Raw genomic sequence first — 144,179 nt, forward strand, 5'->3', positions numbered from 1 at the left:
TTCAAGATTATTCACCTACCCTATTGGCAAGTCTGAACACCGTGTTCACTCTCACTCACCATTTCACGACATCTTTAGTAGGGCATTTCAGGAGGGAAGCTCATCTTTACACGTGCGAGAAGATCCTAGTTCCTTTTTATTCAACCAGTCACCTTGAAGTTGCAAAAAAGAAAAAAAAATCCATCCAAAGAGGAAAAGGAAAACAAATAAGAAAAAGAGCCATTCTTTTAAGATTTTGATCCTCCAAATGCTACCCATTCTCACTGACCCGTCTACTATCCCTCTACCCTGTTGTTTGTCTTTGACCATCAGTGAGAGACTCCATCTGGAAGGGTATCTTAGAGAGGGAACGTTGTCTTCTTTAGTTCTGTTAGTTGCATTATGCTTCTAACACATTTACAGTCCCTGTAGAGTAGGTATAATTCAATGGCAGGTAAAGTGGGGAATGAAAACCTCAGAGAAAAGCACAGCAAAATATTAGTGTTCTGGAAGAACTGCAGCTGTAATGAGAGGCTTGGGTGAGAGTAATAAGTAGTCAGCTATACCCATCCCTCTCCCAATATTATCTTAGTGTTTTCACCATTCTTTTAAATCCACAGTATAGAAAAATTTACATGGGATTGATGCTGGGGTGAGGCAGGAGTGGTGCACAGGTATGACAACTCATCCCAGACGTTTCTGAACCTGAGTCCAAGAGCATCAGCAACTGGGTTAAATTTGCTTTGCAGATGAGGATGAGGTCAGAGGAATGGGATGGAAAACATACATGGTGCAACTTCTTCACTAATTTAGGCAATTAGCTCTCTGGAAAGTGACCTACAAAGCCAAGATATTCTCCAAGGCCTAGGCTGACCAGAGTTGCCTTTTCGTCCGCAGGGAGTTATTCTGTTACTCTTTCAGAGTTTGAGAAGGTTTATCAGGAGCTAGGCACACATAGCCTTATTTCCTGCCCCCCTTCTCCCCAATTTTCTAAAAGGAATACTTTTGAGTATTAGAGACATGGAAAAAAATGACATTCTCCTTTTCTCTCTCATCATGTACAAGATTTCACAATTTAGCAACAGGGGTTCCTCTCTTAATGATCAACAAGAGGCCAATAACAGTGCTTTAACCTCAAACATTGGTCTCATTTGAATGTACTTATAATTTTCATTTCCCTGCAGTAATTACTAAGGTAACAGTTCCTTAATATCATCAGATATCTAGTTAGCATTCAAATTTCACCAACTGTCTCATAATTTTTTTCCTTTTAAGTTGATTTGTTTGATTGAGGAGCAAACAAGGACCACACATTGGCTTGGTTATTATGTGTTTTAGTCTCTTTAAAATATATATATTTCCTTTTTATCATTCTTTATCTTGCTCTTAATGTGTGTGAAAAAATAGGTATTTTTATAGAATACCTACTGTCTCATAGAATTTTCCACATCCTAGATTTTCCAGACTGTGTCCTGGTGGTGTCACTTAATACATTCTTCTGTTCCTTGTATTTCCTATGAAAAGTCAAATCTAGAGGCTTGACCAGATGTAGGTTAGGTGATTTGGGGGAGCAAGAAGACATGATACGTGGTGGTGTGTTATTCATAACTGCATCATATGATGAAGCCCAGGAGGTCTCTACCATCTATCTTTTGGTGATGTTAAGAATGACTAGTGGGTTCAGTATTGTCAGTCTGATCCATCCAATATAGTAGTCCCCATCAGATTTTCACCTACTCATTTTAGCAGCCATTATTGATCACTGCTAGATCCATTATCAAATTTTCAAAATAGGTGACTTTAAAATTTTTTTAACTTTTTTTTTTTTACTTATTCCTTCTTTTTAAAAAATTTTTATTGGAGTACAGTTGCTTTACAATATTGTGTTAGTTTATACTGTACAGCAAAGTGAATGAGATATATATATATATATATATATATATATATATATATATACACACACACACACACACATATCCCTCTTTTTTGGATTTCCTTCTCATCTAGGTCAAAATAAGTGATTTTCTTAAAAAAAGAACAGTAAGTACTCCATAATGCTACATATGCTTTTTCATTTGAATTGAACTACTTGTTTCTTTCATTAATGCATTTTATTAAATTAAATAACATTTAACATGAAACTTGATAACTGATCTTTTTTTTTTTTTCTTTTAGTAATTTGAGATAGTTTTGGAACCTTATAAAAGACATTTAAGGTGCTGTGCTCTTTCACAAGAAAGGCCAAAACGTTGTTTTTGGAGCTGTTTTTCTCATGTGCGTGTATATTTTTCTCCCCTTATTGTCAAAGGTAATTTTAACTTTACACAAGTGATCTGTTGACTTGAAATATCATGGGAAAACTTTGACCTAGAACATTTTCAAAGAGGATAGTTACTGGAAATACACAAAAGCTAAGGACACTTGGCAAGGAGGTTATATTACTTGCTTCAAATCTCTACACAAGTACATAGCTTTCTCCTTCCTCAGATTTTTCAATTTTAAATTTGGTTTCTCAATTTCCTGTAAACTGAATTTCAAGAACTTTAAATGACATTCAAGGCCTACCTTTATCTCACCCTAATTCTTCACTTTATTGGTTTCATATCTACTACTTTTGTGCATTGTCTCCTCTGGCCAAACTAGACAACTGACTATTCTCCTTACCCCTCTTGTCTCCCCAGGAGTTAAGTACTTCCTGGGGTACACAGAGGGACTTCACTTCTCTCTTAAGGTGGTTTTTTTTTTTTATAGATTCATATATATTCACGCTCTCTTACTAGACTTGTAGTGGACAGCTACTCTTTCTCGGCTAACACCACGTCTTCCCACTATTTAAAAGAAATTAGCACCCTGATTTCCTTTTGGGGGAATACTTCTCCCACATTGCATTGTTAATCACGGTATCCTACACCAAGCAGGACACAGCTCCAGGTCCCAAGCTCGATGAATTAAAGGAGACTTTCTCCCTAAAATTTTAATTATCAGCAAAGTGACTAAAAGATTGATAATGGTTATAAAGGATTAACTGGCAGCCAGATGAGTTTCTCAAGAACTAATAGCTATTATTTACTGGGCGCTTGACAAAGAACCCTAAATACTATGTATAGACTACTATTTGCAAATATAGCAGGGCTAGGTCTTAGTATTTATTTTGTTGTTTTCAGGGTATTTCTTACCCTCTTTTCTTTCTCACTTACCCTCAATTGGTCATTTCTCTACTCCCAGTTCATATTCACTTAGGAACAAAGATTCAAAAAAAACTTACCCCTGAAGTGTCAGATGAGTTCTTTTCTTATTTATTTTTTTATGAATTACAGAGATTTATTTGAGAGTTCCTCCTCTTTCCCCCATAAAACACACACAAAACACTTCTGAAAATCAGCAAAGTCACTCAAAGGCTTTTGTTTCCTGAATTTTATTTATTTATACAGCAGGTTCTGATTATCTATTTTATACATATTAGTGTATATATGTCAATCCAAATCTCCCAGTTCATCACACCACCCTCCTCCCCCTGTTTTCCCCCCATGGTACCTATACGTTTGTTCTCTACATCTGTGTCTCTATTTCTGACTTGCAAACCAGTTCATTGGTACCATTTTTCTAGATTCCACATATATGCGCTAATATACAATATTTGTTTTTCTCTTTCTGACTTACTTCACTCTGCATGACAGTCTCTAGGTCCATCCATGTCTCTACAAATGACCCAATTACGTTCCTTTTAATGGCCGAGTAATATTCCATTGTATATATGTACCACTTCTTCTTTATCCATTCGTTTGTTGATGGGCATTTACATTGTTTCCATGACCTGGCTATTGTAAATAGTGCTGCAATGAACACTGGGGTGCATGTGCCTTTTTTAATTATGGTTTTCTCTGGGTATATGCCCAGTAGTGGGATTACTAGGTCATATGGTAATTCTGCTGTTTTTTTTTTTTTTTCTTTTTTTTGCGGTACACGGGCCTCTCACTGTTGCGGCCTCTCCCGTTGCGGAGCACAGGCTCCGGACACACAGGCTCAGCGGCCATGGCTCACGGGCCCAGCCGCTCCACGGCATGTGGGATCCTCCCGGACCGGGGCACGAACCCATGTCCTCTGCATCGGCAGGCAGACTCTCAACCACTGCACCACCAGGGAAGCCCCTGCTGTTAGTTTTTTAAGGAACGTCCATACTGTTCTCCATAGTGGCTGTATCAATTTACATTCCCACCAACAGTGCAAGAGGGTTCTCTTTTCTCCACACCCTCTACAGCATTTGTTGTTTCTAGGTTTTCTAATGATGCCCATTCTAACTGGTGTGAGGTGATACCTCATTGTAGTTTTGATCTGCATTTCTCTAATAATTAGTGATGTTGAGCAGCTCTTCATGTGCCTCTTGGCCATCTGTATGTCTTCCTTGGAGAAATGTCTATTTAGATCTTCTGCCCATTTTTTGATTAGGTTGTTTGCTTTTTTAATATTGAGCTGCATGAGCTGTTTAAATATTTTGGAGATCAATCCTTTGTTGATTCGTTTGTAAATATTTTCTTCCATTCTGAGAGTTGTCTTTTCGTCTTGTTTATAGTTTCCTTTGCTGTGTAAAAGCTTTAAAATTTCATTAGGTCCCATTTGTTTATTTTTGTTTTTATTTCCATTACTGTAGGAGGTGGGTCTAAAAAGATTTTGCTGTGATTTACATCAAAGAGTGTTCTTCCTATGTTTCCCTCTAAGAGTTTAATAGTGTCTGGTCTTACATTTAGGTCTTTAATCCATTTTGAGTTTATTTTTGTGCATGGTATTAGGGAGTGTTCTAATTTCATTCTTTTACATAAAGCTGTCCAGTTTTCCCAGCACTGTTTATTGAAGAGACTGTCTTCTCGATTGTATATCCTTGCCTCCTTTGTCATAGATTAGTTGACCAAAGGTGCATGAGTTTATCTCTGGGCTTTCTATCCTGTTCCATTGATCTACATTTTTGTTTTTGTGCCAGTACCATATTGTCTTGAGTACTGTAGCTTTGTAGTATAGTCTGAAGTCAGAGAGTCTGATTCCTCCAGCTCTATTTTTTTCCCTCAAGATTGCTTTGGCTATTTGGGGTCTTTTGTGTCTCCATAAGATTTTCTGTTCTAGTTCTGTAAAAAATGTCATTGGTAATTTGATAGGGGTTGCATTGAATCTGTAGATTGCTTTGGGTAGTATAGTCACTTTCACAATATTGATTCTTCCAAGCCAAGAACATGGTATATCTCTCCATCTGTTTGTGTCATCTTTGATTTCTTTCATCAGTGTCTTATAGTTTTCTGAGTACAGGTATTTTACCTCCTTAGGTAGGTTTATTCCTAGGTATTTTATTCTTTTTGTTGCAACGGTGAATGGGATTGTTTCCTTAATATCTCTTTCTGATCTGTCATTGTTAGTGTATAGGAATGCAAGAGATTTCTGTGCATTGATTTTGTATAGTGCAACTTTACCAAATTCATTGATTAGCTCTAGTAGTTTTCTGGTAGCATCTTTAGGATTCTCTATGTATAGTATCATGTCATCTGCAGACAGTGACAGTTTTACTTCTTCTTTTCCAATTTGGATTCCTTTTATCTCTTTTTCTTCTCTGACTGCCATGGCTAGGATTTCCAAAGCTATGTTGAATAATAGTGGTGAGAGTGGACATCCTTGTCCTGTTCCTGATCTTAGAGGAAATGCTTTCAGTTTTTCACCACTGAGAATGATGTTTGCTGTGGGTTTGCCATATATGGTCTTTATTATGTTGAGGTAGATTCCCTCTATACCCACTTTCTGGAGAGTTTTTATCATAAATGGATGTTGAATTTTGTCAAAAGCTTTTTCTGCATCTGTTGAGATGATCATATGGTTTTTATTCTTCAATTTGCTAATATGATCTATCACATTGATTGATTTACATATATTGAAGAATCCTTACATCACTGGGATAAATCCCACTTTATTATAGTGTATGACCCTTTTAATGTTTTGTTGGATTCTGTTTGCTAGTATTTTGTTGAGGATTTTTGCATCTATATTCATCAGTGATATTGGCCTGTAATTTTCTTTTTTTGTAGCATCTCTGTCTGGTTTTGGTGTCAGGGTGATGGTGGCCTCGTAGAATGAGTTTGGGAGTGTTCCTTCCTCTGCAATTTTTTGGAGGTGTTTGAGAAGGATAGGTGTTAGCTCTTCTCTAAATGTTTGATAGAGTTCACCTGTGAAACCATCTGGTACTGGACTTTTGGTTGTTGGAAGATTTTTAATCACAGTTTCAATTTCAGTGCCTGTGAGTGGTCTGTTCATATTTTCTATTTCTTCGTGATTCAGTCTTGGAAGATTATACCTAAGAATTTGTCGAATTCTTCCAGGTTGTCCATTTTATTGGCATAGAGTTGCTTGTAGTAGTCTCTTATGATGCTTTGTATATTTGCAGTGTCCTTTGTAACTTCTCCTTTTTCATTTCTAATTTTATTGATTTGAGTCCTCTCCCTCTTTTTCTTGATGAATCTGGCTTAAGATTTACCAATTTTGTTTATCTCCTTAAAGAACCAGCTTTTAGTTTTATTGATCTTTGCTACTGTTTTGTTTGTATTTCATTTATTTCTGCTCTGATCTGTATGATTTATTTCCTGCTACTAACTTTGGGTTTTCTTTGTTCTTCTTTCTCTAGTTCCTTTAGCTGTAAGGTTAGATTGTTTACTTGAGATTTTTCTTGTTTCTTGAGGTAGGATTGTATTGCTATAATCTTCCCTCTTAGAACTGCTTTTGCTACATCCCATAGGTTTTGGATTGCTGTGTTTTCTTTGTTATTTGTCTCTATGTATTTTTTGATTTCCTCTTTGATTTCTTCAGTGATCTCTTGGTTATTTTGTAGCATATTGTTTAGCCTCCATGTGTTCGTGTTTTTTACAGTTTTTTTTCCTGCAACTGATTTCTAATCTCACAGCGTTGTGGTCAGAAAAGACGCTTGATACAACTTCACTTTTCTTAAACTTACCGAGGCTTGATTTGTGACCCAAGATGTGACGTATCTTGGAGAATGTTCTGTGTGCACTTGAGAAGAAGGTGTAATCTGCTGTTTGCAGATAGAAGGTCCTATAAATATCAATTAAATCTGGTCTATTGTATCATTTAAAGCTTGTGTTTCCTTATTAATTTTCATCTGGATGATCTGTCCATTGGTGTAAGTGAGGTGTTAACGTCCCCCACTATTATTGTGGTACTGTTGATGTCCTCTTTTCCAGCTGTTAGCAGTTGCCTTATGTATTGAGGTGCTCCTACGTTGGGTGCATATATAATTGTTATATCTTCTTGGATTGATCCCTTGATCATTATGTAGTGTCCTTCCTTGTCTCTTATAACATTCTTTATTTCAAAGTCTATGCTATCTGATATGAGTATTGCTACTCCAGCTTTCTTTTGATTTCCATTTGCATGGAATATCTTTTTCCATCCCCTAATTTTCAGTCTGCATGTGTCCCCAGGTCTGAAGTGGTTCTCTTGTAAACAGCATATAAGTGGTATGTTGTTTTTGTATCCATTCAGCAAGCCTGTGTCTTTTGGTTGGAGCATTTAATCCATTCACATTTAAGGTAATTATCAATATGTATGTTCCTATTACCATTTTCTTAATTGTTTTGGGTTTGTTTTTGTAGGTCCTTTTCTTCTCTTGTGTTTCCCACTTAGAGAAGTTCGTTTAGCATTTGTTGTGGAGCTGATTTGGTGGTGCTGAATTCTCTTAGCTTTTGCTTCTCTGTAAAGCTTTTGATTTCTCTGTCGAATCTGAATGAGATCCTTGCTGGGTAGAGTAATCTTCGTTGTAGGTTCTCCCCTTTTATCACTTTAAGTATATCATGCCACTCCCTTCTGGGTTGTAGAGTTTCTGCTGAGAAATCAGCTGTTAACTTTACAGGAGTTCCCTTGTATGTTCTTTGTCATTTTTCCTTTGTTGCTTTTAATAATTTTTCTTTGTCTTTAATTTTTGTGTACTATGTGTCTTGGCATGTTTCTCCTTGCGTTTGTCCTGCCTGGGACTCTCTGAACTTCCTGGACTTGGGTGGCTATTTCCTTTCCCATGTTAGGGAAGTTTTTGACTATAATCTCTTCAAATATTTTCTTGGATCTTTTCTTTCTCTCTTCTTCTGGGACCCCTATAATGAGAATATTGGTGCGTTTAATGTTGTCTCAGAGATCTCTTAGGCTGTCTTTGTTTCTTTTTATTCTTTTTTCTTTATTCTGTTCCATGGCAGTGAATTCCACCATTCTGTCTTCCAGGTTACTTATATCCATTCTTCTGCCTCATATATTCTGCTATTGATTCCTTCTAGTGTATTTTTCATTTCAGTTATTGTATTGCTCATCTCTGTTTGTTCTTTAATTCTTCTAGTTCTTTGTTCTTTAATTCTTCTAGATCTTTGTTAAACATTTCTTGCATCTTCTCGATCTTTACTCCATTCTTTTTCCGAGGTCCTGGATTATCTTCACTATCATTATTCTGAATTTTTTTTCTAGAAGGTTGCCAATTCCACTTCATTTAGTTTTTTTTCTGGGTTTTTATCTTGTTCCTTCATCTGGCACATAGTCCTCTGCCTTTTCATTTTGTCTGTCTTTCTGTGAATGTGGTTTTCATTCCATACACTGCAGGATTGTCATTCTTCTTGCTTCTGCTGTCTGCCCTCTGGTGGATGAAGCTACCTAAGAGGCTTGTGGGAGCTTCCTGATGGGAGAGACTGGTGGTGGGTAGAGCTGGGTGTTGCTCTGGTGGGCAGAGCTCAGTAAGACTTTAATCCACTTATCTGCTGATGGGTGGGGCTGAGTTCCCTCCTTGTTGGTTGTGTGGCCTGAGGCGACCCAGCACTAGAGACTACCCAGCTCTTTGGTGGGGCTAATGGTGGTCTTTGGAAGGGCTCACACCAAGGAATACGTCCCAGAACTTCTGCTGCCAGTGTCTTTGTCCCCGCAGTGAGCCAAAGACACCCCCTGCCTCTGCAGGAGACCCTCCAACACTAGCAGGCAGGTCTGGTTCAGTCTCCTATGGGGTCACTGCTCCTTCCCCCTGGGTCCTGATGCATACACTACTTTGTGTGTGCCCTCCAAGAGTGGAGTCTCTGTCTCCTCCAGTCCTGTCAAAGTCCTGCAGTCAATTCCCACTAGCCTTCAAAGTCTGATTCTCTGGGAATTGCTGGACCCCCAGGTTGGGAAGCCTGACATGGGGCTCAGAACCTTCACTCCAGTTGGTGGACTTCTGTAGTATAACTGTTCTCCTGTTTGTGAGTCACCTACCCAGCGATTATGGGATTTAATTTTATTGTGATTGCACCCCTCCTTGTGCAACCATCTCATTGTGGCTTTTCCTTTGTCTTTGGATGTGGGGTATCTTTTTTGGTGAGTTCCAGCGTCTTCCTGTCAATGACTGTTCAGCAGTTAGTTGTGATTCCAGTGTTCTTGTAAGAGGGAGTGAGTGCACGTCCTTCTACTCCATCTTGAACCAATCTCCAGATCGTTCTTATAGGCATACTTGTAGGGCTGTTTTCTCTGGATTCAAAAGAACAAATAAAACTGGAACTGGAAAAAGAAAAAGGTAGAGTGGGAATTCAACCTGCTGAGGAAGATGGTTAGAAAGAGGAAGGATTAGAACTTTCAGAGTTTGGGGGAGCAGAATGAAAGTTTCTCTGATTTTTTACCTACAGGTAACCTGTCATTCAACAGTCCTGAATACTTGTGGGTCCTCCTGGAGAAAGGGGTGAGGGAACTTGGATAACCTTACATGAAGATGAGAAAAAACAAACAAAAAACACCCTTACTGTAACTGCAATAAAATTGGAATAAAATGAATGGGAAATTCCACTATAAATGAGGCAGAGGTAGAACCAGTGTTAATCTTATTTCTTCTTTTCCTGTTAGTTATACCTATCGTATTTCTTTTATTTCTAACTACACTGGCTTCAACTTTCCAAACCAATGTGAAGTGAAATTGTAATAATAGTATAATGACAGCCATCCTTGTTATGTTTCTAAATTCCAATATTTCTCCATTAAATGCAATACTCGCTATTAGTCTAAGATACCCATTTTCACATTAAGAAATTAAACTTCTACTCCTAGATTTTTTAAGTGCTTTGTTTAGAAATTGACAGATTAATGAATCTCTTGGTGTTTTAATGGGATGAAAAAAGATTTTTTATTGGTCTTACTGGAATGATGCATTTGGTCAAATTCAGTTCCTATCATTTAATTAACCATGGTAATACTGAACAACACTAAAAAATATAGAGAAGTTGGTTTGCAGTATTATTTGATATTTTCCCATTCACATTTATAAATGATTCAGCTCCTCCCACTCCCCATAATATAATCTTTGTTAATTGTAGTACCAAGATTATCCAATCTTCCAAAAAATACAGCAGCATGATGTAGTTCTTAACAACACAGGCGATTCAGTTCACATCTTAGCTTCACCACTTACTGGCTGTGTGACCTTCAACAAGTCAAGTGACCAACAAAGATTAGGGTGATAGAACAGAATGTAAATTCTATAAACCTTCATAAGGTAGAAATGGTATAAATAACAAACAGTGAGAAGGGAAGAAAAAGCAAAGAAAAATTTGCTACTTTTTCATATTTTTATAGCTGGGTCAAAATATGTAATTGAAAGCAGATAAATATATCCATCCACCTATTCTTAGATTTATTCGTATAAAGATAAACCCTAAGAAAGATAATATCACTGACTAATAGTGATGGAGGAAAGAATGCTGATAGGAAGAAGAACAATTTAATTTAATCATTGTTCAGAACATACTGTCTAAAGCAAGTCAACAAATATGGACAATTGGCTAAATCAAATACATCACCTGTTTTTGTAGATACAGTTTAGTGAAATACAGTCACATCCATTTGTTCACATATTATCTATGGCTGCTTTTGTGCTACAACACCAGAGTCAAGTGGCCACCAGAGACCTTATGGGCTGCAAGGCCTAGAATATTTACTCTCCCACTTGTTACAGAAAGTGTTTGATGACCCATGTTCTAAAGCAATAGAATATTAAGTATGTCTGTGTATATATACGATTACAATGATAAAGATAGCCTCTATTAAAAAAATTCAAATATTTCATATTATAAAAGAATCATTGACACACACAAAAGTTGCCTAGAAAGAATGACAATGTAACTGACAGCTGACTTCTCAATAGAAACAAAGTCAGAAAACAGTGAGATATTTTCATACTAATGAAGAAAATAATTATTAACCAAGATTAGTTACCCTACTAGAATGTCAGTTGAGAATGAGACTGAAATAAAGACATTATTCTAATAGACAAAAACTAAGAGGGCTTACCACTAACCGATCTTCACTATACAATGTTGAAAAATGTGTACCTACGAAAGCAGGAAAATGATACCAGAAAGGTCAAAGACAAAAAAAAAAAAAAAACTGGTCAACAAAGAAACTGGTAAACATGTGAGTAAATCTATATAAACATTAACTGTATAAAGCAATAATGATAATGTCTAATTTGGAGATAAAGTTAAAAGGCAGAACTGAAATTTTTGACACAAATGCATGCAAGATAAAAAAGTGATCAAAGAGTTAGGAAGCTTATGTATTGTTTAGTAGGCTGGTAGAGTTACTGAGGTTAACTTTAATTTTTAAAAATATTCACTTTAAATTTTAAAGGGTAATTACCAAAAGAAATTCCAAAATAGCAGAGAAGGAAAATAGGAAAAACATCTGAAATGCAATTGGAAAAAGGTAGGAAAAGAGAAAACCAGTAGCTTAGAAATCACAATGTATCAGAACCTTTGGTATATGGCTAAAAGACCACACAAAGAAAAAACTGAATACCTTACTTAGGTAAACCATTAACTAAGTAATCTAGAAAAAATGTATAAAACATAAATACACAAAATAAAACAAAAGACTGAACTCGCCCAAATTTGTAGAGGTAATTTTAAAAATCAAGAGATTACACTGTTTAGCTCTGCAAATAAAATATATATCATGGATGAAATGGTTACTTTTTTTTGGGGGGGGCCACACTGTGTGGTTTGCAGATCTTAGTTCCCCAGACAGAGATCAAAGCCGGGGCCCTGCAGTTACTTTTTAAGAAAAATACAAAATTCAGTTCAGGTGAAAATCTAAATAGATAAATTAATATAGAAAAAATAGAGAAATACACTAGGCAGAAATGTTTTTTTTAGAATTATTCCACTAAATCTTTAAAGAACAAAAGAGAAAAATCACACAGCAATTTTCAAAAATGCTTAAAAGGTATGTGTTAAAACTCAATATCCATTCTTGATTTTAAAAAAGTATGTTTTAATAAGAGGAAAAGATCATAACTTCATAAAACATATCTTTCTAAATCTAAAAGTCAACTTCATGCTTAAGTGAAAGCACTAAAAGCATTTCCATTAATGTCAGGAATAGACAAAGAGGTCCACTTTCAGTGTTATTATTTTATGTTGTATTGGAGGTACTAGCCATTCTACTTAGGTAAGAGAAATAGAGTTACAAAAATTAGGAGCAAGTAAAATGATCATTATCTGAAGAAGGTATAATTCTGAACCTGGTAAGATGGAGGAAAAACAGTGGAGTAACTATTAAAAAAACAGTGAGAGTTTTGTAAGGTAGCTGAGAAAGTTTTAGCCTTCATATATACCAACAATAACCAGTCAGGAGGTTAAAAATTAGATATCATTTATAACATGAACAAAATCAAATACCTTATTTGGAAAAAAAAAAGTCAAAAGACAAATGACAAAATGGAAATTCTTTGCAAATCATAGTAGGCACAGGGCTTATTTCAGTAAAATATGAAGAACTCCTACAAACCAGTAGCAAAAAGACTAAGAACCCCAAATAAATATGGTCAAAAAATAGGTCATAGAAAATGAAAATACAAATGGCTGTGTTAATTGTTCTCATTTTAAATTAATTACAATAAACTTCAAATGAGCTTCTAATGCTGCCTAGTAATCATACTGTTTCTTATTTCAATTATTCTCATACTTTTTCTCCAGCATTAATTTCTACTTTCTCCTCTATAATCAAACATTACCTTCTCTCCCATTCTCATTGTCCACTGCTACCATTCAAGTCCAAGCCATTCTATCTCTTACCTGGATTATTCTAATAGCCTCCTAACTGGCAGCTTCAGGTATTCAACTATATGAGTCACTGGTATGCTGAAAAAACTTGTATATATCCATGATTAGTTATTCAATAATAATATTTATTCAAATATTTATAGAATATGTATTTTAAAAGCAAATATTTAACTGAGCACTACCATGCACTTCTATGAAAGTCAGAGAAGAAAAACCAAGCAAAGAGGAAGGAATAATCAGTAGGTTTCTAAGGGAAATCAGAGAAGCTCTCCCTAATAAGCTGACATTTGAACAGAGACCTGCAAAACTGAGGGAGGGAGACTTGCAGATATCAAAGCAGAGATGATAAATTCAAGCACTAAAGTAAGAAAATTCTAAGCATTAGTAATGCAATTATAGAACTCACTAAAGTAAGAAAATTCTAAGCATTGATAAGGCAATTATAGCATTACAGGCCTTAAAAATTTGATAGGGCTTGCAAACCTCTCCTTTATCACAGGTGGTACCTATGATTTAAAAACAAAACAAAAACAAAATCAGAACTAGTTCACACCTATTTTAGACCTGAGTTAAATTGGTTGTTGTTGGTATATGTGAAGACTATGAACTCCCGTCCATAATAGAGAGAGCTAAGCTAAACACTGAATATTCATACCATGTTTAGTTTAAAAATAAACACAAATAATCCTCCTCCATTCATTGACCCTCTAAGTTTTGGCTGTCTTTACTGAAAAACATCCTTTCAATTATACCCTGAAAACAGCATGGAGAATGACTTTCTTTCAAAACAAGTTTCCCCTTGAGGAGAAACACATGTTCAAAGTACAAACAACATTCCAGTATTCAACTTAAGGCTACTTAATTTCTGCACGATGATGTCATACTTAGACTACTGAACTTGCTCCTGTTTATATCATTTCTTCTACAGTTCTATATTTTAGGCCCATCCATGGAAGCAGACACATCATTTTATACAACTAGAGAACAACAATAAGAACATGTTTGAAACACAAATACCTCCCAGGTTACAAAAATATTCTAAGAGTAATCAAAATTAATATCCCAAGACAATTTTTTAAAATAAAAAGACGCTGATCTTAAAATTTGTTTCTAAAGAAAAGACAAAAGACTTGCCAAGAAAATTCTGAGAAGAACAATTATGAGTAAACAGGGCTACTGGGTATCTAAGGAAAATACAAAGCTATAATAATTTAAAATGTAATATCTGATCAGAGAAACAGATAAGCAGAAAAGAAAGAGAGCCTAGGAACAATGCTGTGCTTATATGGTGACATTTCAAATCAGTAGAGAAGGGATGACCCAACTACTCAAAAATAGCATTAAAACCATATTCATTTCAGAAAAATTAGAAGAGTTAGATCCCAACAACATATCATACACTTATTAGAATAATTCTTAGCTGCAGTAACAGATAACACCCTAAATCTCAGTGACATAACCAAATACTTATTTCTTACTCATGTGAAGTTCAACAGGTGGCTTGGTAGGGTTGTGGGGATCTGTTCCATGCCACCATGCAGGAACCCTGGCTGACAGAAATTTCACCATCTTCAAAATCTGTCTTGCAAGGTTGCCCAAGATGTTAACATCTAGCTGGAAAACAAAGAAAAGAAATGTGGAGATTGCCTGGAAAGTTCTGTGTGGCATGTGAAAATCACATAATCACTTTTACCCATATTCGATTACCAAAGTAAAAGAAGAAACAGATTAAGCGAACACTTTTTAGCCGATTTCTAACATAGTATGTCCTTCTGGTTACCAGGTGCCCTATCACATAGAGCATATTCCCTCCTTCCCTAAGTGAGACAAGCCAAAATTCCATCCAGTTATTACAAACAGCTCAATGTCCAGGATCTCTGAATAATGCACGGTTCTTTCCACCAGTTCTGGATATGGACACTTGAGGTTCCAGTGACACTTGCACCAGCAACAGATGTTATAGAAATCTCTCTACTGCCAGCAGGCCCAATTTATCGTGGTGAAGCATGGACAGGACATTTGTAATAAAAACTGCCATCTGGTAAAGGGAACATGGGAGACACACAGAAGGCGATGGTCTACAGCAGTTATGACTTCCTTCTGGCAGGTGTTTTGAGGTCCCTCTTATCTGGCAGTGGGACATTTTCCTGATTTCAGTTTTTCTATCTGGAAGGAACTACTTATTCAATATTCTTAAAAGCTCTGGATCTACCTTTTTGGAGGTTTTTTGGTCCATTATTGCATTTGATACAAATGATGGGGATCTTGCCCTCACTTGGGGGCCTTCACAGGTTTTGCAACCCATCTCTTTCCTGAGCAAGTTTGGGAGCCCTAAAATACTAGTAATAGAACATTTGAAGACTATTGAAATCCAGTCTGCAATTTCTTCAGCATTACAAAAAAGCAGACTACTGTTTTTGAGGGAAAGGTATCTATTCAGTCACATATGCTGACAGCACCCCCAAAGTTCTTTCCTAAATATAATTCTCACGCCTGCCTTATTTTTTCCCTCACTTGCCAACATAGCTTAAAGTCATCATGTTTAGGAGGAAATGCCACATCCTTACTTAGAACTGTGTGGAGCCAAAAGTCTTAGTGGGCATTTGTCCATAATCTCTTATTATTTGGGGCTAGAAGCCATGGCTTTTCCAACCTTTTACTTTTTTTTTTCCTGCTTTCAAACTAACAAGTTTTTGCTACATCCATTTCTTTTTTTTTATATCACCTTGATAAATGCAGATAGTAACAATCAACATTCACTACCAACATTCTTCAGCCTCTCTCCGTACTATGTCAGTAAGCATGTGGTCCACCTTCCAAGTAATTGGAAATGACCATTTAAAAAATTGTTTTGTTACTGCATGCAGAAATCTCCAGTTTTATAGCCCTGGATATTAGTTTCCATCTTGACTGTATGGTGGACCAATGCCAAGAATTTTGGATTTTTGTTACAGTAGCATCCTTCTTCTAGCAACAATTTCTGCATCAGAGTAATACCTTGTACTATCAACAAACAAAAAGCCCAAATTCTCAGTGGTTTTACACAATAGATGCTTGTTTGATGATAACTTAAGTCCAGTTGGCTTAAGTGGAGGAAAAGGTGGATAACTATGGTTTTCACAGTTATTGACGTTCCCACATTGATGGTTCTTTCTTCATCTTGAAAACAGGGTCCTCTACTGTCTCCCTGGGAATTGACACCCAGCTGAGGGACAAAAGAATGGTGGAGGAGAGAAGAGGATTTCACAGGCCAGACCTGGAAGTGGTTTACATAATTTTCACCCATATTCCAATAAGTAATTCTTGTCACATGATCCCGACCTAACTTCAGGAGAGGCTGAGAAATGCAGATTCATTGTAACTAACTAGTTTGATTAAGCAGTTTGCCAACTGGGGTAAATTCCAGAAAGATTAAGGCCTAAAGGTAAACATAAACCTATACAAGTACTAGAGGAAAATATAGTAGAATTATTTAGGGATGTCAAGTACTCAAAAGGGTATGGGAGTTCCATGGGCCTACACTGGGCACTCAGGTGAAAGATGGCGGACAGAACAAAGATAAGAGAAAACTTTCCTTGATGGTGCAGGCCTGAAAGAGGAGGTTACTGTTACAGGAAGGACACAAATACCCACTGGGATCCTTCTTCCCTACTAAGAAAAAAGCCTTAAGCCAGGGTAAGGTCATCAAACAATTAGCCAGGACACAGGTATAAAGACTCACTGTGGCTTGGAAGTGTAAAAGGGAAAACAAAAACAACTCTGCATCCCTGGGAAAGGTCAAGAAGCTATCCTTCACCTAGATCTCCTAACTTGGGAAGGAGCAAGAAACTCTCTCAAACAAGATTCACCACGGATGCAATGAAAGTTTAGCTGCCACAAGGAAGAGGGGCAGGATCTCTGTTCAGAAAGCCACAATACCAAGATCCAATCATAATGTTTAAGTATGAAAACCACAGAAAAAATTTTAAAGTATGAAAACTACAGAAAAAATATTTAAATATCAAGAGCTCAAATAATTCCTTCCATGAGTCCTTTTTTGAGGAATGTACTAGAAAATGAACTTCATCCAAACAAAACATAACTGAGAAAACTTCAGCAATTTAGCTTTAATATACTTAACTGCAAATCTAAGGCTAAAACTAAGGTGGGGATAAGGGTAGAATAATGTTATATAATAATGTTCAATGTTACATGTTGTACGTTCCAATGAAGTTAAATTAATGCAATTAAAAATTGGAAGGGAATGCAAATGGAAAAAAAATCTGGCAATTTTTAACTACATATATTTACCTTCTGACAAAACAGTGTTACCTCTAGGAACTGACCCCAAAGGCATACCTCCAACAATATGAAAATACATACCGCTGGTTCATATTTTGTTTGAAACACTGTTTGTAGCTGTAAAATATGAAAAATAATCTATAGGCTCCTACATAGATGAGTGGTTGAATAAATTGATAGACCTACGCAATGAGGTACAATGTCATTTATTTATTTATTTATATTCTGTAATGGCTTAAACAACAAAAATTTATTATCTAATAGTTCTGTAGTTTAGACCCATGTAGTTCTGACACGGGTCTCACTGGGCTAAAATCGGGGTGTCCGCAGGGCTGTGCTCCTCTCTAGAGGCTCTCTGGGAGGATCCTTTCTGTGGGTTGTTCAGGTTGTTGGCAGAATTCAGTTTCTTGAAGGGGTAGGCCTGAGATACCTATTTTCTTACTGGATGTAAACTGAAGGCTTCTAGAGGCCACCTGCATTCCTTGGCTTGTGATCCTTTTTCTCTATCTTTGAAGCCAGCAATAGCGGGTGCAGTCCCTCTCACACACATTTTTTTTTTTTTTAATTGAAGCACAGTTGACTTACAACATTAGTTTCAGGTGTACAACTTAGTGAATTGATATTTTTATAGACTATACTCCATATAAAGTTATAAAATTGGCTATATTCCTTATGCTGTATATTACATCCTATAACTTTTTTATACCTAGTAGTTTGTACCTCTTAATTCCCTCCCCTCAAGCCTCTCCTTTCTGGTAACTACTAGTTTGTTCTCTTTATCTGTGTCTATTTCTGTTTTGTTATATTCATTCGTTTTAGTTTAAACAAGAAAGATTTCTATTGACAGATTTGTAGTGATTTTCAGAATACATTTTTAAATGAAGAAAGCAAAGATCATAAAAGTATCTAGGAAATGTCAATTTTTATGTAAGAAAGAAGGGGAAATAAGAATATATACATGTTTGTTAATCTGTGCAAATAGCAACACAGGAAGAATACACCAAGGACAAATGAGATTGACTATCTACATGGGGTGGGTGGGATTGGGGTGGAAAGGAAAGAAACAATTGGAAGGGCAGAGTTGCCACTTCTCTGAGTATACTGTTTTGTGCTGCTCTAACATATGGAACAATGTTAATGTTTCACATACATAAAGAAAAAATAAATCAAATTACCAAGGATGGAGAAAAAAATGCTTCAAATTAAATATCATCATAAATTATGAATTAAAATGCATTTCAAATGAAGTACTATATGGAAGGAGAGGGGAAAAAAAAAGAAACACTAACCCAGGTAACTTTTTATTATTATTATTTAAAAAACTGAGATACAATTCACATACAATAATGTGCATCCTTATAAAGTGCACAATTCAGTGGATTTTTGTATTCACAAAGTTGTGCAACCAAACTACAATCCAATTCCAGAACACATTCAATCCTAAAAGAAATGCCACAGCCATTAGCAGTCATTCACTATTCCTCCTTCCCCCAGCCCTCAGCAATCACTAACCTGCTTTTGATCTCAATGGATTTACATATTCTAGACATTTCATATAAATGGAACCCTGTTTTGTGTTTGGCTTCTTTCTTAGCATGATGTTTTCAAAGTTCATCCATATCACAATATGTATCAATACTTCATTCCTTTTTATGGCTGAATAATATTCCATTGCATGTACATACCACTTTTATTTATCTAGTCATCAGTTGATGGATATTTGGGTTCTTTCTTCTTTTTACCTATTATGAATAATGCTCCTATGAAATTCATATTCAGGTTTTTTTTAACAAGTTTTCAATTGTCTTGCAGGTATACAGCTATGATTGGAAATATGGGGTCATATGAGACTCCCATTATGCCTATGTTGGTACATTTGATGGTATCCCCACAAGTCTTTGAAATTTTCGTTATTTTTTTTCCCTCTAACTGGATAATCTCAATTGATCAATTGTTAGGTTTACCCAATCTTTCTTCTGTCTGCTCAAATGTACTATTGAACCCATCTGTTGAAAGTTTTGTTTCACAGTAATGTACTTTTCAACTCCTAAACTTCTTTTTCTTTCTTCTTTATAATTTTTATCTCATTACTGATATTCTCGATTTGATGAGACACTGTTCTCAAACTTTCTCTTAGTTTTTTAGATATGGCTTCCTTTTGTTCTTTGAACACATTTAAAATAGCTTATTTAAAGTTTTTGTCAAATATATCCAAACTTTGGACCTGCTTGGGACAGTTTCTATTGATTGCTTCCCCACCCTGTATATGAGCCACAATTTATTTCTGTGTATGTCTTACAACATTCTGTTGAAAACTAGACATTTTAAATAATATAATGTTGCAACTCCAAAATCAGATATTCTCTTCTCCTCAGGGCTTGTTGTTGTTGCTATTTTTTGTTGTTGTCTAGTGACTTTTTTGAACTATTTTTGTGAAGTCTGTATTCTTTGCTGTCTATGGCTACTAAAGTCTCTGCTTCATTAGCTTAGTGGTACACTAATAACTGGACAAAGATTTCCTTAATGCTTGCAATTGATATTTCTCTCATTTTGCTGAGAGTCTGTATGTGTGTTGGGGTACAGCTTCAACACTTGGCCAGGAAGTTGACAATTCCACATCAGCCTTCACTTCCTGCTTATGCAGAGCCCCCAAAGTCAACCAGAAGTGAGAGTTTAGGGCCTTCTCGGCACTTTCCTGAACATGCACATAGCCCTGTCATTCATGTGACTTTTCCTTAATTCCAGGAAATTTGTCAAAACTTATCAAATTCCCTAAAGATACTGAATTTTCCAGATTTCCTTTTAATTTGATTAACTTCTTGTTTTCCCCAACTGTTATTCACTGCCTCAGGCAGCTGTGATGTTAACAATTGCCTCTAATTGATTTCCAAAAGTGATCTGAGGAAAAACGCTTTTCACACTGGGAAAGCTCTTAGTCAAGTTAGATAAAGACAGAATTGCCATGGGGTCTTCCAGTGAACTACCATACTGGCCAAATAGTGATAATTCTCGGGGAATGTGTCTTTGAATAAGCTCCAACCCTGTTCTGGCCCCTCCAGTGTCTGCCAGGCTGCAGGTTTTCATCATTACTGTGGGTTGTTGATTTTCAAGACACCATGGATTTGGGGAGTGGGGGATGAAAATAGGACAAGTTAGCTTGTCACAAAGATACTGTTCTTACCAAGATTCAGCCATTTTTAATAAATAACATTCCCTGGATTGCTGTAAACTTTTGGTTAATTCCACAGTTCTGAAAACACTGATTCTGACAATATGGACAGTTTTCTCATTGTTTTTAATGGAGAAAAAGAATTTCTGGATGTTCTTACTCAGCCATTTTTGCTGACATTATCCCAGGTAACTTGCAAACTTAGTTTTGAGACCATATGCCCTCAGGCTAAAGAAAAAAGAACTCTAAACATAAATTAAAGTTTGGTTAGTAGACTTGTATTTTGCAAAGGCATCAGTCAGCAACTCTGAAGTTAACTTCTGCGTACTCTGGGGTTGAGAAAATAAGTAAATATATTGTGGAAAGTAAGAAACCACCTTCCTCACTATTACAGAAAGGATTTACATGCCAAAAGGACAGAGGAGACAGCTTGAGGGGGCTTCCACTAACCAAATTAAGGATAATTTGAGCATGAAAATAAAGAACTTGTATTTCCCATCACTATAAGATAACAGGGATTAGATTTGTTCTTCTATATTAAACAACTATAAAACTGGACAAAGTGGATGAAACAAAGGTTTCAGACAATGGACAAAAAGCAGTACAGGATATTAATACCTGAGAGAAAGAACTCAAATGAGTTGAGTGCTGTAAGTACACCAGTTCACTGTTTGAGGAGTTTCCAAATTACAGTGCAGGGGGAAGGAAATCCAAAATAGCCCAATGGCCTTTCTGAAGAGACAGTTCAAAGTTTAGATAGGTTAATGTGACTAGAATTTGTGAGGTAAAATAATAGAGGGGAGGGCTTCCATGGTGGCGCAGTGGTTGAGAGTCCGCCTGCCAATGCAGGGGACGCGGGTTCATGCCCTGGTCCGGGAAGATCCCACATGCCGCAGAGCAGCTGGGCCCGTGAGCCATGGCCGCTGAGGCTGCACGTCCAGAGCCTGTGTTCTGCAACGGGAGAAGCCACGGCAGTGAGAGGCCCATGTACCACAAAAAAAAAAAAAAAAAAAAAATAGAGAAGGAGATGCACAGAAGAGGTAAAAGTGCTCTGTACAATGGTCCCCTCAAGTTAACTATATTATACTGATCTGTGCAATGTATATAAAGAATCTAACAAGGCCAGGGGGAAAAAGTCACTAGAAAAGAGTTAGTGGAAACATCCTAGGAGCTAACACAGGTCCAGGTACAGTTTGTGTTCTCACCAGACACAATAGAAAAATTTCCTAACAAAGAATTAGGCAGAGTTCTTAGAATTGTAATGCCTCAGTAGTGGCGCCAAATGAGTCCTAGACCAAGATTTCACAACCTTAGTACTACTGAAATTCTGGGCACGATAATTCTTTGTTGTATATATTGTAGAATATTGAGCAGCATCTCTGGCCTATATCCACTAGATGCAACATCCTTCTCCCCAGCTGTGACATTGAAAATATCTCTAGACATTGCCAAATATACTTTGTGGGTAAAAACTGTCCCAAGTTGGGAACTGCTCCAGACAAGATCATTAAAACAGCTATGAATGTTCTGTACGTTCCAGGAAGCAGAGAAAAACATGGACATGATACAAAGACAAGTGGACTATTACAGCAAAATCAATAACAATGTACTATACGGTTAAATGTAGAAGCAAAAAGTATATAAACAATAGCACAAAAGCTGGGGGGAAAAACTGAAGTGTACTGTAGTAAGGTACTTGGACCATATGTAAAGTGGTATAAATACTACCTGAGGTCACACTGTGATAAATTAAACATGTACACTACAGTAAACTTCATAAGCCAATAATAGATAAAATGAAGTAATAAAAAATACCTTATTAATAAAAAATAAATAGAAAAGTAGAAAAAAGAGGTCTCCATGAGATAATACTGAAATACATTTAAAAACTCAATAAACAGGAGAAAATGGAAGACTCTTCCTTATTCTAAAAAGCCATCTAAAAAGTGTAGAAAAAAGATGAAATAAAAAAAAATCATCATTTACAGTTACTATAGCAATAGTTGTTTCAGGTGAGAATTATGAATGAATGTTAAAACTAGTGCATGAAAGTTTCAGGACAGAATTAAACATAGTCTCAAAGTATCTCCTCACAAGATAATTATTAATTATAAACAGAAAAACAGTAACTTTGCAGTGGAGAAACCTTATAGATACCACTTGAAACAAGTAAGCAAAGTTAATACTACCAGTAGTGGGCCAGCCATATCAACATCGTCACCTAACTCCAGATATGATGCACTAGGACAAATACAACATTCCTTCTCTAACACTCCTGCCAAAAGTGCAGAGCTTGAATTTGATAATGGAAATATTAGACAAACCCAAATAAAGGGACACTGCAAAACAGATCTGTACTTTTGAAAAATGTCAATGTCATGAAATCCTCTGACTGAGGTACTGTTCTCAACCAAAGAGAGATGACAAGTGAATGTAATGTGACAACTGTATGTAAGGTATGATGTTGCACTTTCTGTTGCTGTAAAAAGACCCTGGGAAATTGGCAAAATCTGAATATTTGATAATTGGAGTGTGGTAATACAAAAGAATAGAGAATGACTTTGTTTTTAAAGAGAATATAAAGGGGAGAGAGAACAAAGATGGAAATGATAAAAGGGTGAGAGGTAGAGAGTTGTTTTTAAAGAGAGAATATAAAGGGGAGAGAGAAAAAGACGGAAATGATAAAAGGGTGAGAGGTAGAGAGTAGGTAGAGAGGGAGAGAGGGATGAAGTGAAGAAAAGAGAGAAAGGAAGAAAGATAAAAAAAGGAAGAAGAGAAAGGGGAAAAGGAAGGAAAAAAGGAGAGGAGAGAAGGGAGGATGACAGGCAAGGATAAAGTAAATACAGGAAAATGTTAATATTTGGGAAGTTTGGGTGAAGGATATTGTGTAGTAAAGGACCTGGCCTTGCCCAAAGAGAGAAAGTGCCTTTGGCTTCAGCTTCGTGGATACACTCTATGTCATACCTGATAGAAGTGTCTTTGTTTAGGGCAGGAGCTGGCTGCACTAAAAAAGACCTACCATGTAATTTAGGATGGGGACTTCTGTATTCTTAATCCATCTGCAACAATCACGCTGGCAGTCAACTGATCACGTCTTCATATCGAAGCCACAATAAAAATTCAGGACACTAAAGCTCAAGTGAGTTTCTCTGATTGCCAATACTCTGTGCATATTGATGCCACGATGGTAATGCAACCTGCGGAGAATAGAAACTTTGCTTTTAGAACCCTCACAGACTTTGCCCTAAGCATCCTCTTCCTTTGGCTAGTTATAATCTGTACCCTTTCCCTGTAATAAACTATAACTGGGAATATAATAGGTTTCAGTGAGTTCTGCAAGCAAATTTTTGAACCTGAGTGTATTTGGCAAACCCTCCCCTGCAATCTCCAAACCTGCAGCAGGTGTCAGAAGTTGAGAGTGGTCTTGTATGGGTTCTTTCTTCTAACTTTGTAGGCAAACCGTAATTCCTTGAAGTTGGGGTTAGATGTCTTGGGCTGACAGACAGTGCTCTCAACCTCACAGTTTGGCTAAATCTGGGTAGGGATAGAGACATTATTTTTTAACTTTTCCTGTAGTAATTCTTTATAATTAAAATTTCAATTGAAATTAATTTCAATTTGACATAATTGGAATTATGTAAAAATAAAAATTTAAAAAAGGAGAAAAAAACAAATTTTGCATTTAATACAGCAAAAATAATTTTCTTTCTCTATGATCTCTTGAATTCTATTGCTCTAGTTATCTAAATTCTTAAGCTCTTGAAAAAGATAAAAATGACTTTCCAGAGCTTCTGAATTCCTGTTAACCAGGTTTTTTTCTGTCATTAACAGCACCAATGCATAGAAAACAGAATTTAGTTAGTGTTACTTAGTTAACCAAGAACCTTAATTTCTCAGAGCAGCAAAAAGTGAAATATTTGAAGGGATTTTTAAAATCCTGTTTTCCTTTTAAATAACAGTACTATGAAGTATAAAACAGTCCCTTCTTCAGTGAGTTATCTCATAACCTCTGCTCAGCTATCAGTACAAATCCTCCTTCAATCACATCTCCTTCAGAATTTGTTCTTACAAATTCCAATCTATGATTCCTCAAAAACTGTTTCTATAAGAACACATGGGAGAGAGCAAGCAAGGGAACCTGTTGTTGGTTCTCACTGCCCCCTGCTGCTGCAGGGACCCCAATAAAGCCCTGCCTGAAAAAAAAATAAGAACACATGGTCAAGATATTACACATTCTTGATTTGACAGAAATTTTATATGCAGTAAAATACAAAATGCATTTTTGGTTGTGTTGCTACATTTAAACATGAATGTTGTTCAACTAAGTGAAGCATAATTCAGAAATCCAAAATTTTCCTGGGAACCTGTTTTAAAACAGTTAAAAACTAAAAAATTACAAATAATTAAAACTATAACAAAAGTTAATATTTACTTATATAACTTATTATCTGTATACCCATAATAAAAGTTACCACCTTAGATTTTCTAAGAGCAATTTTCAGCAAAAATGATCTATTTTAGATAGCTACAATTTCCTCATATTTTTCCATTATTATTTTAAAAGTAAAGAAACAGAGCTAAACTAGTGAAATATACTTCATGATTAGCACAAATGAGAAAATCTGGGACAGCCAATATCTCAATATTCTTTTATAGAGGGAATAGTCTTGACATATTTAAAATTAATTTAAGTATGCACTTTATTTGTGGAAGCTTAAACATAACTTGAACACACTTAAAAAAAAAAAGACAAAACCAAACTCATTTCTATAACCCACTCAAAGAGACTTATTCAAATACATATTTAAATAATGGGCTGGTTAAAAAAAAAGAAAGGTTAAAAAAAGAAAAACAAATTTTCGATAGAGAAGTTCACAAAAAAATAGTACTAATCAATCCTCAAAGGTAATTTTTTTCCCCTGAAACACAGCAATTTTGGATTGCTGTTCTTTTCGCCTCCGGCTTGCTTCCCATGAAGGATGAAGAGGCAGCTGTGATTTCTGTTTTGCATTTTCAGGTCCTCTTCGTGCACTCTTATTAAACTGATTATTGATCTGAGGTTCAATTTGCTGAAAATCTGGAGGAGAAAGCAAAATTAATGAAAACTAAGTCTATACATAAATAGCATAGAAAACAAATACATTTTATCTTCTCAAATCAGTGTTTAAGGAAGAAATTTAGTTTTACTTAAATGGAATACCTCACAGTGTAAAATCTAAGTCCTACAGGGAAGTTTGAAGTTGAAATACACATATGAGCAGTCAGTTTTGGGACACATGCTTTCTAATTGTTGTAAATAGATGTCTGTTGCATGCCTCCTAGTATTTGCCGTGCTGTCTTATTTACACTGACATTAAGAAACACAGTCCAGACAACATATAAGGCAAAAAAATTTAAAAAGGAAGGACATTTTGTATTTTTAAAGGAATATGATTCATTATCATATGACACCTGTGTGTGGAGCAATGTAGCCAGAAAATTCACATGTTTTAACTAAAATATTGAATCCAACAGTGTTGATGGGTGAGCTTTTTAAAGGGCTGTTAACTGATTCCACTCCCTTGTTATTGAACAAAAAGTTATGATTGCAAGGTAAACTGCCATATCTGCTCAAATTTAAGACTAAGTTCTTTTTTAACCATAAAGTTATCCACCAGATATGAGGGTGGCAACTTGTATTCTAGTCCTTACAACCTCTTTTATTATGAGAAACTTCAATTATATTATTTTGAACAAAGTACTGGGAGACTTGCTAGCCGGAAAAGACTGAATCAATGCATATTTATAGAATCAGAAAGAAAAAGAGAGGCAAAAAATTTAATACAGATTTATTAATCAGTCCTAGGGGTGTATAATTTCTCCACTGCAAGTTAGCCATCATTGTCAGAAGCCTTTTAAAGATCTTAAAAAAGCAAATGTCATAATGTTATACAAGCAAGTGTACAGTTGGGATAACATTTCCAAAACATCACTGCACACAGATTCAAAATGTCCCATACTTATACAAATCACATGTGCTCTAGAAATCTATAATACTCAAAGAATGCCTCTAGTGATAAAGAGTGATGAATTTAAATGTTAAATGAAACTGTTTCATGTAAACTAACATTTGAATAAGGCACTATTTATAAACTGATATATATTTTACATAATTATGTAAAGCATATTTGCATGAGCAAACAAATGAATAAATTAAGTATTATAAATTTATAAACTAAAAACAAAAACATGTTTTACTTGGGTTTCCTCATCGGGAAAATGTGGGAGTGTCTTAAATTTCTAGTTATTCTGTATTTGTGAATATAAGGCCATGTATTTGCCAAACCTAGTATTTTAATACAGCCATTAAAATAACATAAAAATTTGGCATGGGCTTTGCAGTTCAGTGGAGGGTAGTAAGGAAACGGATACCTAAGGCTGAAAAGTGAGCATCCTATGTATATGTTAAGGAAAAGATAAAACTGTTGCCAGTGAAAACTTGGGAAGTAGGCTACATGCCTATGGAATTGCAGCACAAGGGTAAGTGGCTGGAAAGAATAAAAAGATTAGTGTACCGATGGCTCTTTGGCAAAGTATTATACAAAAAAAGAGAAAAGTTCAGGAAAGAACCGGCCAGCTCACAAGCAGAATCAAAAGGGAAGAGAGGGTTCAGATATCTGGGACCTTAAGGTTTAGAAAAGCCTTTGGACTCCTAACAGTAAGAGAGAACACTGAGAAAGATTTTAAGCAGTAAAGGTCCAAAGAGATTTAGCTCTGGAGCAGAGATAAGAGTAAAGGTATGGCCGTCTCAACCAAACCTGAGAATCTGAATGCAACAGACACTGAATGATTGGGACAGTGATTGGCGGAGGGAGGGGGTGGGGAACGACCCACTAACATAAATAAGGCAAGTTTGAAAAATAGCTCTAGGAAAGAATTTTTGGTGTGGTGGCTAGCTCATTGATGGACTGACTGGAAATAAAGAGGTCAGAAATCCAGGAAGTTTTGGAGGGAATTTTTATTGTGAAAGAAATCACAAACCTAGGCTGGAAAAAACCTGACTGTTAAGACTTTAAACCATCTTCACGATCATATATTTTTACTAATCACTTGGGGCAACTCCCAAGAAGATCATACTAACTGTCTACTTCAGCTGTGGCCACGGAACAAAGACCCTCCCAAGAACACAGTCAGAGACCATGGAGAACAGTAGATAAGAAAATTCCTCATAGATTCTTCACAATCTTTGCTCAGGTAGTAGACATGTTGCACACCTCCCATGTTTCCCTAAACTGACTGAGAGTTTTTATTGTGGTTACCTTGTTCCTGCTCTGCCACTAAATATCCGGTCTGAGTTGTGGGCAGGCAGTCTGTCTTTTTAGTGCACAGGTCACCAAATTTTGAGCAGTCACATCATGAGATCTGATGGAAAGCACTGCATCATTACTCAGGGATTCTAGGCTTTCAATTGGATACAATGACTGGATGGGACTTTGGGTTGGCTTTCTCAGGAAGGAAGCACATAGTGTGCTCTGTGTGTTGAGAAATTACCAGAGAAAATTACCAGTGAAATTACCATCTGATGATCAAAAGGATGGTCAGCAGCAGACAGTTATGTGTTCAAGAAATTCCACTTTCTTTTTCCACCTAGCCGTATAGTTAGACTGCATTTCTTAGCTCCCTTTTGCCTAGGATGGGGTCATGTAACTAAATTCTGGCTAATGAAATGTGAGCAGAACTGATCCTTAACACTTTCAGGCCTGGCCCATGAAAACTTCTTACAAAATTCTCCATGTACTCTATTCCCTTTTGTTGGTCAAATGGAGAATACCTGGGAACAGGAGTAGAAAGGAGGCAAAAGATGGAAGGAGCCTGATCCTTGAATGACTATGTGAAACACAGCCCCTGTGCTGATTCATAGTAGACTGTAGTGTAAGAAATAAAATTTTATTATTTTAAATCAGTTTGAGAGTTTGGGATTATGTAGAGAAGTCAGACCACCCAAATATATTAAATTGATTTGTTACAAATTAATCTGAAAATCTGGTTTCACTCTTAACCCTGGAAGTAACATACTTATTACTGAATGTTTAATGGCATGGTGTTGACTAAGATGGAACTTACATAGCAATTTACTTAAAAGAATATGTTGATTAGTTCAAGATAAATTAAATAGACCCAATATTTCCTGATAACTTTTATCTAACATATTTCCTATTGGCAGGACATAGAGGGTAAAAAAAAAAAAATTTAAATTTAAAAATTATTCTGATAATTATAAGATGCTCTATTTCCATTTCTGTGGGTACATAATTGATTCAGGCTACTAAGCAACCAGAATTTTTCATCTTTCCTCTTTGGCAAAGCATTGCTCAACTGCATATGGAAGTCAGGCAGTCATTAATACATACCTGGGGTTTTGCTTCTTGGAGCCTGTTCTCTGTAATTTCTAAAAGAAGAAAAACACCATTAGGACATTTAAAAGATAAACAAATCCTCTGACTTTAAGAAGATAACATAATAAAAATGTTGATAAAACTCATTAAATAAAACTATCATACTCCTTTACCCCCCCAGAAATGAATAAAAAAATTATGAAAACCCCATGTTTTAGCTACATCAAAGGTTTGTTAGACCCCAATATTACTATAGAAAAATGTAGGAATTTTCCTCTCACGACCTGTATAGGGATTTCTGGCCATAAAATATCCTGTCTTGGTTACCTTGTACCTTTGAGAACTATCTAGACAAAGAATTTCAAAAATCTTACAGGGGGAATGAGTCACATATAACAATCACATATAACTAAGATTAACATTTTTTTGGGAGAGGGAAGGGATAGTGGTGCTTAATTTTCAAGTGAGGGAAAAACTGTAGCTTTTTTAGGCACAGTTGGGAGATATATGAAATAATGTAATAATTTTCAAGGCTCCAAAGATGGTTTGTGTGTCTTTTCCATACTCTGACTTTTTTGGAAAATTTCAACATCACATTTTTCTATTCTACTAAAAATTATGCCTGACCTATAAATTATAGAAAAAGTTTACTGAAGAAAATAGCTATTCATGATTTTTATTCTATAATGTGAAGATATCCCCTACCAGATTAGAATTACAAATGAAATTAAACTTATTGATTTATAACAAAACAGCTGTGAAAAGTAGTGATTAACAGAAGGGATAAGGATGACAGCATCACCAAATATAAAGCAGTCTGGAGAAACTCAGTGTTAGGGCAAGCAGCCTTATCTACTGAAACAGAAAAACATAAAACAATTGAGTTTTACAATAATGCCCTGGGTCAACAAGAGAAAAAAAAAAAAAAACACATTCTTTTCAGAAAGTTCTGTTTAAAAAGTGAGATATGTAAGAAATTTTCAAAAGTTTTCACCAAAAGCTAACTCAAAGTTTCAAAACTTTGATAATCAAAGGAATAAACTTAAATTAGCTAGACAATTAAATTAGACAAATTTATCTATATTTTCTCATTTTCTGATGAGGTTGGAAAAATGTAGCATTATCATATGTGTATTTGTATATATTATCCAACATAAAGTTGGAGAGGGCCAAGTCTAAGCACAGGATGTATTGTACAAACTAGAATTATGTATGAGAGATAGTATCTCAATGTTAGGATGTGTGGTTATTTCATATCTTTCGAAAAATTAAGAACTAATAATTCTTTCAGGATGAAAAAATACCCTTACCTTCCAGAGCTTTTAGATCCAGATAAAGAATGGAAAAACACTGATTCAAACTTCCTTGCTTCTGTACGTGGCTTGTTTTTATCACTTCTCATATCCTGATGGGTTTCAAGTATATCTTCTTCAGGCAACAATTTTTTGGGGGGGTTTTGTTCCTTAACTGAAAAATGACAACTACTTTCCTTCTTCCGTGTCCGTTTGACTTTCCCAATGAAGAAGTCATCACCACTATCACTATCCTCAGACATGGAAGACTGTTGGTAAAACCTTTCTTCTGTGCTATCATCAAAATATTCCTTCTCTTCTTCATGTAATTCTTCTCCATCACTGTTAACACCAAGTGAGCTACTGGACTCTTTCTGTTTTTTGGTTTGACTAAATGTTTTCATTTTGGGGTCAGTAGGTGTCTTCTGGGGTTCAGAGGGTACTGCAGAATCTTTTTCAGAAGGCTTTGATAGAGAATTTGGAATGTCCACTGTTTTGGGTCCATGCTCCATCTTGGCTATTTTTTCTTTTGAATTATTTATTGGTTTCTTTGCCAATATTTTGGCTTCTTTCTCTTCTTGCTCACTGATAATAGTTCCTTCATGCTGTAACTTACTGGCATCGTCATTTGAACACATAGTGTCCTTGGAATGATTTTCTTCTGAAGCATTCTTTGATGACTTAACTTCAACAACATTTTGTCTTGCATCTTTAAAGGCTTTGACAGCAGCTGCAAGAGAAACAGGATATGACTTGTTTCAGCATTGAAACAAATAATACAAAACGTTACTGTTTTAGTACAGTATTACAAAACGTTACTGTTTTAGTACAGTATTTCTTAAATTATTTGGAAATACTTAAGAGAATGATTGGAATTTACATTACATATATATAATGGGTATGAATTTACAAAAAAATCTATTGACTTTTACAAAACCAAACATATACAAAATGCTCAGAGGTATCCATTTTAAATATCTAAAATTAAAAGAAAATTTATTCCTTCATGTATGGATGTTAAGAAGAACAGTAAAAACTTCACTAAATACAAATAAAAAGACTAAAATGACAACTTTAATTTCTGTAATAATAATGTATTAATACAATTGTAAATACCATAAATTGTGCTTTCAGACATAAAAATAAGTATCTTCTAATCTGTGACAGAAACATTTAATTCTTTTAATATATTTTTTTCGTGGTACGCGGGCCTCTCACTGTTGTGGCCTCTCCCGTTGCGGAGCACAGGCTCCAGACGCGCAGGTTCAGCGGCCATGGCCCACGGGCCCGGCCGCTCCGCGGCATGTGGGATCCTCCCGGACCGGGGCACGAACCCGTGTCCCCTGCATCGGCAGGTGGACTCTCAACCACTGCGCCACCAGGGAAGCCCCTTTCAATACATTTTAAAATGTACATACATAAATAGAAATTATGTGACTAAGTGGCAACATCATAAGTAATAATATGAATTATACCAATATTTAGAAAATCAATTGTATTCAATATTATCATGAATATATATTTTAGAAATTTAGGAAATAGGAATTTAGAAAAAATAAAAAATTTTTTCAGACATCAGATAACTTCCATATTTTCAGGTAGCTTCCCACATTTGGAAATATTTGAAAGAGACATTTATAATATAAAAGATCCTCAAAAGGAGAAAAGCACCCTAAAAGTAAATAAATGAATGGCTGTTTATTCAAATCATGTACCATAAACGGCTTAAAAGTCATTTAATTCATACCTTTTAGCACATCTATTTTTTTCTTCAGAAGAGGGTGCACTGCTAGTCTGGCAACTGCTCTTTCAGTTGCAGTAGAATCAGGCTGCAAATTGAAATAACAAGCACATGCGAATAAAAACTATGTAACACTACTAAGAAGTGAATAAAATGCAATCCATTGTAATTTTTAAAAGTTAACAGTTAGGGAACAGGAATCTGTTAATATTCTACTTAGACAACTCACCTGTAATCCATGCTAAAGATAACACAGTGACAAAAATACTACTGTTCTTAACAGTTAAAATTATCATGTAATCAATGAATAAATATTCTTTGGGTACTTAATATCTTCCCAGAATTGTGGTAGGCATCGTGTGTGATATTAAAAAAAAAAGTAATATAGCTCCTGTATTCAAAGAGTTTAAAAGATCTAGTTAAGAAGACTAAAATAATATGAAAGAATCAAGTAACATATTAGTACTAAGCTGGGTGATATAATCCATGACTACTATAATGCTTGAAGTTCCATTTACTAGAGACCTAAAAATTATCAAATGCTATATATTTTTATTTGGAATGACTAGTACATTACTGTATTCTCACAACCTTCCACCAGTGCCTGGCTTATAGCCAACACTTTATAGATGTTTGATGATGACTGAATGGGACTATATACATATATATATATATATATATATATATATATATATATATACACATATATATATACACATACATACATTAGTATTTATACATTTAGAAAATTCATTATTCAGACTAACTGCTTTAAATATCACCTGTAGGCTGAAAACTTCCAAATTTCTACCTCAAGCTCTAACTTGAGTTCCAGACTCACATATCCAACCACCTACTTGACATGTTAAAAGAGAATGCTGTGACTTTCTTCTTAAACCTACTTCTGCTATAGTCTTTCCCATCTTACTGTAGGTAATTTTAATTTTTCTGGTTGCTCAGGCCTAAAACTCAAATGATTCTTGCATTACATTTCTCCTTTCTTCACAGCTCACAATAAATCCTTCAGCAAATCCTGTGGTTTCATCTGCAAAATCTATCCAGAACCAGTCACTTACACCATTTTTACTTACTACCTTTGACCAAATCACCAATACCTCTCACCTGGACCAATGTAATAAGCTCACACCTGGTCATTCTCCATTGCCTCTTGTTCTCTCACAGTCAATTTCCATATAGCAGTCACAGCAAGCTTTTAAACAAAACCAGATCATGCTATTTCCCTATCTGTTCTTTTTAAAGCTTTACTGCCTTCTGATGCTTAGGCTCTTCCTTTGCAAGCTCTTCTCTACTTGGAATACTCTACTCCCAAATACACACGGGCTGATCATCTCATTGTATTCAGGTCTCTGCTCAAATGTTATCTGAACTAAAACACTTTCCATCACTATTTACTTCACATCACTCAACACAGCACGCCAGTGCAGATATTTTCATATCTGTGAGGCAGGGACTTATGTCTTCCACATTCCTGTAGACCTAGTGCCTAGGACAATAACTGATAATAGTTGGCATTCAATAAATATTCCATGAAGCAAGTAAAAATTTTACTAGCGTGTGAAAGTAGAGTTATCAGCTTTAAACATCTTTACCCTTCATTGTTAACAGCCCAATAAGGCCTTTTCCTTCCCAGTAATAAACACTTATGAGTACCTAAGTAAAAGCAAGATGATAACAGTTTGAAATCTATTATTTGGAGAACTTAGCTAGGTAGAGTCCCTCAGAGAAAAACTCCTTTAAATTAGACCTGGTGCAAATCCTGTGCCAGGATGACTTGCTGCCTAATTACCTTCTGTCCTGGGTCACATGGTATCCTCCCCGAATTTTATATCCAACCAGAAACTGAGAATGTGATCCTACTTGGAAACAAGGTCATTGCAGATATAATTAATTAATTAATTATTTGCTAGCTGTATTTAATTAATTCATATCTGTTCTTGATGGTCTGTTACTGACTTGCAAATCTGAGTAGCTCATGATTTGGGGAGTAGAAAAAATATTCTAATGGGGAAAAAACAGTGCAAATGGAAAAACTGTTAATGACATACACATTAGTAATATGCTTTATAAATACTCAGGGTTTAAATTTTCATTCTTTAAGACGAATAAAAGATGTTATACATGTACATGCATACCTTGTTTTATTGTGCTTTGTTTTATTGCACTTCACAGATATTATGTTTTTTTTACAAAATGAACGTTTGTAGCAACCCTGTGTCTATCAAGTCTATTGGCACCATTCTTCCAATAGCATTTGCTCACTTTGTGTCTCTGTATCACATTTTGGTAATTCCTGCAATATTTCAACTTTTTTATTATTATTATATTTGTTATGGCAATCTGTGACCACTGATCTTTGATGTTACTACTGTAATTGTTTGGGATGCCAAAAACCATGCTAATATAAGAAAACAAACAACTGATGTTCTGACTGCTCCACTGAACACTGAGATGTTCCCCTGTCTCTCTCTCTCTTTGGGCCTTCCTATTCCCTGAGACGAAACAATATTGAAATTAGGCCAGTTAATAACCCTACAATGGCCTGTAAGTATTCATGTGAATGGAAGAGTCACATGTCTCTAACTTTAAATCAAAAGCTAGAAAGGACTAAGCTTAGTGGGGAAGGTATGCTGAAAGCCAAGACAGGCTGAATGCTAGGCCTTTTGCCCCAGACAGTTAGCCAAGATGTAAATGCAAAGGAAAAGTTCTTGAAGGAAACTAAAAGGGCTACTCCAGTGAACACACAAATGATTAGAAAGCAAAACAGCCTCACTGCTGATAACACAGAAAGCTTTAGTGGTCTAGATAGAAGATTAAACCAAGCCACAACATTTCCTTAAACCAAAACCTAATCCAGAGCAAGACCCTAACTCTCTTCAGCTCTTTGAAGGCTGAGAGAGGTGAGGAAGCTGCAGAAGGAAAGCTAGCAGAGTTTGGTTCATGAGGTTTAAGGACAGAAGCTGTCTCCACAACATCAAAGTGCAAGGTAAAGAAGCAAGTGCTGACGTAGAAGCTGTAGCATATTATCCAGAAGATTTGGCTAAGATAAACAATGCAGGTGGCCACACTAAACAACAGATTTTCAATGTAGAAACAGCCTTTTTCGGAAGAAGATGCCTTTTATAGCTAGAAAGGAGAAGTTAATGCCTGTTTTCAAAGGACAGGCTGACAACTCTTGTTAGAAGCCAACGCAGCTGGTGACTGAAGCTAAAACCAGTGTTCATTTACCACTCCGAAAATCCTAGGGCCCTTGAGAATTATGCTAAATCTACTCTGCCCAGGCTCTCTAAATGGAACAGTAAAGTCTGGAGACAGCCCATCTGTTTATTACAGGGCTTAATGAATTGAATATTTTAAGCTCATTGTTGAGACTTACTGCTCAGAGAAAAAGATTCCTTTCAAAATATTACTGCTCATTGACAATGCACCTGGTCATCAGGGCTCTGATGGAGGGGTATGACAAGATTCATGTTGTTCTCATGCCTCCTATCACAACACACATTCTGCAGCCCCATGGATCGAAGAGTCGTTTCACCTTTCAAGTCTTATTTAAGAAATACACTTCATAAGGCTATAGTTGCCATAGCTAGCGATTCCTCCTATGGAACTAGGCAAAGTAAGTTGAAAACCTTCTGGAAAGGATTCACCATTCTACATGCCATTAAAAACATTCATGATTCATGGGAAAAGGTCAAAATAGCAGCAGTAACAGGAGTTTGGAAGAAGTTGATTCTAACCCTCATGAATGACTTTGAGAGGTTCAAGACTTCAGTGAAGGAAGTAACTGCAGATGTGGTGAAACCACCAAGAGAACTAGAATTGGAAGTGAAGATGTGACTGAATTGTTGCAATCTCATGATAAAAGTTGAATATATGGGGATTGCTTCTTATGGATGAGCAAAGAAAGTGGTTCCTGAGATGGAATCTACTCCTGGTGCAGATGCTGTGAAGACTGCTGAAATGACCACAAAGGACTTAGAATATTATATAAACTTAGTTGATAAAACAGCAGCAGTGTTTGAGAGGACTGACACCAATTTTGAAAGAAGTTCTATTGTGGGTAAAATGCTATCAAACAGCACTGCCTGCTACAGAGAAATTGTTTCTGAAAGGAAGAGGCAATCGATGCAGCACACTTCACTGTTGTCTTATTTTAAGAAATCACCACAGCCACCCAAACTTCAGCAACCACCACGCTGATCAGTCAGCAGCCATCAACTTCAAGGCAAAACCCTCCAGCAGCAAAAAGAATACAACTTGCTGAAGACTCATGATGGTTAGCACTTCTTGGCAATGAAGTATTTTTAAATTAAGGTACGTATATTTTTTTAGACATAATGCTATTGCACACTTAATAGTCTACAGTACAGTGTAAACATAACTTTTATATGCACTGAGAAACCAAAAATTTGTCACTTGCTTTATTGCAGTTATTTGATTTACTGAGGTGGTCTGAAATTGAGCCCCCGTTATCTCTGAGGTATGCCTGTAGTTCTTAAAATGTTTGATTTGGAAAAAGTTTTAGTTAAAAATACCAAATTTTATAAATTACAGCAATCATTTAAATAAATGTTTAAATTTCTCTAATAAAAATTTGTCAAATTTAACACTTTAAACCTTTCTTTAATTTTATTCTTAAGAAAGCAATTAGAAATCATTCATTTAATTTTTTAAGTTCAAATTTTAACAAGAGGTTAGAGGTAAAGGGAATATAGACCAAAGATTTTATCTAACAATTAGACTAACAGTATTGACTTGATTTCAAGACCACTTAGCCAATTAGGAACAAGCTAGAATTCAAAGTCAGGTTTCTGAATTCAGTCTAGTATTCTCAACAAGTTTTCTTCTAAACTATTCAAGATAACTTTCCCTCATTTTGTGACCCAACTCCAAGCCTCCCTCAAATCTTTTTGTAAAGAAATTAAATATAAACATAAGAAAAGAGGCTTGTTAATCAAGAGGGCTCAGGTTTTTTACCTTTGGCAGTGTTTTGGGTCTCTGCTGCAATGCGAGATGTCTACATTTTGTTTAAGCCACTGAGCTTAAGTGTAGGAACTCACAAGAGTCAGTACAACAGTCCCTATCATGAGGGACTTCAAATTCTTTATCCTTGGGCTTCCCTGGTGGCACAGTGGTTGAGAGTCCGCCTGCCGATGCAGGGGACATGGGTTCGTGCCCCGGTCCAGGAAGATCCCACATGCCACGGAGCGGCTGGGCCCGTGAGCCATGGCCGCTGAGCCTGCACGTCCGGAGCCTGTGCTCCGCAACGGGAGAGGCCACAGCAATGAGAGGCCAGCGTAAAAAAATTCTTTATCCTTCCTTACTTCTTTCCTGTCCATCTTCCTTCCTCACTTAGTTTCTCCCTCTTTATATTTACAGATATTTATATTTACATAAATATGCATTATGTGAAGGCACAGTCTTACACATAAGGACACAAACACCATCTTTTGAGGTTCATGATCTTGCACTAATTTAAAAGGTTACAACAAATGCACAAATAACTAACCCAAGGTAGAATGTGATAAACTTCATAGGAGAGACTGAAAATGTGGAGGTTTATAAAAGAATTCAAATACAGCCATACTTCTTAAATTTAAATAAAATTATTTTGAAGCTTAAAAGGCTAAGTAATCGCTATTAACAAATAGTTTTTACACATGCATGAAACAATCTTCACAATATTGGGGGATATGAAGGAAACCACAGCTTTCATTACTTGAAGTTGACACAGTGTTTGCCTTGGAAAATTCTCAGGAAACTGTGGTTTTCATACACCTCCAGTTTCTTCCATTTCAAATAAATTAAATTAAAAAAGGAAAACACCTCACTTTTTAATGGACACATTTTATTTTGGCATATGGGTATTTACTGTGAACACAAAGTATTTGGTGTTCAATTTTGAAAAGAATTTTGAGAATGTACATGTAAATATAAACAAGGGTCTAAAAATGAAAAAGCTCTCTTACACACCATGTTCATTCCTTTGAAATGTTGCCTTAAAACAAACTGACGCTAAATGAACTAGTACAGGTAGAATGCTAGTAGGATACTTTTATCATTAACTGGACTTAAATTCAATTCCAGGTTTTACCTAATGATATAAACCAACACATTCATATTTGTATTTATTAAAAACATTTAGAGATATAATAAGAAACAGTCTATTCAGCTGGATCAGAAGAACTGTGGCAAACAAAGCAAAATATGGCTTAGAGTCCACATTTATAAGAGAATGGGAGACTTTTCTGTATTCAATGAACTCTTAAAATCCCTACAACACCATGATTTCCAAAATGCAGTCTTACACATATGGAACTTATTCCATCCTTTTGTCCTAAACTTTCATTTTGTAGGCAGAGACCTGGGTTTAGAACTTGGATCTGACATTTCCTACTGACTACCTATGACCATCGGTATATTTTACCTTTCTGGGCCCGTTGTCTCATCTGTTAAATGAGATTATCATCATCTTCCCTGAGAAAGCTAACGTGTATAAAGCATCTAACAAGTCAGGCAACTGGTAGATGTTAACAAATATTAATTTGCTTCCTCTCATCCTGTAGCTGTTTAATATAACTGTGTTCTATTTCCTTCCTTGTTTCCATAGTGCTTAGCTGATTGCTCTGCATATAACAGATGTTTTGAATTGAGAAGCCCTTGAAATTCTGGCAATAATTGTCTGGAAATGTCACAGTTCTAGTCCCCAAACTCTCTAGCTTTAAAACTCTCGTACAAATATTAACTGGCTACTTAATCTTTCTAACCCCTTTCTAAATTTGGAAAATGAAGACACTACTAGTATTACTACACACACATGTACACACATGCATGTGCACACATGAATGTTTTCCATATGAGATCATTGTTGTAAGATCAATTGAGGTAATAATGTATATGGAAGAACTGTGCAAGCTCTAAGAAGTTACACAAATTAGTTTGTTCTGCTCTATTCTGATGGTCAGACAGCTTCAAATGTACAGAGCTCTATATAATAGCCTTATTTCCTCTTTGGTCATCTTTCACTAACCACCCTTCCTATGGCAAACTAATCAGTCTTCTCTCCATGACACTGCTACTTGCCTCATTTTTATTCCAGAGGTTTAATTTATTAACATATTTTGATACAGAACATGAATCCAATCAAAGAATACCACAAATGACATAAAACAGTAGCAAAGTAGTTGAAATCAAATAGCTTGGGAGGAATCTGAAATCATTTTAAGCAAGGCAATTTCCCTTGGCTCTAAATCCTCAAGGGTTCCATCAAGAACTCTGATGAAACAGAACTGTTTTCCTTTTCTCCTTCTCCACCTCCCTTTCCTTCCTTCTGTTTGGAGGAAGATACCAAAAGGGCAGAAATGCAATCAGGTTTTGCTTGACAATATTTCAGTTAGATCCTAAACTTTCTATGTGAATATTATAAATCTCATGACTACAAATATAGTAATATGCAAATGAATTTACTATTACAAAATAAAAATGGATAAGCGAATATAGACACATTTCCCCATTTTTAGGATGACATTTTACACAATGGAAGGTTTAACAAAGGGTTGTAAATGAAAGAAGATACCCTAAAAAAACCTGATGCTACAAATATTACACACACATCAACTAATAGTAACCTTCCAAAGTGAAAAAAATCTGACTGAAAAGTTAAAAAAAAAAAAGACAAAGGATATTTTATTTTGGATATTTCAAGTTAAAATTAAATAATATTGTCAAGTTTTAGTGTTGAAATTTAAAAGGAAACATAGTATTAGCCAACTAAAAATAAATTGCTTTTTATTCTCATCACAAATTAAATATTATTGAAATACTTTTAGAATGCAGCAACCAGAAAATTCAAAAAATTTTTTCTGGTAAAAACCTTAAATTATTATTTTTTTAAACTCTCAAGAGAAAACAAATATGGGAAGGCGGAAGATGGCGGAAGAGTAAGACGCGGAGATCACCTTCCTCCCCACAGATACACCAGAAATACATATACACGTGGAACAACTCCTACAGAACACCTACTGAAGGCTGGCAGAAGACCTCAGACCTCCCAAAAGGCAAGAAACTCCCCACGTACATGGGTAGGGCAAAAGAAAAAACAGAGACAAAAGAATAGGGACGGCACCTGCACCAGTGGGAGGGAGCTGTGAAGGAGGAAAAGTTACCACACACTAGGAAGCCCCTTCGCGGGCGGAGACTGCGGGAGGCGGAGGGGGGAGCTTCGAAGCTGCGGAGGAGTGCACAGCAACGGGTGCGGAGGGCAAAGCGGGGAGACTCCCGCACAGAGGATCGGTGCCGACCGGCACTCACCAGCCCGAGAGGCTTGTCTGCTCACCCGCCGGGGCGGGCGGGGCTGCGAGCTGAGGCCGGAGCGCAGGGAGAGGACTGGGGTTGGCTGCTTGAACATAGCCTGAAGGGGTTAGTGCACCACAGCTAGCCGGGAGGGAGTCCGGGGGAAAAAGCCTGCACCTGCCGAAGAGGCAGGAGACTTTTCCTTCCCTCTTTGTTTCCTGGGGCGTGAGGAGAGGGGTTTAAGAGCGCTGCTTAAAGGAGCTCCAGAGACGGGCGCGAGCCGCAGCTGAAAGCGCGGACCCCAGAGACGGGCGCGAGCCGCGGCTGAAAGCGCGGAATCCAGACACGGGCGCGAGCCGCGGCTGAAAGCGCGGAATCCAGAGACGGGCGCAAGCCGCGGCTAAAAGCGCGGACCCCAGAGGCGGGCGGGAGACGTTAAGGCTGCTGCTGCCGCCACCGAGGGGCCTGTGTGCGAGCACAGGTCACTCTCCACACCCCTCTTCCGCGGAGCCTGTGCAGCCCGCCACTGCCAGGTTCCCGGGATCCAGGGACAACTTCCCCGGGACAGCGCACAGCGCGCCTCAGGCTGGTGCAAAGTCACGCCGGCCTTTGCCACCGCAGGCCCGCCCCGCACTCTGTGCCCCTCCGTCCCCGCCGGCCTGAGTGCGCCAGAGCCCCCAATCAGCGGCTCTTTTAACCCCATCCTGTCTGAGCAAAAAAACAGACGCCCTCCAGCGACCTACACGCAGTGGCAGGGCCAAATCCAAAGCTGAGCCCTGGGAGCTGTGAGAACAAAGAAGAGAAAGGGAAATCTCTCCCAGCAGCCTCAGAAGCAGCGGATTAAAGTTCCACAATCAACTTGATATACCCTGCATCTGTGGAATACCTGAATAGACAACCAATCATCCCAAATTAAGGAAGTGGACTTTAGGAGCAAGATCTATGATTTTTTCCCCTTTCCTCTTTTTGTGAATGTGTATGTGTATGCTTCTGTGTGAGATCTTGTCTGTACAGTCTTGCTTCCACCATTTGTCCTAGGGTTCTATCCGTCCATGTTTTTTTTCAATTTTTTTCTTAATAATTAATTTTAATAACAATATTATACTTTACCTTCGTTCTTTCTTTCTTTCTTTCCGTCCTTCCTTCCCTCCTTTAGACAACGAATCATCCCAAATTGAGGAGGTGGTCTCTGACAGCAAGATTTAGGATTTTTCCCCATTTACCTCTTTTAGTGAGGGTGTATGTGTATGCTTTTGTGTAAGATTTTGTCTGTATAGCTTTGCTTCCAACATTTGTCCTAAGGTTCTTTCCGTCCCTTTTTTTTTTTTCTAAATAAGAATTTTTTAATTCAATAACTTTATTATACTTTATTTTATTTTTACTGTATCTTTTCTTTGTCTTTTTTCCTTCTTTCCCTCCTTCCTTCCTTCCTCCCTCCCTCCCTCCTTTCTTTCCTTCTTGCCTTCTTTCCTTCTTTGCTTTCTTTCTTTCTTCCTTCCTTCCTACCCTCCTTTCCTTCTTTCTTTCCTCATACTTCTACTAATTCCCTCTACTTTTTCTCCCTTTTATCCTGAGCCGTGTGGATGAAAAGCTTTTGGTGCTCCAGCCAGGAGGCAGGGCTCTGCCTCTGAGGTAGGAGAGCCAATTTCAGGACACTGATCAACAAGAGACCTCCCAGCTCCACATAATATCAAACGGCGAAAATCTCCCAGAGACCTCCATCTTAACACCAGCACCCAGCTTCACTCAACGACCAGCAAGCCACAGTGCTGGAAAACCTATGCCAAACAACTAGCAAAACAGGAACACAACCTCACCCATTAGCAGAGAGGCTGCCTAAAATCATAATAAGGCCACAGATACCCCCAAACACACCACCAGACGTGAACCTGTCCACTAGAGAGACAAGATCCAGCCTCATCCACCACAACACAGGCACTAGTCCCCTCCACCAGGAAGCCTACACAACCCACTGAACCAACCTTAGCCACTGGAGACAGACATCAAAAACAGGAGGAACTACGAACCTGCAGCCTGCAAAAAGGAGACCCCAAACACAGTAAGATAAGCAAAATGAGAAGACATAAAAACACACAGCAGATAAAGGAGCAAGATAAAAATGCACCAGACCTAACAAATGAAGAGGAAATAGGCAGTCTACCTGAAAGAGAATTCAGAATAATGATAGTAAGGTTGATCCGAAATCTTGGAGATAGAATGGACAATAGATTGGACAAAATGCAAGAATCAGTTAACAGGGACCTAGAAGAACTAAAGATGAAACAAGCAACGATGAACAACACAATAAATGAAATTAAAAGTACTCTAGATGGGATCAATAGCAGAATAACTGAGGCAGAAGAACGGATAAGTGACCTGGAAGATAAAATAGTGGAAATAACTACTGCAGAGCAGAATAAAGAAAAAAGAATGAAAAGAACTGAGGACAGTCTCAGAGACCTCTGGGACAACATTAAACGCACCAACATTCGAATTATAGGGGTTCCAGAAGAAGAAGAGAAAAAGAAAGGGACTGAGAAAATATTTGAAGAAATTATAGTTGAAAACTTCCCTAACATGGGAAAGGAAATAGTTAATCAAGTCCAGGAAGCACAGAGAGTCCCATACAAGATAAATACAAGGAGAAATACGCCAAGACACATATTAATCAAACTGTCAAAAATTAAATACAAAGAAAGCATATTAAAAGCAGCAAGGGAAAAACACAAATAACACACAAGGGAATCCCCATAAGGTTAACAGCTGATCTCTCAGCAGAAACCCTACAAGCCAGAAGGGAGTGGCAGGACATACTGAAAGTGACGAAGGAGAAAAACCTGCAGCCAAGACTACTCTACCCAGCAAGGATCTCATTCAGATTTGATGGAGAAATTAAAACCTTTACAGACAAGCAAAAGCTGAGAGAGTTCAGCACCACCAAACCAGCTTTACAACAAATGCTAAAGGATCTTTTCTAGGCAGGAAACACAAGAGAAGGAAAAGACCTATAATAACGAACCCAAAACAATTTAGAAAATGGGAATAGGAACATACATATCAATAATTACCTTAAATGTAAATGGACTAAATGCTCCCACCAAAAGACACAGATTAGCTGAATGGATACAAAAACAAGACCCTTATATATGCTGTCTACAAGAGACCCACTTCAGACCTAGAGACACATACAGACTGAAAGTAAGGGGATGGAAAAAGATATTCCATGCAAATGGAAGCCAAAAGAAAGCTGGAGTAGCAATTCTCATATCAGACAAAATAGACTTTAAAATAAGGACTATTAAAAGAGACAAAGAAGGACACTACATAATGATCAAGGGATCGATCCAAGAAGAAGATATATCAATTGTAAATATTTATGCACCCAACATAGGAGCACCTCAATACATAAGGCAAATACTAACAGCCATAAAAGGGGAAATCGACAGTAACACATTCATAGTAGGGGACTTAAACACCCCACTTTCACCCATGGACAGATCATCCAAAATGAAAGATGGACTTAATTGATATTTATAGGACACTCCATCCAAAAACAACAGAATACACATTTTTCTCAAGTGCTCATGGAACATTCTCCAGGATAGATCATATCTTAGGTCACAAATCAAGCCTTGGTAAATTTAAGAAAATTGAAATTGTATCAAGTATCTTTTCTGACCACAACGCCATGAGACTAGATATCAATTACAGGAAAAGATCTGTAAAAAATACAAACACATGGAGGCTAAACAATACACTACTTAATAATGAAGATATCACTGAAGAAATCAAAGAGGAAATCAAAAAATACCTAGAAACAAATGACAATGGAGACACAACGACCCAAAACCTGTGGGATGCAGCAAAAGCAGTTCTAAGGGGGAAGTTTATAGCAATACAAGCCCACCTTAAGAAGCAGGAAACATCTCGAATAAATAACCTAACCTTGCACCTCAAGCAATTAGAGAAAGAAGAACAAAAAAACCCCAAAGCTAGCAGAAGGAAAGAAATCATAATAATCAGATCAGAAATAAATGAAAAAGAAATGAAGGAAACAATAGCAAAGATCAATAAAACTAAAAGCTGGTTCTTTGAGAAGATAAACAAAATAGATAAACCACTAGCCAGACTCATCAAGAAAAAAAGGGAGAAGACTCAAATCAATAGAATTAGAAATGAAAAAGGAGAGGTAACAACTGACACTGCAGAGATAAAAGAGATCATGAGAGATTACTACAAGCAACTCTATGCCAATAAAATGGACAATCTGGAAGAAATGGACAAATTCTTAGAAATGCACAACCTGCCAAGACTGAATCAGGAAGAAATAGAAAATATGAACAGACCAATCACAAGCACTGAAATTGAAACTGTGATTAAAAACCTTCCAACAAAGAAAAGCCCAGGACCAGATGGCTTTACAGGCGAATTCTATCAAACATTTAGAGAAGAGCTAACACCTATCCTTCTCAAACTCTTCCAAAATATAGCAGAGGGAGGAACACTCCCAAACTCCTTCTACGAGGCCACCATCACCTTGATACCAAAACCAGACAAGGATGTCACAAAGAAAGAAAACTACAGGCCAATATCACTGATGAACATAGATGCAAAAATCCTCAACAAAATACTAGCAAACAGAATCCAACAGCACATTAAAAGGATCATACAACATGATCAAGTGGGGTTTATTCCAGGAATGCAAGGATTCTTCAATATACGCAAATCTATCAATGTGATAAACCATATTAACAAATTGAAGGAGAAAAACCATATGATCATCTCAATAGATGCAGAGAAAGCTTTTGACAAAATTCAACACCCATTTATGATAAAAACCCTGCAGAAAGTAGGCATAGAGGGAACTTTCCTCAACATAATAAAGGCCATATATGACAAGCCCACAGCAAACATCATCCTCAATGGTGAAAAACTGAAAGCATTTCCACTAAGATCAGGAACAAGACAAGGTTGCCCACTCTCACCACTATTATTCAACATTGTTTTGGAAGTTTTAGCCACAGCAATCAGAGAAGAAAAGGAAATAAAAGGAATCCAAATCGGAAAAGAAGAAGTAAAGCTGTCACTGTTTGCAGATGACATGATCCTATACATAGAGAACCCTAAAGATGCTACCAGAAAACTACTAGAGCTAATCAATGAATTTGGTAAAGTGGCAGGATACAAAATTAATGCACAGAAATCTCTGGCATTCCTATATACTAATGATGAAAAATCTGGAAGTGAAATCAAGAAAACACTCCCATTTACCATTGCAACAAAAAGAATAAAATATCTAGGAATAAACCTACCTAAGGAGACAAAAGACCTGTATGCAGAAAATTATAAGACACTGATGAAAGAAATTAAAGAGGATACAAATAGATGGAGAGATATACCATGTTCTTGGATTGGAAGAATCAACATTGTGAAAATGACTCTACTACCCAAAGCAATCTATGGATTCAATGCAATCCCTATCAAACTACCACTGGCATTTTTCACAGAACTAGAACAAAAAATTTCACAATTTGTATGGAAACACAAAAGACCCCGAATAGCCAAAGCAATCTTGAGAACGAAAGAAGGAACTGGAGGAATCAGGCTCCCTGACTTCAGACTATACTACAAAGCTACGGTTATCAAGACGGTATGGTACTGGCACAAAAACAGAAAGATAGATCAATGGAACAGGATAGAAAGCCCAGAGATAAACCCATGCACATATGGACACCTTATCTTTGATAAAGGTGGCAGTAATGTACAATGGAGAAAGGACAGCCTCTTCAATAAGTGGTGCTGGGAAAACTGGACAGGTACATGTAAAAGTATGAGATTAGATCACTCCCTAACACCATACACAAAAATAAGCTCAAAATGGATTAAAGACCTAAATGTAAGGCCAGAAACTATCAAACTCTTAAGAGGAAAACATAGGCAGAACACTCTATGACATAAATCACAGCAAGATCCTTTCTGACCCACCTCCTAGAGTAATGGAAATAAAAACAAAAATAAACAAATGGGACCTAATGAAACTTCAAAGCTTTTGCACAGCAAAGGAAACCATAAACAGGACCAAAAGACAACCCTCAATATGGGAGAAAATATTTGCAAATGAAGCAACCGACAAAGGATTAATCTCCAAAATTTACAAGCAGCTCATGGAGCTCAATAACAAGAAAACAAACAACCCAATCCAAAAATGGGCAGAAGACCTAAATAGACATTTCTCCAAAGAAGATATACAGACTGCCAACAAACACATGAAAGAATGCTCAACATCATTAATCATTAGAGAAATGCAAATCAAAACTACAATGAGATATCATCTCACACCAGTCAGAATGGCCATCATCAAAAAATCTAGAAACAATAAATGCTGGAGAGGGTGTGGAGAAAAGGGAACACTCTTGCACTGCTGGTGGGAATGTGAATTGGTTCAGCCACTATGGAGAACAGTATGGAGGTTCCTTAAAAAACTACAAATAGAACTACCATATGACCCAGCAATCCCACTACTGGGCATATACCCTGAGAAAACCAAAATTCAAAAAGAGTCATGTACCAAAATGTTCATTGCAGCTCTATTTACAATAGCCCGGAGATGGAAACAACCTAAGTGCCCGTCATCGGATGAATGGATAAAGAAGATGTGGCACATATATACAATGGAATATTACTCAGCCATAAAAAGAAACGAAATTGAGCTATTTGTAATGAGGTGGATAGACCTAGAGTCTGTCATACAGAGTGAAGTAAGTCAGAAAGAAAAAGACAAATACCGTATGCTAACACATATATATGGAATTTAAGAAAAAAAAATGTCATGAAGAACCTAGGGGTAAAGCAGGAATAAAGACGCAGACCTCCTAGAGAACGGACTTGAGATTATGGGGAGGGGGAAGGGTGAGCTGTGACAGGGCGAGAGAGAGTCATGGGCATATACACACTAACAAACATAGTAAGGTAGATAGCTAGTGGGAAGCAGCCGCATGGCACAGGGATATTGGCTCGGTGCTTTGTGACAGCCTGGAGGGGTGGGATAGGGAGGGTGGGAGGGAGGGAGACGCAACAGGGAAGACATATGGGAACATATGTTTATGTATGACTGATTCACTTTGTTATAAAGCAGAAACTAACACACCATTGTAAAGCAATTATACCCCAATAAAGATGTTAAAAAAAAAAAAAATATGTTCTACCATATTTTTATACAACTACCACTATTGTATTTAACATCATTATTTTGTCAGAAATATAGATAGACCAAGACACAAGTTAAAAACTATACCAGAACTAAAATTTTTTCCTCTCTATGAATGAATGCTATAAAATAAGAATATTTACTGTAAAATCATGTTAGTATAAAATAAGGAAGCTGTTTGTAAAATTATGCTCATGACTTTGGTGTTGCCTTCCTAACAAGGACTGTGACAACAAATCTTCCCTCCCCTGAAACATACAAAAACTTTCATGTTCTGGCCTTCTTACAATAAAATGCTTTAAAATTTAACATGGCTAAAATCAGTGAATTGCAGAGAGGTGAGTGCTAGTGTACATAAATGTAGAATCAGAGTATTTTTTTCCTTAAGGCTGGAATAGGAAAATTGACATTTACAATTGGAGATTCCAACACACGTCTCTTAGTCAACAATAAAACAAGTAGGTAGAAAGTCAGTAAAGATGTAAATCACCTGAACAACACCATCAATCAGTTGGACCTAAATAACATTTATAGGACACTGATTCCAAAATAATAATATTGTTTTCAGGTGCACATAAAATATTCACCAAGATAAGCCATACTCTAGACAAATAATAAAGTTAAAAGAATAAAAATCATAAAGAGGGGCTTCCCTGGTGGCGCAGTGGTTGAGAGTCCGCCTGCCGATGCAGGGGACACGGGTTCGTGCCCCGGTCCGGGAGGATCCCACATGCCGCGGAGCGGCTGGGCCCGTGAGCCATGGCCGCTGAGCCTGCGCGTCCGCATTGGGAGAGGCCACAGCAGTGAGAGGCCCGCATAACGCAAAAAAAAAAAAAAAAAAAAAAAAAAAAAAACAAAAAATCATAAAGAGTATGCATATGGATCATAAAGAAAACTAATGAAAAGATACCTGGAAACCCCCAATTGTTCAGAAATTAAACAATGTACTTCTAATTAAACCATAGGTTAAAGGTGAAATTTCAAGGGAAATTTAAAACATTTTAAACTCAAAGAAAATAAAATATATCATATTTATAAGATGTAGCTAAAGCAGTGCTTAGAGGGATATTTATAGCATTAAATGCTTATATTAGGAAAAAAGAAAGGTCTAAATCAGTAATTTAAGCTTCCACGTTAAGAAACTAGAGAAAGAACAAAGTAAGCACAAATTCAAGAGGAAGAAATAATACAGATTAGAGCAAATGTGAATAAAAGTTAAAAAAGAAATGTAATAGAGTTATAAAAATTAATTAATCCAAAAATCTGTTCTCTGGTGGAACTGTCACATAGCCTTTAGCAAAGTGGGTAGAAATAAAAAAGAGGAAATACTAAGGATGAAGCAAGTGACGCAAATGCAAGGAGCAGAAGATCTGGGTAAAAGTCCTAACTGTGCACCTAAGAGTGGCATACCCTTAATTAGCTCACTTTATTCTTTCTGAGCTTCAGTTTCCTTACTTACAAAAAGGGGGTAAAAATAATTTTCATAGGGTAAATGCAGGGATTAAATAAAATGTTCATAAAAACTATTTAGAAAGAATAAAAATAAAGAGTCTTTATTCTGATTTGTAAGATTAACAGACTAACTGCTATCTAACACACAAATGCCACATTAACTTCAACATACCTTTAAGGTCCTTGAGGGTGTGGTATCACAGCAAAGCAAAATTCATAAATTACCATAAAAATAATTTTTGGTGGCAGTAGTAGAGCTCAAATGGGGAAAAATCATTGTACACTAATAGTAACTGGCAGGTGACTGATTGACTGATTGATTGATTTTTTAGTAACTGGCTTTTGGTAAGTTTTCTCTTCAAGGAAAAAAGTGAAAGGAAAAAAGTAGGTCAACAATACAAATAAGGAACTTTTCCTAAAAGAAATACAACCCCTGGCAGAAGTACCTTTTTGCAGATTTTTTCAAAGTTGATATCATCACCAAGAGCAGATTTAGTTACTATATCAGGTTTCAACTCCTGTAAAAGAATAAAACAAACTAATTTTAGTTATGAGCCTTATTTTAAACTGTCATTATTATATGAGAAATTCCTTCCCATGTTGTGCTTTAAAGAAATCCATTATTTAAAGAAACTACTACTTATTTTAATGACATTTCAGGACATTGGCAATTCTATCAATTTAAAAAGAAATGTAGAGATTTACAGAGAAACACATATATATATATATTTTTTTTCGGTACGCGGGCCTCTCAGCGTTGTGGCCTCTCCCGGTGTGGAGCAGAGGCTCCGGACGCGCAGGCTCAGCGGCCATGGCTCACGGGCCCAGCTGCTCCACGGCAAATCTGGGCTTCCCTGGTGGTGCGGTGGTTGAGAGTCCGCCTGCCGATGCAGGGAACACAGGTTCGTGTCCCGGTCCGGGAAGATCCCACATGCTGTGGAGCGGCTGGGCCCGTGAGCCATGGCCGCTGAGCCTGCGCGTCCGGAGCCTCTGCTCCGCACCGGGAGAGGCCACAACACTGAGAGGCCCGTGTACCGAAAAAAAAAAAAAAAAAAATCTAACCCACAAAACACTTTTCTATTATGGAAGGAATTAACCCATATTTATTTTAGAAAGTTAAAAAACACTGAAAAACAGAAAGAAAAATAAGTAAAATTACCAGTAATGTTTACATGGTTATAATTTTATTATACACCCTTCTACAAGCTTCTTTAAAAGAATTTAAGTTTGATATGCATTCCACTAAGGGAATGAAGGATGACTTTAGATCATATGAAAATGCAATTTTTCTACATTAATAGTTATCAAGTTATTCTAATACGCATAAAAAAATGAACTTTTTTTTATTATTGTCTAGAAGAAAGCTAAATAGAAAAATCAGTTGATTTTAAAACAACACTGAGTGACAGTAAGGTGGATATGTGATGTGACAAAACTGCAAACATTAAGTGAAAATGATATTTAAATTATACTTTAAACAAAAACAGGACCATAGTATTTTGTAAACTAGCTTTATTTAATAACAGGGCAAATGTCTATTTTTGGTTTTTTTGCTCTTATTTATTTAATCAAATTCTTATTACTGGACATTAATACATTTTCTGAGTTTTGATCTTTTTATAAATAAGAATGTGATGACTATCCTTGTACATACTGGTTTGTGTAACTCCTTCTGAAAAATTACCACAGATTCTATATTAAAGAGCTATATTGGAGTTTTGGAAGAAGAGTAGAATGGGAAAAAAATATCAAATATTGATAATGATGATCCAATGTCAAAAAGATCAGAAAGCACTGTTTCTGAGAGTAAAAACTCAATTTCATTTTGTGTACACTAATATAAATGTGAAAAATGTGTACGTAAAACAAATCCATATAAAAAGTACATAAATAATGGACTCATTTTAAAATTGTATATGTGTGTATATATAAAAAAATTCATTATGTGACATATTTTGGCTGAAAATGTCTTTAAGTTTGATGAGCTAATTTAGGAGATGGCCTCCCTTAAGCAGTTTCAAGTTAATAAAGCTATTTAAATTATAGTTAAAAATCCAGATTTTAAGACTTGCCCCACGTTTGTCAATGACTGGCTATAAGCACCTTTCTTTACTCTGTAAGACAAAAATCAGCCTAAAGAGTGAATTGGTTAAATTTTATTGCTAAAATGAACTTAAGTAAGTGCAGATGGTAATGATACTACCTAAATCTCAACCCACCCACATATTCCCTCCAAAACAATAAATTCAACAAGGAATACAAATAAAACCAAACATGAACTGTGCCCTCAGCATTATTAGTAGATAAATACCTATAAGCAGAGAAACTAACACCAAATTCAACAGCTCTCACTGCTGCTATAAGCTTATGAATTTACAGAGCCAGAGAATGAAAGACTAAGATACTAGGAGGAAAAGAAGAGAGTGGAGTGAAGGACATGCATTAATGACAGACAAAAAGCTCCACAAGAAAGCAAAAAGTACTACAAAAGGTCAAAGTGTTGAACACAAGTCTCAGACTTGGTAATTCACAGCACTACAGAGAAGGAAGGGCTTGAAAGTGAGTGATTTTGAAGGCGACAGCCTCAAGAAGCACTGCTTTGAGGAGAATTAGATAAATAGGGGTTGTGCACTTCCCTTTAGGGATAACAGTGTAGGTAAAGGAAAGAAAGAGAAATTAAGGACCCTACAGAGACAAAAGAAAATACATGTAAACCAAGTCCTCCTTCTCATTATCCGCTAAAAAAATGTCACTTTGCCATACTGACATAAGGTGGGCCCTGTATAAGAAACGTCTACAGTTCAGAAAAGAAAAAAAAGTCAAATTCATATAAAATTAATTTAAGAAGAAAAAAGAAAACATAAATCAAAATATTTTATCTGATTCTCTCCTAAAAACTAAACATCAAAAAGACAACTGTAACATAACCCTGCAAACTTCATTAGGGAGCCTCAAACAAGTAGTTGGGGCCTATAACAAAAAAACTTGCAAAATGAGAAATTAAAACACTGTAGAAGAGAAACAGGTAAAACACAGAAGTGCATCAACAGTTGATAAAGCTTAGGAAATAAAATGCAAGAAAAGAAAACCTATCTCAGAAAGAGAGAACAGATTTAAAGAAAAATTCAATAAGGAACACTGAAGAAAGGCAAGAAAACACTGAAGAAAGACAAGAAAATGAAAAAAAGATAAAGAAAAAGGACAGAAAGAAAATGGCAAAGGATAATCCCACATACATGTAATTGGAGTCTCTGAAGGAGAAAAACAATAGACAAAAGCCAGTACTTAAAACTATAGTTCTAAAACAACTTTCTGGAAAAAAACAACCAGAGAATTTAACAAAAGGGTTTTACTATGTACCTAGCTTAAAGAGATCGGGAACAATCAATAATGAAACCCTATTCTGGTAAAACTATTAGACTTTAAAGACAAAGGAAAAAAATCTTCAGAGCTCGTGGCCAAAAAGATCAATTTAGTTATAAGGGTGAAAAAACTGAGCTGGTGTCAGATATCAAGAACAAAATAAAAATAAGTATGGAGCAGCATTTTCAATATAAGCAAGTGTAAGCCAAGAATTTTACAGTCACATAGCTCTAAAGAATCAGGTCTAGAAAAAATAGTTTTGAACTTGCAAAAATTCAGGAAATACAGTACACGTGTTTGTCCAGAGGAATCTTCTAGAGGAGGAGTTCAGCCAGCAAGAGATAATTTTGGTAAAAGAACTGATGGTGAGTATGTATCTGCAGAGCTAGAATTAAAAGAAATGTGGGGGCACAGGAGAAAGAATAACACATAAACTTTGTCCTCATGCTCAGAGCCTGTGAATAAGTTACCTTACATGGCCAAAGAGACTTTATTATGTATTTAAGTTAAGGATCCTAAAATGGGGATCCTGGATTACCCAGAGTGGGCCTAACGTAACCACAAGGCTCCTCCTAAGAGGGAAGCAGAAGGGTATGAGTTAGAGAAAGAGGAGAAAAAGGGAGAGATACTGAGGTACTGAGAACTAAAGATGCTGTGCTGTTGGCTTTGAAGACGGAGGAAGGGGCCATGAGTCAACGAACACAGGTGACCTCTAAAACCTGAAAGAGTCTCCACAAGGGATACAATTCTGTCGACATCTTGGTTTAAAACTTCTGACTCTCAGAACTTTAAGATAATAAATCTGTGTTGTTTTTAGCTGCTAAATTTGTGTTAACTTGTTACAACAGCACTAGAAAACTAATATACATACGTTTTATCTCCCACCAATCTTCATATTATAAAATAATTCATCACACCATATTATTTGGACAAGCACCATATACCATAAATAATGCCCAGAATTAGATACTTACCTTAAAACCATAAAAGTAAAATCTAGATGCATTTGGATGGCTTAAACTTTCCTTATCACCCCACTCATACTACAGTATTTTGGGTCAATTCATTTTTACCTTAATTTTAAATATAAACATATGTGTCATTAAAAGGGAATGCTATCTCCTATGACATAGTTCATATAAAATTTTTAAATGGTGCTTAAATAACAAAACTGTATGGACAGGAATGCTGTGCCATAACTAGAATTTTGGTTCAGAACTATCCTAATTAGACACTGAGGAATTTAATAAATCAAGCAGTTTATCAGACAATGCAAAAATTGCAATAAAATATATATTATGAAGTTATTCTTCCCTCCCTACACTTTTATTCAGAAGAGATCAGGAACTGCCTTTCAGAATAAGACTCTTTGATGTGTTATTCCAAATGGATAGACAGCACCTCAAATGTTAGTATTCCCTTCAGCATGTAAGACGATATTTAACCCACAGCCTTTCTCAATCCTTCTAAGAGTCTGCTATGCAGTCTACTTGACAAGTTCATGGTAAACTGCCAGGACTTTCAAATCATCTCTTAATTGCTCCAAATTCTAAATTTATATACATTCTGACTCAGAATATCTAATACACATTTAAAGGAAGAAGTCTTAAACAACTATTCTCATTATTCTTGGATTGGACTTAGTAGTTCTCATGATAGGTTATAATTTAGCCACAAAATTTCATTTACTCATATTTTAAGAATAAATTATCCTTCAAACTGATTATGAAAGCCGGTTGCTACAGCAAAACTCACTAGGGTCTAATAGATCAGTAATATAAACTGCAGGGGATAGTGGGAATTTATTTTTTTTTTAAAGATCTGAAGTAATTCACAGTTTTCAAAGAATGCCTTGGATGATGGATGTTTTACTGGATTTGCGGCTGCGGTACCTTACCTGACAATACATCTACTCTCTTCGTTATAAATGAATGGCTTCCCACAAGAGTTTGAAAAGCACATAAGATTGCAAGCTTTGTGGATAAAACTCCAAAAAGCCCTCATTTGGGTAAAACGTAGAGAACTCTAAAAGACAAATGGTATTTAGAGGCTTGGACATGAAAGAGTTGCAACAATGCCAGGTTTCTGGCTAACTACTCAGAAGAGGAAGTAGTTGGAATCAGCTTGTTGGGAACACTTCTGCTTAAGCTAGCTTGAACATGGTTAGGTAGTAACCCATCTGGTCAAAAGGTCTGAGGAACTACATAAAACAGTCAGAGAATAATTTATGCTTATACTAAGCTTAATCTTTCACTTTCTTTATGGGAAAATGGAATGAAGAGCCCAGAGTGTAAGTTCTTCAAGGGTGAGAATGGTCTCTTATCCACCTTTGACTATTTGATCCTAGTATAATGATATCAATACATTTGTTCAACAGAAATGGACCAGAGTGAAAAAAATTTAAATGCCTATTTCTTAGTGAGAGGTCAGTAAAGTCTCTTACCAATAGACAAGTCAAATTCAGAATTTCCAAAGAATTTTTAGTTGCCAATGTGGGTTTTTTCTTTAGAAAAGCAAAGATGAAGAGATAAAATACTAGAAAAAATAGCTAGGACTACTAGAGTGTTGCAAAACAGAAGACTTACTGCTCAAAAGTATTCTACATTACCATAATTTTTATTCATAGTGGGAGACGGCCAAATACTACTTAAGAACTCACTGAAACGTAGATATTATATTGTGAATGGCTGGGAAACTGCATTAGCTAACAAGCCAGGCAGGTGCCATAAAAGACAAGACTGCTCTTTCTGAGAAAAGATTTCATTACGAACTGGAAAACTAAGATCCATTTCTAGACCCAGCAAAAGACATTTTTACACAGCAGCTCTGTTCCTATTCCAAAGACATTAAACATACTCAATGCAGAACGGTAGACTTAAACATGGTTAAGAAAATCCCAATAAAAATGTGAAAGAAAAGACACCAGTTCAGTGCTTATATGATAATTTTACACTATGCCATTCCTAGTATATAGGGTTAATTCTAAGTAAAGTGACTAAGACAGGAACACTTGGCTTTCTTTTATACGAAACTAATTCCAGTGCCTTTTTTCAGATAAAATATTTCTCTTAAATTTTAGAGTTTTCTGTACTTTAAATTGAATTTAACCATTTCAAATAATTCTGCAATTTCAAATGCAGAATAAGATGCATTATTCCATATGGTAATTTGCAAATTTTATACCAAAGTCATACGTTATGGACTTTGGAAAAAAATACCTACCTAGATTTCAACTTAAAAAAGAAAATTTTAAACACTTTTAAAGTTTGACAGAAAGTAAAATGACAAAAGTAAAAACACAAAACCATTCTCAATTAGAAAACCATGGATCAAGAAAAAACAATGGGAAAATTAAGATACCTGAGTTATGTAACAAATGCTAAATATGGAATACTGCACTAAACAACTTTAAAATGAGTGTAAGAGAGACACATTAAACTGGACAAGTAAAACTTGAGCTACTTTACAAAAATGCTGCAAAGATTTTTCATAAAAAAAGATGTTTAAATTTATCATCAAAGGGAAATTAAAAATAACTAATTTGCCACCAATCAAATGCTAATGCTAACAAATGCTCTGAAACTGAGCTTAAGTAGTTTTTTTCCCTTAGATTTCCTTAAAATAACTCAAGTCTGAAAATCTTCATCTTCCCACTTGCAAGCTTATTCATCAGTGAGGCAGGGCTCCGTGTTGACTTGCATAAGACATACATTCTTTTATTTTAGACATTCAATCCAGCTTTATTTCTAGCATCAGTATAACTCGTTTCTTTTATTTAAGGTTTCAAATTTATAACTATCCAATCCATCTCAAAGATGAAATAAAGCATTAATTTCTTTACAATATATACGCTATGAGTTACTAATCCATTCATAAACATCAGAATTATAGGGGACTTCAGCTCTCACATGATTCTATACCTGTGTAGGAAAGGGTTAACTCAGCAGGCCTGGGCTGCTCAAACTCTGCACAGTCCTGAGAAGGCCTATCTTCAGGACTGGCCTTTGGCCAGTTCCTAGGAAATAAGTTCTGAGCCCTTGGGCCACAGGCTTACCAAGTTGATGAGGCAGTTTACCCTAACAATGTGATTTATGGTGATCATGTCTCTACTCTGGGGAGCTGGAGTCTAAGTAGTTATGGTGAGTCACGCAGGTGATTCATGGCTATGTGACTGGCTCCTGAAAAAAACCCTGACACCAAAGCTCAACTGAGCTTCCCTGGTAGGCAACACTCTGCAAGTATTGTCACACATCACTGCTAGGAGTGTGTCCATGCGACTATACTGGGAGAGGGCATCTACAAGCTTATGCTTGATTTCTCCTGGACTTCCTCCCATGTGCCTTTTCCTTTTGCCGATTTTAATCTGTATCCTTGAACAGAAATAAACTGTTGCTCTGAGTATAAAATTTTTTTTTTCCTTGAGCCCTGTGAATCCTTCTAGTTAATCACTTAACCTTGGGGACCCTCAACCACTCAACTTTAAAGAAGAGAAAATGATAACCTAATAAAGTTTAAGAGACTCATTCAAGGTATTACAATAGGGCTCAAACTAGAATCCCCACAGTTTGCTTTTTGCCATAACCTGCTGTCAGTGGTGATAAAGTAGAAATTCCTTCTTCATCACGTTAAACTAACATTGCTCAAGTTTCCTGCATTAAAGATAGCCATTCACTAATAACCAGATCCATCAGAATATATCTCGGTTCCTTTATTTCACACTGTGCCAGATGCTATTGCTTTGCTTATATTCAAAAGAGCAAATTTAATTGAAATTAGTTAATCCCAATTTTGAATATTTGGCTGTCTCCTTCTCTCCAGAGGCTTTCGTTTGAACAAATGAATATACTGACTCATAGCTATATAACCAGTGTAATGTTGTCTCTGGCTGAGTGGGGAAAGTATGTTTGCAACCAAACTATTCTATATCAGGCAGTGGGGAGGGACACTGGGTAAAGACAAAAAGTAACTTGGAGGCAGTAATCAAGCTGACATTAATTCCAACTGGCTCTAAGACTGGGCTTTTAATGCAGTAAAATATAAAACATGTTTGTATTTTCCAAAATGTGATTAAAATTGGAACATGATATTTAGATTATGAGGGGTTAATCCCAATACCAGGGAATTACAAGGTGCCAAGAAAAGTCTGGATTCTTGGAGGTTTTTCTTGTCTATTTGGAAATGAGGCAAGAAATGCACTTCTCTGAAATAAAGAAACTGAAATAACTCGTGAGAGACCTATTGACATCCAAATTCATGCTTTTCCACAGATGGGAATCTCATTATGGTTACCCTTCAGTGACAACAAAAACCTTATTTCCTAAATATTGTTCTACTGTCTCCTAAATACAGTACCAGATGTAACTTCAATAAGGTTATACTCTGTCATCATATTGCCAAGGGATTTTTCCAAATAAAATATCTTTGTCTTCCTCCTTCACCTATTCCTGTGTTATCTATGGTAATTAATGGCATCTCCAGCCTCTGCTACTCAGGTTAGACAGCTCAGAGTCATCTGACACTGTGGGCCTCTTCGGCATGCTTCTGTTATGCTCCCATCCCCCTTTCCACTTTCTCTGCTGTAGTGTCTGTTGAATTTAGTTCCCTCCTTTGGATTACCATTATCCTACCCACAGGCTCAGAACTTCATTATCGATTGTGTGGATTATAATAGCAAAACTGGGTTTTCTGCTTCCAGAACCAGTTAACTCCAAGGCCCATTATGTCACTGTCTTGAATACAGAATGAAGCCAAAGAACTTAAGTCTGGTCTTTCATTACCTGGTCTCAATGCCTCTTTCTAATATTACATAATACACTTTTTCTAGGAGTCTCATATGCCATTCATTCAGTTTTACACAGAATTCCCTGAATAAATTTCCTATTCTCCCACCTCAGTATCTTTGGCTGGCCATCTGCTTTTAAAATTTTTATCGTGAAATGCCTTTCTCTAACTGGTCACCTACCTTTCTCACTCCCTTTCTCCCCAATCAAGATCTATTCAATTCTTGGTTTCTGAATGTCACTAAAATGAAACAAGGTTTCTTAGAGAAATGGCTGATTATGGATCTGAGGCAGAAAAAGTATAATCCCTGCAAAATTTTGTTATGCCAGAAAAGGAAGAACTAATTGAGTTCTCTCAAAAAGTCATAAAAGCTGGCTTAGGAAGGATACTACTGGTCAAATTTGGGTGTCCAACAGAGTAATGACAGCAAATTATAACCACACTGACCATATCATTTGTTGTTCAAACCAGGACCCATTTGAGAGTGAAATGAGGCTCTTTTAAAAATAATGCTGGGACAAGTGATGATTACCAGAACACCAAGGAAATCTAGTCATATGGTCACCCTAATTATAACACTTGACAAATCTTGCTACCTCCAGATTCTCTTTATTTTCTCTTAAAGCCACTTCAAGCAGGCTTTTACCCCACCAATGCTATTCTTGTTAAACTGACCAATCTTCACGTTGCTAAATCTAATGAGCAGACCTCAGTGCTCCTCTTACTCGACATATCCACAGCATCTGACTCTTACCTTCCTTGGCCTATTACCAATTTTCAGTAAGTTAACTGCTCCTTTTTCCTTGATATACTTTCTTTATTTGACTTACAGGACCCATGCTATTGGTTGTTCTTTCTTAGCTTTCTTTGCTAGCTCTTCCTCTAACTAAATACCTTAACAGTAGACCAAGATTCTGTCCTTGGTATTCTTCTCTTCACTATTATCTAAGATTTAGTGATTTCATCCAGTTTCATGACTTTAAAGATCACATACATGTCAACAACTCCCAGAAGTCTCTTTCCAGCCGAAACCTCTCTTCTGCACTCCAGACTTATATATCAAACTACTTCATATCATCTCTCCTAACCCTTCGTACCCTGCTCTATTTTTTCCACAGTATATCATCCACTAACATAATACATAAGTAGCTTATTTATTATGTCATCTTCCCCAATCCCCCAGAAAAATAAATTACAAAAGACCAGGAAATTCTATTTTTCCCCCCTCAGGTGTATCATTAAGTGCCTAAAAAGAACATGTCATTTGGTAAATGTTCAAAAATACTTGTTAACAGAATAGATACTGAAGTTATTTTTACTTGTTAGACATTATAAATTGTTAAACTGAGTATCTCAGTTATCTCAGTATTGGGTATAGCATAAATCAGACCTGCCAGTAAACACTGCTTCTGTTCAGGAGCTGAATGAACTACAAGAGAGTACATTTAATAATTGTGTCTTTCATCCAAGTTTATTATTTGACCAGGTTGATATGTGAATCTAAATTGCTATCACACCTAACACATAACTTCATTTAGGTAAACTAGTAAAATAATCTAAAAACTTTGTATCTCTTGATCCTGCAAGTATTTCCTTTACAAAACAAACACGATAAAGCGATATAAATTTAAGTGTCCATTCTTACCTTGTTACAGTCAGTCACTTTTTAAGACTCAGCTTCATGCTACAGGAAGTTTTCCTTGAATCCTCAAAGCACTACTAAGTGGTGCTCCTGCAATACATCTATCAGTGTTCTGTACACTGTAGTGAAACTGTTTACATGTCCATGTCTCTCATTAGACTATAAGCTTCTCAAGGGCAAATACCATATTAATTTCTATATATCTATAAACTAGCACAGTATTTGGCATACGAAGTACAGACCTAGTATATTTTTGTTGAGCTGAAATAAAGTACTTTGGACGTGAGGATGGTTCTGAAATGACATTATAAAAATGTGCAAACTTTTCCGGCAAAGTACAGAACTAAATAATATCAGGTAAAACTTTCATTTTTTGTATCCTACAGTACAAACTAAAATAATAAGAATGATTTCAACACTGGTCTAAATTCACAATGCAACACGGACAATGATGATGGACTGTGTGGTATAGTACATCTCCAAAAGATCTCTGTTCAAGAACTCTGTCATTGAATAGTTTTGGCCTACCTTAAAAATAATGGTATTGAAGGCAATGGCTATCTTGAGTAATATTTCATCTATGCTATTTATATGGAGTGAAAGACTACAGAGATTCAAAATCTTAAGAAGTTTATTAAAAGAGTACTATACTAGGAACACTGATATTGCATATTTTATTTAATCCCCACAGCAAAGAAGTCAGACATGAATTATTTCCAGTTTTAAAACGAAGAAACAGACTCAATGACACACAATTAGTTAATGGTACGAAAACAATATCAACCCAACTTGTTAAAAATTTCAGGAAATAACATAAATGGCTTTATTTTTCTTTGCTGTTGTAATTATACCCTTCCTCATCTTAAAAGTTATCAACATACTGTTGATTTTACTTCAAAAAACTCACTATTTGAAACTCAAATTCTTAAACCTGAAATTAAAAATGAACTAATAATAAAGTCTCTAGCATTAGTATTAGATGGAGTATAAGAAAAAGAAACAAAAAAATTACCAAACAACTTTGATAGAGATTTATCTTCATTTTGATTAGAAAAATTTAATGGTACTTTGCTATAACCTCTTTAAATATCTATTTATAGTAGATGTGCACATTAATATTTGAAATATGTTACTGAGAGTCTTCTATTGTGCAGAATATCAGGCATTGTTTAAAAATACAAATAACCAGAAAGAGTAGAGTTTAATTTTCAAAATAACATGCAAATGACCTGACATAACACAAAGGAGCAAGCACTGCAATAGACTGTTAAAAACTGATCACCCAAGTACTATACATATGAAGATGAAGTAGCAAGGCAATTTCTCCTCAGTGCTGTCGCTCTCAATGGCGGGAAAAATAAAACGATACCCAGAATCACTGCGGGACCTTTCTCAAATCGCACAAACATCCCATTCATTATGATGTATGTCCCCAGGCATGCATCTTCGACCATTTATCCTCTGCCTCCCCCAACAAAATCACTGTTTCAGAGGATGGTGAAGGCTGTGAAAATGATTCGCTCTGGTTTTGTTAAGAGCATGTACGAGGCGGTGAATTCTGCCTTGTTATCAGATAAAGCTACAGAAACTTAACAACAGGAATGCACAAAGTATGTGGAGGGGATATAATATTGATTGAAACATGTAGACAGAAATGGTCAGGAAGAGAGAGGCCAACTGATAAAGTTTTAATACCCACAAAAACCAGAACTGGTCTGGTAGACAACAGGAAAAGCTAACTTAGGTTGCTGATTATGAGGATGATATAATAGGAAATTTTACCAGTGTCAGGTTTTTGCTGGCAGCCAGTTAAAAGAATTACTAAATATCAACAAATAGTACAGTAGTCTCCCCTTATCTGCAGTTTTGCTTTCTGTGGTTTCAGTTACCCATGGTAAACAGCAGATCGAAAATAAAAAATTCCAGAAATAAACAATTCATAAGTTTTAAATTGTGCACCACCATTCTGCGTAGTGCGATGAAATCTTGTGCCATTTTGACCTGTCCTGCCTGGTACATCAATCATCCCTTTGTCCAGGTTTCTTGCCCGTTAGTCACTCAGAAGCCATCTCCTACCAAATTGACTGTTGAGGTATCACAGAGCCTCGGAGTAGTGACACTGGCTATTCGATTATGCCAAAAAGAAGCGATAAAGTGCTTTCTTTAAGTGAAAAGGTGGAAGTTCTCGACTTAGTAAGAAAAAAATCCTAAGCTGAGGGTGCTAAGATTCACAGTAAGAACAAATCTTCAATCCATGAAATGGTGAAGAAGAAAAAGAAATTCAGGCTAGTTTTGCTGCTGCACCTCAAATTGCAAAAATCACGGATAAGTGCTCAGTTAAAAAAGGCATTAAATCTGTGGATGGAAGACATGAACACAAAACATGTTCCAACTGACGGCCATGTGCTGCACCAGAAAGCACTGAGCCTATAGGAAGACTGCAGCCAGGGATCCACTGAAACAAGTGACATTAGCTTTACTGCAAGTAAGGGATGACTACACAGATTCAGTAATAGGTTTGGACTGAAAGATATAAAAATTACCGGAAAAGCTGCATTTGCCAATGACGAAACCTCTGCCACATTTTTGGCAGAGTTAAAGGGGTTGATTAAACAGAGAGACCACATTCACATAACTTTTATTACAGTATATTGTTAAAATTGTTCCATTTTATTATTAATCTCTTATTGTGCCTAATTTATAAATTAAACTTTATCACAGGTATTTACTTTTAGGATAAAACATAGTACTTATAGGATTGAGTACTATCTGCCATTTTATGCACCCACTGAGGGTCTTGGCATGCCTACAGACAAGGGACTACTATACAGTCTCATTTTACTTCCAACTTGACTTTCATGTTTAAAGTTAAATCTTCATATTCTAAAAACTAAACAGAATTCATCTTTTAACTATAAATTATTTTCATCAAGATATGAAAATAATTACTGACACAAAAATAATTACCATTTCAGTGTGCTAAAAACAACTTGCATAATTCAATAGTCCAAAGATTTGCATTTCACTTAAAAATAGATATTAAGTAAGCATAAATGTCGTCAAATAATTTGGTCAAATGAAGCTCCAAAGCCACCTTGTCACGATATACTCCTATCTCTCACAACAGAAATACTTTTAGAAAACAGAAAAATTTTTTTTTTTTTTGCGGTGCGCCACCAGGGAAGCCCGAACAAAACATTTTTATCCTCCCCTCCCCGATCTAAACTGTTCTTGGCACATAAAATGACCCACTTCTGTCATGTTCAAAGAGGCAGGCAGAGAAAATGAGACAGAGCAATTATATCAGCCCAAAGATTCTACATAGAACACTTCTGCACTCTAAGGAATAAGTCAGAGTGGACAGATTCTTTCATCATTCTAGAGATTCTCTTCTAACAAAATGGCTGGCTTTGGGGATAAAAGTTAACCATTTTGAAGTGGAATCCAAACATTTGTTTAAAAGGGCATTATTTCGTGGCAAATTTATAAGGAGTAAATAAAATACTTAAAACCACTTTATTTAGAATAAAATGTTAAGAATAAGAATAATTAGAAAAGGTGAGATATATATAGGTATTATTTTTTATTATTTAGTATATCAAAAAAATGACAAAATTACAACTTGGTATGAATATATTATATTCACCTTTTTACTCCTGAATTTTTTAAATCTACATACCCATGCAAGTTTAGGTTTTCTTACCGAACCACAAAGAGTTAAGGAAACAAAAAAAAAAGAAACAAAATCTCAAATTTAATGAACAATTACATAAACTCATAGCACCTTTTCCCCCCAAGAGTGTAGCACCTAGGAAATGCATCAAAAGGCCTTAGGAAAATTGTATTAGGTGACTGAGGCAGATTTTCCCTTTAATTTTAGAATTATGACTAAGATATAGGGAGGTACTCTAAAGGGTACAGGTATGTGTTAAAAGAGAGCAGTCTTTAACTGAAAGAATAAGGAACAATCATTCAAAGTCTCAAGAAAGTCAAACTATTTGTTATTATAAGTTCTAATTCCTTCAAAGTATTTTCTCTAGAACCTTCAAGTTTTCAGTAATCTTTTTCAAGGGCATATATGATAATAAAATACATACTTATTTCTTAAATATATTTCTATGTGTTAATAATTTAAAGAACCTGCATCAAGTAATTCTAGAATGTTACATTCAAATGTTTTTAAAATATAGTGCCAAATTGAGTAAGGAAAAAAAATGTTTTGAAATATAATCAGTTACCAATGCACAGTCCCAAGGGAATTGATTGTTTTGGTATTTAGCTTCCAGATGTTATTTCTAAATGTTAAATGCACACACAAAATCCTTTATGGATAACAAGACACTGTATCTTTAGGGAGGCCCAACTATTCTAATTATATCAAATTAATAATAAATCCTATTTTTTTCCAAAAGGGGCAATGATGATATATTATTTCACTATTGTTTTCACTTTTCAATTAATAGTGATCATTAAAAGCACAATGCAAAAGCACACTGATCACACCTAATTATTCTTGATAAAATTATGCACTTAATTCTTAACAGAGCTTAGGTTAGTAGAGTGTTAAGAACATGGGTTATTGATTCAGATAGATTTGGACTGAATCCTGGCTTTGCCATGCTCTAGTAGTGTAACTCTGAGCAAGGCAATTAACGCTTAAATCCCCAGTTTCCACTTCAGTAAAACGGGGCTAATTAGGAACCGTGAAGAGCCACTATGAAGATTAGAGATCATATATGTAGGCTGTAGCAAAGAACATGACATAGAGTAGGTGCTCAATAAAAACTGAAATTATTATTAAGTTATTTATGAGCAGTGTTCTTATATCTGAAATTGAGCTTCCTAGTGCTATAAATAATATTTAAGTCTGGGAAGTAAAGTTGTTACATGACACAGTATCCTTGCTATAGAATTGGGATTCAATTAAATACTATCAAGGAAATCATATCAATTTGATAAATCAGTAAAATTTAAATTTTAAAATTTAAATTTTAAAAATTAAAATTTTTTATTAAACTTTTCCAAGAAACCTTCCCTAATTACTAGCTAGAAGCAACCTTTTGCTCTTTTAAGATTTTCAAAGACCCTATCATAACTTACCCAGTTTTTAAAACTGTGCATACCAGCTCCTTTCTCTGATAGTATATGGTTTTTGCAGAGCAGGATCAATGAATCACATAGCATATTAACTTCCATAAAGGTAACCTTGATAAATGTCTCCTTAATGAATGAAAAAATTAAGCCAGTAATTGCTTTCTAATCAGGGATCTCACCTCTAATCTTGTTTCCTTTTAATCAATCTTCCACTCTCCTCCAAATTTCTCTTTCTAGAAAACACATATGATTATTCAAAAACCTTTGATTACCCACATTTCCCAAAAGGCTTTCAGTTGTAATCACATCTTCCATCTAGCCACTATCTTCAGCTATTTGTTCTTCCTCTCAATCTATATTCCAGCCACAACATTAATTCATTAATGAAATACTTGCTGAATGTGTTTTATGTCAATTAGTACACTAAGCACTGGAGACAGAAATATTCTATCCGTAAAAAAGTCATATAAAGAAATAATTACAGTTCAATGTGCTAAATGAATACTATAATAGCCAAAGAGTCCTAAGCAGCCCTTCCAAATCACACAATGTACTTGCAGACCTATATGCTCTGTTCTTGTGCTCTATTTACCTAGACTACCTTTTCTAAAAGAATCATACTTATTCTTCAAGTTCCAACTCAGTGCCACACATTCTGTAAGATCCTCCCTAAATTCTGTAAGTAATGAAATAAATTGATCCCTTCTCTAGGTTCCTACAAATCTTTGATTGTAACACGGTATGGTATATATCATACAGAGACTCATACACTTGTTTCCCACAGAACAGTATGTTCCCTGACAGCAGAAACCTATTAATCTACATACATAATAGGCTCTAATTTAAAACGTATTTAACTAACCTCAGTATATGATATGATTTATAATAGCTGTACTGTAAATTCTTAATCATCTTTTTATTTGTACATTTTTCATTTTTGGTTGCAAATTTTATGAGTCTTAGAAGATATATGATCATTAATAAACTAGGAGGCTATCTTAGATTGTGATGAACAGAATAATAACTGTAGTTACTGATTGACTACCACCAAAACTCATAAGTTCTACTTTAATATACTGAGTTTCAACAAAAATCAAGAATTAAAAAAGTGAGAATTTCTCTCCCTACCTCACCCATACATAAAATTAATATGCCTTGTAAAGGGTTTAGTTCTTATAGAAGGGGAGAATAAAAGAACTACACATTTTCAATGTAAATTGCTAAAAAAGCACTTTTAATTGGAGCAATCACTACCCTTGGGATTATTTTTATTTCTTAGAAGACTACATAGTTTATATAATTTAGTGGCAGGTAGAGAAAAAAATAAAATTCTTCACAGCCAAGAAAAAAAACAGAACATTTACTGAGTTTTTCTCGTCACAAAATACTGAGTAGCAAAACACTAACATGAGTTATTCTAACATATAGAATGTTTATGTTCATAACATAAAACATAAAGAATACAGAGTTTCCATTACAACAGAAATCTAACAACATAAAACATATGTTCAAATTAAGGAGTGTAAATGTTTAAAAATAATCTATCTTCATTTAACCCAAAATTCAGGTGATATCGCAGTTGAATAAAAAGAAAATCCCATTTAAAAAAAGTTATTTACTATTCTTATTGCTGCTTTTCTTTGGGGCCCTTTGTCTCCCACTGTGTGTTTCCAACAAAATGTGTTGTAATATTTGCCCCTTTTCTTAATCACCACATTATTCCATATTGGAATTAGGATAGTAGTATTAGTTGTCCAAATATTTTAAAATTAAAAGTTGAAAAGGGCTTTGGATACTTTCACAGTTAGTAGGAATGTCCTGCCAAGATTGTAAGTTCAAATTTCCAAAATTACAAAACTTAAAAAATCAAATCAAAACAAACAGAAATAAGAAAAAAAAATTTTGGAAAAAAGGCTCATGTGATACTCCTTCCTTCCTACCCCTAAATCCTGTTTACACACTCAGTAGCCTTTGAACTAGGCTTATCTGGACTGAAGCAATTCCAAAGTCAGTTTTTTATTTTAAAATTAAATGTATATAGTGACTCAGTAAATGGTAAGAGCACTTCATCACTTTTACCAACAAGGACCTGTACCTTTTCCTTTGTTTTCAAATAGAAGCAATAAGGTTAAAAAGCAGAGAATGGATACACTTTTATTTGCTACCACTGCTCTTATTTAAAAGACAAAAATATTTTAAGGCCACCATAGACTTGATATAACATCTTTATATCAACACAGCTTACAATGAAAATCGTGACCCCTACACATTAAAAATGCAACACTGCTAAGGATTTTAGGATTATGAGCTATTCAAAATACTGGCTTAAAGCTGCAGAAACCACATGCCAGGAAAGCAAACTAGAATTCCAATGTGATGATCTGTTTCTAAACACTGTTGCGTGAGTGTGAAGAGAGCGGTATATACTGACCCCTTGCCCTTTTCAAACACCACTATGACTTCCTGTTTATCATTTCAAATGTCACAAGTTGAGTACAGAAGGATATTAAATCAGGGCATCTTGCTTTGCCTTCAGAGGCAATAAAAGTTCTCCCTTAAAGAAAACTGAATTAGAAGTTAACCGCTCTTAGAGCACCGGCTAAGCTGGCTATAAAATGGAGAGCCTATTCATTCTTCTGTTTCTGATAATTAACATTAAAACCAACAAACAAAACATATTACCCTAAGTTGAAAATTTTTATTGAGGGTCTTTAAAGTTACCCTAAAGGTTTAAAGAAATTCTTTATTACTTGATTTCTATAATGCATTAGAGAAAAATACTCTAAATTAAAAGTACAGATATATAAAAGAGAATTATAGGTTATATAGTGCTGATCTTGAAGCTATAAAAGACCATAATGTGGGTATGCTCAATGAGTATGGGGAAGCAAACAAGAAAGAGAAACATTATGCCTCTTCCATACTTGGAACAGTGTTTGCAGCTTTTAGGTTTCAGACGAAAGGAAGAAAATATGAATGTGGAAACAATTTCAGACTTTTGGGCTTTAAATATACTTTAACAGAAAGAAATAGGACAGGGAAGGGGAAGGAGGAGAGAAGGCATGCTTAGGATCACATGAGCAAGAACAAAACCCTTTCTAATTCTATCAGCACAGTTCTGCAAAGTATTCTAGACCACAGAAGAACAACAACTTGAAAAATTCATCAATAATTAGGATCTAATAAATGAGCTTACACTTTAAAAATAATATTGCTAATTTTGAAAACAAGAACAACAATATCAACATAAACACCTAATTCATCACTCTGTTCTCTTGAAATAGTCTCTTCACTTGGTTTCCTAGATACCATACTCTCTTGGTTCTCTTTGTCTGCCTACACTTTCTCAGTCTCTTTTACTTATTCCATCTCTCTAAGACCTAAATTTACAGTGTCAGTGTCGTGGGTGCTCAGTCCTCTTTTTCAGCTATTTACAATTACTTTTAACTTTCGCTACTTCCATTTCTGGGTATAACAGACTAAGGTACTAACAGATAATATGATTAACCCTTCCTCCAAAAAACAAAATAAAGCAAAACATGAAACCTGGACACAGTACAAAAAAACCTACCTGAAGGTAAAGTAGAGTAAATGAAAGAAGACAGGCTCTGATGTAGAGTCTAAACAAACTAGGGTCAAGATGGGAAGCTATATAAATAAGACATCATCTCTTCAGAGTGCAACCTAAGACTAACTGCAGTCTGCATGGTTCAGGAGCAGTGGCTGAGGAACACATGGAACAGTGAAGCCTGGGTACATTATCCACTTAGAGAGCAGGGGAAACCCAGCAGGGAAAGAACCACACAAGGAATCCCTAAACTTAAATAACTCATCCAAGGAACAGACTCAAAGCATCTCACTAAAAGGCAAAAGATCTGAACTGAGGCTAGAGGTGGTGTCCAAGAAACACTGAAATTAAAGCCTATTCCAAAAGTTAACTAATAAAGCCACCACTCACTGGAGAAAAATAACCAAACACAGAATCTCTGCTTAATCTTCATAATGTCCAGAGCACAATTCAAAATCACCCAGCATATGGGAATTCCCTGGCAGTCCAGTGGTTAGGATTCAGTGTTTCCAGTGCAGGGGGCACAGGTTTGATCTCTAGTTGAGGAATAATTAAGATCCCGCATGCTGCGCAGCATGGCCCCAAACAAAAAAACAAACAAAATTACCCAGCAGATGAAGAACCAAGAAAAAGAAATATCTTTTCTTCTCCACAAGCACAAATGGCTATTATCACTATCCTCCATGATATTAAAAAAAAAAAATTCCTCTCAATGGATTAAAATCTTATCAGAGAAATAAAAAATCCCAGCAGAGAAACAGAAACAATAAAAAACTGTTAACTGATTGAGGCAAAGAACATCAGTCACTGGGTGAAAAGACCACAGGATATTCACATAGTCTCAAAGTTATCATCTCACAGATTACTTAACAAATGCAAACAGAAAAAGGTAACTTTAAAAGGGAGGAATCGGGCAGACAACATCTAAACCAAGTAACTGGAACTCACCATTACCAGTAAAGGGACAAACATGTATGTGATACAATGTATTATTACTGTACTGTAACATTACAATTTTTCTATAGGTTTGAAATATATTCCAAAAAGTTAGAGGGAAATACAAACAAAAGGAAAAAATGCCAAAAGGCATACTATTATAAATCAGAGAGGGGAAGAATTAAAACAGCTGTCTTGGGATCTATTCATGTCCCTTACCAGGAAGAAACTGAGGGAAAAGTAGGTGATGGAGTTTAATCTACTTGTTAATATGCTGATAACTGGTTCTCCTGGTAATTATGCTAATGATTTTTGTTAGGAGGAAAGTCCTTATCTAATGAATGCTCTCAGTGGGATGTCCTGTTGTTAAGGATGCTTACAGTAAACTAACCCGGAATCTATGAATTTATGAGGGATAGCACATTGGAGAATATCATGTAAGCTACACAACCTTGGGGTACAGAATGCATAAGTTTCAAAATCTAAATGCTCGCTGCTATTAGGTAATACCTAAACTTCCTCATTTAAAGATCTCATCTACTCTGTGCCAGAAAATACATGTCTGATGCAGAAAGGAAGGACCTATGGAATCATGGAGAGTCCTAAATCTCTCCTATGTTCACCTATGCCTTCTGATTGCATCTATCTTTGAAACTATTAGTAAAGCTGGATTCTAGGTAAGATCTCTAATATATGAGTCTGAGTTGATGATATGATTCTTTGGACTGGCTTACAAATAAAAGATGAAACTATCAAAAATAATTACAATCTTAGAACAATAGTATTAATACTATTACTTTAGTAGAATAAGTGAATTAAATGTTAATTTGACACAAATAATTAACACAGTATACTTTCAGGACAAATAAGGCATCTTTTACCCTGTGGCAAATTTCTTTTTAAGCATTCATAATGGAAAAAACTGAACAAAATCATAGTATGTGAAATTACAGAGAAAAATCTCAATAAATTTTTGAAAAGCATATATAACCTGAAATACCATAAAATTCTAATTAATATATGACTATATATGACAAACATGTAACCAAGGGGTGTGTGCAGTCTAGAACACGTCTAAATATGTCCTTTAAGTTAAGACTTTGCCTACTTTAGAGTTGTGAAGTTCAAATGATATGATATAGAGTCGACCCTTGAACAAAATGGGTTTGAACTGCATGAGTCCACATACACGAGGATTTTTTTCAAGAGTAAATACAATAGTACTACACAATCCAAGGTTGGTTGAATCTGCAGATGCAGAACCACAGATACTGAGGTCCCACACTAATTTATACCCAACTATTACCCAGATTTTCAACTGTACAGAGGGTCAGAGCCCCAAACCCCATGTGTTCAAGGGTCACCTGTAGTTATATTATTTTGATAATGTATTACTTTACTTTATTTTATATAATGCTTCTAAAGATCATAATCTACACCATTTTCCTATCTGTGATCCACTAATGACAACCATTTAGAAACAGGCCATGATGGAGCATGAGATAAGGCAATCCTAACAGCTGATAAAGCTCAAAGGATGCTTTTAATAATAGAGAGTAGAAGATGTAAAAATAGAAAAAAAAATGCAACAAAAGGTGAAAGAGGTTTAAAATAGAGAAGTAAAAGGTAGCAGGCAGAGCAAGATCTCACATGATATACAACTTATCACTGCATAGGAATATTCAGCATAAGGAAAATTAATGGCCTCAGAGAGGACAAAGTAAAAAAAAACAAAGAAGAGGTAACTGGGTATATTTAGCTGTAAGGAATTAAAGAATCTGAAAACTTGTTACACATCTTTGGGCCTTTTTTTCCTAGTGGGCAAGTTTCACGCTTATTATATTACTTAATCCAATCTTTAAGAAAGTAGAGACTAGATATATTTCAGAAGTTCTCATCTTAATGAAGCAGCACCGTGAAATAGCTAACAGTATCAGCTTTATAATTAGTTACAGTTAGTTCACCACCTAACAACCATTTGACTTTGTACAAGCTGCTGAACTTCTCTAAGCCTCGGTTTCCTATTCTGTAAGATAGGGATAATAATATCTATTTCATGAGATAGTGAATATAAAACATACAATACAGTGCCTGGCACGTAGTAAATAATAAAAGCTAGTTATATTACCTTTATTGTTGAGAAAAAGATTTCTTGGACATTTTGATTAATTTCACTGTATGCTTTAATTTTACCATCTCTTTCTCTAGCTAAATAACTTAGGGATCTGTAAAAGTCAATAAGCTACTTTAATATCCAAAGAAAAAGGAACTGTTTCAAAAGGCAGGGTATATACTAGTATCAAAGTTAAAAGTGTGAATACTATTAGAAAAGGTAGCAAAGATTTCTTTCACATTTATATATTACAGTCTATAAAACTGGAATCTTTCATTTTATAGTATCATAAAGATCGGGCCATTTTTTTTCCCTTGGCCAGAAAAAACAAACTCCCATTTCTAAAAATATATCAGGTTTTCTTCTTAAGGAAGTCTTCTTGCAACAAAATACCCTATTATCATATAAAGCAAGTATAGGACAGTATGTCATGAACAAGACTAAAAATGTAATGGTATATAAGCCAAGGAAAAAATTCATTTGGAAAAATAAGTAAGAAGAGGTTTTTCTCCAAATTTAATTGAGACTGTGAGCTTTCTGTTTTGTGACTATTTCTTTGATACTCCCTTGTACACAATAAACACTCCCTTAAGAAATTACAAATGACCTTTCAATTTAAAAAAGTGCTTTATGTACTTGCTTCTTTTAGAAAAGTAGACCAATTTTGTAAAAGAACCAACGGATGAAGAATGAAATTTGACATGTAAGGAAAGCAAACATATAGACTTACTCTTTTTCTGGTTTTTATACTTAGATTTAATCCAGTTTTTAAATACCATTACAAAAGGAGTTGAAGGCAGAGTATCCAAATAAACCATGCTAACCACTGACAATAACTCAAGGAATATATATACTATTAATTTTATGAATTCAAGGACTATACCAGGCTAGGAATTTTAGCTTTATATGAGGCAACAGTTCCATAGTGGTCTTTTATAAACACAAGGAAAAACAGAAACAAAACAAACAAAAACAATGATCATGACATAGTAATCTTGTAAACCTATGAACTTTAATTATCACTGAGTCTGATTTTCTACTGCTGATGAGGTTTAAGAATTACAGAAAATAAGTTTCACATATAGATAAAATAGGACAACTTTTCTTTCTAATTAACTAAATTAAATTCATTATTGAGAGTTATGGAAGGGAAGTATTTTAAAGATTAATGAATACCTTTTCTTCCCAAACTCCTGATATACTGTACATAGGCTTATTATATTATAAGCCATCCTTTCCATGGTAAAATAAAATCAGCAATTATATGGTAGCTCAAAGCCTCTGAATAATTTAGGACTACAAAAATGACTATTCAGAAGAAATTACAGGGAAAAATTTAGGTAAGGAATGTAATTTAGTAAGGAGCTTGGTTAAGAGAAAGTGAAAAACAACGGCATAAACCATAACTTCCTACCTTAGTGTTATCCTCAAAAACAAAAATCTCTAAATATTTTATTTCTCACAGGAATTTTATGGAAAAAAAAGAAAAAGTCTAAATGATGAGTAATACAAAGTGATACAAATAATAATTAAGAGTCAAATACAGAGTATTTTGAATGAATGACTGGACAACAAGGGTATTAAAACTTATGAGATATCAAATGGATTCCATGAATTTTACAGTCCTGTGAAAATAAACTTTAAAACCCCCCACAAAAACCATACCTCAAACCAAAGAATCATGTCCTACATCGGTTTCTATTCAGATTAACTATGATAACTCTGTCTTATAGAACACTTTATCATCCTTCAAAAGGAAAAAATTGTGAGAAGCTTTGATAATCTAACACAATTAAAATATTGTTAGAGATTTCTCTTGCTCTTTTATCTATCTCAAAACTTAGAAGTTCTACCAAAATGTAATAGTCAAACATACATGCAAAATGACCCTGCAATTAAGGTAATTGCTGGTACCAAATGTTGTTTTTCAGTACTGCAATAAAACAGTCTCCCAGACATTTAATAGTATGTCATTTGGTAAATGAAAGTTTCCACAAAGTAAGAACAGAGAGAAGACCTAAAAATTATGCTAGTGAAGAGTTTGGCTGAAATAAAACAAAAATATGGATCATTTTGGTCCAATACTAATTTTATTTCAAGTTACTACAGAGCTGAATAAAATGCTGACACCACCACACAAAAATTTATTGAGTTGGCAATAGGCAAAGCATGATGTCAGCCACCAATATCACCATCCACATTACCAAACAGCATGAACTTAACTTAGATTTGATCTTAACTTAGACTTCATGCCTAAAGTTACAGTAAAAATAAAAATCTTAGGTATGAAGCATTATTAAACATAGATGAGTTTAGTTTGGCATAGTTTTGACTCAAATTAGTCTAGTACTTTAAGAACTTCAGTAAAAAACATAGAATAATGCAAACAAACATATTACAATTTTCTAAACATGCTACATTCTTCACCAAACAGACCCACACAAATAAGTCTTGGTCAACTCACAATTATATTCAAATAAGTAACACCAAACACACACAGAATGCAGGCTGACAGGAGACATGGAAACACACATATATACACATCCACACAATTTCTTACCTTCATGGCATGAATTTCTTCGAGCAATCGTTGTGCTCGTCTTTGGTTTTTCAACAGTGCATCTTCGGTACCCCTGCAAAAGACACATTATAATATGTGGCCAGAAAAACCATTTATTTTAGACTAGTATCATAATGAAAAGTCTCTCCATTTCTTTTAGAAGAGCTTAATAACTCTCTAAGTAACAAACATTCTGTTATCCTGCACTGCCCTCTCCCGCATCCGACACATACCCCAATTCCATCAACAAACCCAAGCTTTTGGCAAAAATAAGCACTGTCCAGGTATTATATTATGACTATTACCACTGATAGACAGTTTGCCTTCTAATTCCTTAATGGGAAAGCCAAATAATACTTTCTAATCAATTGATTAATAGCACATTGTATTTCATGTAATTTTTATAAGCTACAGTTAAGTTTCATAAGCTACAAGGTTGGATATAATTTTATTAAATGAAAACTGTTCTCTGGAATTAAATAAATACATAAAGATGTTAAATACACGATTATATCAGAGAGAATGGCTATCTTATGAAACATTTACAAAAGAAAAAACAAGAAATTAATCAGAAACAAAACACATTTGAAGACTTTGTAAGTACTCATGCTTAAAGCATAAGAACTATAAATAACATACTTTTTCTCTAATACTAGTGATACCAAAAATACAAAACATTATTTTTTCAAAAATATTAAATGGGACTGCCGGGTCCCGGGATCCAGGGACGGCTCCCCCGGAGAGCGCTCGGCGCGCCTCAGGCTGCGGCGTCACGCCGGCCTCTGCCGCTGCAGGCCCGCCCCGCACTCCGTGACCCTCCCTACCCTCCGGCCTGGATGAGCCAGAGCCTCCGAATCAGCGGCTCCTTTAACCCCGTCCTGTCTGAGCAAAGAACAGACGCCCTCCGGCGACCTACACGCACAGGCGGGGCCAAATCCAAAGCTGAGCCCCTGGGAACTGTGAGAACAAAGAAGAGAAAGGGAAATCTCTCCCAGCAGCCTCAGGAGCAGCGGATTAAAGCTCCACAATCAACTTGATATACCCTGCATCTGTGGAATACCTGAATAGACAACGAATCATCCCAAATTAAGGAGCCCTGTGGATGAAAGGCTCTTGGTGCTGCAGCCAGGACTCAGTGCTGTGCCTCTGAGGTGGGAGAGCCAACTTCAGGACACTGGTCCACAAGAGGCCTCCCAGCTGCACATAATATCAAACAGCAAAAATCTCCGAGAGATCTCCATCTCAACGCCAGCACCCAGCTTCACTCAACGACCAGCAAGCTACAGTGCTGGACATCCTATGCCAAACAACTAGCAAGACAGGAACACAACCCCATCCATTAGCAGAGAGGCTGCCCAAAATCATAATAAGTCTACAGACACCCCAAAACACACCACCAGACGTGGACCTGCCCACCAGAAAGACAAGATCCAGCCTCATCCACCAGAACACAGGCACTAGTACTCTCCACCAGGAAGCCTACACAACCCACTGAACCAACCTTAGCCACTGGGGACAGACACAAAAAACAACAGGAACTACGAACCTTCAGCCTGCAAAAAAGGAGACCCCAAACACAGTAAGATAAGCAAAATGAAAAGACAGAAAAACACACAGCAGATGAAGGAGCAAGATAAAAACGCACCAGACCTAACAAATGAAGAGGAAATAGGCAGTCTACCTGAAAAAGAATTCAGAATAATGATAGTAAGGTTGATCCGAAATCTTGGAGATAGAATGGACAATAGAATGGACAAATTGCAAGAATCAGTTAACAGGGACCTAGAAGAACTAAAGATGAAACAAGCAACGATGAACAACACAATAAATGAAATTAAAAGTACTCTAGATGGGATCAATAGCAGAATAACTGAGGCAGAAGAACGGATAAGTGACCTGGAAGATAAAATAGTGGAAATAACTACTGCAGAGCAGAATAAAGAAAAAAGAATGAAAAGAACTGAGGACAGTCTCAGAGACCTCTGGGACAACATTAAACGCACCAACATTCGAATTATAGGGGTTCCAGAAGAAGAAGAGAAAAAGAAAGGGACTGAGAAAATATTTGAAGAGATTATAGTTGAAAACTTCCCTAATATGGGAAAGGAAATAGTTAATCAAGTCCAGGAAGCACAGAGAGTCCCATACAGGATAAATACAAGGAGAAATACGCCAAGACACATATTAATCAAACTGTCAAAAATTAAATACAAAGAAAACATATTAAAAGCAGCAAGGGAAAAACAACAAATAACACACAAGGGAATCCCCATAAGGTTAACAGCTGATCTTTCAGCAGAAACTCTGCAAGCCAGAAGGGAGTGGCAGGACATATTGAAAGTGTTGAAGGAGAAAAACCTGCAACCAAGATTACTCTACCCAGCAAGGATCTCATTCAGATTTGATGGAGAAATTAAAACCTTTACAGACAAGCAAAAGCTGAGAGAGTTCAGCACCACCAAACCAGCTCTACAACAACTGCTAAAGGAACTTCTCTAGGCAAGAAACACAAAAGAAGGAAAGGACCTACAATAACGAACCCAAAACAATTAAGAAAATGGGAATAGGAACACACATATCGATAATTACCTTAAATGTAAATGGACTAAATGCTCCCACCAAAAGACACAGATTGGCTGAATAGACACAAAAACAAGACCCATATATTTGCTGTCTACAAGAGACCCACTTCAGACCTAGAGACACATACAGACTGAAAGTAAGGGGATGGAAAAAGGTATTTCATGCAAATGGAAACCAAAAGAAAGCTGGAGTAGCAATTCTCATATCAGACAAAATAGACTTTAAAACAAAGACTATTAGAAGAGACAAAGAAGGACACTACATAATGATCAAGGGATCGATCCAAGAGGAAGATATAACAATTGTAAATATTTATGCACCCAACATAGGTGCACCTCAATACATAAGGCAAATACTAACAGCCATAAAAGGGGAAATCGACAGTAACACATTCATAGTAGGGGACTTTAACACCCCACTTTCACCAATGGACAGATCATCCAAAATGAAAATAAATAAGGAAACACAAGCTTTAAATGATACATTAAACAAGATGGAGTTAATTGATATTTATAGGACATTCCATCCAAAAACAACAGAATACACATTTTTCTCAAGTGCTCATGGAACATTCTCCAGGATAGATCATATCTTGGGTCACAAATCAAGCCTTGGTAAATTTAAGAAAATTGAAATTGTATCAAGTATCTTTTCTGACCACAACGCCATGAGACTAGATATCAATTACAGGAAAAGATCTGTAAAAAATACAAACACATGGAGGCTAAACAATACACTACTTAATAATGAAGTGATCACTGAAGAAATCAAAGAGGAAATCAAAAAATACTTAGAAACAAATGACAATGGAGACACAACGACCCAAAACCTGTGGGATGCAGCAAAAGCAGTTCTAAGGGGGAAGTTTATAGCAATACAAGCCCACCTTAAGAAGCAGGAAACATCTCGAATAAATAACCTAACCTTGCACCTCAAGCAATTAGAGAAAGAAGAACAAAAAAACCCCAAAGCTAGCAGAAGGAAAGAAATCATAAAAATCAGATCAGAAATAAATGAAAAAGAAATGAAGGAAACAATAGCAAAGATCAATAAAACTAAAAGCTGGTTCTTTGAGAAGATAAACAAAATAGATAAACCACTAGCCAGACTCATCAAGAAAAAAAGGGAGAAGACTCAAATCAATAGAATTAGAAATGAAAAAGGAGAGGTAACAACTGACACTGAAGAAATAAAAGAGATCATGAGAGATTACTACAAGCAACTCTATGCCAACAAAATGGACAATCTGGAAGAAATGGACAAATTCTTAGAAATGCACAACCTGCCAAGACTGAATCAGGAAGAAATAGAAAATATGAACAGACCAATCACAAGCACTGAAATTGAAACTGTGATTAAAAATCTTCCAACAAAGAAAAGCCCAGGACCAGATGGCTTCACAGGCGAATTCTATCAAACATTTAGAGAAGAGCTAACACCTATCCTTCTCAAACTCTTCCAAAATATAGCAGAGGGAGGAACACTCCCAAACTCCTTCTACGAGGCCACCATCACCTTGATACCAAAACCAGACAAGGATGTCACAAAGAAAGAAAACTACAGGCCAATATCACTGATGAACATAGATGCAAAAATCCTCAACAAAATACTAGCAAACAGAATCCAACAGCACATTAAAAAGATCATACACCATGATCAAGTGGGGTTTATTCCAGGAATGCAAGGATTCTTCAATATACGCAAATCTATCAATGTGATAAACCATATTAACAAATTGAAGGAGAAAAACCATATGATCATCTCAATAGATGCAGAGAAAGCTTTTGACAAAATTCAACACCCATTTATGATAAAAACCCTACAGAAAGTAGGCATAGAGGGAACTTTCCTCAACATAATAAAGGCCATATATGACAAGCCCACAGCAAACATCATCCTCAATGGTGAAAAACTGAAAGCATTTCCACTAAGATCAGGAACAAGACAAGGTTGCCCACTCTCACCACTCTTATTCAACATAGTTTTGGAAGTTTTAGCCACAGCAATCAGAGAAGAAAAGGAAATAAAAGGAATCCAAATCGGAAAAGAAGAAGTAAAGCTGTCACTGTTTGCAGATGACATGATCCTATACATAGAGAACCCTAAAGATGCTACCAGAAAACTACTAGAGCTAATCAATGAATTTGGTAAAGTGGCAGGATACAAAATTAATGCACAGAAATCTCTGGCATTCCTATATACTAATGATGAAAAATCTGAAAGTGAAATCAAGAAAACACTCCCATTTACCATTGCAACAAAAAGAATAAAATATCTAGGAATAAACCTACCTAAGGAGACAAAAGATCTGTATGCAGAAAATTATAAGACACTGATGAAAGAAATTAAAGATGATACAAATAGATGGAGAGATATACCATGTTCTTGGATTGGAAGAATCAACATTGTGAAAATGACTCTACTACCCAAAGCAATCTATAGATTCAATGCAATCCCTATCAAACTACCACTGGCATTTTTCACAGAACTAGAACAAAAAATTTTGCAATTTGTATGGAAACACAAAAGACCCCGAATAGCCAAAGCAATCTTGAGAACGAAAGAAGGAACTGGAGGAATCAGGCTCCCAGACTTCAGACTATACTACAAAGCTACAGTTATCAAGACGGTATGGTACTGGCACAAAAACAGAAAGACAGATCAATGGAACAGGATAGAAAGCCCAGAGATAAACCCACGCACATATGGTCACCTTATCTTTGACAAAGGAGGCAGAAATGTACAGTGGAGAAAGGACAGCCTATTCAATAAGTGGTGCTGGGAAAACTGGACAGCTACATGTAAAAGTATGAGATTAGATCACTCCCTAACACCATACACAAAAATAAGCTCAAAATGGATTAAAGACCTAAATGTAAGGGCAGAAACTATCAAACTCTTAGAGGAAAACATAGGCAGAACACTCTATGACATAAATCACAGCAAGATCCTTTCTGACCCACCTCCTAGAGTAATGGAAATAAAAACAAAAATAAACAAATGGGACCTAATGAAACTTAAAACCTTTTGCGCAGCAAAGGAAACCATAAAGAAGACCAAAAGACAACCCTCAGAATGGGAGAAAATATTTGCAAATGAAGCAACGGACAAAGGATTAATCTCCAAAATTTATAAGCAGCTCATGCAGCTTAATAACAAAAAAACAAACAACCCAATCCAAAAATGGGCAGAAGACTTAAATAGACATTTCTCCAAAGAAGATATACAGAGTGTCAACAAACACATGAAAGAATGCTCAACATCACTAATCATTAGAGAAATGCAAATCAAAACTACAATGAGATATCATCTCACACCAGTCAGAATGGCCATCATCAAAAAATCTAGAAACAATAAATGCTGGAGAGGGTGTGGAGAAAAGGGAACCCTCTTACACTGTTGGTGGGAATGTAAATTGATACAGCCACTGTGGAGAACAGTATGGAGGTTCCTTAAAAAGCTACAAATAGAACTACCATATGACCCAGCAATCCCACTACTGGGCATATACCCTGAGAAAACCATAATTCAAAAAGAGTCATGTACCAAAATGTTCATTGCAGCTCTATTTACAATAGCCCAGAGATGGAAACAACCTAAGTGTCCATCATCGGATGAATGGATAAAGAAGATGTGGCACATATATACAATGGAATATTACTCAGCCATAAAAAGAGACGAAATTGAGCTATTTGTAATGAGGTGGATAGACCTAGAGTCTGTCATACAGAGTGAAGTAAGTCAGAAAGAGAGAGACAAATACCGTATGCTAACACATATATATGGAATTTAAAAAAAAAAATGTCATGAAAAACCTAGGGGTGAAACAGGAATAAAGACACAGACTTACTAGAGAATGGACTTGAGGCTATGGGGAGGGGGAAGGGTAAACGGTGACAAAGCGATAAAGAGGCATGGACATATATACACTACCAAAAGTAAGGTAGTTAGTTAGTGGGAAGCAGCCACATAGCACAGGGAGATCAGCTCGGTGCTTTGTGACCGCCTGGAGGGGTGGGATAGGGAGGGTGGGAGGGAGGGAGACGCAAGCGGGAAGAGATATGGGAATATATGTATATATATAACTGATTCATTTTGTTGTGAAGCTGAAACTAACATACCATTGTAAAGCAATTATACTCCAATAAGGATGTTTAAAAAAAAAATACTTTAGTATAAATAAAAAAAAAAAATATTAAATGGAACACAATGTTTTGATAAACACTTGCAAAAGGTCCTAAAGATTTCAACTTAATTATCAATTCAAGGAATAAGGTGATATGAAATCTTTATAACTGATTAAAGGTATCACTTGATTTGTTAAACTATATCAACATCTTAAAAAAATGACTACTAATAACATAAAATACATGAATAACCCCAAAGGATTTTCACTTTGAAAAAGCCACAAGAAGAGTTTTGAGAAAACAGAATTTATCATATATTTTAATTGAATATGGTCCAAACTATGTAAGGACATGCTGACAGAGCACATTTTCTCTCACTCAGATCCCATCTACATATAAAACAAAGTGCTGTATGAGTAAGACATTTAATTACTCCTCTAGGTCCTACCCTCAAAGTTTGTAAATACTGAATAAAGACAACTTTTGACATTTTATTAGTCATAGGACCATGACTTTAAATGACTAACTTTTTTGACTTCAGTCTGCCAACACTCCTGACAAGTTTTCGGATAACCAAAACTCGGATTCTCTTCACTTCTTTTCTCATCTTCACAACCTTCAAGGAATAAAGCCAAAATTAGAGAGATTCTTAATTCAAGAAGAAACATACCTTATTTTGAGTATCAATATTATAGAATAAGTCTACCACTTTAATCAAAGCTTTATTTAACTATATTCAAAGTTTGATGAAATCAAACTTCTTCCATAAACAGTGAAGGAATAAGAAATCAACATTCTAAATATGCGTCTGAGGATTTAGGAGAAACAACTTATTAAAAAAAAAAAATCACAGCATTCCCAGTGGCTAGTATTTTAAATTACACTTATATCTTGTTGGGCTTGGAACATAATAAATTGTGAGCTCCCTGACATCAGAGACCACCACATTTATCTTTGAATCCTTGTGGTTTAAAACAAAGCTTCACCCGTAATTGTAGGAATTTAATTTACTGAATGGGCATTTGTATTAACAAAAGCAAATGCATGAAAGTGACTTTATTTTACTTGTTTTTAGCACACCCCTTTTATTTATATTCAGTAACAAATTATTTCAAGCATAACTCAAAAAACACAAGGGCACACACGCAGGTGCGCGCACACACACACACACACACACACACACACACACACACACACTTTAAATCGCCCCATTACAGAACAATGCTGAGGTCTAAGAACAAAAAAACAGAATTATTGGCCAAGAGATAGAAATATTCCAATGATAAAGAACCACATGTTATAATAGTACTTAGTGCAATGGGATGCTATTGAGTTTATCTTTTATCTATCACTGTTACGAGGCATACATCTTATAATTCCTCCTGTAATATCCTTCACCCCTCCTCCACTTCAGGAACTATATGAAATTCAGTTCAGAGATAATCGCTCCGGTGAAACCTTCAATGACTTCTTCAGTTAGATAACCATTCCATCCTTGGAGTTCCCACTATACCTGTAGGTAGCACCTACCACTGTACTGTCACTAACTGCTCATGAGGCTGTCTTTTTCTACTGTCTAAAATCTCCTGAAGGGTAGGGGCCTTGCAATATTTACATGTTTTCTGTGCCTGGCAAGAGTTCTTAGCACACATAATCCTCAAATTCCTCTTGCCAAAATAACAGTATCAACATCATTCTGTTTTTACAAGGCTCTTGTATTTAGCTGTTACCTCTTACCCTTCATTAATATCTTTCACCCCCTTATCATTGACAATATTGGCAACCAACTTACAATTTCTCTCCACCCTAAGTTTTGCCATTATTCTGGGTGATGTAGGTGTCTACTTGAATAACCCACCCGAATATTATATCCTCACTTCTTGACTTCCTCCTTTCTAATGACCTAATCTATCCTATCATAGCCACCCACTTCCATGGTCACACGTAGTTCTAGTCATTGCTCATAACTATTCCATTTCTAAAACCATCAATTCAAATACTCTGCACTGAGATCACAACTTCTTTCAGCTTGCTTGTTCAACCCCACCCACCATAATGGTCTTCAAGTTTACTGGAACCACTAGTTCACTGACCCCTATACATTCTCTCAAATGATTAGTCCTTTTCTTTTTAATTTTCCTTCTCTTATCCAGTTTAGGTACATAATCAACACTTGCCAATACCTTAAACTCATCCCTCTGGTTAGCAATCCCTCTAGTGAACCCTGGATAAAAACAACATTCTGAGTTCTTTTATCACAGTACCCCAAGAGCCAGGAAATATCTGAGGCATTCTATCTACTAGATATTCATCATAACTAACCTCAAATGGGTCCTTACACTTCCTAGCAATCCTATTATACATATATATTTTGGTCAATTCACTTTATAATGACTATTTTAAATCTGTGTCTGCTTTCCTAAAACATCTAACCTTTCTCTTCTCTTTTTCAATTTCATGGAGAAGATAAACATCAGATGGGAAACATCGTCTTTCTACTACTATGAATGTAAATTTACTTGCATCACCCATCCTCCTCTATTAATAAAGTTACAATATAAGAAGTATCCCTGAACTTCTCTGAGGTTAATCTTTTAACTGTATTTTGGATCCCATCCTCTTCTGCCTTCCTATAACCCTTACTACAAACTATCCATTTACTCTAGCATTGTCAATCTCTTAAATGGATGTTTTCCACTAATCTTTAATCATGTTTGAGTCATTTTCATTAAAGAAAAGACAAACAAAACGTCTCAGTACAAAGTTCACTAGAAGCACCCTCTCTCAACTGCCCCAGAGTCAAGCTTTTGGAGATGTTCAAACTCACCATCTCCTTATCTGCATGCCACATAAAAATTCCCATCAGTCTACTAAAAGCTGTCAAAATGATTTCTAGAAGTCACCAATGATGTCTACAAGTCCCTGAATCCAACAAGAATTTTTCAGACTTCATTTTGCTTGAAGTCTCAGCAGCATTTGATACTGTTGAACACTTTCTCCTTCTTGAAATACTCTCCTTTTGGTTTCCGTAACAGAATACTATCCTGGTTTTCCTGCTTTTTCTCTAGCTACTTCACTTTGGTCTTCTATGAAGGCACATCCACCTCTAATCAGTCTTGAACTGATTAGGCCAGCTCTTCTTTTCAAGATATACTTTTTAGCCCTAAGTGATCTTATGTGTGTATACAGTTTTAATTTGCCACCTAAACAAAGATGACTTGAAAATTCCTACCTTTACATGAGATCTCCACTTTAGCTCCAGACCTAAATGTGTAACTACCTACTTGACATTTCAAGTATGCTTAAAAAATCACCTCCAACTCACACCTGAACCCACGTTCTTCACTCCCAACTGGATCCCTTTTTTGGTGTTTCATATTTAAGGGAATAGAACAATCCTTTCAGTTATACACCTAGGCTCATTATAGGTAGCTTTCTTTTCTAAATCCCTCACAATGAATCTATTATCAAGTCCTGATAATTTTATTTCCTAATTACCTCTCAAATTGTACCATTTTTCTTCTATCTTGACTTCTTGGCTCTCTTGGCTGAGTTACTGGCAACTGTTTTCTCAATGTCCATTCCTGCCCTTCTCCAATCAGGTACCCACAACTCAATCAGAATACATTTTTTAACACTTAGATCCAATTGCTCTTAGAATGGCCACATGGGCCATCTTTTACTCCATCCTCACCATGCTTATAACTACCACCAAATCTTTACACCTGCTGTTTTCTCTGACAGGACTGCTTTCTCTCCATGTTAGCTTAACATCTTATCTTTCTGATTTTGGCCCAACTGTCATTTCTCAATAAAGTGTCTCCTGGCCTCCCTCAGGGGTCAAAAAGTGCTTCTAGAATTATCATGACACTTACTTTAAGTTTAATATTTTACTTTTAATCTGATTATGCTTAATGTGTCTTTCTCCCACTAGGTTATAAACTCCACGAAGGTCAAATACCTGGTTTTATTCAACATTGCATCTTAACACCCAGCATAGTAGATGGCATACAATAAGTGTGTTCAATAAATATTTGTTAAGCAAATGACCAGAAAGGGAGCAATACTCACTTGTTCATTCACTGTTTCAAGAGTAATATAATAACAGAATGTAGAGTAATCAGATTTCCACTAGATATGTTAACCTCTTTGAAATTTGTTTCAAAGTTAGATCTACTTAGGAAAACAATCATACTTGCATAAACAAAAGCCATTTAGACAAGGTTTAAGTGGAAAAATGAATTGCTACATTTCATAAGCGGCATAATAGGGGGTTATGATACATTTTTTGAAAGTTAAGTCATTCATAAAATAAATAGCAAGTAATAAATTATGCATTAAAATATAGTAACAAATATTTCTAATTGCTGTAACCTGTAGGTGCATGACATGATTATATACTATTTGCTAACTGCTCTTAACCAAACTTGATTAACAAATTGCAGTGGGCAGTACTGGTCCTCAGTTACATTTCAATCTTGGGAAAGCTAGACTCCAATTTTAAAATTCCAATTTAAGAAGTACTATGTTTGTCATTACTGCGTAAGGGAATTCTGAAAAGCAAAGGGAATGCTTCATGTATTTAGTTTCATGCCAATGCCAAAAAATGCTTTTCTAGCTTATTAACTTTTCCAGTATTTGTTAAGCTTAATATACTAAAAAAAATAAGTATATTCACTTCATGTAAAAATGAAACTATTACTTTTATTTTCCTCACACTGCCTGCCCCAAACACCTAGCTTTCTCCAAGCATTTAAATTTATTTTTGTAAAACTGACAAACAGCTACCAGTAGCCTTTTAGTTAGGATTTAAAAGGTTGCCAATTCATTTGTTACCCAGGAATTATGAAGCTGGTTGACAGATAACCCAGATGTCAACAAATAGGCCTAAAAGACTCAGTATTGCCAGAAAGCCAATGTACTGCTTAAGGACAACATGCTTTGGTGAATTCTTCAACCAAAAGCAAATAGAACTGTCATTGTTAGAAATGTGAAAAGAGTATAATATTGTTCAGGAGGAAAAGAAGGAAAGAGAAATAAAGTAAGCAAGGACAAAACAGGCAGAATAATGAAATGTGCTGAAAGAGAAGAGACAAAATGAAAAAGAAGTGGAAGGGAAGAGTTTGAAGTCAAAAATAGAAGGACAAAACTCTGTAGGTCATCATTAGCAAGACTGATAAGCCCAAGCTGAGTGCTTCCAAGCTGCAAAAGAATGCATTTAATAATCTATAAGAGGACAAGAAAAAGAGGTAAGACACACACATCCACACCCACACAAAATACATGCACTGAAAATGAGGTGTTGCCTAAAACCTAGGCATAGAGATGCCCTCAGTTAACCTGGCGAAATCTGAACACAGTAATGCAACCTGGATCAACTCTTAGGTAGACAGTACAAAAATACAATCATAAATAAATAAAAAGCTAATATACCTGACTGGGAAAAGAACATGTGAACATATGGGCAAGAGTCAACTTAAAACACAGGAAAGGGAACCACAAAGAGCAAAAGCTGGCAGTGTCTGAATCAAGAAGATTCCAAAGAAAGGTTCCCCAGCTCAAAGACCTGGGAACTCCAATTTGTACTGGAATAACTCAATTATGGGGACAGATGTATCACAGCCCAACACTGAATCATGCACCTGAAACCCTTTTTGTGGCTCTGTATTTCAAGTAGCTCATGTGGATCAGTAGACAGGAAAAGAATGTGTCTTACAATGTGAGCATTAGTAGCCACATTAGATATATTTCTCAATAAACTAGTTTTGTTATGTATATGGTCTCTTAAAAGTTTATGGTTGATATGAATTTGCTTTTGAGAGAATACTTTTTTGAGAATACTTTTGGGATGCCAACAATAGCAAGTTTCTGATCTACAAAGCTGAGAGCAAACTTTGGTTCACAGACAAAAGTAAACGTAAATGTTACCTTGAAATGAGTCGTAGTTGGCTATCTGCTAGCCAGTCAATTAGTCAACCTCTTTTGGTAATGTACTAACTTTGCTACACATATGAATTAACTTATAACAAAAACCCATGGTTATTAGAAAACAATTATTCTAAGAGCTAGTTGCTCTAGAGAAGCCTGCAGTGCTAAGAAAAATCTGAGTGTATCTCTGTTTCTTAGAATATATTAAAACTTCTGCTTATTCATTACCCACCTGTCAGACTGGCAAATACAAAACAATATGACAACACATTTTGTTTGTGAGACTGTGAGGAAACAGGCACTCTCATACATTGCTGGTAGGAATGCAAATTGGTATACTCCTTCTGGAGGAAACTCTGGCAACACCTAACAAAAATTCTACTTCTAGAAATCTGTCCAGAAGACATACCTCCAGCTATAGCAAAAGGCTATGCACAAGACTATTCAATGCAGCATTTTTACAAAATGTTGCATAAGAGATAAAATATTGCATATAAATAAAGCATAAGCAATGTACCATTTTAGATCAATGCAGGAAATCTGCATGTATTATGGATAAACACTGCTGAAAAAAATAACTTTTTGAACTATACATATGATACTGCATTTATCCAGTATGATACCACACATGCAAAGTGTAAAAATATACAACACAATACTATACACTGGGTATGAATATGAAAATTATAAAAAATACATATGAGAAAACACACTGAATGAGTAATACTTCTAAGGTGGAAAAGAAGCTGGGTGGAATTAATCATTACAATATGGCAAAATATTGACACTTGCTAAATACAGAAAACAGATTATAAGGACATTTGTTTTATCATTTTCCATATGTTTGAACTATTTCATAGTTAACAATATTAATTACAGGTTTATACAGAGGACTTCTAATTTGGCCATTTGGATGATAATTTACTACTGAATTATACTTTTTATTTCTGATGAGCAACAATTTTAAAATTCTAGAGTGCTTGGTGATTATCTACAACTTGAGCATATGCTGCCACCTAGCAAAACTTCCCAGAATTGTTTAACAACCAAACAGAAAATGGTTCTCTTCTGAAGGATGGACCCTAGTTTACTACTTCAGTAAAGAATTATTAAAAAGTATCACATATTTAATTATGAAACTGGAGCTTTGCAACTTCAGAAGCATGTACAAACACAATTCTTGACATTCTTATCTTTTACAAATAAGTAAAGGCAAATTATTTTGTTCTCTGGCATTTTAGTTTCTACCTTTACTATCTTGCAGGACATGGAAAGCAATTTTCTAATGAGCTCCTTAATAATTTGCTATCAAGAATAAAATAATGTCAGTTTCATACAGAAGCCTTTGGCCCTACTGTGGAATTAGAGTACCAGATTAGAATGTTTCACCGCCTAATTCTGATTTTATATATCACTGCTGCCTAAAGAAACAAATGACTGAAGGAAACCCAGCTCTAGTTTTCCAAATTCTTTACTCATTAAATGCTTACTGTTGTTTTCAATTGTGCATCCCTTCTCTGGTTCTAATGGAAAGGGAGAAAAAAGTCTTCATTTAGCAGATTTCTCCCCCTCATCTTAACATAAGGTGATTCAAGTTGAGTTAGCCATACTTTTACCTGCCCAGCAAGTATATGGTACTTATTATACACAAGGTACTATGTTAAACATTAGGGAAGCTGCTATAATAAATCAATTAAATATTCTCTCTTCAAAGTCCACATGAGTGCTTGTGAAGATAAAATATGCAATAAATAATCATAAGATAAAGTAAAAAGTAATACTTTATTTTTAAAAAAAGTAAAGGTAGAATTTTACATTATTTCAGAAGAATACATGTATTTTAAGAAACTAGAGCCAGGAAGTGTGTTATAAATGTCAGCCTTTAGCCCTGGAAAATTATTTAAAAAAACAGAATTAGAGCTGAAGACATTGAAAGTTAGCATAATATAATAGTTGTGTCTGCAAGCTGGCTTTTATCTTCACAAAAGACATTTTGGGAAATTAAATATACTGTAAATTAGCTGGCCACATAACTTTTTAAAAGAAAAGACTATAATTAAAAATTATGGAAAAAGGATTCCAATCAAATTAATCACAGATATGAGTACCAATATTCCAAAGATAATACCAGAGATTTACAAATTTTTGCAAATGTGATAAAACCTATGAAATATTTCGCCCTCCCCCAGAGACAGGCTAAATACAACAAATTACACATAATTTCAGGCAGTTATACGATCCCTGAAATTCATTCCTGAATCTCAGTTAAGGAGACCTAATTTAAGTTATTAAGGATCATAAAAATGATGCCTCAAGTTTCTCATTTAACAGACAGGCACTGAGGATATGATGGTGAGCGAAAATTTAGTCAGGTTGAGGGCATAAGAAATCTCTCTCACATTCACATGCCCCACACATTAAGCAATTCTTACACATGCTAAAAAGAAGTAAATAGTGCTACAAAAGCTTACAAAAGGAGTAAATGAAAGTCAAGAAGCATTTCCCTGAGAAAGTGACTAAGTAGAAGTATAAAATGTACTGAGAGGAAAAGGAGCTGTGGGTAAAAGGAACAGCAAGTGCAAAAGATCTGGAGAAGGCTATGCTAGATAGTGGAGGAAAGCCAGTGTGGCTGAAGTACACAGCCTGAGGGCGGTGAGGGTAGTGGTATAACAGTGGAGACTGGCTTTGTGTAGATTCGTCTTGACCAAAAGCAACAGGAAGCCACCAAATCAGTTCTAAGCAAGGAAACACATGATTAGATTTGTTTTGAAGAGAGCACTCCAGCTATACTAGAGAGATGAGATGAGAAAACAAGTCAAAGTAGCTGGGAGGCTAGGATAGTAGTTCTGCTGGGAGATATAACTTGGACTAAGATGGGGCGATGATGGAAAAGTAATGGAAAGATAGATAACAGTGAATTTAAACTCTTTTTCATATATATTTCTTCCATGAAGAAGTTTTAATTCATTTCTTTTACCAATTTTCTATGAGATGACTTTTCTTAAGTTCCATGAGCTATTTTATAGTAATACATTAGCCATTTATCTGTCATATTAGCTGTATTTTTTTTCTAATTGGTTGTCCCGTTTTTCCCCCTTTGTTTTTCAATTTTTATGTAAACAACTGTTTTTCCCTTAGTAGTGTTTCTCCTATTAATTTTAAATTATAACACTTTTTTTCCACCATCTCCACTTTCTTCTATCCTTTTTTTCCTACCTTCATATTAGAACATGTAAGGTTTACTTCAGTGTGGGATGTACAAACTTCCTAATTGGATAAGTTCATTCAATCATCCAGCAAACAGTTACAGACCACATATGTTGCAGGTGACAGACATACACACCAAAAGAGAGAAACAGGTAAACAAGTGTTTTCAGAGTAGAAAGCATCCTGGTTGCATAAAGAATAGACACCTAGCCCAGACTGCGGTGAATTAGCGAAGACTTCCTAAAGGCCAAATTTTAACTGTTTTGAAGAGGCCTGGAAACTAAGTGGAAAAAGAAAGAGCCTTAAGTGAAGACTGGGGTAAATGACTGTCACCACTCCTTTCACAGTAATTTCGAAATTGAACAGGAAGTTCACTAGTATTTCCAGTGAATTTCCAAGGACATCACTCCGATTAAGATCTTTTATACCTCCTAGGGAATCTAATGGAAAAATAAACCACCAAATGCTTTCTATAACTAGCACAAGCTTAACATATGTTTATCAATATAAACACCTTCAAGAGTTCTCCTCTTCGGTATACCCTGTTCTCCACTGTCAAGCGAAACCCAGACTTACTAACCTGGTAATAAGGCAATAATACATTTCAGCTTTATTTCCTACTTTATCCCACAAGTTCTCATCAGTAGAGAGTTATCTACTACTATATAATCCAAGGGGATTCCCACTCCCATTCTTTCCTCACTTATACTGGTCCCTCTGGTTAGAACACCTTCTTTCTCCATCATTGAATTCCTGAATGCAATCCTGTGTAGGACCCTTAAAGACCAAGAACAAGTATACTCATTTCACCTTGCCCTCTTTGGAAACTTTTCTGCACTACGTAACTTTTTTCTGTGAGCATTATCCTGTATCATTGATGAACGGTGCTTAACCTTTCCTACCTCAGAACAGGTTGCTTACAGAACTGTGTAATATGAACAGTGGCTTGCTCACAGCAAACTCATATATCCACTGAATAAAAATGGCAAATAATTTCCTTTGCTGTAGTTGTGAGGTCCTCATTTGATTCCCGCTTTTCCAGCTTACTTTAAGTCTTTGATGACTATGACTTCCTTGAATAGAAGCAGAAACTAGAAAGGAGAAAATGACAGAAATGGTAACCTGGTGACATGTAATGGTGGAGGTGATGAGGGCAAACGTCTGATGAGACTGGATTTAAGAGAAAAGGAGAGATGAAAACTTGTGGACAGCAAGTATTAAAGTTTTGCTGTAAATGGAAGCACAGAAATAGGACAGTAGCGGAAAGAAGAAATGAGGTACTGAGCGAGCGTACATCCTTATAAATGATATGGTCTCATTCAAGATGAACAATTTCTTAGGAAAAGCTACAGCTCTCAATCTCTCCCTTTCATTTTCTGCAGTCAACAAAAGGCAGGAAATATATACTAAGAGTTTACTGTCAGGCACTGTGCAAACACTACATACTCCAGTTAATTTAATTCTCACTCCAGCCTTGTTGGGAAAGGTACTATCATGAGCTTCGTTTTACAGATGGACACTGAATAAAGAGATTAAATGATCTTCCCAAAGTACCACAAATAAAAACTCATGAGGACTGAGGGCTAGAGACACTTCACCTAGAAACCAGGGGGTAGGAGGGTGGGGGTGGGGAGTTACGGTTGTCAGTCTCTGAGTTCCGGAAAACTCACCTGACTCCCGCCTCGCCCAGGCCCCTCAAAATGACGCAGCAAAGCTGTTCTGAGGGCCCTAAAGGTCAGTCCCACAGGTTTCTAGACCCCGGTGCTCACCTCGTTATTGAGGTTCAAAGTCTCCGGCTGGTCCATGGTAGCTCTAAGAAGTTCCCCGGCTGCCCGCACGTGAACTGCATCGGCCGGAACGCGGGTGCGTTGCCACGCCCCTCCAACGGCGGCCTCGTTGGCCCAAAATTCATCCGCCGACTGCTTCAGCCGAAGCGCGAGTGAAAGGTACACCGACTCTGAGGTGAAGGACGGAAGTGACGAATAACAACTTCCTGCGTGGGGTGCTCCCCGTCTGATTTGCGCGTTCCTATGGAAACTAGGTAGGGGCCGGTGGCAAAGAGTGCGCTCCAGAAGCAGTTGCCTTGTTTAGAAGTTTTTCAAGATGCTAATTTTCTTATATTCGTTCGCAGAGTGGGTCCAGCTGTGTAAGGACCTTGTTTTTCGTGTCTCAATGGGAGTGAAAGCCTTTATGAAATGATCAGTTGAGCGACCAGTTTTGCTCCGAATTTTTATCTAGCGTTTGTGAAGATTTTTGCGCTTCTAACAAACACATCTGTTAGATTCAGCTTTTTTACCAGCCTCACTTTATAGCTCAAGCATGGACATATTTTTCTGCACACTGTAAGAAGATATAATGAGCTTATAAAACAGAACCAGGATGCACATTTCATGCTGCCTGTGAGATTGGCTGTTTTGAAGTATTAGGCTGCGTGTAGAGGACACATGAGGGACTGAGTCGGAGTTAAATAACATATTAATAGTTAACACCTGGTAGTATAGAGCTTTAAAATGGGTCAAGTGCTGGGACAAACACTTTGCGTGAATTATCTCCAAAATAGTCAAATCCAATGAGATAGGAAATATTATTCTTATTTTACAGGTTTGGAAACTAACTTTCGAGGGGCCAAGTGTCTTGTCAAGAGTTGCCCAGCTGGAGCCGACCACTGCTACAGGATTCCAGGGCTGGTTACATAATCTAAGGGGCCCAGTGCAAAATGAAAATGCAGGACCCCCCCCATTCAAAAAGTAGGAAAAAGTTTCTTCTTTTCTTCCGTGGTGTCTTTTGACCTGTCATGTGCTTTCTATTTGGTATTTAGTGTGATGCTCCCTCAAGCACAGGGATGCCATGGGGCTAGTGCACATCTTCACAGGTGCCTGGGACCCATGCTTGAGGACTCAGGGAGGAGTGCCTGTACTGGACCAAGATGGCAGTAGTTGCTGGGCAGAGACAGGGAAGTAGGAAGCCAGAGAACCCAAATGGAAGTATGTAGCAGGTAAGACCACACTTGACCTGAGACTAAGCCGTTGACATATGTTTCATTGTCCCACTGGATTTCACTTTTTACAATACTCAAATTCACAGATAAACTTATTAAGTATTTCAAGACTGTGTGGAAAGTAAATTTAAGCCAGGCCCACTTCTGACCTTCTGTCCAGGAAGACAGTCCTGTGTAGGGCCAATGCTCTTGACTCCTGATTCTGTACTCAATTTACAATAACTCAGTCTTGTGTTTGGATTGGTATTCTTCAGTGTGTGATTTGGGCAGAATTGGATTAATGCGTGACTTCCTGTTTGACTAGCGTTGTATAAAGGTAGTTTTTGCATTCATAAATCATACAATGAATTTTAATTGTCTCCTTATTCAGCTACTTCTCCTCATTAAAACTGATCTCCTGGAGTGCAGGGGTTTTTCACCCCAGGTGGCTAGTAGGCACTTCATACATAAATACTCAGGAAAGGTTGTTTTAAAGATAAATGTAGAGCTTTATAGAAAATGTGTCTTCTAATTTAGGAGAAAGGTGTTAGTATGATTCCATAATGCTTCAAAAAATGTATTAATATGAAGTTTGTCTATAGCTCTTAAAGTCTCTGTAATGTTTTCTCTTCACCACTCCTCTTGTTCTCCAACATCTCATTTCTCTAGCCAGCACAGTCTCTTCAGGCTCAGCATTTGTTTTCTACCTTTTCTTAGCAGAAGCTCTCTCCTTTGCTTATGATGCTCCCTCTGCCAGATCGGCTTTCTCAAGTGCTACTTTTCAAGACAGGTTCACATTCTATACATCCTTTTTTAAGAATGGGCTTCATAGCCCCCAACAGAAGTTAATTTTTCTCATCAGCAGTTCATTCTTATATTATTTACAATATTCTGCTTTAATTTGAAATTTCTTATGTACTGTCTACTCTTTTACATGATAAGCTCTCAGCAACTTTAGATATTCATTTTTAAAGTGACTCGTAGTTTTTCATTGTACCTGATATATCACTTAAATATCAATCCATCTCTGTCTTTTGATGTTACAACCTCAAAAATCATTTTGATTCTTTACAGAGGTGATTCTACTAACTAATCTGCTTTCATTAAGCTATACACATGTCCTCTAGGAATAATAATGCATTTGTGTTCATCAGGCTACAAGTTTCTCTAGAAAGCAACACCTGCCCCTTTTATTCCTGAATGGCTGGTCCTGGATCATTTAAATGCTGTCAGAGATATGAAACAACAAAACTACTATCATTAAAAGCAACTGGTATAAGATCTTTTTCCTCTTTATTGCAGTGTTACATTTAGTGGAAGTAAGGATTCGCAAGCATATACAATAGGGACTCAAGTTTTCCAAATTCAAACTTCTTAAGACTTTCTCAAATCCCACTGTACTTGTCTACTCAGGCTACAACAAAATACCACAGAATGGGTGGCTTAAACAATGGAAATTTATTTTCATACAGTTCTGGAGGCCAGAAGTCCAAGATCAAGGTGCTATCATGGTTGTTTCTCCTGAGAGTTCTCTTCCTGGCTTGCAGAAACAGCCTTCTTGCTGTGTCCTCACATGGCCTTTCCAATGTGCATAGCCGGAAGAGCCTTCTCTGATGTCTTTCCCTCTTCTTATAAGGATGCCAATCCTATTGTATTAGGGCTCCACCTTTATGACCTTGTTTCACCTTAATTGACTCCCTAAAGACTTTATCTCCAAACCTCATTATATTGGGGATTAGAGTTTCAATATATGGAGACACAATTCAGTCTATAACACCCACGTTCTTTGAAAAAAGGAAATTACCTCAAAAGTAATATTCTCCTTATCTAACATGCCTGATGACTGACATTTCTATCATTTTGCACTTTCAAAAATTATAATCATACATTTCTAGATTACAACTAAACTCATGGATGTTTAGCATTCAGAATAGAATTGAGGAATAGACCCATGCATATATGGACAACTGATTTTCAACAAAGTTATAAAGATAATTCAGTGGAGGAAAGGTAGCCTTTTCAAAAATTGTTCTGAAACAATTGGATACTCATATAAAAAATTAACTTTGACCCACATCTCACACCAAATACAAAACAAAAAGCTTAAAATGTATTATACACCTAAATGTAAAGCACAAAACTGTAAAACTTCTAGAATAAAAGATAGGACAAAGACGTTGTGACCTAGGGTTAGGCAAAGATTTCTTGGATATCAGAACAAATGCAGAATCCATATAAAAATGCACTGATAAACTGGACTGAATCAGCATTAAAACTTCTCTTCAAAATGCACTGTTAAGATAGTAAAAAGATAAGCTCTACATGTAGAAGAAAATTTTGCAACTAACATATTTTATAAAGGACTTTTATCTAGAATATGTAAAGAACTCTCCAAACTCAATAAGGATAAAAAAACCCAATAAAATAAGTGGCCAAAAGATCCAGACAGAAAATACACTTTAAAAGATATGTGGGACTTCCCTGGTGGTGCAATGGTTAAGAATCTGCCTGCCAATGCAGGGGACAAGGGTTCGAGCTCTGGTCCAGGAAGATCCCACATACCGCGGAGCAACTAAGTCCGTGCACCACAACTACTGAGCCTGGACTCTAGAGCCTGTGAGCCACAACTACGGAGCCTGCATGCCACAACTACTGAAGCCCGCACACCTAGAGCCTGTGCTCCACAACAAGAGGAGCCACTGCAATGAGAAGCCCGTGTACCACAACAAAGAGTAGCCCCTGCTCACCGCAACTAGAGATACCCTGCATGCAGCAATGAAGACCCAATGCAGCCAAATATAAATAAATAAATAAATTGTTTAAAATGGCTAAAATGGTATATTAAAAAAAAGATATGTAGATAGCAAATAAGCACATGAAAGTATGTTCAACATCATCAGGGAAAAGCAAGTTAAAACCACAATATGATACAATTACACACCTAATAGAATAGTTAAAAAGTGATCATAACAAGTGCTAGTGACAATGTGGAACAACTGGAACTCTCAAGCATCATTTGTGGGGATATAGAATGGTAGGATCACCTGGTAACTGAGCCCACTGCAGCAGCATTCACAGTATCCAAGACATGGAAGCAATCTAAATGTTCATCTGTGGATGACTGGATAAAGAAAATGTGTTATACACAAACAATAGATTGTTATTCAACTTTTAAAAAGAAGGAAATTCTGCCATTTGTAACTACATGAATGAACCTGAAGGACATTATGTTAAGTGAAATAAGCCAGACACAGACAGACAAATACTACATGATACCACTTATATCAGGAATCAAAAGCTGTCAAACTCATAGAAGCAAAGAATAGAATGGTGGTTGTCAGAGGCCCGAGGGAGGGGAAAATGGGAAAGTTATTAGTCAAAAGGCACAAAGTTTTAGTTATACAAAATAAGTAAGTGCTGTGGATTTACTGTACAGCATAGTTCTCAGTTAACCATACTTTATTGTATACTTAAAAATTTGCTGAGAGGACAAATCTTAAAAGCATTTAAGTGTTTTAATAATCACACAAATAATGATAGAGGGGGCAGGAAGAAACTTTTGGAGGTGATGGATATGCTAATGGCACAGATTGTGGTGATGGTTTCATGGTGTATGCTTATCTCCAAAGTCATCAAGTTGAAAATATTAATTATTTACAGCTTTTTGTATGTCAATTTTACCACAATAAAATGTTTTTTTCTTTTTAAATAAAGCTATGGGGTTTAAAAACACAAATGTTACACCTTTCTCTTACTTGAATAAGTGGTAAAGAGAAATTATTATTGGCAAACCTGTCATTTTTTCAGCATATCATTTACAATCTTTAGTACTTGAGCTATTATTAGTAATTCACCTCACAACAGATTCCAACACAACTGTTTCAATCCCAGCTTACAACCACTGCATTAAGTTTCTCCGTTATTCTGGCTCTGCATTTTTTTTAAAATTATATATATACTTTTTTGAATTTTATATTTTTATACAGCAGGTTCTTATTAGTTATCCATTTTATACATATTATTGTATATATGTCAGTCCCAATCTCCCAATTCATCACTCCCCGCCTGCCCCCCACCCCCCACCCCACCCCTTTCCCTACTTGGTGTCCATACATTGGCTCTGCATTTTCAATCCTCTATCCCCTGGATGGCAGTCTTCTCCACATTTCACATTACAGTTGAAACTTGGCATCTTAAAGAAATCAATCTGAATGAATGGCTTACGATAGCATTTTTGAATTAGAAGGAAAATAGATGGATCTATCAGACTTTATATATATACTTTTTATTCAAACAGAAAGTCACAAAAATTATAATCATCTTCATCAGTTCACTCAGTCCCATGTAATTAATTTTTTTTTTCATCTTGATCTTTTGTTAGCACTTTTATGAATTCATCAGTTTTCCATTAGAGTTCTGAAAATGCTTATTCATTCAGTTCAGCAGTATAGTCAGAAACCAGAAACCAGTACTTGTCAGAGTCTTTTCCATGAATTCCTTGAAAATGAAGCCCTTTTATAGGAACATTTTTGCAAAAGCATCAGAGTACACCCAGAACTCTCTGTAAATGACAAAAGACTTGAAAATGACCACGGTTAAAGATTTGATGAAAGTTCATAATAATGCAATTGACAAGGAAATTTAGTTATTTCTGAGATATACATTTTAAAGTAATAACTAGAATTATGACTTATTACACCAGAACATATAAGATTTTTAGGAATTTCATGTAATGTCTGAAACATTTATATTAACATATTTCCATACAAATAACCCAAAGAAAGTTTAGTATTAGTTTTTTTTTTTGAATTTTATCTTTTTATTTTTTTATACAGCAGGTTCTTATTAGTCATCAATTTTATACACATCAGTGTACAGACTTGATATTTTTAATGTCTAAGATTAACTTCTCAGGTTTCAATTTTTGACTTGAAGTGAATTCCTAAACAATAATAAACCCTCTAATTGAGCTACTAATGGATTTATGTAAGATTCAAAGTTTTATATATATAACGTACCGAAGGGTGTAACTAGTTACTGTATAGGAGACAAGTAGTTGGCAACTTACTAGGCTAATATGTTTCCTAAATCAATCTTCTAACAGATTATTTTTTGCCTAAATTTCATGTCAATGTTTATGGACTGTTTTGGTTAGATTTGTTACTTTATATCTCTAGGAAATTTAAAGAAAAGTTTCTACTGTAGGAATTTTAGATCTTAAAACTTTTGAAATAGCTAGTTAATATTACATAGTCAAGTTTTATAAAATCTGAAGGGATGGAGCCGACACTTAGCAATTTAGCATTTTGGCCTAGAGCTTTGGCTCTGGAATCAGATGGATATCAAATTCTAATTCTATCTTTTAATAACTATGTGCCCTTGGGCAAATTATATTAACTCTCTGTGACAAGACTTCTTTTTTTTTATAAAAATGGGAATGGTAAAATGAAAACACAATGTAGAGTTCTTGAATATTTACCTCTCAATAATTTAATCTGCTATTATTTTCCATTGTCTAATTTGATCTTGACAGTAACTTTGGGAGATAGGCATGGCACATATGAAGGATGCATGTCTTACGAATAACAAATATGCCTGAGGTCACAGAGGTAATAAGAGGGCAATCCAAGTATTTTGACATAAAATCACTGGTGGCAGTTTTACAACAACTCTATGATATGAATGTGTAAATTACATTAATAATTTATGACCACTATTCTTTCCCATTCACCTAATTATTTATTGATTTTTCAGCAATTAATGAGCTAAGGCACTTTATAAACTATAAATCTTAACATATATATGATTTATTTTTTTAAATTATTTTCCAATTATCCCAAGATAGGCTCAAGATTATGCAACAAAGCCTATAATATTTTAAAGCTAAGTTCAGAAAACATTATTAAAGCCCAATTCGGATTCATTTTCAATAAAGTGATTGGCTTTGATTCACTTAAATCAACATTTTTGACCATCTGTTTTGCAAAGCATGGTGCTAGGTTCAGTAGGAGATTTTGAAAAATGATTAAGACATTGTCCTTGTCCACGTTCACCATAGACTTACAGAGTAATAACTTTAATAATTCTAACACCAAGGCCAACTCAATATATTAAGTGCCAGAGAAAGAATATTATGGGGAAGTGAGAGCAATTTGATTAGAAGGCTTCCTAGAGGAGGTGGGTTTTGAGTTCTATTTTGAAAGAAGGGTGGGACTTCAATAGGCAGCTGTAGAATAGGGAGAAAATTCCTCAGCAGAAGAAATTAGTTAAATAAAAGCAAGGTAATAAAAGGCACTCTATTTCATAAATAAAGTAAAGCATCTAAAAGTTTTTTTATATACTCTTATTTAAAGTTTCCAAAAACATTGTTAGAAAGACATAGAAATTAAAACCTTTTAAATTTCTTAAATATATCTCCCCTACACATACCTCTGAAAAAGGAAGCTCTCTTAAGTTATTGAAATTTTTAAAAAGTGAAGCAAAATCTTTTGAGGCAAAAACCAAACTTCATGAATCATAATAGACTGGAAGAGGTGGGTTTTAAAATACCTGGGAATTTTGAGATTTGTAAATGAGTAATATTTAAAGGGAATTTTGCTGCAGTTATACTTAAACATAAAGATGGAAATTCGAGATAGAATGAAGTGAATGGTATAAAAGCCAGTTCAGAGAAAACGTTTTTAATTGAACATACCATCAAGAGCAAGGAATTTATAGCAAATATTTCTGGTTGCATGTCCATCAAGACCAAGACAGAGAGAAAATACGTAGCTTGGGAGTTAAATTTAGCAGGTCGTATAGCTTCTCCTTGAAGGAATTCAATGCCTTTTCTCTGGCAAGGATTAAGGTTAAAAAAAGAAATTCCATTATTTTCCCCAACTCACACTCAAGGTTCTTGAAAGTGCTGTCTCTGCTTCTTCAGTTTTTAGCTGTTGCATAGTTTTGGAATCCCCTTTTAAAACCCCACTGAAGATCTGCTGGTCAGAGTCACCAGTAACCTCCCAGGTACTCAACTGACCTTGGGGTACAAGATATCACCTCTTTTCTTTGCCAGCATTGACTCACCTGAATGTGTTGGCTGAGCCACTGACTCCTTTCCTCTTTCATCTCCCCACATGTATCATTGTCCAAGCTAGAAACCTTGCCAGATAGATTTACCTATGTAGTGGCATTTCATACCAGACTTTTTTATGCCTGACCCTAGCCATATGAACACTATTGATTCAACAAAGAATTACCCAACCCAAATGTCACTAGTGCTGAGATTGAGAGCTGCTATTCTATATTCATGTCTGTAACAATCCATTTTATAGTGCAGTGAAGTACCAAGGGCCAGGCTGTGGGAGAGGTCAGGTCTAGGTACAAGAAATGAGGGAGGGTGCAGGGATTGGTCTGTATAGAATTTTTTTTTTTTTTTTTTTCGGTACGCGGACCTCTCACTGTTGTGGCCTCTCCCGTTGCGGAGCACAGGCTCCAGACGCGCAGGCTCAGCGGCCATGGCTCACGGGCCCAGCCGCTCTGCGGCATGTGGGATCTTCCCAGACCGGGGCACGAATCCGTGTGCCCTGCATCGGCAGCCGGACTCTCAACCACTGCACCACCAGGGAAGCCCTAGAATTTTTTTTGATGTGGACCATTTTAAAAGTCTTTACTGAATTTGGTACAATATTGCTTCTGGTTTATGTTTTTTTGGTTTTTTGGCCATGAGGCATGTGGGATGTTAGCTCCCTGACCAGGGATCAAACCCACATCCCCTGCATTAGAAGGTGAAGTCTTAACGACTGGACCGCCAGGTAAGTCCCTGTGTAGAATTTTAAACCAGTTATAATTCTGACTAAAAGTCAATCTGGTTTTATTATCACCATGCATTAGAAATTCTAAAAAAAAATTCAGTGATAAAAATTCTCCTTCCTGAACAAATATTTTATCAGTCTAAGTATAAATAACTAGTTCAGTTTTACTGTTAAGTTTTAAAATTATATATGTAGGCTTCAAAATTAGTAAAGTTTTATTAACTTTAATAAGCATTGTATTCTATATGAAAGTAAGTTTGGAGCACTGCCATTTATGCAGTAGGCCCCTGACACATGTAGACCTAGGGACACCTATTCAGTAATAAGTTTGTAATCGTTTGGAATCAACTGAGCTCACTTTTTTGACACAGTTCATTTGCAATCTCTGTGATAGGACAAATTCCTGCATTTAACAGTGATTCAAAATAAACAATGATAGCTGTGTGTGATTTTTTTTTTTGAGTTATCTTGCTTTTTCTAGTGTGAGGTTTTAGATGAGGTTAATCTGACCAAAAAAGAAAAATCACAAACAGCTGGAATTATCCTGGAGCACTGTACAGTGAAACACCAAGCTTTAAAATCATTTCTTAAAGAGAGGCGTACAGAAAATGTGGGAAAGGATATTAACTATTTAACAACAATGACCAACAAAGTAAGAAAATGTACATTCATAGAGAAAAAAGAGTCAAATTTCAGAGAAGAATGCCAGGAGAAACAACAGAAGATGCTAGCTAGTATTACATTGCCATTAAAAATAGCAACATGTGAATGCCTTAATTGTTTCCATGAAGAATGGACACTTGTTCTAAAGCAATGGATCAAATAATGTCCATGTTTGTTATCATTCGGCCATTTTCTTTCACTTTTGCAAAAGAAGAAAAAATTTGTAGTTATAACCAGTGTTATAGAAATTTATGATGCATTTTATGGTGAAAATATTGTAGTGGAAGTATTTTTGACTGAACAGCCATTTGAAACCACCAGCATACATTCTGAAGAAACAAAGACATGGATAGTATAACAATCTTTGGAATTTATTGTGAATCAGATTATTATAAAGTTTAAGTTTTTTTTTTCACTAGTTGCATATATGTTGCTTCGTGTGAAAGAACCATAAATGTTAAAATTAGTTAAAAGTGCTCTTCGGGCTTCCCTGGTGGTGCAGTGGTTGGGAGTCCGCCTGCCGATGCAGGAGACACGGGTTCGTGCCCCAGTCCGGGAGGATCCCGCATGCTGTGGGGCGGCTGGGCCCGTGGGCCATGGCCGCTTAGCCTGCACGTCCGGAGCCTGTGCTCCGCAATGGGAGAAGCCACAGCAGTGAGAGGCCTGTGTACCGCAAAAAAAAAAAAAAAAGTGCTCTTCAATTCTAAGTGAAGAGAAGTTGACAAATCTGGCTATACTATCTTGTAAATATGAATATGTGAAGAAGATCAATTTTTGATGAAGTTTTTGACACATATGCAGAAGTTTGGGCTTGAAAACAAAAACAATTTTGTTATTATTGAATGCTGTGACAGACCAATATGTAGGAATAAATTTTACCTTTTTAAGACATTATTGACCAGGGGATTTTTGCAGAAACTAATGCCTGTAATGTGTCCCTGGTCAAAAATGTGTTAAAATATAGTTAAAAATCATTAGTATGTTTTCTTTTATATTTTTATATTCCAGCATTTAATTAATCTTTTCAGTTTAAAATTTTTTTACTAAATGATTTTATATAGAAAATTCAATAAAAAATAATTTCACTGTGTGCTTTCTCTTCTGGCCATTGTTTGTTGTTTCTTTTTACAACTTTTTCTGAAAATAATTTTTTTGTATAGAGAATAGTAATATAATTTGTTCTGGATATACAATAGGTTATGCCATTGATGTTCTAATATCTGAGAGGTACTTGAAGTTGATATGTCTGAAACTATTGATAAATTCACTACTTACCCTTCATGAAGTCATGTTTAAAAAGCAAACAATAAGAACTCCTAATTCCAGTAAAGGGCATTATCATTCACACCATCATCCTTGACCTCTTCCTTCATTCAGTCCTCACTCCCACATAAATAGTCAATAATAACATTGTTTAGCTTCTCCTTCTTTCATCTCTCTCCTGAATCTCTTCATTTCTATCCACACAGCTGCTGATTTCAGTTAGGCCCTACCCTTTTCTCTCGTGGATTATGTAGTAGTTTCCCAAGTTGGCTCCCTGCCTTCACATTTACCACTATCTATCCATTCCTCACATTGCCAGGGATGTTTTCTAGATAACTAATCACATCATTCCCTCCATAAAACTTTCACTGGGTTTTCATTGCTTTTAGTATAAAAACCAAACTTCTTGGTATGGTATATCAGACTCTTTATGATTCGGTCCGTGATGACATCTACAGGTATATTCCCTGCTAAAACTTTATAGTTATAAAATGTACTCCCAAATTTTCATCTCTTTTAATATTTTCTGTTGGATATGTCATTGTAGATATGGATTCTTGGCCCCAAACACTTAACATTTCACTCCTCACGCTTGCCCAGGGGTCCATTTATCTACTTCTATATTTATCAGTCTGGATTACTTAACTCTGATGCCATTTTCCCACCAGAAACTGGTGTAATCTCAGGTTAGGGTTAGTCATATTTCTCAGTTCATATACATTTTCATCATTGGTCAGGACAATATTCCTTTCTTATTTTAGTTATGTATTTCCTCTATCCACTCCTATTTCCACCCTTCACCCTGGTAAGTAACTATTCTATTGTATTTAATATGTATCTTTTTTGAGGGGGCAGGTGTCTTTACAAAATGTGTATTACCTAATTCTGTTTTAAAATCTTCACATTCCACCATACGGATCAAACAGTCAGAAGCTCAGAAACATAGATAATTGTATGATGTTTGGACCTCCCTGGTGGTGCAGTAGTTAAGACTCCACCTGCCAATGCAGGGGACACAGCTTCAATCCCTGGTCCAGGAAGATCCCACGTGCTGCGGAGCAGCTAAGCCGTTGCACCACAACTACTGAGCCTGCTCTCTAGAGCCCGTGAGCCACAACTACTGAGCCCATGTGCCACAACAACTGAAGCCCGCATACCTGGAGCCCATGCTCTGCAACAAGAGAAGCCATCACAGTGAGAAGCCCATGCACCGCAACGAAGATTAGCCCCCAATTGCTGCAACCAGAGAAAGCCCATGTGCAGCAACAAAGGCCCAACATAGACATAAATAAATAAATAAATTTAAAAAAAGAAGTATAATGTAGTAAAAAAAAATTAGGGAGGGATGAGTTTTGAGTATCTATTACCTTTGTTTCTAATGTCGTTTAATTATAAATTTAGATAAATTTTAATAATGGTTTTTAAAAATTTATTTATTTTTGGCTGCATTGGGTCTTCATTGCTGCACGTGGGCTTTCTCTAGCTGCGGTGCGTGAGCTTCTCACTGCAGTGGCTTCTCTTGTTGTAGAGCACCGGCTCTAGGTGCACGGACTCAGTAGTCGTGGCTTGCAGGCTCTAGAGCGCACGGGCTTAGTTACTATGTGGCATGTGGGATCTTCCTGGACCAGGGATCACACCCATGTCCCCTTCATTGGCCGGCGGATTCTTAACCACTGTGCCAGCGGGGAAGTTCCAATAATGGTTATGTTTTGCAACAGATTATATTCTTGGTTTTTTTCCTCTTTTGGTGTATGTTTACTCTTTGAGGAATCTCATCTACCCCTAATGTTTCACCTTTCTTTTGAAACATTTCCCAAGTAATGTTCTATGCAATATCTCACGGCATTAGGTCTAGCTAGAAAAATAGTTCTATATTTAAATACATTTAGAATTTTCTGTGTGATTCATGATGTAATGTAACATTCATAATGTAAACTAAATCCTATGATAATTCTGAAGTAATGATCCTTCTCAACCATGTTTAAACTAATCCTTTCCAATACCATTGGAGTATAGATCACATCATGGTGCATTTATCAAATCTACTGAGACTGTGTATACTAGTTTGGGAAATATTGGCATAAAAGTTGATTACTTTCCAATGTATGTATCCAGTCCCTCCTGTCATGTGAACTCCAAGACTGAATTTCCAACTGTCTCTTACATACCCAGAAGTACTTCAAGATTATATAGTCCAATATTAGGCCTGTTGCTGTATCAATGACCTGAAGCCAAAGACCACCAACATACACTTATAGTTAAACAAGTTGAATTTATTACTGGTTACAGTGAGGGAAAATGCACAACATAGCAAAATGCGGGGTGTCTCACAAAGAGGATGTTAGAAAGAACTTACTGTGAGATTTTAGTTTAGTTTGAGTAATTTTGGAGAGGATCTAAGGAAGCAGGGACTAGCTCTAGATTGGGTGCTATCAGAAACAGAGAGCAGCTCTATTATTGAATATCTCAATACATTTTATGTTTAGGAGGGCTGGCTAGAGTGGGAATAAAGCTGTAATTGGTAAAGAAGTAGCAGTCATTTATTTTAGCTGAGGGAGGGGAATATTTAGTATTTTGTGAATTTCCCAATTCATCTTTTTGTCTTATTTAGTCATGGTTACAGTTACTGTGTTTGATATTCATGTTTGATGAGGTTGTTTATGTCCAAGAGCAGAACAACATGGCTTAACTTTTAGCATCAGAAGGACTTGTAATAACATTGAGAATAGGTGTGTATTAGAACAGGTCTCCAATATCAAGAGCTGTTTTGTCCTTTCTTAGATCCATTACAGTACTTGTTCTTTGTTTTGTATTATTTACTGGCACAACCTTAGTCATCCAAATAAGAAGCATATGGTTAACATTCATCTCTCATCTCTCGTACTCCTGACATTTTAGAGGATTATTAATCACCAATTTTACTCCTAATTATCCATGAAATGCCTTTCAAAATTATTCCTGCATCTCTTATCTCAATATCTAGATTCAGGCCCTTATTATCTCTTACCTGAAGAGTTGCAATTGCTAGCAAACAGATGTTCCTGATTCTAGTTTTCTAGCTAATCATGTTATCCTCTCACTATTATCAAAGGTTTACTTCCCGAAACATAAATAAGATCATGTCCTTCCTCCATTTTACAACCTTAAATGGCTCAGTTTGTCTATACATTTTCTTATGCATGGTATAAGTACCTATGCTGCTATTTAAGGCCCTTGACAATTTGGTATATCTTAACTTTAGATCTCACTTCACATCTAGTCCTAACTGTCATCATGTATGGTCTGTGCCCTAAAATTCATTCAGTAAATATTTATTGAAATTATTTATTACTAATTCTATAATAACTGTGACAGAGATTAAGAGTTTCTTCTATTACTTCTTTTCCTCATCTGATATTGTAAAAGAATCATTGATTTTTTTAAAGCTGGGACAACTAAAAATATATTCAGCCACCCAGGGTATAGATTCTGTGTTAGCCTCCTTTACAGATAAGCTAGCCACCTTAACAATTTCTGACCAAAGGGTTATAAATGAAAGTGGTTGGTAGCTTATGTTAAAGTGAATGTGCCTCTTGCTGTGCCTCCTTACTACTGGCTGGAATGTTGACATAATGGTAGGAGCTCCAGCAATATTTAAGAACATACAGATGAAGGCTACATAAAATAATGATGAAGTCAAAATTTGGAAGGAGTTTGGGTCCCTGATTACTTCATTGAACGGTCATACCAAGACTGGGCTATTCCTTGGGTGAAAAGAAATATAAGACAAAACTTGTGTGCTTGAGCCACTTAAATTTGGATGTTTTGAAACATTGGGGTGAACTTAATTTCCTCTGATATAATAATAATGGTAACTGTATTTTTAAAAATTTCGTTTGATTTAGCTACCCATTTGTCACTTTCCTTCCCATACAATTATCTATCTATTCAAAAGAACTCAATGCAGTGTGGTGGGATAATATTATAAAACATCAAAATTACATAATATAAAAAAAAGAATATCTGCCTCCTTTCCCCGCCTCCCATAATACTTTCATCTGAACCCTGAAAGCTTCTTCCCTTCCCAGTCAAAAGGACAAAAATTACCCAGAGAAAAGCATAAAGGCTACAGAAAGTATTAAGAAAACAAACAAACAAACAAACAGAAGAATTAAAAAAAACAGCCACTGGCCAAAGCAGAATTTAGAAATCTTAGAATATGCACACCCACGTTAATATTCTTGCTTAGATAAACTGAGTAGAGTGCACGGGCAGAGGAGGGAAAAAGTTGAGAGAACCATGGGGTAAAAGAGAATGTGCTGGAGAAACTAAGAACCTCTGCTGAAGTTTCAGAAAACTGTATTTCTTGATTACCAAAAGCTAGCTTTTGCCTATGGAATATTAGGTTTCAATTAAAACTTGACTGTGCCAGTGTCACATCTCCATCCAATACATCCTTTAAAGGCAGCCCTCTTTCTGATGGCTCAGGATGATTGAAAGCCTCTACAAATGTATATGAGAGACCTGGACCCTGAGGTTCGATTTTTAATGTGAAAAGAATCCTTGCCTCTAGGCAGGAAAATAAGATGGAAGAAGAACAAAGGTTAATATACAAAATGGATGCCACAAGGTCCTATATATTTTTTAGGGATGAGCCATGAGTTAAAATCTAAAATTATAGGGCTAATATACAGGGAGAAATACAGTAATTTTGATGCTTTAAAAGTCCATAACATAACATATTCTCATTGTTTAGAAGGATAATTAACACTGATACTAAGATCACAGAAAACCAACCTCAACTATATCCTCCTCCCTGAAGCCATCATGTCAATGAAGACATTGTGAAAATTTTTATAGTCAACACTGTCATTTTTCCTGTTGTTTACTATTTATCTGTCCTTAAAAGAATGCTTATATTTTGTGTTCTACAACTGAAGGGTATCCGAAGTTTTGACTCACCAAAGTGTTGTTTCAAAATATTGAAGATCAAGTTAAAAAAAAAAAGTGGAGGGCAGGGTAGTTCATCTCCCAACCTTGAGAGACTAACATGATCTGGGATTACTTTCTGCTGTAAACAGCTAGAAAGCTGTATGAAATGTATGGAAATGTATGGAATTGGACAATAGGCAGCACAGGCCTGTAATCACTGAAAGAAAGCAAACAAATGAATATAGACCTATTTAAGATGTTCTTCTACAATGGAATATTACTCAGCCATAAAAAGGAATGAAATTGGGTCATTTGTAGAGACGTGGGTGAATCCAGAGAGTGTCATACAGAGTGAAGTAAGTCAGAAAGAGAAAAACAAATATCATATATTAACGCATATATGTGGAACCTAGAAAAATGGTACAGATGAACCAGTTTACAGGGCAGAAATTGAGACAGAGATGTAGAGAACAGACGTATGGGCACCAAGGGGGGAAACTGGCTGGGGGGGGTGGTGGCGTGATAAATTGGGAGATTGGGATTGACATGTATACACAAATATGTATAAAATGGATAACTAGGGCTTCCCTGGTGGCGCAGTGGTTGAGAATCCGCCTGCCAATGCAGGGGACACGGGTTCATACCCCGGTCTGGGAAGATCCCAGATGCCGCGGAGCGACTAGGCCCATGAGCCATGGCCGCTGAGCCTGCGCGTGCTGAGCCTGTGCTCCACAACGGAAGAGGCCGTAACAGTGAGAGAGGCCCACGTACCGCAAAAAAAAAAAAAAAATTGGATAACTAATAAGAACCTGCTGTATAAAAAAAATAAATAAAATTAAATTAAAAAATTTAAAAAAAGATATTCTTCTATGCTCTCAGTATTAATTATACTTCTAAACAAGATATATTTTATGTTATGAATATTTTGAGTTTTAAAATTATTTTATTGTTTTTTTAAGTACTAAAACCACCTCTAAATACCATAGTATCATTTAATCTGTCCCCTAACCCCTATATTTTTTGTGATGTAGTACTTAGATCTGGAGGCTAAATAGGATTTTGATTTTTTAAAAAAAATAAAGACACTTCATTTGTAATAATGTGTACCTCCATGAGAAGGCATGGATATTTGACTCCTGTGACTTAATGTAGCTATTGTCATCATTGTTTAGCTCAATTCATTTCTTAATGGCTACAAAATGGTGATATTTTAATTCCATCATTTGTTTATTTAGGAGTTTTCTTACTTCTATAAAGAGAAACTTTTTCCTTTTCAATTATTTGATTATCTTCTATAAAGAGAAACTTTTTCTTACTTCTATAAAGAGAAACTTTTTCCTTTTCAATTATTTGATTATCTTAAATTATTTGATTATCTTAAATTATTTGATTATCTTAAAGAGCAATAGTATAAATAGTGTTCTTTCAGTGGAGACAGGTCAGCAAGTTTGAACAAAACTAGATAATTAAGAATCATGCAAAGGTTTTAAAATAAATTTTATTTTATGTGAGAATGCTAAATGTGTCTGCTGCTAGTAGTAGGTCAAATCTAAGTACTGACAGAAGTAGTTTAAAACATGTCAATTTTGATTAGAATTTTGACAATTTTCTAGCCTTAAATGATTTTATGTCCATCCAGCATAGAATACTGTATCTAAACAGAAATGGGAAAAACGGACTCATGAACTTGGCAGAATGATGAATCATTCATCCGTAATATTTTTGTGTCAAAAAAAAAAGCTCAAAGCTATAGTTATAGATTTTGATTTTACCTTGTAGTTAAGATTTTTGCAAGATAGCTTTCATAACAAAGTAAAGAAATGACATTTCCCTTTAGGAAAAATGTGACTTTTTTTTTCAGTTTTCAAGAAGTGAACTTTAAATTTTCATTTTTCATATTTTAAACAAGAAAACCTCATAATATTAATATTTTTAAATGTAGGAATCAATTGCAGTGTTGTATGATTTTATATTCTTAATGAAAAGTTATCTCTGCATGGATCCACTGATCAGAGAAATTTTATACCCTAAATGTATTGGAACATGATACCAAAAATAAAAACGCATTTATGAAATGGTTCTTAATTTTTTATTTGAGCAACAGTTTCCTATGGTCAGGCATATTTAGTATATTTACTAGGGCTTAAGCCCATTCTTCATTGGCTTTGCATTGAGGTTTTTAGGATAGCACCCCTCCGATGCCATAGCCAAAAAAATTGGGTCATCACTGCTTGTAGAGTAAAGGAGCCATGTGAGTACCTAGGTTAATGCAAGCAAAGGTATTGGAATAACATTAAGTTTTGTTCAGTTCAACTCTGCAGCTATTCTAAGAAAGTGAAGACTTTGCTTCCAGTTTTGTTGACTCCATAATATATCAGAGTACATAATAGTAATAGGCTCATAATTACAATGTTATGGCTCTTAAAATTATTAATCAAAAATATTGAGATAATACATCAGAACTATTCTTTTCTAGCTATTTGAATATTTTAACTTATTATTCAATACTACATTTTTTTCAAGTGAGTGTCTTATAATGTATTAATCTTGTATATCTCTCTTGATTTCCATGCTTCCCTCCTGGTAATTTGCATTCTTTGATTTTAATGTTTGGGCTAGCAGTAGACAGGCAGGGAATGATCAGATTTTAGTTCAATATTTAAAAGCTACTTAGCAATCCACACACATTCCCTGATTCTAAAATCCAAATTGTCACCATACAAGTTTACATTTGTATTCAGCCTCATGTTACAAAAGCAATCCATTATATTTCCCTTATTCCAAGCCGTCTCAACTTCCATTAAATCCTCAACTTTCATTACTTTCTGAATAGTGACTGGCTCCAGGATCATTCCAGAAACCTGAAACTGTCGTGAATTTTTCTATTTATCTTGCTTTTTGCATCAGTTGCTGCAGCCTGTTGGTCCTTTTACTTAAACACATCTCATTTCTCTCCATGCTTCTCCATCCCCTTGAAACAATCCTCTTAGCTGGACTTTCTGTTTCTGGAATAAAGCCATCCAAACCAAAGCTCTATCATGCATCCAGAGTAATCTTTGTAGCAAGGATATGTTATCATATCACTTCCCTCTGTACAATTTTTCAGTGATTCCCCACTGCTTACAGAATAAATTTTAAATCCTTTCCACATAGCATATAACATCTTGCCTTTCTCTGAAGCTTTAACTTTTAGGACTCCCACCTGTGCACTTGTAATATACCACAAATGCTCAACTAATTGTAATCCCTGGAACATCTGAGACTCACAAAGCTCTGAGTCTTTGCTCAGGCTGTTCCCACTGCTTGGAAATCCCTTCCTCACCCGTCTGCCTAATAAATATCTACTCTTTCTACATGCTTTTTGGCAATATGCCTACAACTCCTTCTCCCCTTCCATCATTCAGAACTTTATCAGCTCAGTTAGTCTCTGAGACCACCAAGACTATTCCCACCGCAATTTTGATTTTTGTGTATTCCAGTCCCCGCTGGAAGCCCCAGACTCTCATAACCACCACACTATTTTTCATGTATGTTTTTCAGGTACCGGTTATTTTTCTTCTCCTATGGCCCTTGTGACTCTGAGCCTGAAATTGAAATAAATGGCCTTTTTGTTTCTCTCTGTTATATTCAGAACACTGTCTTTCCCTCTTTCCAAAAAGCCTCCAGCATTGAAGCTTCTGCCATCAGACTGTGTCACTCATTATTATTTCTGTTAGCTACACACAGGCCAGTCTCTCCCATTTCTTGAATACTTAAGTACTGGTTCACTGTCACACTCCAGTACAACAAACACAAAATTTGATGATTTCAGTATCCACATAGATTCAAGTAGATGGACCTTCCACTTCCTTGTCCTGGTTTCTCAATTCTTTGACTTTCCTTTATTAACCATATTTTTCATCTTAAAACAGGCAACTCTCATGTTCTTACTCTAAACTAGTCATAACCAACAATTGTACTTCTTCATCCATCATTTCATGTTTAAGTATACTGCTTTCTTTTCCTTTCCAGCGTTTTATTATAAAAAGTTTTCAAACATACAGAAAAGTTGAAAGAATTTTTACAGTAAATATCTGTATACCCACCACCTAGATTCTATCATTAACATTTTACTGTATTTGCTATACAACATTATCTATCTATCTATCTATCTATCCATCCCTCTCTCCGTCATTATTTCATCTTATTTTAAGTGCATTTCAAAGTAAATTGCAGACATGAGTAAAACTACTTTAGTACCTTAGAATAAATATCATTAACTATAGTTTAATATTTGTTTACAATAATAGTGATTCACACACACACGTAATTATTTGCATCCTGCTCCTGCTTTACCATTGAACTGTGATCTCCCTGAGGGCATGCACAATGATCCACTTATATTTGTATTGGCTAGCACAGGAAAATTTAATAGGTGGTAAATAAATGCTAGTTGAATGAATGAAGGTCTCTCCTCACAGTAATACCAATCTAGTCAGTTAAGATAATAGGATAAATCCCACTGGATCACTCAAATCCAGAATTAGGTTATCTTGACAAATCAGGCAGAGAACATTGCCAAGATATCAGGACACTTAAGACTGAGTTCATACACAAGTTGGGCTCTTTCTTGAACCGCTTTTCTTACATTTCATTACATCCTGAAGAAGTGACAAAATTGAAATTTATTGCATGAACAAAAGGCATAATGCTTAATTGCTTTCTTCAGAAAGGCATGCTTATCACTGTCATCACATTTACTTTCTATTATGGCTAAGTAGAGACTAATATTTTTATTATTAGATTAGTATGTCTAGAATAATTATGGTTATAGCCTCTTAATATAGAATTACTTCCAGACTGCTTTTTACCTTTGAGCTTGGTTAAGCAAGACTATATCATATATAGCAGAAAGACACCATTAACGAATAAAATGTTTACATCAAATCTTCTTAGGTTACATGGATCAGGCATTTAATAAACAGGTTGCAATCTGACTTGGCTTCATACATCTTGTTGATTTTCCATGGTTGCCTATAGTGTAAGTTATACTGATGTCATCATGTTAATCAGAAAATTAAGACTGTGCAATATACCATACTTTCAACAATGTAATTGGATGATTTATCCCTCCTGCTAAGGGAATCAGTAAGCATACTTACAGAACAGATGCAAAGAAAGAGAAATGTGTGAGATGCTCTGACAGGATGACACCATCCACAATACTAAACAAGAAGCATGTGTCATAAATGTGAACCTTATATAATAGAATAACACCTTTCAAAACACAAGTGTGATCGTAAAACCATCTGCTTCATAATCAGCTTCTCAAGTACATCTGGTATTGCTATATGCTCACTAAATTGTTCCTAAATGCATTTTTTAAACATAAAATGATTACAGATAGTCTGTGGGATGAGAGACTAAATGTCCAGATGGCTTCCTTTAGTACCTTTACTAATTTCATCATTGTATTTCTTAATTAAGCTCTCTCAGTAAGCATGTAACTGTTACAATTAAAAACGCACATTGATTAAATGAGTGTTTGAAAGACTCAGGTAAGTGGTGGTTTCAATTTAGCTGTGTTGAGTACAATTTTATTTCTACTCAATTCTTTCTATTAAAATAAAAGAAAATACAACATCACTAGAGTCCTTATTTCAATCATAGTATCATATACAGTATGACTGTATTGTTAGAAGTAGCCAAGCTTAAAATGATAAATTAATGTAGAGCAGAAAAGTGGTTCTGGCTTTAAACATTTTTAAGAAGACAGTTAAAAACTTAGTCTAAACTCAGAAGACACCCTTAGCTTTTATTATTGACATCAGATAATTTGTTATTATATCTTTTTAAGAATAACGTTTGAGTCAGAAATAATTATTTCCTGGTTGATCAGTATTTCACAGGCAAAGGTCTTCTTTATACTTGCTGAAGAAAAACTGCAAAGAATCTATGCCTGTTAGGAGGTTATTTTAATAATCATGTGGACTACTGTTTTTATCATATCTTTTCTGTGAGAGTTTGAACTGTTTCCTGGATTAGGATTCTAGGATTTACTTTTGCATGTGTGTCTCTCTCCCGTCAATATTGTTGTTTTCAGTACAATTGTTTATTTTTTCTCCTGTCCTGGGAAGAAAGGCAGAAGTGTTTCTATTAGGGTGTTTTAACCATTTTTAAAATAAACATTTAAGAATATTTAATTTTTTATCTGGTGTCAAAGATGATCATATAGGAAGACCCTCAACTCACTTCTTCCTATGGACACACCTAATCTACACCTACATATAAAGCAATTCCTCATAAAGAATAAATGAAGGCTGATTGAACAGCTTCTGAACAAATGATAGAGGGACCACATAGAGACAGATAGAAGAGATGGAAACATGGAATTGGTGGGAACCCCCACTCCTGATGTAGTGACCTGCAGTAAAAGGAGGTAATAGTAAGGGGCCTACATGCAGACTTGCCTGTTCTGGGGTACAGTGAAAAAAACAGTGGTTTAAAGGGTACCAAACTACACTTGAAGGAAATCCATTAACTGACCCTAGAGAGTCTTCCAAATGGGCCAGGAATTATTGGAACTCTCGCCAGGGTCTGAGGCACCAAGAGTGCCATTTTTTGCACTCCCCATCCACCTTGATAGTGCAGCTAGGAACATGGTCCATGCACTCTAGCCAGCCTGCTAGAACTGCCCCATCACATCCCAGGCCCCCTGCTTACACCAGCTCCAGCCACATCCCCACAACCCAAGGCCACCCCAGCCCATGCCTGCTCCAACCCCAGTCATCCTGAGGTGGCCTTGGTGCAGAGCACCCTGGGACACCCTCACCTGTGCCTGCTCCAGCTACAGCCATCCCACCAGGGTGGCCTTGGAGCACAAGGCTGCAGGACCTCCTGGCACACACCTGCTCCACCTCAAGCTGTCCCACTGGGTTGGCTCTGGTGCAGCATGCCCTGGGACCCCCTTGACTCACACTTGCTCCAGCCCCAGCTGGCCTGCCAAAGCTTGTTGGTACATGCAGACTACACATGGGATGTTCTTACTCTAAGCCCAGTCTTTAAGACCAGGTGAGGTACCTGTTTTGCTTAATTCATAGAAACAAACACAGAAAGTCAAACAAAATAGACATAAGAATACATTCAAAACAAAAGAACAAGATATGATCACAGAAAAAACACTGATGAAATGGAGATAAGTAATTTATCTGATTGAGAGTTCAAGGTAATGATCATAAAGAAGCTTATCGAACACAGGAGAAGAATGGAGGAACACAGTGAGAATGTCAACAAAACATTAGAAAATATGAGAAAGAACTAATCAGAGATGAAGACTATAAATGAAATGAAAAATACATGAGAAGGAATCAACAGCAGATTAGATGATAAGAACAGATAAGCGATCTAGAAGACAGAATAATGGAAATCACCCAATCATAACAGCAAAAAGAAAAAAGAATTTTAAAAAATGAGGATAGTTTAAGGGAGCTCTGAGATAACATGAAGCATATCAACATTTGCATTATAGGGGTCCCAGAAGAAGAGAGAGAGAGAAAGGGGCAGAAAAAATATTTAAATAAATAATGGCTGAAAACTTCCCTAATCTGGGGAAGGAAACATATCTAGGTGTAGGAAGAACAGAAAGTCCCAAACAAGATGAACCCAAAGAGATCCACATCAAGATATACCATAATTAAAATGGCAAAGGTTAAGATTATAAAAGTGGGAAGAAGGGTACTAGGTACCAAGAAATTCAGGTAGCCTCTAGAAACTGGGAAGATGGAATATTCTGGAGGAGATTAAGATGGCAGAGTAGGAGGATGTGAAACTCACCTCCCTCCAGGATCACATGAAAAGTACATCTATATGTGGAACAATTCTCACGGAAAACTAACAGGAGACTTGCAGAAAGACTCCTGTACAACCAAGGCTGTAAGAAAGATCCATGTGGATTTGGGTAGGAAGAGAATAGAAGCAATCAGGTCGGGACCTTTGCCCCTGTGAGGGGACTCAGAGGAAAAGGGAGATTACACAGGTGGAGATCCTCCCTGGGAAGTGGGTGGTTCAAGCCACATATTGGGTGTCCAAGCTCTGGGGCCCAACACGGGGAATACAAGCCCCCTTCATTGTTTGGAAGGCTGATGAGACTAGCAGGAGGGCTGTGGGAAGCCTGAACTCTGCTTGTAAGGAGGACACATTTTCTTGCTCCCAAAACAGGGCAGAGAGGTTGGATTGAAAACTGCACCAGTGGCTGGAAAATTACCTATAATTGCCCTAGTGTGTGCCACAGCCTGAGCCAAGCGAATGGTCCAACCTGAAGCTTCACGAAACAACTCCACACTGGGGCAAGGGCTTGGTTGTGAGACACAGAGGCAGCTCAGACCCAAAGCTGCATCTCAGCAGGGTGGGGCAGCCATTACTGGCACTTACAAAAGCAGTGCATCAGAAGTAGTCCAAATCTAGACCCAGGCTGGACTGCTGCAGCCTGTGCCTGGACACACACCAAATGACCACACCACACACTTTTGCTCCAGCACTGTTCTCCTTCTGGATGAGGATGCAGGTGCTAGGAGGGGGGAGAGCACACAGCTAAAGAGAATGGAGCCAGGTTGGACATGATCCTCAGGGCTTCTACTCATGCAAGTTGGGACCTGCCTCTGCCCCTGATAAGGTGGTGACAGCCATGGATCTGATGGGTAGCCCCAGCTCATAGCTGGCTCCAGTGTTAGTCCCTCCATTTCCAGCCCCACCTCTCACCAAGTGATAGCTGGCAGCACACCCAGAGAAAAGATGCGACTTGTGTTCACATCAATTCCAGTTCTCCCACCAAAGCACTGGGCATATGCAGACTATACAGGGATGCTCCCATATGAGGAAGCCATTCAAGACCACCAGAGATAACTGTTTCACTTAATTTCATAGATACAGAAAAAGTTAAGCAAAATGACAAGACAAAGGAATTTCTTTCAATAGGTAGGAAGAATGTTTCTTTCAATAGAAAGAACAAGAGAAAATCCCTGAAAAAACAGCTAATGAAACAGAAAGAAATAATTTACCAGGTAAAGAATTCAAAGCATTAGTAATAAGAATGCTAACTGAATTAGGAAAAAATAGATGAAAAAAGTGAAAATTTTAATAAGAAACTAGAAAATATTTAAAAAGCAGTCAAAACTGAAGAGTAAAATTACTGAAATGAAAAAACACACTAGGAGGAATTAATAGCAGACTAGGTAATATGTAAGAACACATAAATGATCTGGAAGATAAAATAATGAAAATCACCCAATCAGAAGAGAAAAAAGAGAAAAAATAATAAAAAGAGTTTAAAGGATCTCTGGGATAACTTCAAGCATACCAACATTCCCATTAAAAGGGTACCAGAAGAAGAAGAGGGAGAGGAGAGGGTTGAAAATGTATTTGATAAAATTATGACTAAAATCTTACCAAGCCTGAAGAAGGAAACAGATATCCATGTACAAGAAGCAGAGGGTCCCAGACAAGATGGACACAGACCCACATCAAGATATATCATAATTAGACAAAAGTTAAGGGTAAAGAGAATTCTAAAGGCAGCAAGAAAAAAACAAAGAATCATATGCAAGGGACTCCCTATAAGGCTACAAGCTAATTTCTCTGCAGAAACTTTGCAGGTCAGAAGGGAATGGTATAATATATTCAAACTGCTGAAAGAGAAAAACCTGCAACATAGGATACTCTACCCAGGATTATATTTAGAATTGAATGAGAGATAAGGAACTTCTTAGACAAGTAAAAACTAAAAGAGTTCATCAATACTAAACCTAAAAGAAATGATAATGGGTCTTCTCGAAGTGGAAAATAGAAGGCAATAAAAAGAGGTAAGAAACTAGAGGAAAGGAAAAATCCCACTAGTAAAGGTAAATATATAGTAAATGCAGAGGATAAACCACTTAAATAAGCTAGTATGAAGATTAAAAGACAAAAAACTGTAAAAGCAACAATAACTACAATAAACAGTTAAGGAATAAACATGAAGATTTAAAATATGACATCAAAAACCAAAATGTGGAGGAGAGGAATGAAAATGTAGAACTTTTAGAATGAACTTGAACTTAAAGGAAAACCTACTTAAAACAAGTAGATATAGGTCAACATTTAAGAACCCCATGTTAACCACAAATCATAAACCTATCATACAATAGATGGGCAAAAGCTAGAGAGAAAGGAATGCAAGCATAGGACTAGAGAAAATTATCAAACCACAAGGGAAGAAACAAAAATTAGATGAAGAGAACAGAAAAGAACTTTAAAAACAGCTGGAAAATAAGTACTAAAATGGCAATAAGTACATACTTATCAATAATTACTTTAAATGTCAATAGACTAAATCCTCTAATCAAAAAACAGAGGGTGGCTGATTGGATAAAAAAAAACAAAAAAACAAAACAGAACTCATCTATATGCTGCTTAAAAGAGACTCACTTTACAAAGAAACACACACAGACTGAAAGTAAAGAGATGGAGAAAGATAGTAATGTGAATGGAAATGACAAGAAAGGGAAGAGAGCAATACTCATATCAGACAAAACTATAAAAAAGACAAAGAAGGGAATTAAATAGTGATAAAGGGATCAATAAAAGAAGAGAATATAACACTCATTAACATATATACACTCAATAAAGGAACACCTAAATATATAAAGCAAATACTATCAGACATAAAGGGGAAAATTGACAGTAATATAATAATGGTAAGGGACTTTAACACCCCTCTTATATCAATGGACAGATCATCCAGACAAAATCAAAAAGTTAACAGTGGTCTAAAATAAAACAATAGATCAATTGGACTTAATAGATATCTATAGGACATATCATCCAAAAAAAAAAAAAAAGCAGAATACACATTTTTTGAAGTGTACATGGAATATTGTCCACAATAGCTCACATGTTAGGCCATAAATCAAGTCTCAGTAAATTTAAGAATATGGAGATCATATCAGGCATCTTTTCTAATCTCAACTGTATGAAACTAGAAATCTATTACAAGTAGAAAACTGGAGAAAAATCACAAATATGTGGAGACTGAACAACATGCTACTAAATAGCCAATGGGTCAATGAAGAAATCAAAAAAGAAATCAAAAACTACCTTGAGACAAATGAAAATGGACAAACAACTTTCCAAAATTTATGGGATGTAGCAAAAGCAGTTCTAAGAGAGAAGTTCATAGCAATGCAGGCCTACTTCAAAAAATAAGAAAAATCTCTTGGGCCTTCCCTGGTGGCACAGTAGTTGAGAGTCTGCCTGCCAATGCAGGGGACACAGGTTCATGCCCCGGTCTGGGAAGATCCCACATGCCGTGGAGCGGCTGGGCCCGTGAGCCATGGCCACTGGGCCTGCGTGTCCGGAGCCTGTGCTCCACAACGGGAGAGGCCACAGCAGTGAGAGGCCCACGTACTGCAAACAAAACAAAAAAAAGACAAAACAAAACAAAAAAAGAAAAATCTCAAATAAATAATCTAACTTTACACTTACAGAAACTAGAAAAAGATTTTTTAAAAGCCTATAATTAGTAGAAGGAAGGACATAATAAAGATCAGAGTGGAATTAAATAAGATCGAGACCAAAAAAAATCAATGAAACCAAGAGCTAGTTCTTTGAAAAGATAAAGAAAATTTACAGACCTTTAACCAGATTCATTAAGAAAAATAGAGAAAGGACTCAAATAAAGAAAATCAGAAATGAAAGAAGAGAAGTTACAACCAATACCACAGAAATAAAAAAAACTATGAGATTACCATGACCAATTATGCACCAACAAATTGGACAACCTAGAAGAAAAGGATAAATTTGTAGGAACATACAATTCTTCCAAGACTGAATCGGGAAGAAATAGAAAACCTAAACAGACCAATAACTAGTAATGAAACTGAATCAGTAATCAAAAAACTTTCAACCAACAAAAGCCCAGGATCAGAGGGTTTCACAGGCCAATTCTGCCAAAATTCAACATCCATTTATGATAAAAAAACTCTCATGTGTGGGTATAGAGGGATGATATCTCAACATAATAAAGTCCATTTATGATCATCCGACAGCTAATTTCATACCCAATGGTGCAAGGCTGAAATTATTGCCTCCAAGATCAGAAACAAGACAAGAATGTCCACTCTCACCACTTCTATTCAAAATAGTATTGGAAGTCCTAGCCACAGAAATCAGAGAAGAAAGAGAACTAAAAGGAATCCAAATTGAGAAGAAAATAGTAAAATTGTTTCTGTTTGCAGATGACATGATATTATACATAGAAAATCCTAAAGATGCCACCAAAAAACTACTGAAGCTCATCAAAGAATTTGGTAAATTTGCAAGATACAAAATTAATACACAGAAATCTGTTGCTTTTCTATACACTAATAATGAACAATCCAAATGAGAAATTAAGAGAAAAATCCCATTTACAATTGCATCAAAAAGAATTAAATACCTAGTAATAAATCTAGCTAAGTAGGTAAAAGACCTGTATGCAGAAAACTATAAAACACTGATGAAAGAAACTGAAGGTGACACAAACAGATGGAAAGATATACTGAGTTCATGGACTGGAAGAGTTAAAGTGTAAAATTACCATACTACAAAAGTCAATCTACAGATTCAATACAATCCCTATCAAAATACCAATATAATTTTTCATAGAACTAGAATAAATAATTCTAAAATTTGTATGGAAACACAAAGGATGTCAAATAGTCAAAACAATTTTGAGAAAGAACAGAGCTGGAGGTATCATGCTCTGTAACCTCAGACTATACTACCAAACTACTGTAATCATAACAGCATGGTACAGGCACAAAAATAGACTCATAGATCAATGGAACAGGATAGAGAGCCCAGAAATAAACCCACACACTTATGGTCAATTGATCTATGACAAAGGAAACAAGAATATACAATGAAGAAAAGACAGTCACTTCAATAAATGGTGCTGCGAAAACTGGACAGCCTGATGTAAAAGAATGAGTTTAGAACATTTGCTCATACCTTATAAAAAATAAAATAAAAATTGATTAAAGACCTAAATGTAAAACCTGAAACCATAAAATTCGTAGAAGAGAACATAGGCAAAACCCTCTGACATAAATTGTAGCAACTTTTTTTTTTGTTTGTGCTTCCTAAAGCAAAAGAAAAAAACACAAGAATAAACTAATGTGCTGCTGGATTCTGTTTGCTAGTATTTTATTGAGGATTTTTGCATCTATGTTCATCAGTGATACTGGGCTGTAGTATTCTTTTTTCATGACATCTTTCTCTGGTTTTGGTATCAGGGTGATGGTGGCCTCGTAGAATGAGTTTGGGAGTGTTCCTCCCTCTGCTATATTTTGGAAGTGTTTGAGAAGGATAGATGTTAGCTCTTCTCTAAATGTTTGATGGAATTCCCCTGTGAAGCCATCTGGTCCTGAGCTTCTGTTTGTTGGAAGCTGAGTGGTTAACATATTAGGGCATGATGATATTTAAAGACATTTTCAGTTAAAATAGTCAGTGACTCTATGACTCTTCAGTATGTTGCTGGCCTTTTTTTTTTTTTTCTTTTACATCTTTATTGGAGTATAATTGCTTTAAAATGGTGTGTTCGTTTCTGCTTTATAACAAAGTGAATCAGTTATACATATACATATGTTCCCATATCTCTTCCCTCTTGCATCTCCCTCCCTCCCACCCTCCCTATCCCACCCCTCTAGGTGGTCACAAAGCACCAAGCTGATCTACCTGTGCTATACGGCTGCTTCCCACTAGCTGTTTTACGTTTGGAACTGTATATATGTCCATGCCACTCTCTCGCTTTGTCACAGCTTACCCTTCCCGCTCCCCATATCCTCAAGTCCATTCTCTAGTAGGTCTGTGCCTTTATTCCTGTCTTACCCCTAGGTTCTTCATGACATTTTTTTTCTTCAATTCCATATATATGTGCTAGCATACGGTATTTGCCTTTCTCTTTCTGACTTACTTCACTCTGTGTGACAGACTCTAGGTCCATCCACCTCATTACAAATAGCTCAATTTCATTTTTTTTATGGCTGAGTAATATTCCGTTGTATATATGTGCCACATCTTCTTTATCCATTCATCCGATGATGGACACTTAGGTTGTTTCCATCTCTGGGCTATTGTAAATAGAGCTGCAATGAACATTTTGGTACATGACTCTTTATGAACTATCGTTTTCTCAGGGTATATGCCCAATAGTGGGATTGCTGGGTCATACAGTAGTTCTAGTTTTAGTTTTTTAAGGAACCTCCATACTGGCTGTACCAATTCACATTCCCACCAGCAGTGCAAGAGTGTTCCCTTTTCTCCACACTCTCTCCAGCATTTATTTTTTCTAGATTTTTTGATGATGGCCATTCTGACTGGTGTGAGATGATATCTCATTGTAGTTTTGATTTGCATTTCTCTAATGATTAATGATGTTGAGCATTCTTTCATGTGTTTGTTGGCAGTCTGTGTATCTTCTTAGGCGAAATATCTATTTAGGTCTTCTGCCCATTTTTGGATTGGGTTATTTGTTTTTTTGTTATTGAGCTGCATGAGCTGCTTATAGATTTTGGAGATTAATCCTTTGTCAGTTGCTTCATTTGCAAATATTTTCTCCCATATTGAGGGTTGTCTTTTGGTCTTCTTTATGGTTTCCTATGCTGTGCAAAAACTTTGAAGTTTCATTAGGTCCCATTTGTGACTTTTGTTTCCATTTCTCTAGGAGGTGGGTCAAAAATGATCTTGCTGTGATTTATGTCATAGAGTGTTCTGCCTATGTTTTCCTCTAAGAGTTTGATAGTTTCTGGCCTTACATTTAGGTCTTTAATCCATTTTGAGCTTATTTTTGTGTATGGTGTTAGGGAGTGATCTAATCTCATACTTTTACATGTACCTGTCCAGTTTTCCCAGCACCACTTTTTGAAGAGGCTGTCCTTTCTCCACTGTATTTTCCTGCCTCCTTTATCAAAGATAAGGTGACCATATGTGCATGGGTTTATCTCTGGGCTTTCTGTCCTGTTCCATTGACCTATCTTTCTGTTTTTGTGCCCGTACCATACTGTCTTGATTACTGTAGCTTTGTAGTATAGTCTGAAGTCAGGGAGCCTGATTCCTCCAGCCCCGTTTTTCGTTCTCAAGAATGCTTTGGCTATTCAGGGTCTTTTGTGTTTCCATACAAATTGTGAAATTTTTTGTTCTAGTTCTGTGAAAAATGCCAGTGGTAGTTTGATAGGGATTGCATTGAATCTGTAGATTGCTTTGGGTAGTAGAGTCATTTTCACAATGTTGATTCTTCCATTCCAAGAACATGGTATATCTCTCCATCTATTTGTATCATCTTTAATTTCTTTCATCAGTGTCTTATAATTTTCTGCATACAGGTCTTTTGTCTCCTTAGGTAGGTTTATTCCTAGATATTTTATTCTTTTTGTTGCAATGGTAAATGGGAGTGTTTTCTTGATTTCACTTTCAGATATTTCATCATTAGTGTATAGGAATGCCAGAGATTTCTGTGCATTAATTTTGTATCCTGCTACTTTACCAAATTCATTGATTAGCCCCAGTAGTTTTCTGGTAGCATCTTTAGGATTCTCTATGTATAGTATCATGTCATCTGCAAACAGTGACAGCTTTACTTCTTTTCCGATTTGGATTCCTTTTATTTCCTTTTCTTCTCTGATTGCTGTGGCTAAAACTTCCAAAACTATGTTGAATAAGAGTGGTGAGAGTGGGCAACCTTGTCTTGTTCCTGATCTTAGTGGAAATGGTTTCAGTTTTTCACCATTGAGGACGATGTTGGCTGTGGGTTTGTCATATATGGCCTTTATTATGTTGAGGAAAGTTCTTTCTATGCCTACTTTCTGCATGGTTTTTATTATAAATGGGTGTTGAATTTTGTTGAAAGCTTTCTCTGCAGCTATTGAGATGATCATATGGTTTTTCTCCTTCAATTTGTTAATATGGTGTGTCAAGTTGATTGATTTGCATATATTGAAGAATCCTTGCATTCCTGGAATAAACCCCACTTGATCATGTTGTATGATCCTTTTAATGTGCTGTTGGATTCTGTTTGCTAGTATTTTGTTGAGGATTTTTGCATCTATGTTCATCATTGATATTGGCCTGTAGTTTTCTTTCTTTGTGACATCCTTGTCTGGTTTTGGTATCAAGGTGATGGTGGCCTTGTAGAATAAGTTTAGGAGTGTTCCTCCCTCTGCTATATTTTGGAAGAGTTTGAGAAGGATAGGAGTTAGCTCTTCTCTAAATGTTTGATAGAATTTGCCTGTGAAGCCATCTGGTCCTGGGCTTTTGTTTGTTGGAAGAGTTTTAATCACAGTTTCAATTTCAGTGCTTGTGATTGGTCTGTTCATATTTTCTATTTCTTCCTGATTTAGTCCTGGCAGGTTGTGCATTTCTAAGAATTTATCCGTTTCTTCCAGGTTGTCCATTTTATTGTCATAGAGTTGCTTGTAGTAATCGCTCATGATCTTTTGTCTTTCTGCAGTGTCAGTTGTTACTTCTCCTTTTTCATTTCTAATTCTATTGATTCGAGTCTTCTGTCTTTTTTTCTTGATGAGTCTGGCTAATGGTTTATCAATTTTGTTTATCTTCTCAGAGAACCAGCTTTTAGTTTTATTGATCTTTGCTACTGTTTCCTTCATTTCTTTTACATTTATTTCTGATCTGATCTTTATGATTTCCTTCTGCTAACTTTGGGGTTTTTTTGTTCTTTCTCTAATTGCTTTAGGTGTAAGTTTAGGTTGTTAATTGAAATTTTTCTTGTTTCCTGAGATAAGATTGTATTGCTATAAACTTCCCTCTTAAAAGTGCTTTTTCTGCATTCCATAGATTTTGGGTCATTGTGTTTTCATTGTCATTTGTTTCTAGGTATTTTTTGATTACCTCTTTGATTTCTTCAGTGACCTATTGGTTATTTAGTAGTATATTGTTTAGCCTCCATGTGTTTGTATGTTTTACAGATTTTTTCCTGTAATTGATATCTAGTCTCATTGCATTGTAGTTGGAAAAGATACTAGACATGATTTCAATTTAAAATGACTATCCTACCCAAAGCAATCTACAGATTCAATGCAATCCCGATCAAACTACCACTGGCATCTTTCACAGAAAAACAAAAAATTTCACAGTTTGTATGGAAACACAAAAGACCCCAAATAACCAAGCAATCTTGAGCAAGAAAAATGGAGCTTGAGGAATCAGGCTCCCTGACTTCAGACTATACTACAAAGCTACAGTAATCAAGACAGTATGGTACTGGCACAAAAACAGAAACATAGATCAGTGGAAGAGGATAGAGAGCCCAGTGATCAACCCATGTACATATGGTTACCTTACCTTTGATAAAGGAGGCAAGAATATACAATGGAGAAAAGACAGTCTCTTCAATAAGTAGTGCTGGGAAAACTGGACAGGTACATGTAAAAGAATGAAATTAGAATACTCCCTAACACCATACACAAAAATAAACTCCAAATGGATTAAAGACCTAAATGTAAGTCCAGGCACTATAAAACTCTTAGAGGAAAACATAGGCAGAACACTCTATGACATAAATCACAGCAAGATCCTTTTTGACCCACCTCCTAGAGAAATGGAAATAAAAACAAAAATAAACAAATGGGACCTAATAAAACTTAAAAGCTTTTGCACAGCAAAGGAAGCCATAAACAAGATGAAAAGACAATGCTCAGAATTGGAGAAAATGTTTGCCAATGATGCAACTGACAAAGGATTAATCTCTAAACTATACAAGCAGTTCATGCAGCTCAGTATCAAAAAAGCAAACAACCTACCAAAAATGGGTAGAAAACCTAAATAGACATTTCTCCAGAGAAGATATACAGATTGTTGAAGATATCAACAAACACATGAAAGGATGCTCAACATCACTAATCATTAGAGAAATGCAAATCAAAACTACAATGAGGTATCACCTCACACCAGTCAGAATGGCCATCATCAAAAAATCTACAAACAATAAATGCTGGAGAGAGTGTGCAGAAAAGGGAACAGTCTTGCACTGTTTGTGGGAATATAAATTAATACAGCCACTATGGAGAACAGTATGGAGGTTCCTTAAAAAACTAAAAATATAACTATCATATGACCCAACATTCCCACTACTGGGCATATACCCTGAGAAAACCATAATTCAAAAAGAGACATGTACCACAGTGTTCATTGCAGCACTACTTACAATAGCCAGGACATGGATGCAACCTACGTGTCCATTGACAGATGAATGGATGAAGAAGAAGTGGCACATATAAACAATGGAATATTACTCAGTCATAAAGAGAAATGAAATTGAGTTATTTGTAGTGAAGTGGATGGACCTAGAGTCTGTCATACAGAGTGAAGTAAGTCAGAAAGAGAAAAACAAATACCATATGCTAACACATATATATGGAATCAAAAATAAAAAAATTGTTCTGAAGAACCTAGGGGCAGGACAGGAATAAAGATGCAGACATAGTGAATGGACTTGAGGACATGGGGAGGGCAAAGTGTAAGCTGGGGCGAAGGGAGGGAGTGGCATTGACATCTATACACTACCAAATGTAAAATAGATAGCTAGTGGGAAGCAGCTGCACAGCACAGGGAGAGCAGTTCCGTGTTTTGTGACCACCTAGAGGGGTGGGATAGGGAGAATGGGCGGGAGGCTCAAGAGGGAGAGAATATATGTATACATATAGCTGATTCACTTTGTTTTACAGCAGAAACTAACACAATATTGTGAAGCAATTATACTCCAATAAACATGTAAAAATAAATAAATAAACTAATGATACCTAATTAAACTTATAAGCTTTTGCACAGCAAAGGAAACCATTGACAAAAATGAAGAGACAACCTACTGAATGGGTAAAAATATTTGCAAATGATATGATGGATAAGGGGTTAATATCCCAAATATAAAAACATTCCATACAACTCAATTTAAAAATACCCAATTAAAAAATGGGCGGAAGACCTGAATAGGTATTTTTCTGAAGAAGACATACAGATGGCCGACAGGCACCTGAAAAGATGCTCAACATTGTTAATCATCAGAGAAATGCAAATCAAGACTAGAATGAGTTATTACCTCACATCTCTCAGAAAGGCTATCATCTAAAAGTCTACAAATAATAGAAGTTGTCAAGGATGTGGAGAAAAGTAACCCTGTACACTGTTGGTAGCAATGTAAATTTGTGCAGTCTTGTGGAAAACAGTATAAAGTTTACCCAAAATACTAAAAATAGAACAAGCATATCATCCAGCAATTCCACTCCTGGGTATACTTCCAAAGAAAATGAAAACACTAATTTGAAAATATACAAACACCCCAATGTTCATGCAGCATTATTTATAATAGCTGAGATATGGAAACAACCTAAGTGTCCATCAAGAGATGAATGGATAAGAGGATGTGGTATATATACACAATGGAATATTACTCGGCCATAAAAAAAGAATGAAACGATGCCAGTTGCAAAAATATGGATGGATCTAGAGGGTATCATCCTTAGTGAAATAATTCAGACAAAGAAGACAAATACTGTATGTTATTGCTTATATGTGGAATATAAAGTATAACACATGTGAATGAATATAACAAAACAGAAACAGCTTTATATATAAAGAGAACAAACTAGTGGTTACCAGTGGGGAAAAGGAGTAGGGAGGGGCTAGATATAGGGGTAGGGGATTGAGGCACAAACTACTATGTATAAAATAAATAAACTACAATGTTACAAGGATATATTGTACAGCACAGGGAATATAGCCAGTAGTTTATAATAACTTTAAATGGAGTATTATTTGTAAAAATATCTAATCATTGTGTTGTACAGCTGAAACGAATATATTATAAATCAACTGTACTTTGATTAAAAATAAATAAATTGAAACCTACAGAACTTTTGTGTTCAGTCCCTCTCACTGGCCCCTCCTCTGGGAATAGTGGGAGAGAGATCAAGGTGATGGATTTCTGCTGATGACTGTTGTGTGTACATGTTGTGTTTCTCTAACAATTAGCCTTAGTGACTTTGCCTATCCCTTTGCTGTATTGAAAATGTATACATTTGTCTCACTGGACATATATTTGATTAATCTTACAAACAGACCAGTGTGCCCGAGGCTCAGCTCTCTAATTTTCCCCTCAGCTACTGTCTGTCACAATTTTTATGACAAAGCCTTTTAAAGTATAATTTGTCATTTTTGGATTACTTCCATGAAATAATTTTTAGTCAGTGCTCACCATTACCAGGAGTTGGCTAATTCTCCTTTCAGTTTTACTACATATCTTTCTATAATTTTTCTCAGTCATTTTTATTTATTGAAGTATCATTACATACAGTAAGCTATACAAATTTTATGTGTAGAATCATGTATGTGTTATTTGCTTCTGAATTACGATACTTTTGACTTTTGGTATTGAAGCACTTGTATCTGGAATAATTTAATGTAGTCTGTATTTACTTAATATTCATAGTATGTATAATTTAACATTTTTCCCCTAAAAAGAATGGCTCAAAGTGGAAGCTTATATCCAAAAGTAAAACAGGAGAAATAATTCACATTTTAAGAATTTTATTTTTGAGAATTAATTTTATTTAATTTCCCTCTACTAAATAAAAAAGCCACAAATTCACACAACTTGAGAGAGCTGAGTGGATAGAATCAAAACTTTACCTAATCTGATTTACAGAAATTATTTGTGCCACTTTCGCCTTTGTACCTATTAAATGGAACCTGCTTTTTCTCACATTCGTATTACAATGTAGCATCAGGAATGGAATCTACTTTACTCCTAGTTTTCCTTTATTTTACATGGTTCCTCATATTTCTGCCTCAAATAAATTTCTACAAAGCCTTTTAAGAAGCATTTATAAATCTTTTCGGGCCGTTGGTATTTTTGTCTTTACAGAATAAAGCACACATTTGAGTGGGAGAAAAATCTGTAAATATTATACATTATTTAAAAAGCTGCAGATTTTATTTCTTTGCTTGGTTCGTAAAAGTTAATGCTTACAATGTCACATTGAATAAAACATTGGCTTTGAGATATGCCTGAAGATATTACCCTCTAATATGGAACCAAATCATTCTTTTTTTTTTAAACTTCAATAACAGCTATGAATTAGTTACAGTAATTTAGGTTGGCCTAATTTTGATGCTTCTTTTGAGACCATAGTCAACTTTCAATTATTTAAACATTATATCTGTTTTTCAAACTTAGGTAATTCTTATAGAGTTTTCATAAGTTTTGACTTGTCCATTTACCTCCTCTCCTATTATTTGCTTAATATTTTCTGTTAAAATGACTCTCTTAAAAAGAAAATAAAACCTAAGTAATGTTTTAGCCTTTTCCTTATAATAGTATCACAGTTTTGATGTATTAGTAATATGTTTTGATATATATATTTAATAAACACATTACAATTCAAATTAAAAATGTTTATCTGTGTACTAGCTAAACCATATCAAGTACTTAGTATTAAGTATAGCACATTTTGGGAATGACTCTATTATATTATGCATTATTACGTTATGAGGGAATCAATTTGTTTAGGTATATCTCTAGCCTCTGAGTATAGTGCTATACAACTCTGCCATCTTTGTGTCTGGCAAATGTGGGGATACTAAAATCTGGTAAAAGGATCAACCAGTCTGAAGCACAGGTTTCAGTGTAAGGAGGTCTTAGACAAATATAGATAAACTACTTTAAATTTCTGTTTTAAAAAATGTATGTTACATTAAAATATAATTTAAGGTATTATGATCTGGACAAGTGGAGAATGGTCCCACAAAAATATATATTATCTTTGTGGAAATCCTGACCACAAAATCTTGCCTGCTAACAGTAGTGGCATGTTAACTGTTTGTCGGCAAAAGTTAAGAGTCAGGAAAAAAGGAGATGAAGCTTCTCAAAATGGGGAAAATAACCATCTACAATATTGATAAGGAAACAATAGACCATCATGCGGTTTCCATAAGAGCTAGATTTTCATGGTGCTTCTTAATTTTCCATTTTTGTGGATTTGGAAAGAGTTAGGTTAGGTGTAGATACTGTACAAATAACTGAGGTTGTATTCTTTGGTAAGTTCTAAGTATATAGTTAGATAGAATTCAGAAGTTCTCAGGAAGATAACTGAAAACGCTTTTAATGTAAAGCAGATTAAAAAAATTGTAAATTAGAGCATCAAGGGAAGCCCATGGGAAATATTGTGTATGATTTAAGAGATTTAGGATGTATTAGACATTATCAAGTTTAGAGAATACTATGCAGAACTATGCAATGTTTGAAATGTGTTTTTGCTGAGATTTGATCTTATGAGATTGAGATTCTCTCTTCTGCTCTAAATAATGTATTGGTGTCTGTAATTTAGAAATTAATGTTTAGTAATTATTAGGCATGTGTATTTTAATAAAGCATCTATTTCTATGGAATAAGCTGAGTTGAACTGAAAAACTTGCTCTGACCTGTGGTACATGATGTTTATGAATCTGGTATAAATTGCTAACTGTAATACTCTGAAAAGATCAAGATTTAACAGCAGTTTTGCTCCGTCTTCTTTCTGCATTTCAGAATTTCATTTTACTGTTTATAGTCTAACTTAAAATAAAATCCTGTTTATAGTCTAACTTAAAATAAAATGAACATTTTATGAATAACAAGTGACTAAAATGAGACTTTGAACGGTACGATCATGTTCTCTGTTCAAGCAGTTGAGTTTGTGACTAAGAGCGTAAGTTCAGAAATCAGACAGATCTGGGACAGGCTCAGTTTCTGCCGCTAACCAGATCAAGAAATCCTTTCTAAGCCTGAGTTATCTCATCTTTAAAATGAAGTTAATAAGAGCACCTGTTTGATCTGTTTTTTGTAGAGATTAAATGAGATAATCTGCAAAAAATTCTTGGTATAGTCCTAGGGACAGAGTAAGCACTCCACAAAAAGCTACTATTTTAAATAATAATTTAAAAATAAATAGTTAAAATGAAGTAAACTAAAACTGATGACATGATTCAAGAAAACATAAAATTTGTATGTAAGTAATTAAAGAGCGATTTCTGGTTAAGATTATTATTACCATATTGAAAAAGACTTCATTAGCAATCTGTCTAAAACATGCAATTATCATGTAAACAAACTCTCCTTGTGGGGAGCCAAGAGGATAACTATCAGAACTGTGAAAGCCAAATGGTGACAATGTAATTTTTGTAACTTATCAATATCCTTTGATGATTGTTGAGAAGAGGTAAAAATTTTTATTTTTAAGTCAATGGCCATGAATTTCTTTAGGTAAGAACCCAGTGTCGTTTTGAACTGCAATTGTCAATTAAATTCTGTATAAAGTAATGACTCACCGTACTCTTACTTGTTCATTCATGACATTTTCTTTTTGTATAATCTGTACAATCAGATTTGCTGCCTTCACACCTCTCCTCAAACTTATAGTTGCCCCGAGCTGTCCCAAGTGTTAGAGAAAAATATATGTAATCCCTAAATCAACTCATTTGCTGATATATTTTAAGAAACAAATATGAAAATCGAAAATAAACACAAATATGAACAATATACAAGGCCAAAGAATAAATTGTAATTGAAAACTTCTTTACGTTGACTGCCTTTTAGAAGTTTTCCAAAAGCGTCTATATTATTACTCAGCTTTTCCAGAAAAACTGTAATGACTGTAAGAAATAAGCTTTTTGGTTGTGTATCTTCTCCCTTGTTTTCTGCTTTTGCATTGCTCTTTTGGAAATTTATAAAATCTACTGAAATTTTAGGACAGTGGTCATCACGTTTGCTGCTTTGATAAGGAAGAAAAATTTTAGATTCTCAAATTTTCAGCTATTCTTTTTCTTCTATTTATAACCATTGTCAAAAATAAAATAACATCTTGTCAACACACTCTTGGTTTCCAGATACGTAAGTTTTTGAGATATTGGAAACTATGCAATGCAGGCTTAGACCATGAAGCATATTTTCTTCCAATAGTAAAATATAGAGGAATGATAAAAACAAACATCAACGTGAATGGTATGCCTTATTTGTTATGGTAAAATTCCAACCAATAACAAATATTTGAAACTTTAGTAAGTGATTTATGTTTAGGCTTCAAATAAGATATACTTGATTTTACTACATTTATACTAAAGAAAACTTGAAGTGGAATTCTATTAAAATATGTTCCAAAACTAAAATGTTAGTGATATTGTTAACATTGGCATTTTTCTGTTATGTGACATTAAACACTGTTTTTATTGATAAAACAATGAAAAAATATGAAACAATATTCCTCGTAAATGGCTCTTAAATTTTACTGTTGTACACTGCTAATTTATTATTCAAAACTCATTATAAAAATTGCTGTGATGATATTCATTTTTTCTGTTAACTTCTGCATTCATCAAAAGAAAGTATTTATAGTGAATTGACTGCAGATAGCATAATCATGTTTATGTAAATACCTCCATTATAATTAAGCTGATCTAAGGACCACAGAAACAATAGATCCTGCATGTAGTCCTCTTTTGTCAGGAAGGGATGCAGCTGGATTTCTTTCCTTCAGTTACATTTTGTATTGTAATGAGACCAAGCATTATTCCAGGGGTTTTTATATCTGTAGAATACTATTTATCAAATATGCCATTTGGTCATTAAACAGCCATCAGTATTAGAACAATCTGTTATTTTATTCATCCATCCATCCATCCATCCATCCATCCATTCATCCATCTGTCCATTCATTAATTCACATATTGAGTGTATAATATGTACAGGCACTGTGTAAATTAATAAGACTAGCATTAGGAATAAGACACAGTCCAGACACTCAAAGAGCTCTTAATCCAAAAGAAGAGATGGATAGATCAACAAGAGCACTGATGATGTAGTATGATAAGAGTTGTGAGAGAGACATGTCCAGGATGCTATGGGAGCACGGCAAGGGGAACTAAGGCAGTCTGGGAGGCTTCTAGGATGAGTGTTGATTGAATGTGGGCTAATTAAATAAAAAATTAGCAAGGCAATCATCAGGAGGCAAGAACATTTTCAGCATGTACAGAAGTATGAAGGCCAGAGAAAGCATGATATGGCCAAAGTGGATAGGCATGGCAGCTGAAATTCAGAGATATTAAATAACTTGATCAAGGTCATAAATATAGTAAATGGCAAAGAAAGAACTAGAACAAAGGTTTTTTTTATGATTGAAATTCTGTGTTTATTTTAAAAATTAAATTTGGCAGGACCTCTTTAAAATCAGTAAGAGACAATTTAAACTTATTTTCCATTATACAAATAATACATGATTATATTCTCAATATATAACAATGAAATAACAGGTATAGTGAAAACCCTCCTTGTGCCCTAATCCCCCACCCACTACTTTGAGGTTTGTTTTTTTTTTTAACATCTTTATTGGGGTCTAATTGCTTTACAATGGTGTGTTAGTTTCTGCTTGATAACAAAGTGAATCAGTTATACATATACATATAGAACAAAGTTTTTTTGTTTGTCTTGATAATCAGATGCCTCAGGGTAAGGAGTCTTTAATTTCTTTTTTTTAACAGAAACTGTTTATTTTATTTTATTTGGCTGCGTTGGGTCTTTGTTGCTGCATGCGGGCTTTCTCTAGTTGTGGTAAAGCGGGGGCTACTCTTTGTTGTGGTGCGCGGGCTTCTCATTGCGGTGGCTTCTCTTGTTGCGGAGCATGGGCTCTAGGCGCGTGGGCTTCAGTAGCTGTGGCACGCAGGCTCAGTAGTTGTGGTGCACAGGCTTAGTTGCTCCATGGCATGTGGGATATTCCTGGACAATGGCTCGAACCCATGTCCCCTGCATTGACAGGCAGATTCTTAACCACTGCACCACCAGTGAAGCCTCGTGGAGTCTTTAATTTCTGCTTTGGATTTCAAATCCCACAGCTCCAAGGAGTAGAGTGACTTCACTAAGTTCAGAAGTACAGTATACTTGCCACATCTTTGTTCAGTTATGGGGACCACTTCCTTTAGAACTTTCTCACCAACATCCATTTTCTAAATGACAGTTTTATTGAGATATAATTCACATATATAGAATTCACCTATTTCATATGTACAATTTGATGGTTTTTAATGTAGTCACATGTATGTGCAACTGTCTCTACAGTCAATTTTAAAACATTTTCATTACCTCAAATAGAAACCACATCCCTTTTAGCTATCACTCCCCTATCCCTCCCATTCCCCTCAGACCTAAGCAAACACTAATCAACCTTCTTTTTTTTTTCTTTTTTTTGTTATTACTACTAACTACTTTTTAACTTTTTTCTTCTTTTTTAAATTGAAGTGTAGTTGATTTACAATGGTGTGTTAGTTTCAGGTGTACAACAAAGTGATTCAGTTGTATATATATATATATATATATATTCTTTTCCAGATTCTTTTCCCTTATAATTATTATAAGATGTAGAGTAGAGTTTCCTATGCTATACAGTAGGTCCTTGTTGGTTATCTACTTTATATATAGTAGTGTGTATATGTTAACCCAGACTCCTAATTTATCCCTCCACCCTCTTCCCTTTTGGTAGCCATACGTTTATTTTCTATGTGTCTATTTCTGTTTTGTAAATAAGTCCATTTGTATCATTTTTTTAGATTCCACATATAAGAGATGTTATATGATATTTGTTTTTCTCTGTCTGGCTTACTTCACTCAGTATGATAATCTCTAGGTCCATCCATGTGGCTACAAATGCCATTATTTCATTCTTTTTTATGGCTGAGTAATATTCCATTGTATGTATGTACCACATCTTCTTTATCCATTCCTCTGTCAATGGACACTTAGGTTGCTTCCACATCTTGGCTATTGTAAATAGTGCTACAATGTACATTGGGGTGCATGTATCTTTCCAAATTATAGTTTTCTCCAGATATATGCCCAGGAGTGGGATTGCTGGGTCATATGGTAACTTTATTTTTAGTTTTTTAAACAACCTCCATATTGTTCTCCATAGCAGCTGTACCAATTTACATTCCCACCAACAGTGTAGGAGGGTTCCCTTTTCTTCACACCCTCTCCAGCATTTATTATTTGTAAACTTTTTGATCATGGTCATTCTGCTTGGTGTGAGGTGATACCTCATGTAGTTTTGGTTTGCATTTCTCTAATAATTAGTGATACCAACATCCATTTTTAAGTGAAACGTAATATACATAAGACCAAGCCTCAACTCTGCTGAGCGTCTCGTGAAAGTGATCCATTTGGCTCAGGATGGTGAGATAGGGATGGAGTAGAGGTAAGTGTAAGGCTACCTGGTTCTTAAAGCTCTGTGAAAGAATAACCTAGGTCACAGAAATTTTACATATGTTATAGTGATTTCTGGATCATGTGCTTCAGCAAAAAGGACTGAGAATATCTTGATAAAGCTGTTGATAATGACAGTACTTCTGACAGAAATCAGTGCTACTAATTAATTTAATATTTAGTGCTCCATGGTTCTCACCTTAGACCTCAACAGACCTAGTATATTGTTAGAGAATTGGAAGAACTTGTGCTACTGTATGACATACGTGATAGCCTTAAGGAGAAAATTTGGCAAGTAATAAAGGTAGTTTGGGCAGAACGTTAGGTGTGAACTAGAGTAGGATACAAAGAGTGTCTACAAAATCAAGTCACATTAATTTATATCATGAAAATTCTAGGGTGCTGTATCTACTTTCAATATACATTAATTTACTAAACAAATAGTTATTGAATGACAGCTATGTACTGGACACTTTTAGAGTTCTGGAAATACAAAAATAGAAATGGTTTTCTATTTTTGGAGCTTACTATAAAGGAGCTTACTTAAAGGAGCTCACTATAGAGTGAAGGATGTTCATGATAGCAATAATTACTTTTCTAAAGAACATTCTCCAATAACTGGAAAATTCACCTGTATCTCTCTTTTCAACGAACTCAATGAATTTTAAAAGGTCTTTGTTTGTTGACATATTCTTATATCTGTGAATATTTGTCAGTTCAAAACATATTTATTGACTACCTGCTATGTATGTCAAGCATTTTGTGAGAGGCTAGAGATACCATATGACTAAAATTTCATTCTTGCTTTCAAGAAACCTTTAGTCATGTGTGATATATTATAGAGCTGAATACATGCCAATTTTAAAATGTATTAGTAAGTGAATCCAAAGTCAGAGAAAGGAATAAAATGTTATGCACAGTCTTGTTTTACTCTTTTCTCTCCTTTTCTCAACTCTTGAGTGCTTTTTGGTCTTCTCCTTTGATGTTTGTGTGTTTGGACTTGTTTTGTTTAGGTTAGTGTATCAGGATTCTTGGCGGTGACCAATAGAAACTGACTTTGATTAACTTAAGCAAAAAAGAAAAAAGGAATTTAAAGGAAGCCTAATGTATTACTCATAATAGAAAATGATAGGTTCAACAACATAGGTGAAAGAACAGAAACCCACTGTTGCTCCAGGGATCTCAGTAGTGAGGACCCATAATCATTTTCCTTGGACATAACTCAGTTCTGTCTGTCTTCCACTTTTTATATGGCTCCATCCAATAGTCACATTCCTAGGAGAGAGAATTTTGATTGTTCTAATGTGAGTTATGTGTCCATACCTTGGATAAGGGAAAAAGTAGCAGCATGATTTATAGTTCTACTAGAACCACATGTAATAGAGGAATAGTTTTCCAAGGGAAGAGTGGGATGCTATTACTAAAGGTAGGACAAAAGATGCTGGGTATCTAAGAACAGTGTTCCTCAAAGCTGAGACATGCATGGCCTCTTTTAAATGAAAAAGAAATGATCACAGCCCTCCTCAGTGTAGTTTAAAATTATTTTTATTCATCACTATTTTCAATATTTTAAAAAGTTCAAGCATTTTGTGCTTATTAAGAAATATACTACCTTCTTTTATAAGTTTGTTGAATGGGGAAGAATAGAAACATGATCACTATTTTTTGTTTCTTGGTTTAAAACAACATGGAAAATTACATGTAATAGTACAGTAATACTGTGTTTCTGGTTTTCTACCCAATGCGGCTGTCAACTGGTAGCCGAGGGTGGAGAGTAGTTCCCCACAATCTCCATACAACTCTTCCACATAATCTTCAAAATAATCTTACCAATCAAATGCAAACAGAACTAAAAGAGAACATAAAATTTTATTTAAAAACATTGTTTTACTATGACAGATGATGTTGTTTGCTGAAACAGAATCATTGCTCAAAATATAAATATGAAACCAGCTGCTACACAGGCAGGTTCTATTAAATTTGACCTGCCTATATCACCATATGCTCACAGATACCTCAACATTTCCTTCACTTTTCTTCATTGAAACAGCTTCATAACCATTGTTTTGAGAGTGTTTAGTGATATCCATCTAACCTTCATTTGGAGGTTAGATATCCATCTAACCTTCATTTAGATATCCATCTACCTTCATTTGGCATGAAAATATTATTTGTATATTAAGTTCACATCTGTGCTTTTGTCATTAGCTTCAACAAATAACGCAAACTGTTTAGTTTCATTTTGATAGTACAGAAAATGCAACAGGTGCTGAAATAATACGGCTGCGCTCAAGTATAAGGCAGATATCCAGAATATGCTTATGTATAAAATTTTAGATTATTAGCAGAATAAACATATCAAATTTAAAAATTAACTTGAATAGAACTCATATACCCTAACTGGGAAACACTTCTTTGGGCAATTGGTTGTGAAGGATGGAAGGACTGGAAAGATAATCACTAGGGGCGCAACACGCCCTACAGCTCTGCACAGCTCTTTTCTCTCTTTTATTTAAATTTGGTTCAGTAGTCATTAGTGAATGGAAACAGCACTGATTAAGTTTCCTTTTTCTTTTACAAAGGATTTTATTAGGTGGATAAGAATGAGAGAAACCATGCATTTTATAAGATGATTTCCTATATATTATTTGTTGATGCAGATCAGGAAAGCACTGCCTCTCCAAATAAAAGAACTAGGCTTTCATTTATTTGTAAGAGAAGACAGTTATCATGAAATTGTACCTGCAATAGATCCCGTTTCACACTTGGATAGTTCTCAAACAATTGTTGTTAATAAAAATTATTTTAAATTTGAACTTTGTATAAGCAGTTTGACCCAAGGTGTAGTAGAGCAACCAATTCCTTATTAGTAAATATACTACCCCCTTTACAAGAATGAAGAATGATTGCCTCTGAAGGAAATGAAATCAGTATCTTGAAGAAATATCTGCACATACATGTTCATTGCAGCACTGTTCACAGTAGTCAGTATATGAATACAACCTAAATGTCCTTCGACAGATGAATGGGTAAAAGAAATGTGATGTGTATATATATATATATATAATGGAATATTAGCAAGCCATTATAAAGAAGAAAATTGTGCCATCATTTTTGATAATATGGATGAACTTGGGGGGCATTATGCTAATTGAAATAAGACAGACAGAGACAAACAATACTGTATGGTATCACTTATATGTGTAATCTTAAAAAAAGAAAGCTAGTCTTCATAAAAACAGAGAGTAGAATGGTAGCTGCCAGAAGCTGGGAGGAGGGTGAAAAGGGGAGATGTAGTCAAAGCGTACAAACTTCCAATTATAAGAATAAGTTCTGAGGATCTAATGTATAGCATGGTGACTATAGTTAATAATATGGTATTGTATACTTGAGAGTTGCTGAGAGTAGATCTTAAGCATTCTCACCACACACACACACACACACACACACACACACACAAGTTAACTATGTGAAGTGCTAAATGTGTTAATTATCTCAATATGGGTAGTCATTCCACAATGTATATCAAATCACCATGCTGTCTATTTTAAATATGTACAATTATATCTGTGAATTATTCCTGAATAAAGTTGGGGAAAAATGATTGCCTAATTTTTGCTTCTAAAGCAATGTGAAAAATTGTCCCTAAATATAGTAACACTACATCTTTCCTGACCTGACTGGCGGTGCCATCAGTTGTTGGTATGAGAGTATGTTCCCCACAATCTACATCAGCTTCCATCCAAGCCACTCCAAATGGACATAGAGTTTAAATAAAAATAACACACTTATTATGAAATCATACCTTTAAGACAAGTCCTGTAGTTATATTCAACCATGTTGTTATACTTCCATATAGAAATTTGTGAGCTTCTGTGGAAATTCTAGAGCCGCTGGCACATTGTCAGCCCTCAAGAAAAGCTGGTTGGACTGATTTGACATGAGGAGAGCCACATATCTAGCATATTTCATGTTGCTGAAAAAAAATTGGCCTTTTAGCAAACTGACGTATTTCTATGTGAAGAAGTTAGTATATTTACATGCGAAAAAGTTTAACAGACTTTGAAAGGAACTTGAACTATACAAATGTGAAATAAACTCTATTTGCAGGGTAAACACAATAAAATCAAAATGAATTTATCTAGAAATGATTAAGTTAGGGTTTAAGACCTTCACTTTAATGAAATGGCAGAAAATGTAAACTTCATTTATTCTCATTTAGACAAGAATTTATACTGATTATCTGAAGTCAGAGCTAATAATCCCAAAGGTCCTTCCAAAGGTCAATTGACCTTGCAAAGGTCAATTCCTACATGTGGGTTTTACAGTGTGTAAAAAGCATTCATTTAATGATTTTTCCACTCAATTAGATTGAACAAAGATTTACTGAACACTAGCTGCACAGATTTGTGCAAGGTGCTGTCAGACAGACAAAGGTGAACAGAACAAGAAGGCTGCAGATAAGATGCGTACACACATCATCATTTCATATTACTGCAGTGCACATTCTGTTTGAGAACTCCTCTAGAAACTTTGCACATAGGAGGTAAGAAGGGGGAATAATTGCTACAGGTTCTGGTAATACAGAGAAAAAATAGATACCAGTCTTTGCCTTTATGGAGCTTACTGTTTTGTAGCAGAAACAGAAGTAGACAAGTAATTAGGCAAATATTTAATCATACATGCTATGAACAATACAAAGGAGAAACACATTGTCAGGAGAGTATGAAACAGAAGACCTAACCTACTCTGGGTTTTTAACAAAGTCTTTCCTGGGGAGATGAATCTGAGCAGAGACCTAAAGGAGGATAAGTGGAATTAGCAAAGGGTTAGTTTATGGTATTGTTGAGGAGGCCAACCACAGGAAAAGAATCTTGGGCAGTATATACAGTGGACTCAGCAAGAGAAGGAGAAGTTTGCAGGACAGATCCAAGAGAGCATTTAACTGTTGGGATCATAGCATGATTTGAAGGAAGCAGTGGGAAAAAATTATGGGAGAATTTAGGGTCAGATCTGAGTGTGTACTTGAATGCCGTCACTGAATACTTACCAAGGTACTTGGACTTTATTTTGTAGGTGTTCAGGAATTGTTGAAGTCATTTGAGCAGGGAGTATAACCAGAAGCAGGACATGAAAAGGTTACTCTCTTATGAATATGCACAATACATTTATGAGAATCAGAGTTGCAGTTGGAGGTGTTACTGGACCTGAGAGCCACAGTGCTCTCAGGTGAATGAGAGTAACTCCAGTGGAAAAGGAAGGAAGGTTGAGGTTAGATGTTAAGTGTGAATGGAATGGCAAAAAAAGTGACTTCCAGGTTTTGAATTTCGATAGTTGTTTGATGCCAGAATCAGAATTATGGGGCACACAACAAAGGATGAATTTTTGCTGAGACATGAATGGAGTTTGTGAACTTCAGCTAGTAAATGCTCTTTTTTTTTTTTTAAAGGAAACAGTAACATCTAACACGTAGATAGAATGAGTAAATTCCTGTGACACATTTCAATTAATAACAAATGTAAGGGGGGGGGAAAGTCTAGTTTTTTTCTGCAAATCTGCTTATATGAATGGAATATAAATTATCTTTGTTTAGAAATCACATTAATTTTTTAACCTTTTCCCCTTTTTTTCTTGTTTCCCAAAACTATTGGCACTCTAGGGTTGTTAAAGAGACAGGGAAGAAATATGTAGAAAAGGTTGTTTATATTGTAATTCCTGCCACTTAGCCAGCAGCCTAATGGCTATCCTCCAGGGAGAGACTGGCAGATGGTTCAATAGTATGAGTCAAAAGGCTAGGGTAGAGCCAGATAGCTTGGCTGTCCCTTTAATGAGGGACATCTTCACGCACATTTATAGTGGCTTGTTTACTCTCTTTCCAGAAGCTTAATTTGTAAACCCAACAATTAATAAGTGGTTATTTAATTCATTTAAAAAGAAACATCAACTAATCCCAATTTTGTGTGGAATAACCAGCCAGGTTGAACCAATTCCAGTCCTCTTTAAAAAAATTTTTATTTTGCACTTATACAATTTAAGAAGAATGTCTTGCTAGTCCACAATTGCTTTTTATTTGTTCATTCTTGGACTCTTATTCTGCTTACCCTGCAGTATGGAGAAACTCAACATTTTCACTCATTCTGCATTCACATTTTATCTTCAACTGTGGAAGCAGCTTAGTGAATTGACTCTAGGCTATTGGATGGGAAAATGCTCTGATGATCAGTTTTAGGAATAGTCCTAATGCTGATCCAGAAAATACACTTTTTTCTTATTTCCAAGATATCTATGTGTCTGTCCCATAGAAAATTAAATTATTTTAGTTTTAGCTTGGAGCAGCTTCTGGAGCTCACTTGGGGTGGACATGGGGGGCCAAATAATCATTGATGCTCTCTCAGTATTTAGGAGTGCATCTTCTGAATCTTTCAAAGAAAAAGTACAACTGCTATAATTAATTGGAGTTTGGGAGTCAGTTTTATATTCATAGTAAACCTACTTTTGAATTGAGATTTCCATACTGTCGCTTGTTGACAGCAGTAGAAAGACTTAACCAGCAAATAAGACAAAGCATGTGTTTTTGTCTTTGCTATTTTTCCATTTTGAGGACGACAGAGATGAAATCATGTATAATTTGAAGAGAATAGGACGAGGTTAAAAAGAAAAGTTGTTCAATCCATACTGTGCGTGAACTTGAACTTGTGTCTCTCCTCTTTCCCCTGCGGCACTTATTTACCTTCTCTGTGAACTGAGTGTAGTAATCATGCTGCTTCACTTGATTGAGGACACACCCTTATGAAAATTTACTTTAAAGGCAACATTTGGCAGACAGAGTTTTCCTTCCATTAAAATCCTTCAAACACTCCTGATGATACAATTTAAAAAGGATAGGCTCAAAACATGAAACTTCAAGAATTTCCATGGACTAGAAATCTGCTGAAAGATCATTTGGCCAGAGGCATTGTACCGTTAAGCAATTTTCAGAGATTGCGAGTTGAATTGGGACTTGGATAACAATAAAATGATGTATTCAGTCAACTAGGGGTAAAGAGGTAAATGTAAATTCCATGTATCTCCAAGTACTGGATTTTGGCTTATTTTGCTCTCTGTATTGCGGTGTGGGAAGAAATTTTATTTTACTATTGGATATTCCACAGGAAAATGGGTTTCTCTAAAATATAGACAGATTTTGGTGCAAGAATATGCTCAGTTTATAGGGATGATGTGAAGCTCTGCAGTTTTGAAAATGTGTTCTCACATCTTATCAAAATACACTTTTTCTCCAGTGTTCTAAACTCTTAAACACTTTAAAAGTATGTAATCCAGGGTGAAGGCCTGGAAAAAATTGTTAGATCCTCTTGTTTGCATTATAAATTCCTGGGGGAAATTGCACAGAGAAATGTGTTCGTAGTGTACCCTATAATGTCATGTATTGTGCTGTTATGGCTGAAGAATTTCATAAATACTTCCTTGTATAAACAAAGATCAGAATAGAAAATCACCTGGAAATCTGTTTAAAGGTTCCTTATCTCCTTTTAAAAATGAAACGCTCTAGTTTAGTAGAATTCAAATAAAAACATATAGAATGGTTTTTATTTTTATGTATTTCATTCCTTTCACTGGTGCATCTTAGCCTTGAGACAATTTTTCTACCCTGAAATTCAGAAAATGGAGGTTTCTTTATGAAGACAAATTGTCTCCAGGTCTTGCCAGGCAATAGATTAAAGATGATGTTTTTTTTTGAAAGCACGTATGGGTTATACGGACAGAGCTGAGTAAGAGTTAAGTTTATAAAATAATATATCCACGGTTACATAAAGTGCTAATAAATGTAAGAAATCATTTACTATTTTGAAAGTTTACTGACTTTCATAATCTCTCTCTTAAAAAGTAAGTCATATTCTGAAGAGCTGTGGTCTTCCTGCTGTGTGCACATAATTAGCAGTAATGTGAATTAGATAAGCACATGTAGTGCAAGCTCATCCTTGCTTTTACACTGTGCTTGTCAAGTGGGGATATAAAATGAGATGTGCTGTTAATGCTTCACTGTTTTGTGGACATATGGTAGGCTTTTAGCAAAGTGGCACCCTGGGAGGATATTTGCTTACTCTTCGTACGTGGCATTGAGACTCTCAGCACCCTCTCTCCTAATGTCTCGTAGAGAGTACTAAGAAAAACAAGTGGCTGTATTTATGACCTAACACAGGGTCCGCATTCATCCTAAATTATGTCTAATATGAACCTTTATAATTGAAGGTTATTTAATGCATTTTTCAATCCGTGGTACTCTTTTTTTCTGTCCAAAATTTTTCTAGAAAAGACTATAATCTCAAAAATAAAAAAAAACTTCTGTTACAGAAAGATTGGAGAATGTAGGATGGAGGAGAGCATGTGGTTAAATATTTTTGAGAATCTACTAAGTTCAGCAATGTTTTAATGTTATTTTGTTTAAGCTTTACCATACACTTTTGAGTTAGGAATTATTCTCAATTCATAAATGGGGAAACAAGCTGGTTTTTTTCCTTGCCAATAATCACAAAACTTGTGAATGACAAAGTTGTAATTAAACCCCAAATCTGTGGAACTATGCTCTTTCACTACGAGTATTGCTCACAGCTCTTAATTCACCCTTAACTTCTGCATCCCTGACTTAGAGGGGTGAAGTTAAAAGTCTGCTAACTTTATACCATGATTCTCTCATACTGTCACAAAATCACTCTACCAAGGAGTATTCACAGTCTATGATTATATAGTTATTGATTGACTTTCAATTTTCTCCCAAAATTCAGTGAGGATATTGAAATGGGTTCAGTATCCATTCTTTGCAAATCCTACTGTTATCCTAAGTACTTTCAATGTCCATGTGCATAATCCATCCAACTTCCTCACCTCAAGTATTTCCAAACTCCTCAGTCTTTTATGTTCTCTACACTTTAGCAGATTAATACGCCTGAACATTATCATCATCCAGAACTGCTCTATCTCTAAAATGCTAAATACGAACAGAACTATGGTGAAGGTTGCTAGTTACCTATGTTCAATATTTTTTCTCCTTCACCTTAAGCATAAAACCCATGCTTTGTGGTAAACATGACTATCCAGAAAAAATATATATATATTTTCCAGGTTCTCTTACAGCTAGTCTTAGCCAATTTACTTAGTTCTGGTCAATAAGACATAAGCAAAAGTTTGTGTAAAACTGTCCTTAAAGGGGGTTGGGGCAAGAGATTGCCCTGTTTCCTACTTCTTGTTGGCTTGACAACAAATGTGATGCCTGGAGCTCCAGTAGCCATTTTGAACCATGAGAAGGAAAGCATGAGCTGAAGATGGTAAAGGACAAGAAAGAAGGAGACTTGTTCCCTGATTCTATAGAGTGCTCTTAACAGCTCTGGGCTATGTATTTCTAGACTTGCTTTACATGAGAGAAGGAAAGAACTCTACTTTGTTTAAGCTAATATTAATTTATTTCTTCAGATTCAACCAG

At 35.8% G+C, this 144,179-nt stretch overlaps 1 protein-coding gene across 1 annotated transcript; it reads right to left on the reverse strand.

Moving 5' to 3' along the window:
• Nucleotides 1-24,247: 24,247 nt before the first annotated feature.
• On the reverse strand, nt 24,248-91,647 carry SRFBP1 (serum response factor binding protein 1). Its single transcript, XM_082836302.1, has 8 exons — nt 91,578-91,647; nt 81,201-81,289; nt 73,964-74,036; nt 49,353-49,424; nt 31,944-32,025; nt 30,215-30,926; nt 28,920-28,957; nt 24,248-25,606 (listed from the first exon to the last, which is right to left on the reverse strand). Exons 1-8 carry the CDS (start codon nt 91,611-91,613, stop codon nt 25,422-25,424), a joined length of 1,287 nt encoding a protein of 428 aa, XP_082692428.1. The 5' UTR covers nt 91,614-91,647; the 3' UTR covers nt 24,248-25,421.
• Between the last annotated feature and the right edge of the window lie 52,532 nt (nt 91,648-144,179).

This window comes from Leucopleurus acutus, assembly GCF_964270905.1.
Source record: "Leucopleurus acutus genome assembly, chromosome: 3".
In the NCBI taxonomy this organism is placed as follows: Eukaryota; Metazoa; Chordata; class Mammalia; order Artiodactyla; family Delphinidae; genus Leucopleurus; species Leucopleurus acutus.

Bases quoted from the DNA above. Each gene is read 5' to 3' on its own strand.
- SRFBP1 (XM_082836302.1), bottom strand. From the start codon at position 91,613: ATGGACCAGCCGGAGACTTTGAACCTCAATAACGAG. The intron at 81,290-91,577 runs GTGAGCACCGGG...TATTCCTTGAAG, and splicing joins CTTTGAACCTCAATAACGAG to GTTGTGAAGATGAGAAAAGA. The intron at 32,026-49,352 runs GTACTTCTGCCA...TTCAATTTGCAG, and splicing joins TTGAAAAAATCTGCAAAAAG to CCTGATTCTACTGCAACTGA.